General features: G+C 32.5%; 1 protein-coding gene across 1 annotated transcript; it reads right to left on the bottom strand.

The window, feature by feature from the left end:
- Positions 1-24148: 24148 nt before the first annotated feature.
- LOC129218414 (rho GTPase-activating protein 27-like) lies at positions 24149-126245 on the bottom strand. Its single transcript, XM_054852668.1, has 16 exons — positions 126160-126245; positions 119905-120490; positions 104330-104533; positions 95406-95639; positions 78197-78301; positions 65020-65295; positions 60200-60340; positions 59976-60071; positions 56924-57022; positions 55101-55188; positions 53593-53733; positions 50535-50636; positions 47938-48015; positions 32732-32860; positions 28654-28759; positions 24149-25958 (listed from the first exon to the last, which is right to left on the bottom strand). The coding sequence occupies exons 2-16, from the start codon at positions 120430-120432 to the stop codon at positions 25757-25759; spliced, it is 2529 nt and encodes an 842-aa protein (XP_054708643.1). The 5' UTR covers positions 120433-120490; positions 126160-126245; the 3' UTR covers positions 24149-25756.
- Between the last annotated feature and the right edge of the window lie 17934 nt (positions 126246-144179).

Raw genomic sequence — 144179 nt, 5'->3', positions numbered from 1 at the left:
ACAGGAAAATGGAAACGTTCACTGCGAGTTGGTTTCAGAGTTAATATAATTTAACGGTTCATTTAATTCGGTTGGGATTTTTATTTTAAAAATATGATGATATTGACTTTAGAGAAACACGTCACCAGCTTTTTATTTATTTTTAGCCCAGCTATACAACTATCTAATCTTGTACCTGTGAGTAAGGAGCAGGGCCGTAAAACCAGCCTTGTTTTCAGGAGGATTTTAGAAATCTATATGAACAACCAAATTCGATTTCAATCGTTAATTCTATCGATATGTATTACAGGGTGCTGCTTTAAGGGCAATAACATGCGCAAATGTAAGAGACGACGTATACATTAAAAGAAGAAGAAGAAAAAAAAAACATCCGAGCTGTACACTACATAACTACACCCCTGTTAAATAGTGGATGTCTGGATATCTTTTTAATAACTCAAAAGAATAGATGCGCGTACTCAAAAATACGTGAATTCGAAGTAGAGTTTGGTATTTTCTAATTGAAAGAGTTTTGATGGTTTTTGTTAGCGTCAGATGGTCAAAATCTGAAGGAAAACGCTGTATTGCTTTGTAAGAAATTGTGTTCGCCAATAACTGCAATAAAAACAAATATGTACTGCAGATAAAGCATCGAGTTTGCACAATTCTTCAATAATAATAGTTTTATTTTTCAAATAAAATTGAAAAAAAAAAAAAATAATAATAATTTTTGAGCGAAAAATGTAGAGTTGGTTGGGGGAAGTGGGTCACTGGGGTAAGTGGTTCAGTCCCCTAAAACTGAAACATGGATAAAGTTTTCAAACTTTTTTGCACTGATCATGTTAAATTTCATCAGTGTCTGGTTTTGCATATATATTTGGGATTCGTGGAATTTTTTTCTAGGTCATAGCACTTAATCAAAAAATAATTCTGATTTTTTTTTTTTTTTTTTTTTTTGCGAGTTCAAGCAACATTTTTGAAAGAAGTGTTTCTAGGTTAGTTTCATTATTTTTTACGATAATTAATTTTCACGTATAGTTTAACTTAAAGTTCATACAGCAACCAGAATTTTTTCATAAAATATTATTAATAAGTGTTTAGAGGTGGAATCCCACTTACCCCGTACATTTTTGCTATAGGGTTATTCCAGTCAAGTAATCCAAAATTTGAGAAATTTTTTCACTCTCATTTTTGTATTTCTTTGAAATTTGGCTCATCGTTTGTACCCTTCAAGGTAATCAAAAAACCACATTTTTAGATTTTATCTCTTTTATTTTTTATTTATGAGACTGATTTTTAGAAAAACCCTCTTTTTTTCATGGATGCTTGAACATAAATTGGATCACCAAATATAGATAGAAAGATTTGGTGAAAAGCATTTTAAAGTACAATAGTTGCTGTTTAATATGATATGCAACATACCTAGTTTTTGTAAAAATTTCAATTTTAATTTCAATTTTTAAAAATTTAAATTTAAATTTTTAAATTTCGTCAGAAAACATATAATAATTTCTTTTTTTAATTCCGAAAATTGTTTTGTATTTTATCTCCATTTGTGCAAAATTTCAAGTTGGCGATCTCAACTGATCAAATTTTTACGAAATTTTGAATAAAATTTGACTTAAGGGGCTACTAGTACCATCTCTTGCGAAACCGTAGCCAGGATTTTGTTTCGGGGGGGGGGGGGGAGTTCATAATTTTTCGACGATAAGTCACCTGTGGCTATTAGTTTTGAAAAATATTGCGCATTGGGAGTCATATGGCAATAGGGGGGACGGGGGGGGGGCAAGGGCAAAACAGGAAAAGGACTACATTCACTTTTATTTTTGAAGCAAAAAAAAGAGGGATGAAAGAGAAACTAAGAGGGCAAACGCAAGAACAGCTGAAATTTTTTTATCTCATTTTAGAACACCATAAAAAAGCAGTTTTATGCGAAATTTTAAGTTATAGGGGAAGACACTGTGTCAAGAGTACTTTATCTTTTTCATTATAATTCCACTTCTGAAGCAGTTTTTATCTCACTTTATAAGACGAATGAAAAGAAAGCATAGTTAATCAATGATAAATTATATTGGAATCTAAATTTTTTCTTCGTATTTTCCACGGTATAAGATGTAATGCTGAAAAGGTGTTCATGTAATTTAAAGACCAACTAGTGCTGTATATTTATTTATTTATTTATTACAAAGATTTGATTTAAGTGCATAATATAGTTTTGATAATTTTCATTTACCACTCAAAAAAAGAAAAAAATATAGTTCATCATTAATCATTTTATTCTCGGTGTCATTTGTAATAATTTTTTGTCATCGCTTTTTATTTATACTCATTTATGATTCAGGATACTAACTGATCACATAAAAACAAACACTATGTACAACAATATCATGAACCAAGCAAAATCGAGCAATGTTGTTTAAACCCGAAACGGCAGGAAAAAAAAAAAAGAATTTTGTGTTTTGGCGACTTATAGAATTCAGCCTAATGACAACCCTTCACTTGGGGAAAAATTTCTAAGTGGATTTTATACTACTCTCAAGCAGAGGCGTAGGAACTTGGTGGAAGTAGGGGGAGCTGAGACACATTATGCCATAACCAGAAAATAATTTAAGGGGGGGGGGGGGCACTTAAATTTTTTACCCATAAGAAATTAGCTTCTCAAAGCTTCTCTCTCCATCTCTCTCTCTCTTTCCCAGCAAAATTTTCAATCATATTTAATAATACATTGTATATGGAGATAATGAGGTGATAAAAACTCTGGTTTTGAAAGGGGATCGGTCAATACTCGAAGATGAGTACGTAAGGGAAAATTTCAAAATTCTTGTTCTAAAAACGAGTTTTTAAGCGACTTTTGGATTGTTAAGGGGAGAAAAGGTTTGAATAAACTTCCCTGAAAATTTTTCGAAATTAATGTCTTAAAAACGGATTATATACCATCAGGGCCGGACTGGGTGGTCAAAAGGGCGCGGGGAAAGCCGAGTTGAAGGGCGCCGATTTTGCCTCTATAATATATAAGGACTTAAGAGATATTGCGGACATTTTAAGGGGATAAAAAAATCATTGAGAAGTAAATAAAGCCCTTTTTTTGTTAAGAAAATGTCCAAAAGAGAAGTCATATTTTTTGCAAGTTCGCCAATAGTAGGAGAGACCCCCCCCCCCAAGAGTGTTGGCACACTCCCTTAAATATTACTGATTACCCCCTAGAAAGAGACCCTCCCTAAAAAAGAGAGGAAAAACCCAAAAAAATTCCCCCTGAAAATTTGAAGAACGCTGGGCCGGGGGGGGGGGGGGTATTTTCCAGTTTCTAAGAATGAGAAGTTTTGCTAAATGTTTCTCAATAGGCCACTTCTTCCGAAAATTCATTGCTTGTACGTCTTTCTTCTGGAAATGCATCATTCACTAGTTCAATAGCATTAGAAGACAACATTTCTTGCCGTGATACATTATTTTTGTGTTGTCGATTGAATATTTTTCACTGGTATCTGCTGTCGTTTTAAAACATGATGCTGTCATTTTGTCACATAAATTTGTTGATTCTTTAAGCAGACGAGTTTTTTCTCCGTGCAATCAATATTCATGTCCAAGTTTTTTTTTTTTTTTACTTATTTTTCCTACATATCATATGCTAATTGGTTACTTTCGACAAAATGCTTCTGCAGTTCAAAATTAAAAAGAGATGTACATCACATTTGAAACTGTTATCCGTTTTCAAAGACTGTTAAAAAAAATTTTTTTTTCACTTTTTTCAATGTGCTAAGGTTTAAAACTCAAAAAGAATAAATTAAAAATATGATTTCATTATTGCATTGTTAAAAATCTTTGCATCTCTGCATGGTGCTTTCTTAAGGCATTTTAGTTATGCAATTATTTTCAGAATAGGAGCGAGTAGTAATGAATATCTTAGGTTATGAGGTTAAATAGGTCATTACTAGTTTCTATAAATGTACTTTAAAAAGGAAAATGGTACGTTTTTGGATGAATAATAATACAAGAAAGGCATTCAGTCATGAACGGAAAACATGATTTTACAAATTGGCTAAGTCAAGAAATATTATAACTTATCAGAAATGAAAATTAATAAAGAGTAATTAAGATGCAGAATTTAGTGCGGATATAACATGAGAAATGACACTAGTGATTAATTAATTTCAGCTCTTTAAAAAGAAAAAAGTCGAATTATGTTTACTTATTTGTTCTGTACTTAAAGTATAATATTATTTTTTTGCATCTCAAACGTCAACTTTGATACGAATTATGCATTTGTAATGAAATCGGCTTATTTACGCTATGATTACACTATGATTATTAACATGATAATGTCATAGCAAATACCTTGGGTCAAAGTTACAAGAAAATACAACCAATCGAACTCTTAACTCATCCAATGCACCTGATTGCCTCTTTGTAGTACGTAATAAATAATATCATTTTGATAACACTGCAACTATTGGGAAAAGCTTAAAAATTAAATTATTTTTTTTGAAATCATTTTTTATGTATGGATATGCATTTTAAAATTGCTATTATTGTTTGTGACCATTAGAAGGAATAAATAAGTTAACAAAATAAGTTCATTAATTAATAAAACTTTTGCAAGAAAACTCAACGGTTTCAATTTAAAAGAACAAAATTTTTTGACCATCTTGTCTAATTTTCCCCTTGCCTCCTTTTTTTATTTAAGAATTCCTTAATTTTTTCGAAGTAAAATTAAAATTAAAGTTTTTTGTTCTGCAGGGTAAGAAAACAGGAGGGTTTTTCCAAATGATATTTTTCCCCCCATTCTTAGAACACATGATCTAATTTCTGAAAATTCGTTTCAGAAATTCTCGCTATCCAAAGTGTTACATTTTAAAAGTACATAATAGCAAACGAACAGTTTTAAAACGTTTCCACTCATTTTTATGGCATTGTTTCCTTCAAGTTTAGAAAATTTTTGAGTGTAAAATTTTGTTTTAGAAAACTGACGCGAATTAGAAAGAGCCGTCATGAAATAAACCAAGGACATCAAAAAAAGAGGGAGAATGAAAAAAAAAGTTCAGGGACACGCTTGATCTTAATCTGTTTTACTATTTAAAATAATAGTTTTCATTTAATAACACAAGTCACTTAGATTTTATCTTTCAACTTATCTAAGTACGTTGTTTTTTTTAACTATATGTATTGTGGAAAATTTTGCAATATCATTTATTTGTCATTTCGTAGCTCATAGATCATATTACAGTTTTTTTACGAATCATCGATTGCAATTCTATAATTTAAGGTTATACATGAAGGAAAATATTATCACAATAAAAAGAAAATCAAAACTGAAACGAGTAACCTACTGTTGAAAAGATCCTTGGCTTGATGTATCCAATTTTGTTGCAGCTTCAAAATCACTTGTTTACTAACGCTAAAATCTGATCCAAATGACTCTTCGATTCATGTAAATAACAGCAATCGGACATCTGTCATCTAACTGGATAAAATTTATGATGATTGCCCTTCCTTATCCAGCAGAAATCTGTTGCCACGAATCCCCAAGCATTGCAAATCCTTATCCATAAAACGCATGTTAAAAGGCGTCATTTAAAGCCATAAAACCATTAAAGTCAACATGTGTATTCTACATGTATGCTCATTTTTTTCTACTTATCATTAAGATAGTTAGTCAAAAGCTCTCGTACAAGAATGCTGCGAAAGACCCTCATAAAATGCTTTATTAAGCTTTTATTCTGTGAAAGAAAAAGTGCTCTTTATTTTTTAAGCAATCAAGGGCGCCCATATGCAAAATTTTAAGGGGGGGGGGCTCAATAATTTTCCCCATGGTTTAGCAGAATATTTTCCCCACGGAAACCGATTTCAGTTCAGATTAGAGATATTAAAATTTGACATTTTAAATAACGTATTCATTAATGGCTGGAAAAGAAATCTTTATACATCTTTGCAAGGAAAAATGCACTAAAAGTAAGGAAGTTTTCATTTCTAAGGAGGGGGGGGGGGGGGCTAGAGCCCCCGCTTGCGGGCGACCTTGTAGGCAATATACTCTCCTAATATGTGTATAACTAACTGCAGATAGAAAACGAATAAGGTTTTCGATATTTCTCGCATTAGATTTCTAATATAGTCTTTAGTGATTCTTTATTTGTAATACTAGTAGCATACCTAGCATGGGTGACACTCGGAGCGGTAATTTTTGATATCACCCCCCCCCCCCTTTAAAATGGAAAAAAAAGTTTTTAAATTCTATGTAAATATGAAAATCTTAAATTTTCAGAAACAACTGCATTTGTGAAAAACAAAGTGTTTTAAGCGGGATAATATATAGAAGAAAAATAAAAACTATGACTGCTTTTTATGTAACTTGCCCCAGACGCATGTGGGCGTCGAGTGATCTAAAAAGTAAGGGGGTCTATATGAAATTGTTGGCACTATAATTACTTTAAATGTATCGCACACACAGGGAAAGATAATGGGTTTTCAGTTTGTTGGTATAAGAGGTCATTACTATGCCTAAGTATTGACAATATGAACCTAATTCTGAGTATAGTGATATTAATTCCATGATGTGGGGTGGGAAATACTGAGGTTCGGGCAGTCCCACCCCCTGGAAAATTTTCAAATTAGTACTCTTGAAAATGCATTTCAGCTTCGTATTTTTCAGAAACTTGCAATTACACTGTGGGTGTCACCCCCCAGACAGGTCACACCCGGGGCAGACCCCCCCCCCTTCGCGCCCCTTAGCGACGCCACTAGTAATACCTTTGCGTTTTACTTATTTCCGATATCTTTATGCATTCCTCCTTCAAACTCAAATTTCGTTTCCCACATAATGATTTGTATTGTTTCATTGATGCAAAATTTATTAGTAATAAACTTCGCAAGGAGGGGAGAGGGTATCGAGCTTCATATACGAGTTGAAAACACAGATTAAAAAACTTCTCAAAATGATATAGCTAAAGGAAGGCTATATCATTTTGAGCTAAATGGCTAAAAGCTTGAGCTAAAGGGCTAAAATGCAATAATATAACGATTTTATGCAGAAACTCACATATAAATATTTTTAAGGTAGTACTGTAGCTTACATAAGGGCAACTCCCTCCAAAAGCTACGCAGCGCCCCCCTACCTCGAAAACGTTACCTTTAACATAATATTTATAAAATCTTAAGTGATCCCTAAAAATTTCAATGCCAAAGGTTATATATACCATTACCCTCCTTTGTGCACACCTCTGGCTAAAAGGACTAAGACAGTGAAGGAATTAAATCCAGTTACAAAAACTGGATTATGCTTTGAACACAAATTGACAAAACTTGGTTTAAAATCGAAAAATGTTTTACCTTTAAAACTTTTAGGCATCGTTATTGTGTTGAGTCCGATAATTCCCCAAATGTGCCTCCTAGGACCACTTCGAAATTTTACTATTTTTTTCTCAACTAATTTAGACTTATTATTTATGAAACGTTTTTCCACTTTTTGCAGAACCTCTGCAGGATAAATAAGGGCTATTCAATGCAAATACAAGACTCATATTTATTTTTGACTGTCAGTTACGAGTCATACTTTTATTTTGGGAAGGGCGCCATGCAAAAATCCGAGTTCCGAAAAGGGCGCCTTGACTCGAAAAGTATAGGAATCACCGTACAGTCCTGTCCTTTTTTTTTTTTTTTTTTTGAAGCGACTAAAAATGCGACATTTGTCATTGTGTGCATCCATCCACTAAAATATTGATTTTATGCGGCTTATTTCGATATAACACTTTTTTTAATGCGCCGATTTCAAAAATTGACATTATTTGTAATCTTACTTGCTTCTATTGCACTCATGATCGTTATCAGAACAGGGAGTCGTGCCAGCTATCCACTCTGACAGCAACTTAAGGACAGTCAATAAATCAAACCATTCTTGACCATAGATATGTGTGCTGTCACTTTCACCCTCACATCCCTTTTTTATTGAGGAAACACCCAGGGCCATAAAAGTTACAAGGGCTAGCTCAATCCTTTGATCTTTCCCTTCCACCGCCGAAAGGACAGCGAGAGTAGAAAACTCCTTTTTGACTTCATCGGGTACACTCCGCGGGTCTAGGGGCCTTATGCGGGACAATCCAGTGTGTGTGTGCCCAAAGAACTGCTGTATGCCTTAGCTAAAATACAATTTAAAAATTTGTTCTCTGTACAAGGGTTGTTAAAGAAGCAGTTGAAGGGGCCCAGGCCAATCCCAGACAAGGTTAAAAATCACTTATTATGAATAAGGATATGAATATTGTTTTCAAGGTTTTTTAATTTGGAAATGTCTCATAACATTTGACTAGGGTTTTTTCAGAAATATGCTCCTGCGCTAGATCAGTTGCAGGTCATTTTTCCTCCACGTTATGCTAAAGTAGACATTAAAGGTCACATTTTTTAGAATCGAAAATATTTGTGTGTAATTATATTTGAAAGTATTGAAAATGCCTTCACGTGCTGATGGCCTAGTACTGAAAAAGTTCTGGAAACTTAAGCTTTCCTTCAAAATTTTCAAAGAGCTCAAAACACATCAAAAAATTGAGAATACAACCTTCTTTTCTGTTTTTAAATGCTTTTTTTTATGGAATACTAAATTTGAAGCTGCTTCAATAAATAATTGGAGGAAGAATTCTAAAAAGTTAAGATAAAGAGCTAGGCAAATTTCATAAAATGTGGTGTACGAAGTTATTTTTTAATGCAGGATTTGGTTCAACCCTGTCACATTGCAAGTTAATGATATTTAATAAGTTTATTAACGGCACTGTGAGACCGTAATAAGTTACCTTCAACCGTAAAATTACAATATCTAGATGTAATGCATGAAGTTTCTTTGTAAATATTATTCAATAGATTTAACTAAACAATTTCTTGAACACTGTATCCCCATGCTTAAAATAATTAATAATTCGCATGTAAAATGAGCACCGTATCGTGATTATTTCAATCGTGTATCTATTTTTGTAGGAGCTTTTCTTTTCTTTTTTTCTTTTTTTTTTTTGTGATCATTTAAAGCTTTCAAATCAGATACATTAGTGTTTTTGTGATTGTACAAAAGCTTGGCCATTTACCGTATTACCCCACATTATCCGGCATGCCGCAAAATTTGGGGGTTACCAGATTTTCAATAACACTTGCCTGGTCCTTTCCGGCATGCCGGAAAAATCGAGGTTAGGAAAAAAATAATAATAATATAAAAAATATATGATCAGCTTAAAAATGAATATGAATTCTTTTCATATCTTATTGATATTAACAAACAGTTTAATTTTGTGAAAATATTTACTAACAATGCCATTTGTTATTTTAACAAGAAAAATATTGTTTGATAACAAATAATTTTATAAAAATTAAATTGAAACTATGTAAGCAAACATTTAAGCAGTAAGAGTCCGCCCCTAAACCAGTGCTAAATAATTTACCATAGCTCTTCAATAAATAAAAATTAAACTTACCTCTCTGAAAGGAACCTAAAATATTTTTATGCAAAAAAAATATGAATAAATCGCAGTAACGATGATTGTTTCTGAACTGATTACTTTATTGGCATGTAATCAAATCCATTAGTTATGTCCTATCATAAATAGCACGCACATGTTATATGAAATGCACATTTATTTTGAAAAAAGGTTACTTTCGCGATTTATTTATTTTTTTACTTACAGTGGTTTGACTTTTGATTGGACCGGAACGGGAAAATTTACTTTTGTTTTAATGCGAAATAAACCCCGAATTATCCGGCATGCCGGACAATTCGAATTTCTCGGCGTGCTGGTCAACCTCGCTTTTTTCCGGCATGCCGAATAATGCGGGGTAGTACGGTAATTGTTCTTCTGTATTGGAAGACTAATTTCCTGACCTATATAAAAAAGCTGTTGAACTTTTTTCTCGCGTAAGAACATTTGGAAGAATCCGATATTTGAACGAAAAACTTTCTGATTACAAAAGGTACGCCGACATTTTTTTTAAATGGACTTTATCACAGAAGAAAACTTTGTAGAATATTCCGAAAGATTTCAATTAATTACTGTAACGTAATGTTTTGTAGAATTCAGACATGAAGAAATTTTTCAGTCTACAAATAAGTTAGCTTTATAAATTTGGCGATAATCATTGAAACTTTAAACTTGGTTTACGTTGCTAAATTTCAATACGTTATTTATAAATTGAAGTGAATAAAATGTTGATTAATAATTTCAGTAAACACCCATTAATCTGGGAAAACCATTTAAATGTACATACGGTATAAATGAAGAACGCGTTAGTACAATAATGTATTCTTGTAAGGCTGTATTTTTATTTTTTTAATTTTCTTTAATGCAGCTTTATATTTCAATCTCTTGAATTCAAAATACAACTTTTACTGTGTTCAAGTATTTTACTTATGTACATTGATTGAATTTAAAGGTTGTTTTGTTTAAGTCGTTTTAAACAATCTAGATGACCTGGATCCTATATTAGTCCAGGTTAATGAGGTTCTACTTCAGTTTTCAAAAACAACGTTTGTTAAGATTATTGTTCAGAGTTATAGTTACTTCGTAAAAAATAATTTTCTCTAAAACATATCGGCAGTATTTAGATTCAAATGGTATCGCGAAATTCAAATATGTTTTAATTATTCCTTATATCAATCTTATCTCTTTCATTTTATTTGAGACAAGATTGAAATAACAATGTTATTAATATTATTTAAAGCCTAAACTGACAAAATTATGTACACACGAGAGGAAACTTGACAAGCACGGTAAATTATTTTCATTTCTTTATAAGCTCAATTTTATTGTGCGAAATTTCCGCTTTCTACCCCTTTAAATCAGGAATATTGGCTAAAGAATATCCAAAACTACACAAGAGAAACTAAAAATTTGTATTGTAGATTTTAATCAGGTTTACTGTTTTTCGTATCGCTTATTAACTTGTCGATGGGACTCAAAGCATTTACCCTTGTATTTCATTCCTTTTTGAAGCTTAACCCTCAAGAAATAACATAAAAACGGGAAAAGAGTGAGGAATTACGCACGCACGCACAACACAAATGTCCCAGATCGAGTGTACCTAGTGACGTCACTGGCACTTTCCCCCTCCGTTCCTACTTTCGAGGCGCTAAGACCTAGCCCTTCCTCTTCTATGGCTCTGGGAAACACCATGGGTCCGCTTTTGTCCTCAGAATTGAACCTTGGAGCAAAAGATAAGCCACAAACGGGAGCAGACCGTTTACGAAACGAGGGGGGACTAATTGCTTTTATGAGGGTAATAAAAGGGAACGTTTATATAAAGAAGAAGAACATTGTTTTTGCATGTGAAAATATTCACATACAAAATCACTTCTTGATTCTACATAATTTATTTCCATATTGCTAGAACATTGTTTTGGAAAATAAGAAAACAACAGAAGGGCGCCTTTCGAGAGGGCGCACCGGGAAATGTCCCGGTCAAGTCTATGGCCAGTCCGGGCCTGTATACCATATTTGTTGACGTTAGTGAAACTAATATGACTCGAGGGATTGTCCTCGATCGAATTTTCAAATCGATTTACATTTCCCTCTCAATATTTCGAATTTGAAGATCCAAAATCGCTATTGTAGACAATCTTCAATGATGTCAGGGGAAAAGGCTGTACTAGGGCTCTACTCTAGTAATTTTTCAAAATTGTCCTAGGGAGCGTTCTTCAATGATGTTATCAGAAAAGGTTCAGAGGTTCCTTCTCCTTATTTTTTTTCGAAATTATAATCGCTAAAAAACGCGACTGCGGATGATATTTGTCAGCGTTAGGGGCAGGTCCCGAATAACAAAATGTGAGGCCCTAGGCCTGCAATAATTTCAGGGCTCCCTGAAGACTCGATTAGCCCTGTCGGAATGCATTTTCGGGGCCCCAGAACTATGTAAATTATTTATCATGTGCATTCACGAATCCCCTTCAGGGCACTCGAAATTGTGGCACGGTAAATTCGCTAGTGGCAGAATTAATAAAAATTCTCCTTAAAGGAAGTTCTTTTCTAAATAAAATGTCATTATTTTATTATTATTACTTTTTAAAATACATGGAATTTTTTCGTATAGTTGTAATGCTATGCATAATTCTTTCAGTAATTTGGGGCCCCTTAGGCCAGGCCAATTAGGCCGAGGTCTAATTGGCCTGTGAGGTAATCAGGCCCTGGTTAGGCGCCGAGCAATTTTTTGAAATTGAATTCCCAAAAAGGGAATATTATTTAATTTCCCATGTTGTTGGAGAACAAGTTATTCAGGCACTGCGCTCTGTAATAATTTTGAAGGAAAGGGAGGACTTTGGCAGCGTAGCATTTAGAAGACTCTCTTATTTTCTGAGAACTAGAAAAAGGGAAAAAGATGAAACAGGAGGGTGGAGAAACAGAACGTTGGAAATGTGTTAAAATGAAGTGTTCGTTATATATTTTATTGTTCAGATAAATTTTAGTAAAAGTCTTTGAGAGAAACTATAAAATATTGTAGGAGTTTTTTGAATAAATGAAAAATAATAAATAAAAAGTTACAATTTTGGCATGAAAATATATCTGTATGTGACAAAAAAAATTGTAAATTAGGAAAGCAAAAAATATGAATAACTCTAACTTCGTAAAGTATTATGTTCAAAATTTTTAATTTCAATGAACTCTCATTTCTTAAAACTGATTTTTACGTAGTAACTGTTTTTATTATCATTGAAAGATTTTAGGAATATTATAATAGTCAAGATTTCACCGATTTTGATTTATGTGAATTTTTGTTCCTGTACCTTTAGTATTCTTTGAATGATATTTATCTTTGCAGTTTTATAACTTCATGAAAAAGATCTATCCCTGACGGTTTAAAATGAAACAAAGTAACGGGCACATTTTTTTTTTTTAATTTTTTACATTGGGATAGTTCTAAAAATTGCGTTTTTTATCACAGCAACGATTTGCGCCCCCAAAAGTAATTTCTGAGTACGCCACCGATGTATATTGTTTCTTTTGATAATATTTCCCATCAAAAAATAAATAAGAAATTTGTTTGAATAATATCTATTTCGGGCGCTACAGGTTATCTATCTGGCAACAGATTACTTTCGGTTTCGATAGATCATCGAACAATGACATTTTTGCGATCTGATGTACCTTTTGATCGAAACATAGAATTTAAACCCGAAATATATGTACGTTCATGATCCCTCAAGAATTAGTTTAGGATTGTTTCTTGTTTTGTAATTACATAGTTAGACTTTTGGGAAATCTTTAAAGAATTTTCTTTGTTCGGGGCTAAACTTTTTATGAAGGAGTGAAAAATGATAAAAGAGAGAAATAAACGACGGAGTAAAATAAATAAATAAATAAATTTGTTTGTAAATGGGTAATCCGTCTGACCCCTGCTTTTGTTGCTTATTAGGTGGAAATTCTTAGAAAAGGCAGATCACATTTTTGAAATCAGGTTTGAGGTAAACAATGTACGACAGAAAGCTGCTGTGCGAGAATTTTTCCGGGGGAGCTGAGCCGGTCTGAAATATTCCAGGGGAAGCTCAAGCTCCCCCGGCTCCGACGCCTATGCTCTCAAGTTATTATTTCATAAAAAGTAAAATGGAGTTTCACATTTTAAGAAAGGCGTCTACTGCGATCATCTGTCATGAATTTTGAGGTGACTTATCAATAATAATTTAAATTTCAATTCATAAAAAAAAGTCAGCAGTAAGGGCATCGCACATCTCACCCCGCATCTTCTTTAACCTTCACTTTTTTGGTGCACCACCTACCTATGACATTAGATGAAGAGCTGGGATATTCAGAAGCTTTCACTCCTTAACACACGTCCGTAAGTTATTTTAGGGTCATAAGACAAACAATGGGTAAGGTTCGGTACAGGAAATTGGCACCTCAGAAACGCAATTTTAGGCTGTATTTAGTTAAGAGAAAGAGCGTGTATGAATGGTTTTCCTCTGAAATTTTTTGAAATAGAAGTCTTTAATAATGCAAGTTTAAGTTACCTTTTGTGATATTAGGATAGGACCAAGAGGATCGGGGTCCCTTCTCCAGAAATTTTCTGAAATAAGAGACCTGAAAGTTTTTTTTTTTTGCTCTCTTTTTTCTTGTCAAGGCAAAGGCAGCTCGTATGAAAAGGAGGGGGGAGGGGGTCTTTTGCCCCCTTACTTTTGATTCTCTAAGTCAAAAATTAACAATCGATAAAAAAAATTATAAATTAGATCGATTCAGGTGTTTAAAGGAAGAAGAATTCACTTACAAATTGTGTGTTTTATATTTCTCGCATGTTAATATTTCATAAAATATAAAATGGCGCTCTGAATTGGAAGGAGGGAGACTATTGTGCACACCTATCTCCCTCGACAATGTTTCTAAGTAATACCGCTCATAGTTATATTGCATTTTTGTGAAATATGATGAGGTTTTAGTTGTTAATTGGCTTAAAATATTTAAAAAGTTATTTATGTCTACATTTGAAGTAAATTAGTATACAATATTTCTCTGTTTTAAAGTATAGATTTATTTGAAGGTTCTTATCAAACATTTAAAAGGTTATTTATGTCTACATTTGAAGTAAATTAGTATACAATATTTCTCTGTTTTAAAGTATAGATTTATTTCAAGGTTCTTATGAAACATTTAAAAGGAACCTCATGAGAACTTTTTAAGAAAAATTCTGGGGGAGGGGGGGTACTCTTCGGTACCTCTCAAAAACTATTTCTGCATCCTGCTACTGCTTACCTCGCTATTTGGGTTAAAGAAGTTGATATTAATGGTACAGATTTAAATTTTTAATGTGTGTAAAAAGTGGTCACTTGCTGTGATCCTTGTCCAATTAATTTTAGAAAATATTATAAGCTCCAAATTACTAGACAATATGAGTACAATGTTTTGAGTACTAAGACACACATTCCTATTACTTGAACATTTTGTATATTTAGAACACTTATAATCAAAATCCTCTCCCAGCGTTAGAAATCAATAAAAAATCCTACTGGTCCTCAGGACCAATCAACATGAATATGTACTGGTCCGCAAACAACATCACTGGTCCGTTTTAAATTTAACAGTAATAGCTTTGCACCTAAACTAATTTGCACTTTATGTTTACACTTATTGCATTAGATATAACTGTTTCATTTTGAACTAGTTTGTTAAACATTAAATAAAACACTAAATTGTGACTATTAATACAAACATAAGTATAGATACTTGAAAGTGCAAATTTCATGTATTGCAAATTAAGTTCAAAATGGTAAACCAACAATGCAAAACAAATAAGCAAAGAGTAAAACATTCTTCTACTGATGAGGATTTTTTAAGATACTTAATGTTTCAAAATTCAAAATATTTTTTGCTTGGCAAAGTTTGGCAACAAAACATTTAAATCTGGTGTCTTAAACAGTGAAGTGTACAGTTTGAAAACCAGTTTCATCAAGCAACCCTTAAAACTGACTACCAAGTGAGAATTTATTGTGACCATTTTTACTTAGTTTCAGAGCATAATAAATAGCCAAACATCGGCTATTAGGCTAATGCTTTTGAATTTTTTCTAGCCAGTTGTGATCAGAAATAGCCAGCTGTTGGTTGTCTTGGGGACCATTGATTATTTTTTTTATGGTGGTCCGAGGCAAGTTTCACTAGTCTGGGACCAGTGGACCGCAGTAATTTCTAACGCTGTCTCCTATCAGCTGTTAAATAATAAAGAAATTAATCTTACCTGAAAGTAGACACAACAGTGCTGGTAAAAAAAAATTGCATCACCCTCGCATTTTCACAACAATGGGATTATGTGAGAAGTTTTGGTCCACTGATTAGCAATGAATGTATGTGAAATTTTGCAAAAGTTATGAAATAAACATTTAACAGCAGGAATCCGATAATTTTTTATGTAGATTGGGGATATTTACGGGCCAAGGCAAACTTCTGACCCCATGCTCATTTTTCCATTTCTGAACCTGCGTGGGAGTTCAGAGAAAAAAAATTACTTAACCCCATGTCAATTTAAGTCTAATGGCAGGATCAAGGTTTTTAAATTGTATTGAAGCAATTTCTCCTCCAAAATGCCAATATACACCTGAGCGTTTACTGTTCCTTGCACAAAGTGAAGCCCACCAACTCCTTGATCAGAAATACATCCTCAAATCATCTGGGATACGAGATGCTTGACTGTGTGTTGAATGCAGTCGGGATATTCCTCTCCTTTGCAGCACGGGTGATGCAATTTTTTTTACCACCACTGTATCTTGAATTTCAACATTTGCCTCGATTCTCAAGTATTTAATGTATGACTCAAACAAAGTGCAGACTATTCAGATGACACAGAACATTCATTTAGAGAAGCAGTAAAGGCATTGCCTTAAATTGAATTGGTTATAGGCTTAAATTGAACAAACTTCATAGTCACATAATGAATATTTTGGATGATACAATCAAATTGTTTAATGAAATGCAATAGGAATTAAAATTATTTTTAATGATAAAAACATCAACATCATTTCTTCTTCCAAAAAATATTTATTCAGAAAATTAACATAATTCATTTTGAACAATTCAGAAGTTCTTACTTTATTTGAACTTAGCAATATATCCCAAACATTTAAAGGATAGATATGGCTAAGCATATGTGTGGATGAATGATGGTTTGATTAACTTGGTTATTCAATTAAATATCACAGACATAGCTAAAATTTAACTAGATTTTCAACAGCCAAAAATTAACAAATATCATACATGTTGCTTTTACAACTTAATTTGCCATAAGTTTTAATACTAGCCACTAAAATTGTTTTCCCCAGTTTCTTAAATACGTTTCAGCCAAAAAGAAAAGTTAATGGAAAATGTAAATTAACTTTAACGAATTCATGAGAAAATAAGGGACTAGAACCATAAAAAAAGGTTTAACATTGTTTGACATCTCAAGTTAACCAATGAAAAAAAAAAAGTATCTTCAATGTATGTTCTCAACTTACTATAACAAATTAAAGCAATAATTTTGAGCAAATATACTTGAATTTTAATGAACTCTAAAATTTAATAATAATCCAATTTAATGAGAACAGAAAAACAGATAGGCACTCAGCAGAAAATATAGGTAGATGCTGCATATTTCAGATTAGTTATGAGTTTTATAATAAGCAATAGCCACACAAAATGATGCATAGTTGATTAAAAGTACATAATTAGACTATTTTGTCAAGCTAAGCATCTGGCAATGTTATCAAAATTGAGTAATTGACAACAGGTTGGTTCTTGGTAACATATTTTATCTAAATACATGTATTATGATCATTTATGCGTGAGAAATAAATTTTCAAAAAATTCTGAAAAATTGGATCTGACTCAAATGTTTGGGTACGTAAAAACAATACATCATTTTGAGCTCAGCGGCAGATACTACTTTTGCACATAGCACAGCAGAACTGTACACTATCTAAGTAGGAAAACATAAATTAATTTACAAAATAATGAAAAATGCTTAATGTAGTGTAAAGGAGCTGAAAAAGAAGCTTCAACAAAGAATGTCCCATAAAGTTTGTCATTGATGTTGTTAGTATACAAGCAGGCATTGTAAAATTTGACAAGAATTACTATCACAAGATAATCACTTTGAACAAAAATGATTAATTTAACTTATACTCTAGACTTCCATGGTATTTTAAAGAAACTTCCCTAGCTTATAGGTAGCACTAGCTATCCCCCTCCCCTCTTAAATGGACAACACAAATTACAAAAATCAGTCAAGCTGCATATGTCTTTTTTTCCCCTATTATCAGGCATTCTGGCAATATTGAAAAAAGGATACAATATTCAAAAGTTCTCTTGGGCATTGAACAAAAGTGAAAAATTTACTGAACTGAATATTTTTCATAATGGCAATGTGATAAAAGTAAGATTGATAATAATGAGAAAAAATACTCTTGATTAAATGTAACTAACTTAGTTGTTGAGATATTGAAATTCATGCATGCCACTCAAAATGGGTTTGTGCATCATTTATGAAAAGCACGCCATACGTTTTTCATCCCTAATATAGACAACTCCTTTTTTTTCAACAAAGAAAAACATTTCAAAGATAACATGTAAAAAAAAACCCTTCATACACTTAAATCTAAATTTTTTGGCAATTATATTTTTTAACTGTGCTAAAATTTATGGCAAAATAGGTAGAAAACCAACATATTAAAGTTAACACAAAATTGATATAAAAAAATAATTGACTTATACTTTCACTTGCATATAAAAATACCGTATGCTCTTTTAATACCAAGTTAGCTTTGAGCTTACATAAAATTAATCTATCCCATATGGGATACTAAATACATATAACTCTTATTTGATGCAAAAATATTGTGCTTAACATATGTCAGAATAAATTATTTCATTCAATACAAAAGGCTTAAGTGATTTCATCAAGAAAATATACAGGGTGTCCGAAAAGTCCTTGACACATTTTTAAAAATCATAGATAAGCAATAAATTGTTGTATGAATATGCAGTTTGCCCCATAATACTTTACAAGTTCAAGAGGTTTTTTTTATGACATCATAAAAAAAATTGTAATAATAAAAGACCTAGTGCTGAACTCTCCCGATATGGCAACGAAATAAGTTTCGTACTTTGAATTTTACACCAAAAAGCTTGACATTGTTGTGCATAGTTAAGCATTTAATAATTCTGAAGTTACTGTTTGTAAGCTATTTTTGAAGTTGTTGAAAGTGCTCATCATACATTGCTATAATAGCAATGTATGAAGAGCAAAAATAAAGAAATATGAAAAATATCTAAATGGCAGTAGTATTTATTATTGAATATTAATAACTAAATATTTATTATTACATTTTTCTTATGATTTCATAAAAAAACCTCTTGAACTTGTAAAGTATTATGGGGCAAACTGCAAATTCATAAGAAAATTTATTGTTTTTCTATTTTTTTTTTTAAAATGTGTCAAGGACTTTTCGGACACCCTGTATATTGGCCTATAGAAATTCCAACTTTTTTTTATTATAAGAGTACTGCTTTTAGCCACTACACGAATTGTTACAGTTCTTATAATTTATTATGTCAGAAACAAAAACAAATATTTTTAAAACAATGAAACAAAATAATTTTTGATGGGAATTTTATGATTAATTAGGTATTTAAAAATTCATAACCTTATCACAAAAGCAGAATTCTACTTTAATCATATAAAAATAATGATAAATTAGTTTGTGCACTAAATTAAGGCACTTTCATGTAAGGTGATGATAAACTGTAGAATGATGAAGGCAAACTGATGTTTAATAAAAACATTTGATTCACAAATTAACAATTGTGAAACACTAACATAGCGACATTAAATAAACAAGTGCAAAATCCTAATGTAGCAACATCATTGTGAACATTCATATTAATTTGTAAACAACTGAGCGTTGCCACTCAAAGACAGTTTTAACAAATAAATAATCTGACCTTACATTCATATGAATAAAAGGCACAATTTTACAATTAGAAATATACTCATGAAATTCGTAAAACATTGAAGACTTACTTTTTACTAGCACAGTAAAATAAAATAATATATGATTCAATACTGATTTAAAGATGAAAATAACACATATTTTAAAAGCCTTGCACTATACAAAATTAACATAGAGTCATATAAATGAACAAATGTCACATTATAGTATAAGGAGTTTTTTTTTTTTTTTAAGATGGAGAAAAGTACATATTAGAAACTATTTATTAATATATTCATACCATAATGTTGTTTTTTTACTCTTAGAGTGAAAGTATTAAATATTCAGGGTTTATAAACATACTGCACAGTGATTTTAGTATCATCACAGACCCTTTGAAATTGATCTAAATTGATAATGTTATTTAAAAATCAAAACTTCTTCAATGTGGGGGAGGGGGAGAACTGATATAAAGTGAAGTTAAATGAAAAACCAAAAAGAGATGTTTTTCATCATCATCGTCATTTATAAGATTGTTTTGAACAGGTACTAGAAAGGAGTAAAATAAGGAAAGAAACCAAAGGCATAGTAATAAAATGGATTTAAAGATTATTTTGAAATGAAAATAGATCGATTAAATCATTCTCACTCTAACAGATAATAAATTTACAATAGGCATAACAAATATTTTTTTGTTTACTTATATGGGATAAAAAGAGTGGGAAGAAAACTAGGTTTTAAACTGACACTATAGTACAAAACTAATCAACAAACACATTTAGCAGGTAATACTTATAAATCGAACCAACAATTTAACACAAAAGAAGAAAGAATCATTCTCACCAAAACAACCGAATAACCAAACACATCACAGTATTAAAATTTTAAAAACATTTAAAAAAAACTATATTGCATTTAAATAATCTGTTACATACACAATGGAAATTCAATATTGACACACAGAATGAAACACTACTTACATAAAATGCCTTATATTTACAACTAATGTAATAATTAATATTTACAAGTCTTATAAATGGCTGACCAATATAAATTTTCACATTTTTAGGAACATTGGCTGAAAATCACAATGTAATGCATTTCATGCATGCAGCATTTGACACAAAAACTAAAAAATATATCAGTCGTATGCATTCATAGGAACACATGTTTTGAAAATTTTCTCTACCATTTATCAAATAAAATTCACTTATGTCATTCATGTATAGCCTGGAGCAAAGGAGAGTCAGAGGGGACATGATTCAGTTATTTAAATTTATCAAAATGAAAGATGTAAATGGATTAAATTTTTGCGGGGAAAGCAGGACAAGGGGTCATTGTTTTAAGCTATTTAAATCTCAGGCTAACTTGGAAATCAGGAAAAACTATTACTTTAGCCGGGTCGTGGGCACTTGGAATAGCTTACCGGAAGAGGCGGTAATGAGCAAGGGAGTGGATAGCTTTAAGAGGGCCATTGATCTTCATTGGGGACTAATTAATTGACTAGGACCAGCCTAGCTGGGCCCAGAGCCTGTTGCTGGTCGCCACATTTGTATTTATATTTGTATTTGTACCTCACATAAAAAATGTAAGTTCATTTACCATTTAAATAACTAGAAGTTTCTATTATTCTTTGGGGGAAAATTAAAAAATTACATAATATTACCATTATACCTTTTAAGAATTCAATCATAAGGATTTTTAATGAATTCACTCTAATGAATTCGCTTCTTTAAATGTGCATACAAAAATACATATACAATATCGGATCCCGCATCTGGCAACATTAATAGTCACCATATTAGTTTCTAAAATAAGCTAGATATTGTGTGTGTGTATATATATATATATAAGCATGATGGAGATACTAAAAACTGAAATTAATATTGTTGCTGATAGTGGATCAGTAGATACTTTGATGCAATAAAAGTTTGCAACCGAAAGTGTGAGCCATTTTGATGTAATTTTATGAAAATTTACTCCACTGACCATGATGGTGACAACACAAATGCACTTGGAAATACCGCATTTAAAGGTTGGTTAGATAAAGTTGAGGATCAAAATGATGAAAAACATTTTAAGAATACTTTTTGCCATCCCCTTTTCCTTCCCCTTGTTCCAAAAATATCCCATTTACAGATTTATCCAATAACAATTTTTATTAAAATAACAGGAATTTTTTGAAAATTTTACCTTTTTCTTAGCTTAATTTATCAAGTTAAAGGAATGTAATTAATGAGCCCTAAAAAAAAAAAATTCTATTCACATTTTAGAAAAATCTGTTCATTGAAACTAAAATTGCAAAGAACGTGCATGAATTGCGCAATAACTCATTGATTGTGGCCCTACATTAGTCATACATCATAAAGAGCAGATGTTGATTAAAGTTAGATAGTTGATACGAAACGTTAATTACATAATTGGATCTTTACAAATTGCACTGTACAAAAAAAAAAAAAAAAAGAACTTTTTTCTGTACTTTAGGTGAAACTAGGGGATCCTATATAGCAAAAAACTGCTTGATTCATATATAAAAAGAAAAATGGTCTTTTACAAATCGTTTTTGTAGGACACCTACTTGTCATACAACAGATTAGTGGCTGTCCACAAGATCTTTATTCAGAGATTATTTGCCTTGACATATTGTAGCTAAAGCAGGGTACAGGACCTTTGTTCCTACAGTGTTCTATTATTTTATTTTCGATGTCCATAACACAACCAACCATGTCTGAGGCGCAAGGAAGAGACTCCTTCTCTATCCAGCACTTTTTGGAATATTTATACTCAACTGAGCTTAATGTGCAATAGTTATAGTGCCTAGAAAGAGTAGTGTGCCGACCGGCGATTTTTCCCCCGCGTTCTTGAAGACAAATTTTATGAAAACCGCTAGAGGTCAGTGCGGTCAAAGTGAACGTTCAATTTTGCAGTGTGTACATTAGTAGACACAGGATTTTGTTACAATTTAGTTCCTTGTTTCTCTTTTTTACCTTTATTTCATGAATATTTCATAAAACAGCGTTTAGGGCTTTTAATGGAGGCATCAAAGTTGAACATTAGAAGTAAAGCTTCATCTTGTTTCGTACCAGGGTGCAAAAGTGGATACAAAACATACAAAGAAAAAGTTTCGCTTTTTAAAGCTCCAGCAGATGAAGAAATACTAAAGAAGTGGAACTCGTTAATTCAGAGGTTAGATCAAGTTTTTGATAAATATTGCTCAATTTGTGCTCTGCATTTTGAAAAACATTTTATTGAAATGCATTATAAGCATATTATAAATGGTATTTTTTGCATCCAAAAACATGTATCACAATGTTCTTTTGATCGCTACTTATTTAGACTTTTTAATTGTAACACTGTCATGTGGTTTCCTGATTAAGAGTAGGGAGATTCAGAAACTGTGCTTCCTTTTAAAAGAACATTTTAAAGCTATCATAAGCAATGTTAGACAAAGGAGAGGTATGAGGAGGTTCCCCATTTGTTTTTAGTTTTTCAGGATACATTTCTTTCGCTATTTTACACATGAGATAAAAGATAAAAAAATACATAAATACTTTTTTTTTTTGACAGTGATAACAGTTCAAAAACTACTTCTATTTCGATAATTATCGACAACAAAACTGTTTGCTGTCAGGTTCTAAAGAATGTTATAAAAATAAGCAAACTAGCAGTTTGACGTTCATTAGTATTACCAAAAATTCAACAAATAATCAAGCCAGCTGTTTGCCAATTGCAGTTATTTATAAATTAGTCTGTAGTTATATATGTGATCGGAGCAAGTGGTCCTATTATTTTTTTTTAATGTAAGGAACAAAAAGGAAAGTTCTTGAAAATTAAAAAAAAAACAGGTCGGAATCGGTATGTTTTCAAGCGACTCTGACTCTTCGACTCAGACAGAGAATTCCTGACAATTTTAATTAGCTTCAAGAATTTAGAAGCAGTTCTATTTTGAAACTAGCGGTACCCGCACGGCTTTGCCCATAGTAGAAAATTAAAAGATCATTTAATTAGCCTGTATATTTACAAATAACAGATGATGAAATTCTCCCCAATTGGCTATGTTAATTCGCTCTTCCCATGTTACGGTTCCACGTCATGATAATTTCGTAATTTACTCGTCCATCTTATGATAATTTTGCTCCGAAAAATATTCTTAAAATTAAAATAGAAAAAGAACAAAATCGAATTTTTGAAAAATCGCTACGAGGTGCACACCTCCATGCTACAAACTAACTTTGTGCCAAAATTCATGAAAATCGGCCGAACGGTCTAGGCGTCATGCGCGTCACAGAGATCCAGACAGAGAGACTTTCAGCTTTATTATTAGTAGAGAAATAAAAGATACGCAGTTATTGAATACTTATAGTCTACTATTTTTACTGAAGATAAATTAGCATTAGGTAATTTTATATGCTTCAAAAAATAAATGAACACCCACGAAACAAATAGCACTTATTAAAGAATTTGTCTTTTGTGCTGAAATAAGTTCAATCCAAAAGACAAAGCTTTTAAATTGCGAAATCAGCATGCAATCGCTCATTTAAAACGAGTCTGATTGAGGAGCATAACATACTCCTTGAGCTCAGTGCCATTTGGATTTTCCTCAGATCTGACCTCACTTTTTCTTCGTCCATCGGCACACTACTCTTTCTAGGCACTATACAATAGTGGAAGAAAGAAGCATTGCAAACTCATAAGTGGTTCATATAATACGTTTTTGGTACCAGGAATGAAGATTCATTATTGAAGAATGCAGTTTGAGGGCCCCAACAAATATATTTAAAAAATATGTAAAGCATGCAGTTTTGGGAAAATGGTGAGTGGTAAACAAAAACTAATTCGACCCTCAGTCAAAAGTATAAAACAAAAGACACATATTTTATCTGAAGGAGGTTTTCATATTGTGCAGTGCTACCAGTGATTTTTTTTTTTTTTTAATTGACAGCATGAAATTTTTCCTCCATCAAAATTTGCACAACCAGTCCAGTATACACACATATACACGGCGTATGACAAAGCCCCGGGGACTAAAATAAAACCTTGGTGACTAGTTTTTTCTGAATAAATTAAAAAGCCATGTTACTTTGAATATTTAATAAATATTCCATATAATTTGTTTGATTCCTAAAATATTTCCCCAGCATCAAAGATTTTGCAGTTTTTGTTGATCTCCGCACAAATACATGCACAAATGTGAACAAATACATGTTTGCATGTATTTGAGTGTGTGTGTGTGTGTGTATATATATATATATATATATATATATATATATATATATATATATAATAATTATAATATAAGTGTAGAATATTGAAAATATACATATACATACACTTGATAGTTGAAAAAGTCAACACCTAGAATGAGATAATTCATTTTAAACTCTTTCGACAGTGAACCTAACCTTTCAATTTAATGACATTCTTGTGCAGAGTAAAAAGAAAAGAAGTCAAATTATTTCTGAAAAAAAAATAGTGGTAGAGTAGTTGATATAAAATAGTTTCAAATGAAGATTATATTTAAGGTGCTCAACTACCAACTAGGGGTGGGGGGAGGGAGGTCATGGCACAGATTACGGCATTGAAATTTTTAGGGGTACTTTTCTCCCTGAGGGGGGGGGGGGGGCTCTTGCTGTTGGAGGGTTCTTTGCGGTATTTAGGAAGGTGTCATTGCTTTTGGAAGGATGAGCACCTCGTTATATTTGCAGAACAGTTTACTTTGAATTGTCTGTAAAGTTAAAAACAGAAAAACAGCCATGCATGTAACCTTTTAGTGAACTGCTTATTACTAGTCTAACCAAAGTTAGATGTAATAATGCTCGAAAAGCAAACATTCAACCAGAGAAAGAGTCAGCTTTAAGTTATATTGCAACTATTCATTTATGCAGGTCAGACCTAGGAGGACAAAAAATAGCTATTCCACTTACCAATATGGATACTATTTAAGTATCCATATTGGCAAGTCTAGTGTCACTATGTATGCATAATTATGCATTATATATTTCAGATGAGCATCCCTTTAAAGCAGAGATAAACCAAATTCTAGAAGGAAAACAATCACATGAATGATCAGCTTTTTTCCACCGTATAGATGCAGCTTGAAGCTTTGTTTCAGCCAATTCAGAGATAAACGTATTTGAAAAGAATTATTAACAAACATTAATAATTTTTTTCAAATCTTTTATGAATTAAAGTTAGAAAAAGTACAAAAGGGTAAAAAAATGTTTTTTCAAATAGATATGTTTCTAATTATTCCTTTCCTCACATAAATTTCAAATCCGAAATTTGTCAGATTTTTAAGTCCATTAAATTTATGGAGTGCATGCAGAGGGATCCGATACTGTATTTAGATTATTACATTTATGTTGCAATAAGCCACAACATTTACTTGTTCTTTGCTTGACCAGTACTATTGACACAAAATATAGCATTGAACTCTAGTAACAGAAATTCAACTATTCGGTTCTGATGCATCATATCCAAAGCAATATTATTAGACATCTGTTCAGAGCACATCAATGTAGGTCCAAATACTATAGCTAAGTTCTGTATTTGCATTCGATTTTGCTTATGGTACTTTGTTACCCTAAAAAAAATACAAACATGACAAAACATGTGTGAGATAGAACATACCTAACTGTAAATTTAACAACAATAATTTAACAATATGAAATAAGAAAAAAATTGATAAACATATATATATATATATATATATATATATATATATATATATATATATATATATATATACATTGGTGTGCAAAAATTAAGGACGAGACGGTTTTTTCAATATAACTTTGTACAAAAGCTTTCCAAATCAACACATTTAATACTGTAAGATCCCCAATACATAAGGACATGCGTAATGTAAGCAACACTTACTAAAAGAGAAATCAGAGGGATAAAAAGAAGCTTTATTGAAAAAGTAGCATGGAGCGCAATGCGACTGAACGCTGAAACATCCCTGTGATGGGTGTCCAGCAAGAAACATCCCGTCTTTAGTAGGGGATATGATCTCCCCCGACTGCTAGGCAGGTTTCACAGCGTCTGCCCATGCTGAGAATGAGGGTGTCAATGAGTTGTGGAGGCATTGCTGTCCTGCAGTGTATTAACCAAGAACATTATCATAAGAATGTATTTAAAAAAAGAAACTTTTTTTTTTAATTTTAAATGTAAACTATTTTTTTACATGATTTTTCTATTTAAAAACTAATAGCTTTAAAATTCGCCTGCTTCAGATTCTTTGTTTTTCCTAAAACAACTTTAGTTGCTTAGTTTTCCGCTGCAAAAATAAATTAATGAGGTGCCCTTATTATTAGTGCAAGATAAGATTATCTATTTCTGTTAGAGTTTGTTGTGCTGATGGCTTTTTTTTACTGCTAATTTCCTTTCTGATTTTCTTTTCTTGTGTAAGTTCAAGACTTCTGCACAATTTTTGAGCGTGAGACGGCTCGATTTTTCGAAATTGTCACTGCGATGTATGATATGGTGATGAAGAGCAGAATGCAAATTCACTGAAACCAACTCTTGAGCTTTCAAAGGCACTAAAAATAGATTTTGTCCACTCTGATGCAGTAGGAATGCTCCCTTCTAACCCCCCTCTACCGTAAGCAACCAAGAAATTCACAGAAACAACCTTTAAACAAAGTTCTATTCTTATCAACCTCCCTCATTGAAAGGTGCACACTTGACTTGCCTTGAGATTTGCATGTGCCACCTTAACTTCCCTAGGGTCCGAAATACAATGCCCTTCTTTTTGTGACTTTAATGAGGTTCCAAGCAGAGAGAGCAAGAAAGGAACACGTTTGGACCCACTGGAGAATGGATTTTAATCTCTTATTCTGGTTTCTTTCCACCTTTGTTAATATGAGAAAACTTCTATGTCCCTATGAACTTCATTTTCTATTGCTTTTCTTCGGTTGTCTCTCACTTTTTCAGTTTTCTCTAACAAAAATTTTGGTATTTTTGAATGCTGAGGTTTACTATTTGCTGGTCGTTGTGAGAGGTTTCAATGGTCTTTCCCGGAGGTATTTTAACATTAGTCATATAAGGGGGAAATTTGGTGCCTCAGAAAAGTGGTCGTTAATGGAGGTGGTCGCTATATAGAGGTGGTCGCTCATAGAAGTTTCACTGTATTACAACACCTATCAACTTCCAAGATAACTTAAAAGTTTTACAGGATGCAAAAGGATTGAAATCTCAAACAAGGCACAAAATTTTTTGTTGAAGCACATGTTTAGCTATGGCATGTTTCCGAAAAATACATTTTTCAGGGGAAATCATGGTGTTTGACGATCAGGGGGAGGGGGGTATAAGAGAAGCAAGGATGCAGGGACTAAAAAATATAGGAAACAATAGGAAAATAGGATTTTTTTTAGATTTATAGGAAAATATACGAATATAGGAGAGTTACGAGGACTTTAAAATGATATAATTTTTTATTAATATTTTAAATATTAATAGAGACCGACTAATATTCGATACTGTGTTTATTGATTTAATATTAAGCTTAGTTTTGCTTTAAATGTTTTGTACAATTAGTAAAGTGCATGAGGGGCAAAGTGGATGTGGGCAAAGTGACATGTTTAGCGCTGAATTTTGTTTACTAAATAAATCACTTATCAAATCACTATTATCGCTTACATATTCATTTATAAATTATTTCAATTACATTTAATCATTTGATAATTCACTGACTTATTCAGTTATTCACTCATTTATTGTCCCATCAGACATTAATTAAACAACTTATTTAATCGTTTTGTTTCATTATGTATTCATTTGTTTATTCCTTTACTTATTTATTTCATCAAAAATAATTTTTAACAATTAAATATAAATATTGTATTAGAAAAATATTTGATATTTTACTTTGCCCCATGAAAGAAAATAAAAAGTCGAAACTTTCCATTTTATTCAGGGACACATTTACTGTTTAACTTATAAAACAATGTTCCAATGCAAGTTTTATTATACAATGCATTTTTCTTTCTCCAGATAGTCAGATTTTCAAAACAAATTTCAAATTTATTCAGTCTGTAAAAGGTATGTCATCCTAACTATTTCACTTTACTCTACATTACCCTACATCCAAAACTTCACCAAACTGAAATATTTCATATTACTAGTTCTCACCTTTCAGTTTACAGATAAACTTAAGTATATATGAAAATTATTTTAATTACGAGCTACAAATGAATACACTTTTAACAAAATGCAGATTTTAAGTTTTGTAAAAAAAAAAATAAATAAAAAAGAATTCTACAGTAAAAAAATCATACCTTAACAGATGCTCAAATAGCACTTTCAGTGTTTCATAGTTTGGCTCAGGTAATTTGGATACAAGTTCCTTTAAAGCCACTAGTTTGCTACTTGCATCAGGTAATGCTGATAAAAAAAAAAAAAAAAAATACATATTCAATTTCAAAGAACTGAGAGAAAAGTTAATTATATTGCAAAAATATGTTTAGGAAGCTCTATTGAAAAGTCTACAAAAGAATTAAGTTTATGAAGAGTCCATACTCAATTCCCATTTCATTCATTTTTTGCAGATAAAGGAATAATATTTAAATCTTTTAGTTTAAGATGGATTATTTTGATTTGCAATAACTGAAGACTCTTCAAGAGGAGTATTTTGTAGATTTAAGGAGGGGAGGTTTAAGCAACTTGGCAAATGCAGTATGTTTCTAAGGATTCTTTGAAAATACGGAATCAAACAAAAATAAATAAACAAATATTTCAAACATGGCATTCTATGAAAATGAAAAATTTGGGTGTAATTAGCTGCAATATTATATTTATGTTTTGAAAATTCTAGCTGTGTCAGCCTAGCTCTGCATTTATAGTCTGTTCCAATTTAACTTGGTACTGAAGGAAAAGGTACGAGATGTGTGCTACTCGGCGTTGAGAAGTAGTTCTCGTAAATTTGGAGGTTTAAAAGGGTGTAAATTGACAAATGATGTGGAAAAAATAGAGAATGTGTGTGGTTGAGACATATAGTTGAAGCTGTTATGGGTTAAATACATTTAATTTGTAAGTATTTGATTACGAACGGAAAATTTAACTCGACTTCTGTCTTGACGAAGACATGAGTTTTCAAGGTTAACCTTGGCATGCTTCCTGTGGACCGGCAAACCCCCAGAATTTGCTTCTCCTTACTTCGTATTGCTCAAGGAAAAACATCTGATTGTTATTATGACTTTTAACCGAGCATCTCCACATTGTAGTCAAAGCATTTCTGCCTGGTCTGTTGTCATTTATGGTTTCCATCCTTATTTCCAAGCAATTGAATATATTTTAAAAAACGGTTTTTGTGAGTAAGAAATAAAAAATGAAATGAAAATATAAGTTTTCAATTATTTACTTGCTTCAATTACAAATACACCAGGATTTTTTTTCTTTGAATTTGAGATTTATTACTTGGTAGTTTTAAACAGCTTTCGTTTTTTACATAATAAGCCCGAACTTCAAGAAAATTATTGTGAAAAAATGAAGGAGACCTGAATTTTGTTTGAATGTAACAAATACTTGTTGTGTGAAATTGTACATTACAAATCCTTGCTACGGCAAAACTCGGGGTTTTCCCTTCGATCGTTTGAAAAGTTTATGGAGGGAAAAAATGCTCTCACGCATGTACAGATTCATATATATTACAAATTTACACCGATGAACTGCTGGATGAAGAAGATTTACTTTTTCATTTTATTTTTTGAAACATACACATCTCCATTGAAAGAGGAAATTATTTCGTCCTCCCCCCAAGTCCAGGTTTAGAACCTCTGCCTTTAATTGAATTTTTATAGGAAGCAAATTTACTCACTTCCAAAGTATAAATATAGAGTAGGCTAGATTAACTATGCTAAGGTAAGTAAAATAATTTTTAATAAATTGAGTTTTGGGGTTAATTATTTACTTTCACAGTCACGTAAAATTGAAAGCTATAACTTTTCTATTTGCACAATGCTCGATGCATTTTCGTTTATTATTTTTAACTTCTTTCATAAATAAGTTGAGCAGCTTAAAATCGAATCATTTTTCAAAAATTCAAAAATAATATCTTCTCTAAGCTCTGGAATGCAGTACTAGCTAATTGTTTGCATGAAGTTTCTAAGTTTTTTATTTGAATATAATTTTTTAAAAAGGGCAATCTTTTTTTTTTCTTCCAAAACTGAAGATTTAATCTTTGATATTTACCTTTATTACTGGAGTTTATAAAAGGAAAAAGCCCACACAGGGTTGAAGTATATTATTTTAGAAAAAAGAACAAGGTTGGGTCACACAAATTTGCTGAGAATTGCAGACAGGTGTTTCGGGGTTTCAAGGAACACCCATGTTTAATGCAGAAAAGTGAGCACAATCTTTTTTTTCGATGAAAAAGGGGATCCTTGAAACCTCAAAACAAGTGTCTGTAATTCTATAAATTATTTTTTTTTACTTTGCACAAAGGTACTTCTTTGATTTATATATATATGTATAAAAAGACACAATGGCAGCTTTTCAAATTTCAAAGTAATGGTTGGCACATTTATATTTTTAAATCTGCAGGTTTTTAGAAAATAATCTATAAATATTAAGGGTTTCTTTTTTTATTCCAAATATTTAAATGAACTTAGGATGCATTTCTCAGCTCCAGAGAGCAAGTCGAGCACATGTGAAAAATTAAAGAGAAGTTATTCAAAACAGAAGTAAAGGATGTGGGGGGGGGGGACAAAGGCGGTATGGGGGAACCACCCCATACACTGTTTCATGACGTATTTTTTGATTTTTTTTTAAAAAATCCTTTCAGGCCGATGAATTTACTTTAAATACATCAATATTATGCACTAATATAGCTTGAATGTGGATGTTAAACATCTTTAACATTTCAAGCCAATTAAATATTAAACTCAACATAATGTCTCCAAGATGCTAGACAATAAGTGGCTTTAATTAGGAACATTGTCATAATGATAACAACATGAGCATAAAGTTTTTTTAAAAAAACCATACTTCATTCATGGTCGCCCGTAAGAGGGGGATCAAGCTCCTCCCCCCCTATTTGCTTTTAGTACTATTTTTTTCGCAGTAACATAAAAGCATTCCTTTTTCAGCCAATGATGAATAAAATATTAAAACTATTTTTAATCACTCCAATCTGCACTGAAGTTACTTTCAGAATTATAACAATGTATCTTAGTATTCATTCTTCTAAAGAAAATGAAACATTTAAGGCCAAATTTGTGGGTCAACTGGCGCCACATTGGCCGTAAATGGTCAAAATGTGTTTAGTTACCTCAATAACAGTAAAGTCAGTATGAATTACAAAAACTGAAATTTTGACAAATCTAGCCCCCTCCCCTTAAAGTTTCACCTCTACCTCATTTGAGTTTTTATAAATTAATTTATAACTTATCTATATAATATTATATGATTAAGAAAATCATAGCATGTAACATATAGGTTTTATTGAAGAATTCAGAAACTATTTCTATGTGAATTTCAAAGCACTTGCTGATTTGTTTTTAAAGCCACAATACAGTTGAGATAACATTTTGATACTACAAGTCGTTTCCATTAATATCATAGTTTTACCAAGAAACTACCACATGATTTCTTTCATTTTGCATTTTTATAAGCTGAGAAAGAAATACATTTTTTTGTAAATAGTTTCCTGGATAGAAATGACTCTTTTAGGCACTCCTATATATTTCTTAAAAAATGTTAATTATTTCCTTGGAAAATGTTTTCATTCAAAATATGCTGTGTGCTTTGTATTCTTTTTAACTAGCTATTAAAAAAACATGTTACAAGGGAGTAAATTAAAAATAATACATAAAATAGTTTAATTAGTCCTTTTCGGAGGGGGGTTGCTTGGGCCCCCTGCGCCTCCCCTAAAATCCGCTAGTGGACAAATCTAATTTCTTTGAAAAATTCAAGGACAGTTGTTTCGTTCTTGATAGTTTAAGTTACTTTTTTCCCCCGCCAAATTCTGCAAGTCGCGCCGCTGACTGGTATGCGCCCTACGCAGAGTAACCTTGTTTCCTCGACAACGGCTGCAGTTTGGCTCGCCTAGCTTTCCCTTCAGTGCCAAGTTAGAGTAAAACAAAGTATAGTGATTACTTTCAAAATTTGAGATTTTTGAACTGACCAAATGAAGAAAGTAAAAGAGTCAAAATACAAGCTTACAGGCCACTTAAAGCAGGGACAAGCTGGATTATAATTCAACAGGATTGAAATTATAAATGGGAAATAAAGACTTCCTGAATGAACAAGCAAATTTAATTCTCATACAATTTAAAAGAAATGAAGTTTTAAAAAATAAAAAATAAATGTTTACATTCATTCGTTTATAAATTAAATAAACACAAACATAAAAGCTACCTATAGCATTCAAGAACTTGCCAAACATATTAAAAGGGAACAGTGGTTCTTTCATTTCTCTAAAGAACATTTTCAAGGCACCAGTTAAAACATGCACGTCCTCCTCAAGCTCTAAACAAGAATAATCATCTAAAAATAAATAAATAAATAAATATCCTCATTCACATTGGTGTATTATTTCACACTGTGATGCATTGGTTTTGCAATCTTTCATTCATATGCATAAAATGACTTTATGCATTATGTTATAACGTATAAAAATGGAAAGCAATGACTGAATAATGAATTTTCCTTAGAAAAATTAAAAATCAATCATAATTTATAAATCCCAAAAAGTTTTATAAAACAAATATTTTTTTTTCAATTAGTGGAGTTTATTTTTAAAATGCTAAAAACAATTTAGAAATACTATCACACATATTGCACCTCAGCAACACAATTCAAAAAGAAAAGAAAAAAAGCTAATGGTTGATTTTAAACCTTAATTTTGATGTTCTTTCTTGCAGCAAAACTTGCACTAAGTTAGCTTACATAACTGGTGTGTTGTGGTGCAGAAACAACATAATCAATAGTGACAAATAATTAAGATTTCATAATAAAGCTAAGAAAAATTGCTAAATTTTGAGTATACACTATTATTTTAAACCAGGGGTTCTCAACTTGGGGAGCGCACCCCTAATGGGTGCATAAAAGAAACTCAAAGAAAACGTGACGATATTTCGAAAAAAAAAAAGTAAAAAAGTCAAACAAACTTGACTCAGTTTTGAGGTTACATGTGATTATTTTCAAAATTATCTCCTTTTTTTTTTTTTTGAAGTTTTTAGCTTAGTATTTTTTTTTTATCTACATAGCCTTGTAAATCTGCATTTATACCATTAGCAGTCAAAATATTGAGCAAAGATGAGCGCCAAGTGACTTTAGGTGATCTTATTTAACAAGTTACAGCCTAATATTCCAAAACCTTTCAAGAGCAAACAGTGGTAATCCTCCCATCAATGTTGGGAAAGTGACAGGTATTGCATATCAACCTCACCTACATCCTAGATTACTTTGAATCTATTTGTATTTAGTTCGTTGATCTCATGTGTTTTAATAAGAATATGTTCATAATAAAATTATGCTTAGTAATACTTAGAGATTGCAATACCGGACCAAAAATTCAATACCAGTATTCGGTATTTTTAAAACGTGATACCGGAATACCGGTATTTGAATTTTTTTTTAAAAATGCTTAAAAACAGTTTCATTGCCACATTTCATAATTTTGAACAAAAATTGTATTATGTAGGAAAACTTATTGTGAACAAATATAGAATTGTTAGGCATAAATGCCTGTTAATAACAACAGTAAATAATCCTATCTCATCACCTCACAACACCAAGAGTAAAATAATGTTTTTCCTTACTTATAATGTATTACCAATCATTCTGCATGACTGGGGTAAAAGATTCTTATCAGCACTCATTCACATTGGTCGAATCGACCGAATGTTTGTTTCACTTTCGTTCACCCTTGGCGGGAACTCCGTTGTGGATGACGTCATAGATGCTTCTAGAAGGAATTTGATGGCACGTGTGCTTAACGATAGCAGTGATGTGTCCGTTCACGTGACTGTGATATGCTAATGACCCGGGGGGGGGGGGATATTTAAACTGCTCGCGGCTTATGTTCTCTCTCTTTGATCATCTCTCGTCGTTGTAGGGGGTCGCTCGATCGGTATGCGAACTTGCTTGTTCGTGCCGTTCGCACTTTATTAGAAATGATGAGCTGGACTTAGCTTATTTCCCAATGGGTTTACTTCATCGAAGTTTTTAGTCAATAGTCATGCAGTTTGCATTGCAGTGTTAGTTATCTCATGCAAAAGTAGCATGTGGAGAGATTATGTTGTTAGTATTTATTTTTATCATTTACAGCGTGTTTTTAACTATTTACATTATTGTTTAAATAAACTTCATGAAAGTTAGAAATAGTTTATTAAGTCTTATTTCCGAACTCACTCTGCTGGTATCAAAGAAAGCATTGGGGAGATATTATTAGATTAGAAATTCTCCCCAACACGGGTTAAGGGCCCAGTCCCTTTCCTGTGCAGACCTAGGGAAAATATTTTTGGATAAGACTAGGAAATGATAAAGAGTGTACATGCATCTGTAAAAAGGCGGGGTTGTACTGCTGCCAAAAGTACATGTACCGTTAGATGGTGTACATTTCGATATTTTTCAGAAATTTTGAAAAATTTTTTTTTTTTGGAAGCTGCAAATTCGATGACCCATCTGAAGATGAAGTTATTGGAATGTTTGAGATGGGGGGGGGGGGGGCGACCAAGATAGAAGCGACTTAAAAGATTGTACCAAAATTCAAGAATACTAAATTTTGAAAAAAAAGAAAAATGGCAAATTTTGCGATTCAGATTGAAAAGCTCAACAACAAGAATTACCTCGAACGGTCGACGAATATGAAGTTCCTTCTCATGGAACGGAATGTATGGGATATCACTAACGGAAAAGAGAAAGAACCAGTCATTAATGAGAAGACGAATGTAACAGAAAAGGATGTGAAAGAATTTATTGTGAGGAAGCGAACTGCAGTCTCTCTAATCTTCTTGAATATTGAACAAAATCTAAGAAAAATAGTTGAAACTATAGAAGATCCATGCGAATCTTGGAAGAAGCTAAAATTAAATTTTTTTCCGGAGAATAGATGTATAAGTATGCAACTCTTCATTGAGCTGAATCAGTGCATGAAAGAGAATGGAGAAAAGCTGAATTTATTCGCGGCGCGTCTGCAGAGAATTTTCGACAAAATCAAAGTTGCTTATCCGAATTTCCCGGAGGACTGTATTTCTTTTAAATTACTGCAAAGTTTACCAGAAACGTATGATCATCTGATTCAACAGATTTTGATGAGGAAAAATGAAGATTTCACATTCGAGAAAATCCTGGTTGATCTAATTATTGAAGAAAACCGCCAAGAAATGAAAGAAGAGAAGACAAATGAGATGCAGGTTTTCCAAGTTAAATCTAAAATTCGATGTTACAAGTGTCATGAAGATGGGCATATAAGAAGCAGATGCCCTTATGTCAAAAATGAAGACCGTCAAAGATTGAATTCACGAGAAAGAAATAAAAGAGGAAACCAACACCAATCCCGGAAAGAATGGAGGGAAGAAGGTACGAGCCCAAGGAGTAGAAATCGCCGATGGAGTTCTAGAAGGAAATTCCAGGAGCGTCGCCGATCACCTTCAAATAATAGATGTGAGTATACTTTGTATTTCTTGTCAGAGGCAAATCTTAGTCAGACCCAAGATAAAGGGAATACATTTATTTTTGACACTGCCGCATCAAATCACTGTTGCTCAAATAAGAACTGGTTTAGGACATTTGAACCCCTAAATGATGTAAACATGGCTGTTGCCGTGAAAAAGCAAACTTTCCCGATTGGGGGAAATCAAAGTTAAGTTCGGTAAAAGAACTGTAATTCTCAAAGATGTAATGTATTCTCCCCGTTTGAGACGAAATATTTTGTCTGGCACCAAGTTTGACCAGGGTGGTGCAAAATTTAAAGGTGGGAGAGGTTTCGTGGAGGTATCCGACAAACAGGGATGAATTTTTAAAGCTGAACTCAATAATGGAGTTTATAATGTTAATTGTAAAAAGTTTAAAAATTCTCCTAGTTCTAGTCATATAAATAAAGAACCTTCTGTAGAATTCTGTCAAAGCGACATTGAAATTGGGCATAAACGCTGTGGACACGTAAACACTGAAAGTATTCGTAAAACTAGTAATCTTTCAGCTGTTCGTGGCCTACCTAAGTTTAAACACATTAAATTAAACTGTGATGTTTGTAAGTTAGGAAAATTTAAGCGTGTTAGTTTCAAGTCAATTGATAGAGTAAGAAGTACCCAGCCATTGCAACTATTGCATATGGATGTTTGGGGAAAATGTGAAGTAGAGGGTAGAAACGGAGAAAATTATTTTCTTTCTATTATTGATGACTATTCTAAAAGGTGTTCATTGTATCCTATTAAGTCAAAAAGTCAGGTTCCGGGAATCGTAAAACAACATATTCTGTGAGCCGAAAGATTTATCGGCAAAAAGATTGTTAGTATCAAATCTGATAACGGGACGGAATTTGTAAATCAGGAACTAGACGGGTTTTGTCAGAATATGGGTATACATCATGAACTCACAATTTTTTTGTCATTCAAGTCAAGAAAAGACTCCTTTTGAACTTTACGGGGGAAGAAAACCGTCTGTAAGACATTTAAAAGCATTCGGAACTACTTGTTTTGCCGGTATTCCACGACAATTAAGAAAGAAACTAGACCTAAAAGCCGAAAAAGGCGTTTTAATCGGATACGCGTTCAATCGTAAGGGATTTCGCGTTTATCTTCCAGACAAAGATAAAGTCATTGAAACAATCAACGTATCTTTCAATGAGAATTCCTTTTTCAAGGACGAATTTACTTCCGAGCAGGAATCGCGCGGAAAAGAAAATACCCTTTTCTGGCCTCTTTCGCCTCAGGCAGAAGATAAGAATTCTTTGGAAGAAAGCGAAGATTCGAATCGCTTCAGAGAATTAGATGTTGAAAGTAGCTCTGAAGGAGGGGCGGAAAGTTCAGACAGTGAGGGGGATGATTCTAGTCGCAAACCAATGGGGGAAGCTAGGTGGATTCGGAAATTTGTCCCTAGACCTGATGGTTCAAGAAACGACGTATATTATTTTGAAAAGGGGAATAGCAAAAGATTAAGATCGTTGAATGATGTTCAAAAATATTGTCTTCGTGAAAACATAGCATATGATCCGGAATTATTTAATTTTAAAGGCAATGATGATTTTCAGGGTGAAGTTTCAAATCAATCTAAAATTTTAACTCATGTTTCCTGACTAGGCATAGAAATTCAAGTCCCTAGAACATATAAACAGTCATTAAAATCTAATGAAAGGGGGGAATGGCAAAAATCAATGGAAATAGAAATAGGCACTATGCGTAAAAGAAATGTTTGGAATTTAGTCAAATTACCGGAAAATGTTAATCCTATCGGATGTAGATGGGTTTATAATTTAAAGAAAGGGGAAAATGGTGAAGTTTATAAAAGTAGACTAGTCGCTCAGGGGACTAATCAAGTGAGGGGACTAGATTTTGATCTAACCTTCTGCCCAGTACTCTGCTTTAGTACAATTCGCTTTTTCTTTTCTTTGTTGGTATCAAGAGAAAATTGGCTACACATCCAATGTGACGTTAAAAGTGCGTACCTATATGCTCCTATTGATGAAATAATATATATGAAGCAACCCCCAGGTTTTATTGAGAAGGGAAAAGAAAATTATGTGTGCAAATTGAATAAAGCTATATATAACCTGCACCAAAGCGGTCGTCTGTGGTTTTATGAAATTGAAAATATATTGCTTAAAATTGGTTTTTGATAAATTTTTATCATGTAATTGTGTTTATTATACTGATAATGTGATTTTACTCTTATATGTGGATGACATTGTGTTATTCAGTAAGAAGGACAGGGATAATAAAGATGCTTTGAATTTACTTCAAAAACATGTTGATATTAAAATTTTAGGTAAAACTAAAAAGCTACTAGGTGTAGAATTTGAAAATGAAGGAAATGGCTTAAATTTACATCAAACTGAATACATTCGTGTAGTTTATGAAAGATTTAGTAAATTTAAAATCCCTATTTCTTCTTTACCCATTAGTAAAGGATGTGTTTATTCAAAGTTAAATTGTCCTACTACTCAAGCTGAGATTGACGAAATGTCAAAATATCCATACAAGAGTTTATTAGGGTGTTTATCATTTATTTCTAGTAGAGCACGTCCTGATATATCATATGCTGTTAACATTTTCAGCCAATTTCAAAGCAACCCAGGAATTGTACACTGGGATGGATTGTTGAAATTACCAGGATATGTTTTCCATACTAAAGATTTAAAATTAAACTTAAAATGTGAAAATGTTCAACTTATAACTTTTTCAGATGCTGATTTCGCCACAAATAAAGATGATAGAACCTCATTAGGCGGTCAACTTGTTTTACTTGATAAAGCTCCAATTGAATGGCGCACGTTCAAAGAACGAAGCGTTAGCCTTTCAACGATGGAAGCTGAATTTATAGCCATGGCCGAATGTGCTAAAGAGCTCATGTGGTTTGATCATATAATTGACGAATGCATCAAAATAAAAATTGTTAAAAGTTGTAAAATTAAATCTATTTTGTATGTGGATAATCAGGCTACGTTAGATTTTGTTAAATCGCCTATCGAAAATCATCGTAGTAAACACATTGATATCAAATTGTTTTTCATTCGGGATTTAGTTCATAAAAATATTTTTAACGTGAGATATGTCAAAAGCAAAGATAACATGTCGGACATATTCACGAAACCTCTCACCCGATTAGAAATTCAAAGATTTATAGAAAAATTTTTTTTGTACAAATATAATATAATTTAGAAACATTTTTAGAAATTTTTGAAAATTGTTTAATGTACTTTAAATTTTTCTTTGCATCATGTTGTGTGAAATGTTTTTGCAAGTTCTAACAATTTAATTGTCCACCTGAATGTTTCGGTGGCTTTTTCTCCCTATCAAGCGGGTTGCGAACAGCTTTTTGTTACTTCTCGTTAAAAGTGAAAATGTAATTGTCAGAGTCTTCCCGGGAGTTAGGATAGAGGGAGTTTATTGTTGCATGAAGGTCTATCGCAGGTGTATTTGTTTTTCATTTTGTGAGACCCTATTTTTGAATATTGGAAACACAACTATTTCCCGTTAGAATTTGTCATTTTCCTTCATTGAATAAATAATGGTGCAAAAAAAAAAAAAAAAATGTTGTAAAAAAAAATTTAATCAGTTAAAATTATCAGAGTCTTTTAGTTTAGATGGGGGCATTTTTTTTATTTAGATTTTTAGTGATCTATTTGTAAATGAAATGATTTAGTGAGAAATGGATAGTTAGTAAAAGAGCTTATTTACATTTCGTCATAAATATTTCTCAATATATGCTTATTAGGGTGGGCCAAAATAAGCCGAAAATTTTTTTTTTCGAAATCAATTTTTGGATAGCGCGCAAAAGTTGCGTGATGAGCTAGTTAGCACTCACAAAAAATTTCTTGGATATTAAAAAATATCTAGCCGGCGCTATTTGACACTAAAAAACCGAAAAAAATGAGAAACATGAATTTTTGTCGAAATTTTTTTAAAAAACTAAATTCCAAATATTTTGCTGGAATGCACCGAAAATGTTATATAATGAGCCAGTTCGAGCCCATAAAATGTTTCATTGATTTTAATGAGCATTTAACCGCTCCTTTCGGACATCAAAAAATTGGAGAAAAATGAAAAAATATTGAATTTTTTTAAAAACCATTGTGAAAATTATTTTTCAAAATTAAATCATAGACTAATTAATTAAATAGCACTATTAATCATAGTAATTATTATTACGCAATATCATACATTTTCTAGAATTACATATAAAGATCAAATTTGATTTATAATATCTCATGCATAATGAATATTATTTTTTGGAATAATATTGTCCCTTGTTATCAAATGATGGAAGTTCTTTCCTAGCTTGAAGTTTGGCACGAATGTATCCATCTTGTGCAGTTTCACCACAAACTTATATTGCAGCTTCGGTTATTAGTTTCACACAACGTTTCACAGTTTCCCGAATGTATTTTCTTGAATCAAACAACATTGTTAACAGTAGCTGTTCAGGATGAACGAAATATGCATTATTTGTTACCTTATCCACTTTTCCAATAGCCATTTTTCTTACTGTCCTTTGATCAATTAGAAATTGTTTTTCTCTATCAGGGACTTTTGCTTTTTTTCTGCAATTACACGAATATAAATGTGCGCATTTGCAGGCACAAACGACAAAGTCGTAGCCTCTGCTTTAAATTTGCCTAGCTTTGATTGTAAAAGTTGCGTCTTTATATTTTTAGCATTTTTTGTTGCGCTATTATATTTAGAATAATAAGATAAAATCATGGCAATCACTCTTCTTATCGAAACAAGGGGAAGGGAAGCACGTCCCCAAATATCAATAACTTTTTTTGCAACTACAGCGACCACACTTGCTGAAGATGGTTGCTTACTTCCTTCTCCCTTTATTTGCATCTTAGTGATTTGATAACATCTGATAATGTCCTCATATGTTGGAAGAAATAAAGCATCGGGAGGAAACAAATCTCTTCCAGGTCCAAATAGAAGACTACTTGTGCTTGCTCGCGTTACTTTTTTTTTTTCGGGCGTTTCTACATAACAGTCGTGTTGCATACAAAACAAAGATAATAATGCAATGACATTCGAAATGTCCGGCTCCCGTTTAAAAGACTTCAGAGAACTCACATTTTTTTTAATACTCAAGGGCTCTATTTGTCAAACATATATAAAATAGTTATAACATAATCTTAGGAATAATAGAAGCAGTTGAGCGCCGTTTATTATCCAGGAGAAACAATTGGAACCAAAGATTAAAAAATTAGCATCTTATGTAACTATTTTTTATTTGAGTGTGTGCATTTTTTTTAATTGGCGTACAAATGTCGCATAAAATTGATTGAATTTTCACTGTTTTTTCTAAGTAACGTATTGCGTAACATTTCAGTATTTACTTATTTTGAAACTACTTTAAAAATTTTTTTTTTTTTCATTTTTCCCATGTGTCAGTTAAAGGAGCGTAGCTAAATATTCTACGAAATGTATAAAAGTCTTTGAGGATTTCAACTAATTCACAGACAGATACTTCTAATGTTTGCTGAAACTAGCTTCAAACTTTTATTTTTAACCTCCCCCCCCCCCCCATTTTCTTTTTTTTTTTTGACAAAAAGTGCATTTTTGCCCTTTTTTTCAGTTTTTCAAGGTCAAATAGCGCCGGCTAAATATTAAACAAATTTAGCAAAATTTTTTATGGGTAATAACGGGCCCATATAGCAACTTTTCCGCACTATCCAAAAACAGATTTCCAAAAAAAGTTTTTTCGGCCCACCCTAATGCTTATACTATACTATTTTCAAGACTGTGATATTTTATATGCTGATTTGAACAGTTACTGTGGGTTTTTATTTTATATTTCAGATTGATCTACTGTCACTATTATAAATTAAACTGGAAAAATAATTGAAAAATTATAAAGGACTTTGATCAAGAATTTGTTTTTGAACTTTTGGTGAAATTTACGTGAAAACGTACTATGAGTTACGACGTACGGGAGAGTACGAAAGAAAAAAAAAGGACATTTCAAGATGATTGTTCTTTGAACTTTTGAATTTTTTTCAGCAAAGTGTATTGTTGTTTTTCTCAAATTTTGAGATTCCAGATCTATATTGGAAGTTCGTAATATAGAGTCAAGTTTATATTTTAAAAATTGTTCATTGTTTTTTTCTCATATAATTATTAATATGTGGAAATTGTGTTAATGTCTAAATGAAGTCGAATTTTTTTGAATGTTTTCATTGTGAGATGATGAGAGGGGGGGGCCTTGTTAGGCATAAATGCCTGTTAATAACAACAGTAAATAATCCTATCTCATCACCTCACAACACCAAGAGTAAAATAATGTTTTTCCTTACTTATAATGTATTACCAATCATTCTGCATGATTGGGGTAAAAGATTCTTATCAGCACTCATTCACATTGGTCGAATCGACCGAATGTTTGTTTCACTTTCGCTCACCCTTGGCGGGAACTCCGTTGTGGATGATGTCATAGATGCTTCTAGAAGGAATTTGATGGCACGTGTGCTTAACGATAGCAGTGATGTGTCCGTTCACGTGACTGTGATATGCTAATGACCCGGGGGGATATTTAAACTGCTCGCGGCTTATGTTCTCTCTCTTTGATCATCTCTCGTCGTTGTAGGCGGTCGCTCGATCGGTATGCGAACTTGCTTGTTCGTGCCGTTCGCACTTTATTAGAAATGATGAGCTGGACTTAGCTTATTTCCCAATGGGTTTACTTCATCGAAGTTTTTAGTCAATAGTCATGCAGTTTGCATTGCAGTGTTAGTTATCTCATGCAAAAGTAGCATGTGGAGAGATTATGTTGTTAGTATTTATTTTTATCATTTACAGCGTGTTTTAAACTATTTACATTATTGTTTGAGTAAACTTCATGAAAGTTAGAAATAGTTTATTAAGTCTTATTTCCGAACTCACTCTGCTGGTATCAAAGAAAGCATTGGGGAGATATTATTAGATTAGAAATTCTCCCCAACAAGAATGAAGGAACAAACGTCATAATAAAAAAATATTAATAGTAAAAAATAATATTGAATTGTATCTCAGCCTGGAACTCATTTTAGTGCTCAACTTTCTTACAGTTGAAAATACTCTTTCCGAATTCACGCAGGTCTGTGGTACTGTTAACTATGTGCGATACACCTCCTCTAATTGTCGAGAAGTCCTTCATCTTTAAATAATTCAGTCTCTTGCATGTTATTTTTGTATCAATCCTTTGCGTGTGTTTCTTTTGCATTGTGTGTATTATTATCATTTTAAATTTATAGCTATAGTCCAGGATCTGACAACACTTCTGTAGGAAAGTTTGAGTAGGTAGAATTTTTTTTCAAAAATGCTTAGTAGGTGTCCTAGAAAGTATTTTGGACTAAGGTGGACATCGGCCACCTGGTCCATTCTCCTGCTATGACGTCATCAAAGATGGCGGCCGCGCGCTCTCATAAATACTCATATCTATGTTATTACTTGACCGATTTGACGGAAAGTTTGATCAGTATGTTGGAATTAAGTTTTTTAAGGTGAATAGCAATGTGTTTTAACTATTACTATAAATTAATATATTTTTTGTACAAGATTTATTTTTTTACAAATAGTAAGAGAAGACTAAAAATATGTACTAAATATGCTGAAACATGCTCAAATTTAAAATAAAAGGTATAGTAAGTAGAAATATAATACGTAATAAAATCTTAAATGAATATTCTAAAAATATTGTGGTACGTGAAACTTCAACGGGTCAGCGTTATGTTGATGAAGTTCTGCAACCACATGTAGGACCGTTCCTGAATGGTCTCCCAGGGACAATTTTCCATCAAGATAATGCTTGGCCGCATACAGCTAGAGTTGCTCAAGACTTCTTAGGTCCTTTTGAGTTTCTTCCATAACCAGCCCGCCCCCCCCCCCCCCGCCTTGTCCTCTATAGAGCATATATGGGATCAGCTGAAACGGCAAATGCCGCCGTGCTCCTCTGTGCAAGATTTAGAAATGGCTGTTAAAAATTTTTGGGTCCATCTGCCTCAGGACAACATCAGACGTTGAATTAGCTCAATGCCGGACCATGTTGTGGATTGTATTGCAGCAAAAGGGGGTCCAACGCGCTATTGAAGTAGCAGTCTTTATCTCATTTTTTAGCCTGTATTTGTTTAATTGTCTAGATTTTGGGATCAAATGTATCCCTCACCTATATTACTCTGTACATTAAATTTCACTTCAATCCAATGTTTCCTTCTTGGGGCGCTATTTTCAATGTTCCTGAGTGTATATTGTGTTATCTCCCATTCTGCTACAAACTTTATTTGCTTAGTATTGCCTCACATGCTTATATTTTTATCTTTCTCAAAATCCACCCTCTGTTGCATTAACTACACATCATGTAACTGTATACTTAGAAGAACAACAATGAGCTCTATTGCTATTGTGGACGTCACCGAAAAGGGGCAAATAAGAAATATTCCAGTTGATCAGTCAGTCCAACTAAGTGAAAACGGTAAATAAATATTTTCCACAAACAACTGTCTGAATACTATATTTGACAGTACCCATCAGCCCTTGATGGTGTAAAATGAAAAACAAAAAAATTAAAAAATTATTTCAATTATTTTTAGGGGACATTTCTAACCGCTTAACTAAATAAAAACTAGCTCCAGACAAAATAGTATAAAAATGTGCAAGTTTCATGTGAATTGGTCAAGTATAAACATAGATATGAGCATTTATGATAGCGCGCGGCCGCCATCTTTGATGACATCATAGCAGGAGAATGGACCAGGTCACCAATGTCCACCAAGTCCAAAATACTTTCTAGGCCACTTGCTAAGCATTTTTGAAAAAAAAAATACTCCCTACTCAAACTTTCCTACACAAGTGCTGTCAGATCCAGGACTACTAGTTGTAATTTCTTTCCATGAGATGATACTTTTCCAATATTAACATCATTTTCTCTTAAGCAGGAGAAGTTTGTGTTCACTTTTTATTAGCCCTTTGGTTTCAAATTTACGATAAACTTGATCTTGTTAGTTTATCTGATTTGTTTTTGCTTTTTATTTCTTTCAAAATTCTTTGCTATTATAATAATGTAACTATCTAAAAATATGTTTCAATTGTTGCTTAAAATCTATGCAAATATTCAAGGAACTAAATAATTTTTAAATATTGTCTTGCGAAGAAAAAGCCAAATAGTGAGACAACAAATTGTGAGAACAAATAACTATTTTTTATGCTAATAAAAAAAGTTTTTGTCAAAATTTAGTACAGTTGAGACAAATAAGTTAAAAATAAATCAAAGTAATACTGCAATGTATGGTTGGAATAAATTGTTCATAGGACAAATAAATTCAAAATTACATTTGAAATTTAACTTTCAGCGCCTTTGATGTGAGTGATCAGAGAAATGGAAAATATAAAAACATGGTGCACAAAAGTGCATGAAAATGCGATTCATCTCGCCATCTAGTAATGACAATATCATTTTGCAATCTTTCTGCTACTTTTGTATATTTTATTAGTTTGTACTTTTGTAGCCGATTTTTTACACCAATAGACTGATTTTTGTTCTATATCATGGAAAAAGAAATGTACATTTAAAATATAAGTAGGTATTTAATAAGTTAAATTGAAAATTTTTTAATTTTGAAACTATTATTTTCAGTTAATACCCAAAACTCTTTTATTTTACTTCAGCAAATACTGTTCATAAATGTCCATATCATTTTCCCATAAAGTTCCGACAGATTAGTGTAGTGGTTAGATGCAGCCCTCTTAAGGCGCAGATTAAAACGTAGCGCAAGTTGATGGATTGTAAAAAAGCAGTCCAAAACTTTGTACTATGGAATGAGTAAAAATGACAAAAACCTGCATAAAGTACAAATAGAGCAATAAAATAGAGTTAAAAACTCAGCGAACAGCTGTTTTGGGGCTGTCAAATGCAAGCCCCTTCATCAGTGCATAAAAGAAGAATGAAAAGCCCAAACATGTGGACCAAACGACAAATTAACGAAAAATGGAAGAAAGCAAAGTAAATAGACATGGAAACTGGAAACACTGCGTCACAAAACAGCAACACCTATAGTGCGGAAAAACGTCACAAACAGAATTTTTTTTAAAAGATAAGCTTTCCAAACACCAGGGAAAGGAGAAGTACTTGACAAATCATTAACTACTGAAGCAAAATTTTTCCAAAAGTTAAAGGATTCCCAAAAAGCTAAATCATAAATCGAAGAACACCCATGAATAACCTTGGCAGAAGAAAAATCGAAAGTATGATTGAAAGACCAACAGTGTTGTGCAATCCAGGAACGTTTTAAATCTTGTTTCTGGACATAACTTTTATGTTCCTTAATATGAAATTTAAGAGAATGTCCGGTCTGTCCTATGTATGTCATTTGACACTGACAAGAAATACTATAAATGCCCCATCTGTCAAGTTCTTGAACCGGGTGTTTTAGTTGCGAAAATTTAAGTATGTTGAAAGGGGAAAATGCAACCAAAAAATTAAACTTTCCTAAAATTCTTGCGATTTGAAGACTGATTCTTGGAAAAAAGAGTAAAACAACCAAATTAGAATTATTCATCTTAGCCAGTGCTTGATTTTTATTAGTTGAATTGATAAGTTTCTTGTGTATGGTGTCAATGATGTCACTTGTAAACCCCCGATCCAATGCAACACTTTTTAAATAATTCAATTCTGCAGCAAGTAAATTGGAATTAGAACAAATCGTTAAAGCCCGGAAAACAAAGGTTCTGAATGCCGCTAATTTTTGTTGAGGGGGAAGAACAGATAATTTATGTGGGGAAAGAGTGACAGCAGAGGGTTTACGGAAAACTGTAGTGATAAAACTATCGTCTGAACGAGTGATGGAAACATCCAAGAAAGAGAGATGATTGTTAGATTCTATTTCAATGGTGAATTGAATATGTGGATCAATACAGTTTTAAACCGACAAAAGACTATCAAGGTCACGGAAAGAAGAGTCCAAAAGAACAAAAATATCATCAACATACCTGACGCAAAATTGAAACTATGAAATTTTTAAAGAATTTAGCCTCAAAATAGTGCATATAAAAGTTGCTTAAGATTGGACTCAACGGGTTACCCATCGCAAGACCCTCGGTCATTTGGAAAAAATTGTTGTTGAAAATAAAAGTATTTTATTCTAAGCAAGACCTAGTTAGCTTACACAATTCATCGATCTCAAAACAAGAAAAATTATGTTCAACCAATTTCATTTTAAAACAATCTAACGCCCCTTCAACCGGCACGTTAGTGAAAAGAGATTTAATGTCGAAAGAGGCCATGACATGATCTTTTAACTGACTTTTACAGTATAACCCTAATTTAACGATTGTCAAAGGACTGGAAAAAGTTATCCTTAAATTAAGGATATCGTTAAATTGAGGAGCACAGACACTCAATGCAGTCAAATCCAGACCTGTGAAATGTATCATTAAATTGAGGAAATCGTTAAATTGGGTATTGTAAATCAAAGTTATACTGTATTTTTAAAACCTAGCTTCAGCTATCACAATTACCTTCAGTTTAAATTTTGATTGTACTTTTGCAGTGATCAAATATGGTGGACTGATGGGGGGGGGGGAATGAGTGTACAGCAATGGTCAAAGGGGGGTGTAGGGCCTAAAAGGATGATAACCCCTATTTTAAACCATGAATACTAACCAAGAAACATAACATGATAAATGTTTTTCTCATAATGTAGTATTTGTGAAGAAATCATGTAAAAGTATTGCATAAACCTTGGTTTTTTTTTTGAGTAGCGTCATTTCTGTTGCTGCGATGCAATAAATGTCAAAAAAGGGAGTTGTTATAAATTTTTTGAAAGAATGCACAGAAATTCTACTTGAATGTTTGAACTTAAAGCAATGAAAAACATGCATTCTTGAAGTAGAAGGGTTTAAAACAATATTTTTCATCCTGATCACAATGAAGCATACCTTGATTAACATGAATTCTAATCTTTTGAACTTGTGACAAATTTCCACTTGCTCTGTACAGTCCATCAGCGGTTAATTCTAAAAGGAGAAAATTAATAAATTTTTAGAATGTCAACAGTAATTTTTAAATTTTATCATTAACATTTTCCATTCACTTCTTTCAATTAATGAGAAGCATTCTTTATTTACCTGGAGGGAAAAAAAGGCTTACAAGTAGCTATATGAAAAGCTCTTACAAGTAATTCTTTGAAATATATGTCATGAAAAGTATAAATGTATTTCTTTTCACATTTAACAAGATGTAATAAGGTATTCTCTGTTTATTAAATTTATTTATTACATTTTTTGATGAATAAATAAATGCTGGAGAAAGATCACATCATCAGAGAAAAATGGAAACTGCCTAAATTTTTGAAATCTATTTTTCGTTTGACAAGTTAATAGTTTATACAGGGATGTGCCGACTGAAGCTCGCTTTTGGAGCAATCTTGGGAGCAGGAAAATACTGAATTTGGAAAATGGTGAATTTGGAGCAGCCTGGAGCAGTAAAATTGCAAATTTGGAGCAGATTGCAACAGTAAAAACTAAAGTTTTGCATCAATATGGGGCAGCTTATATATCATGATATAATCACACACAGACACATGGGTGAAGCATAATAAAAGATCAAGTTAAAATAAAACAAGTCTGTATCCAAAGAAATCAATCTTCGGTTTTGGATTTTGGATTGATTTCTTTCGATACAGACTTGTTTTATTTTAATTTGACTTTTATGTTGATAATTGGACTGAATATCATTATGCTGACTACCGGATTGGGTTTGTTCTCATTGGTTCTTAAGGTAAGATGATTTAAGTTATTGGAAGGTACTGTCCTGTGGAAGGCTAATTATTGGAACTCGTTTTTCCTAATTAGTCGAGGCGAAACCCCCTGCTTTTAATTTTAGGTTTAAGCTCTTGTTTATTGTTTATGATTCAACATGTGGTGCGTTTTTCCTTATGTTACACTGTATTGCATACACTGGAGCTTAAAAACTGTCTTTTCAGTCTGTAGTTTAATTTTTTTGGTCTTTTGAACATATTTTTTGAATCCACCACGGCTGATGAGCTCTGAATTCAACCTTTGACTTTTTCTATTAAATTGCTGCTTGTACTTTTTCTTTTTCTCAGCATTATTTTTCGTAAAAAAATGTTTAAAACTTGTTACTTGACTTGTATACTTTTTATATTTACTTGGCTTTTTAGTTTTGCTGTGTTGAGTCTTCTATGGGCTTTTGGTGTGGTCTTTTCAATATTCTTCACTTTTATTACAATTATATATATATATATATATATATATATATATATATATATATATATATATATATATATATATATATATATATATATATAAAAGGTTCACAACAAAAACATTTTTTGAACTAGATAATGAGGGTGTATTTAATAAATCAAATAATTAATATGATTGCCAAATTTTAAGAAAGTTTGAAAAACTTGCAAAGTTAGCATATTTATTACTAGTGCAAAAGAATTCCCCATTTTTTGCCTTCGATCACCATCTTAAATGTCTCCAATCAAAATCACAGATCAATTTTATTTCTCGAATCATAAAATACCCAAGATAAAGACTTGTAAACTATAATATTTTTCAGATGGCATTGCCATAAATCAGTTTGGATGCAACTGGATAGACATTTTCGAATGCGTGTGGCAAAAAAAAAAAAAAAACTTACAAGTACTCTCCTACCGAAAATAAAATCGAAGGATAGTTGAAAATAATGGTCAATACAAAATTATTGATATAAGAGGGGCAGAATCACATAGCAAATTAAAACGATTGAGTTTCGCAAAAGCAGACGCAATCAGATTTTAAATTGTGTAAACAAATCGGGACTTACTCAAAAAACGTAAAAACCATACATATGCATAAACTTTATGCACATCTGCAGAAACTGAAAAATATGCTGAAAGGACTACAATATTTTATGAAAAACTACATGTTTGAGTGCAAGTTAATTCTACTTGGGGCAGAAAAGTACATTTAGTGGTCTTTTGTACAGTTTGGCACAGCTGGCACATCCCTACTTATACTGCTACACAAAATTGGGTTTTAAGTCTTACTGGCTTTTAAGTTTTATTAGCAATAAATTTTTTATTAATAATTAAGGTATTTTTTCCCCTGTTTTGCACTATAATGGAACAGTTTCATACATTGAGCTAGATGAACTCTATCTCCAGCGTTTTGAAAGTCCTCCCTGATCCTAGGATCAGGCTTATTGAAAGTTCCACAGTTATAGTGATAAAATTACTCGTACAAGACCCTTTTAGCAGATTTTAAAAAATAAAAACTTTTTTATTATCATTGTTAGAGTATCAAAATTATTATTTTTTTAAGTATGATTGCTGAACTCCACATAAACTTAGATTTCTTAACCTTTTATGGAAATGTATTAATTGATAAATGATTTAAAGTTTTTTTTAAATCTGAAACAAATACCAATCACAAACGAATTAGAAATTATTTATTGGGCTGCAGTAAGTGTGGATAAGCTGTATAATGAGCACATTTAGACTTTAAAAAAATGAACAACTAAATACCTTTCTTTTCAATTACTTCTATGCATTTTGAAACAAATTTTGGAACAGTTCTATTTTCTCTTGAACACAAAGTTTCCAGATGGCATCCAAACACAGGTTCATCTAAAATGAAATGTGTAAGTCAAGTTAAACTTGCTTGGTAATGCAAATTGAAATTTGAGGAATAATTAACAGAGACAAGAGGCAGTAGGCAAGAACACGCACTTAGAAGATATTAGCTGGCAAAAGCAAACAGGTTTATAGATTAGAAATAGACGTTTTTGTATAAAAAACCTCACTTTATTTGATTTAAATCAGATTTTTTAAAATTTAAATCAAGATTTTTTAAAACTTTCTTTTATATAAAACAATATACCCAATACTTATAGACCCAATAAAGAATTCTAGCAGAAAGGAATGGATATCTGAGGGGTGTAGTCCGTTTCACTTCTATTTTAATTTTGGTTTCCCCTGGCTTTATTTCATTCCTACAAAGTAACTAAGTGGCTCAAAAATGGTCAATCAATCTTGAGCTTATAAATTAGCAATTTCACAAGGCTTAAATGATGTCAAAATCTTTTAACTTTTTTCAATTTTTTCCTGTTTTACTTTTAGTTTTGTGTGTGTGTGTGTGTGTATGTATAATAAATTCTTACTTATGTCATTTATAGTAAAGAAATTCAGAGTTCTAAATTTTTTGTCGGGTAAACAATTTTTTTTTTTAACTTGCAGAACCAATTAAAAAAACAGGGGAAAAAATCAACAGTTTTTTTTCTTTGGGGAGGAGGGAGGGGGTGCAATAGGAATTATCGTTTTATTCGCATTGACTATTTACCGAAAGAGTGATGAGGAAACTGCAAATTAAGAGAGTGGAAAAACTGAATGCAAAGAGTGGTGTGGAGATAAGTATAAGCATTGAAATGATAAAAGAATAGCTACTAAGACTTTAATTCAAGACAACTCAACTTGTTTTTTTGTTTTCTTTTGTACTGATCAAGGAGGAAGGAGGAGGAGATAAATTTTTACTATTTAAAAGTGGCAATAAGATTGTTCACATTTTCCAGAGGGCACTGTTGTCAAACGGCTTCCTACAATTGCAGCAGATCAATGTGAATGATGCTAAGTTTATCATTTTTTTAGAGGCGGCTATTAAAGCAAAAACAGAAAAAAAACTATTGGAAATTTGTTGTAATAAGGGGCTAATATAGTGGATGATGTATGGCTCTCATCTACAGGAAGTTAGTGCAGTACTTTGATGGAAAATTTAAATATGTTTTCATTACCAGCTTGCTGAACTCGTCTGCTATCAATATTGGGCTGTGAGATGTTGTTTTTATTATGAGTTGTAATTTTTCTATTCCTGTAAATAATTAATGGATTGAGAACGAAGTAGAATCAATTATATAAATACTTTTTTTTAATTAATTGCAATTTTTGTGACAAATTTTGAGAACTAATTAAAGCAAAATAATTTTTTGCTTTCATGACTTTTAACAGATAAAAATAAATGTTAATGTTTCATTTACTTAACTTTAAGCTGATATTGATTATAATAATTTTATTCATGTATTCACTCACTGCTTAGACCTAATTGTTATTATTATTACGTTTTTTTGATGATAACCAAATAAAAAATTAAAAAAAATTCCAGCAACCTTATTCATTTAAAACTACATGTACAATAAGAGTAAATTGTGATTATCGAAAACTTGATTAATTTCACCAGAAAACCCCGCAACCATCTTAAAAAAAAAGCATACAAAGATATATAATAGAGAAAAACAAGTTTTTAGAAAATTAAAACGAGTAGCATCCAAAATATCTTTGAAAGATTGATTTGGATCTCAAGGATTTTTTTACTACAATACATGTGATTTTTACATTATAACTTAGAAAAACATCACATGAAACAGTACAAGCTGCAGCAAGTAGGGAGCCTTTTAGCTGCAAGACTGTTCGTGACGATGAAAAATCATTGCCACTTTTACACTAGCGAACCCGTAGGACATTTGTCTCCTTCTTTCTATTCTGTGGTAGTGATTTAGAATGACTTAGAACTGTAGTATGCATTTTATGATGCTTATGTATAAGAAGTGATAAAACATATTTCTATTAATTGTACGTGTGTAAATACTACCAAAGGAGAGCCTACAAAGTCTAGTTTCTATATTTTAGGCATTGGAGAAAAAGTCTATTTTATTCTCATAAATCATGCTTCCAGAAAAAAAACTCTTTGTGTGGGCTCCATTTTGGTGAATAAAAATTTTATTCGATTAAAAAATTAGAGAAAAAAATGTTTTAATTAGACTCAAGAACAACTTTAAACACAGTTACAAATGTATTTTTGAAACAAACATGTGGAATTTAAGTATCGTAAGATGGGGAAACTTTGGGACTGGGGAGCTAGCTCGTTGTGAGAGCAAAGTTATTTTAGTCATTTGTTTTTCAAAATTCTTGTTTTCGCTTGTGCTCAAAAACCGGGCACACCAAATTACATTCAGGTCTGTATATACAAGGATAAATACCTCCTCAAGTGATTAATATAGAAATAGTACAATGTAACTATTAGTTATATGTTTTATAACCTCTACATTGTAAATTTTCATTCTTTTTCACGGGGTAACTTTGGGACTGACAGATTTTAAAAATTAAAGAGCTGCAAGTTTACAGCAATCTTTTGGCTTTGGTTGACAAAAAATAAACTTTACAAAGTTTTTAAATGATATTTGTTATACTATCGGTTTGTTTATTTGCTTTTCAAAGCACAGTTTAACATAACATCTGTAATCTTGAGTTTTACAAATTACCAATGTTACCCCAATCAATGGGGTAAGATTGGGATAAACTAATTTCTTTTTTAAATAAAATACCATAACAACTAGAGTTATTCTTTTGCCATAACTTGTAAAAGGAATACTCAGTTGACATAGTAATGATTTTTTTTTAGCTTTTTTACTTTGAAAACAAAGGTAGAAACAGAGTAAAACATTGAAAAGTACCCCAAAGTTACCCCAGTTTACAGTAATGTATGATATTAAAGTAAAAATAGCCCAACAAAAAGTAAATGTGAATCATATACCTAATAAGATTCCTTTCTCCCTTAAGCTCTCAAGGGTTGGTCGCCTAACAAAAAATTGCCGAAGTTTATCACGTATTTTTCTCTTTTTCTCTGCTGGAATGACTAGGTCGTTTTCTTCATTGTTAGCTTTGGATGAATATTCTAAGATGATAAGAAAAAAAAATCAAAACATCATTTTTTTAAATTAAAAAAAGTCATTTTGCATGGCAAAGTAATCTCACCAACTCTCAGAGAACACACATTGCACATCAAAAGATAGAGAGCTAATGTTAATTCATTTATAATTACAAACAATAAAATGTGAACTGTGTCAACAGGAACACACATTTAATTTAAGTTTTGGAATGGTATTTAACTTCATAGAAAATTGATATACAAAAAACATTTATCATGGTTGGGTAAAGATCCTGTGCTGGTTGACTTTTTAAAACTATATTAAATCCTACAGCACAGAAAACAAAAAAGGCATAACACAGTGAGAAGAGCATCTTAACAATACATACACCAGGGCAAATGAATTGCATGATTTTGACCGGTTGATATTTTAAAAATAATGTTAATAATGATTTTAAATATTTTTTTATGATTAATGTTTAAATACCAGTCCTTATGATGTTTTCTTTTTTCTAAATTAGTTTGTAAAAGGTCTACTAAGATAGATTATTTTTAAATAAAAAAAGAACCAACTTCAAAAAACAAAGGGGAACTAAAAAGTAAAAAGCAATGGGTCATTCTTACACACGATTTCCTACCCAAACATATAAATCAAATTTATTTTACAATTCCAGTTCAAAAATCAACTAAACACCCAATTATAAAATAAACATTGATTTTAATTATACTATACGATGAATTATTTTAATACCTAACTAATTATGTATGATCCCTTAATTTGTAATAACCTTTTGAAGTTGGGGCCTCCTATAAACTAATATTTAACATAACTGACAACCCACCTAATCCAGAGTTGAACACTAATTTAACTAAACCCGAAATTAGAGTTTAAATCTAAACCAGTTCAATCTCTTTGATTTTTTAAGAGCAGTGTGAGGGCATGCATTGTTTGTCCATACACTTGGCATAACACACAAGGGATTATAGCAGCTGAATACCTTATTTTTCAGTTAAAATTTAAACATGCTACCCACTTCAAAACTAGCAGAATCTAGTAGTCTTTTGTCCACTAAAATCTGCTCTCACCTACTGACAAACGACTATTGAATCAAAACAAGCAATGTAAAAGTTTTGCAAACAGTTGATAAATAGCACTGAATGGGTGAAATTTTATTCAAGTCAACAATTGGTGAAATATTGGTCACTGGATCTTACTATTGGAATACATTTAGTATATTGCACCTTGTTTTTTCTATCCAATAAAAAAGAAAGTGGCAAATATCGCATTCCAAATGAATAAACAAAAACATTTTAGTTAAATGTTAGTCATTGCATTCACAACGCATAAAAATATTAACAAAAAATAAATAGCACACTTATAATATCAAACTTACGTTTAGTAGACTTTGAGCGAGAAAGCTTTACATCTTTTTTTGAACTTTCATCATGGCCATGTAAAGAATTCTGCTCCAGACTTGAAGGCTACAATAAAATGAAAGAAAATAGTTTTGCAAATTAACATTATAAACCCTTAACAGTGCCCGTTTCTTATTAAAATCACATTTGTGCTGAGAATACTTGATTTTATAAAGCAGCTGATTTTATACACTCGCATACCCACACTTAAAAAAAATACACCAAAAGAAGAAATAAATTACTGTATTATATTAAGTTTCAAAATACATTTGATATTTTAAATAAACATGAGATACATTTTTCATTTATACAAAGTGGAAAAGGGGTGTTCAATAAGAAAACAAGCAAGACTATTTATACAAAGGTATTAAATTATTGTGGTTGTAACTCCAAAACACGTGTAAGCATTTTCTGACAGAAATTTGTGCCTTTAATTGTTTAATTTACCTTTTACTTCTCATGCACTAAAGTATTGACTTATTTTCTTACAGTTGTTTGCTGCTAGATTAACAGAATTTGAAAGAAAAGATTCAACATTATTCGAAATATTAATATATAAGTTTTGTAACTTTCAACACTACTTCCACTTTGCTCTAAAGTGAATCGTGTGAGATAAAGCATTTTTGTGACATAGGTTGAAAAGAGAAAAATTAGCTCTGGGATTTCCTCATCCTCCAAGAATGACTCCTCCACTTTTTTGTGTGACATAACTTTTGAATTTATGGTTGTTGCAATTTTAAACATATTACAGCTGCATTTTTCAATTTTTAAGATATACTCTCCAAAAACTTGATTTTATAAAACAGCGATAACTATTTTATTAAAGGATGGATTTAACATGTTTTGGTACTGTAATGATTAGGTTCTTTCATATTTGATTCTTAAAAATGGCTGATTTTGTAATTCAGTGATAGCAGTTACTGTACCTAAAAAAACAAACACATTATTCCCAAATGTGGACAGTTGCCAAATTTTTAGTGGTAGAAATATTTAGGGCAAGTTTAAGAGTTTATAATACCAAGACAAAATTATAATTAATGATCTTTTTTTTTTACTCAAATTTCAGCCTGAATTTCCATTTAAATCACCACTGAATGAATCTTGACTTGTTATTCATTTTGATTATTTTAGAATTAATTAGAACAAGTTATCTTGAGTAGTCTGTTTCGGCATGATGTTCAAAAGTATCTCGCAATATTTTCAAAGCAATATGTTATAGAAGGTTGAAATTTTGTATGTATGGTATGTATAGGGTCTAGTTCAACACCTCTTTTTTTGGTTGAAATTAGATGTTTCAAAAAGGCTTTTTGTTCGTTTTTTGTAGTAAATCAACGTTGATTTTAATACAATTGGAAGTTAGTTAGCAAGATTCCAATAGAACCAAAGTTAAACAAATAACTTCGAACTTTTCACTTGAAAGAGCTGTTACCTAAATTTTTCACACTTCAAAGGGGCAGAAAAGTGTCTGAAAATTCATGGTAAAACTGGGAAAAAAAAAATCATTTGAAAGTTGTGCATTTAAGAAGTGTTACTCCTAACCTGCATGCAAGAGTAATATCCATGCCCAGTAGTGTGGTCTAAAAATAAAAATATTGGCAATCAAATTTTCTTCAAGAGCCTTCTCCTATTCTATGTAGCATTATAAAATGGAGGAAAAGAAATCAGGTGAATTAGTTACTATTTAGGAGTCGCAATGAGTTACCATTTTATAGGACTTACTTGAATACTATGTAAGTTCAGTGACTATATTATTACAAAAATCAGGCATAATAAAAAGAACGAAAAAAGGAAATACACCTACCAGCATCATTATGGCAGCTTGAATAGTATCAAACCATTCCTTGGTTGTTTGAGCATTATCATCTTGCAGTAGCAACTGATGCCCAAGAACTGTACTAATCTAAATTGAAAAATATTTTCTGTTTCAAAGTAATCAATACAGAGGCTACCTATATACAGAGGACCACTTTTTTTTCAATGCACCAGAACAGAGACCCCTGCACTGTTTGAAGCGTGATACTGATGTGGCAATGATCATGATACTGATTACATTTGTGTTGGAACTGATGCAAATGATTAAAATAATAAATTCTGTTTAGTAGAAATTTTCATAAAACACTTCAAATGGCCCTAAGTAAAAAAGATCTGAATACCTAAATCCAGTAGCATTAACTTGATTTTTCATATACATTCTTATGTTTGTACAAACAAAAATAATTCTATTTAAAAAAAAGAAAGAAACAATAATAGTGGATAAACTTTCTCCTTCTCTCAAATTTTTTTTCTGATAAATCAAGCGCATTAAAAATGTCAGAGCAAAATATAAACTTAAGTCTTTAACGTCTTCTTCATCATTGAGACAACATGTATTTTGAAAGATTTTTGCTGTATAAATAAAGTTCTGGAAGGTATCTATCCCAGAAATTTTCTTCCCCTTTTCCACAACAAGGGTTCTTCCTAATCAAATCTTTTCGTCTATGCCTCATGCAAAACAGCTGAAAATTTTCATTTGTTTTATGTAAACATATCACTGGCGCAGAGCAACAGTAAGATATCTTAGTGTTGTTTCTGGGATTGGATATCTTACTGTTGCTCTGTGGCGAGGATACTCTTTTTATACTTTTCTTATGAACCCTGCTTTACCCTTTTCAGACCATGTAAGAAATCCAATACGGAACACATTAGTTCTCCACTTTCAAATAAAGAATATGATGGCAATTGTACTTAGAAATATATGGCCTTTGGCACAAAACTAGATTTTTCATTAAAAAATTTTCTCCTGAAAAACCTACATAAAAAAGACTTCTTAGTATCCCACTAAATACTACTCAAAAGTATCTACAGTGAAAAATCAAAATAGTTGAAGAAAAAATGGGTTTAAAATTAAGTTAGTATAAATGGTCAATACATACATAACAAATTCTCTTTTAATCTCCCTGAATGAAGAAAAAATAACATATGGAACTAAAAATATAACATAAAATATTGCAGAAAAACCCTACACTTTTCCATTCATGGAATTCAAGAGTTGAATATTTTAACGGCTCATCAGTTAAGGAAGAGATTTGTTCCAGAAAAGAAAGGTTTTGCTGCAATTTTTATTGCTTTTTTATGATATTTCTTTTTAAATAAAACTATTCTGAAAATTAGTTTACAAAAAATGTGCAAAAAGTATTAGACTGAAATACATCACACCATACAATATCAATTAAAAACATTGCAGCAAAAAAAAAAACCCTTTCAAAATGCATCTGATATAATACTTGCTGATATTTATGTAAAATACCTTTTAAATTCAAATATGACCACTGTTTCCCCTTATACATCCCTCTTTGTGGAAAGTCCCCCCTCCCTTTTTTTTTAGTTTTTGACAGTTTCATAGCCAGTATTTTTATTTGGAGGGAAAGGAAGTATCATATTAGCCATTAACACTCTTCTGAAGGGTTAGAGAAGTGCAAAGTTCAAAAGCAAGAACATTTGAAGCAAGTTAGATTTTTATAGGGGTATTCCCTCCTTAAATATTTTAAATCTCATCAAACCAATCTTTTCTGTAGGAGTATGTTTTACAAATTTTTCACTTGCTTCTCAGTGTAAATGCAGAGTATAAGACTCTTCTATAGGTTCACTCTTATGAACTCCATGTCTGAAAAAAATTTCACATTATACAAAAAAAAAAAAAAAAAAAAAAGAAAAGAAAAGAAAAGAAGAAGAAATATTGGAAGCATTGCATTTTGCATAGTTAAGAGTCGCATAGCAGATCTTTAGTAAAGAACCTTTGGACTAATTCAACTTATATTCCCAGATATAATTGTGATGAAAAATGAACTTGGGTATGCTTATAAAGTAGCAGTAATACATATATATCTATATTTCTAGGGATCCATTGTTTATTACTTCTTGATATAGTCAAAAACAATGGGGGCAGTGCATCCCCAGAAACATAAATATTCGTTAATGCTATATTATAAGCATACTTGAAATAATTTTAATGGTAATATTTATATGAATTAAGTTGAACAATGCGGGAAGATTCTTTACTAAAGTTCTGCAATGCGACTTTGACTATGCAAAATGCGATGCTAATATTGTTTTAAAAAAAATTTTCTACAATGTGAAATTTTTTTCCGATATGGGACTTATAGGAGGTCTTATGCTGAAAAATATGAGAAAAAAGCATAAAACAAACCCCTAGGAAAAAAAAAAGATTTCTTTAATGATTTCAAAAATACTTTAGAAGGGGAATAACCCCTATGAGTTTCCCAACTTGCCCCAAATGGTCATGCTTTTGAACTTTGCCTCTCTCTCTAAACCCTTAGAAGGGTATTAATGGCAAATATAACACTCCCTTCTGGCCAAAAAAAAAAAAAAAAAAAACAATGGCTATGAAACTGTCAAAAACTGAAAAAAAAAATGGAGGGGGGGGGTGTCATTTTCAAAGAGTAGGATCAGTATGGGGAAAGGGTACTCATATTTGGATTCAGGGGATCATTTGACATAAGAATCAACAAGAATTGTATCAGAAGGATTTTTTTTCCACACAGTGCAATTAGTTTCCAAGTATTGTACTTTGGTTGTATTTTTGGTCTTTTTTTTTCCTCACAACATAACTAACAGCACAAAATTGTATTATTTTCAAAAGGAAAAAGATTAATTGGGCTTTTTTTACATTATCAAATCACAAAACATGTTGGAAAAAGTTAAAATTATTTATCAATACAAAAATAAATAACTAATGAACTAAATTTAAATTTTTCATCCATTACATTATATTGATGGTTTTTATGAGTTAAATTTAAATTTATTTCAGTAGAAATTTGAGTTAATTAAGAAAAGAAATAAAAAAACACACTAACTTGGAAAACATTTTTTCTGCTAGATTTTTCTGGACACCACTCCACTAATGCCCCATTCAAATCAATACAAAGTTCTGGCTTCATTCCAGGAGTTGCCTGTAAAAACAATAAAATACTTTTAGAAAGCATAGCAGGGAAAACATACCTCTCAATTTTGTTAAGACATCAAAATACACTAAATTTGGGAGTGATATATTTTTGTATGAATTAAATGAAACACTCACTAAGTGGGCTGATCTGATATCTTTATAAAACAACAGAAATACGTCAGTCAGAACAACAAAAGAGGAAGTCCAATTTTTACGAATACGTTTTCCACCTTCAACAAGTTTGGTCTTGTTTAAAGTCCCTTTTCGAGTAATAGACTAAAAACATAAAGAAAAAGTCTATGTAAATTATAATGAATAGAGCATTTATGTCCATGATAAACATAATTTCTCTTCACAAAAATAAGTAAAGAAATTTAAAAATAAAATAGCTTCAAAAGCAAACTAAGCTACAGTTAAAATTTATTGCTGTTTATAAGTTGCACTTAAAAAATAATTTCTTTATCTTTAATAGATTTTGCTTTCTTCCCTTCCAGAAATGCCCAGTTACCTGTTAAAGATTAAAAGTAATGCTAATATGAAGCATGCATTGTAATATATTTCATTTACAAACCAATGACTGTCATACATCACTTTTCCCACTAAAAACTGCACAAAAATTGTAACAAGTAACAAATTTACTTCATCTAGTAATTAAAACATTGACTCATTACTCAAGAACGATGAAACTTTGATGTATAAAACAAGGACGGATCCAGAAAGTTTTTAACCCAGGAGAACACGCGTTCCCTGGGCAAACGTTAAGAAGTGCAGGGGTCATTGAATTACCCCAGATAAAAACCCAGTCATTCACTAATAAAAACATCATTTTTCAACTTATTTACTATTAAAATTATAACATCTTATGATTTTCGACATTAAAATTGAATTTTAGATATCAGTGTGATTTATAAATCAGCTTTACATTGCACTTATAATGGAAGTATTTCTACTTTTGTTCCTTAAATTAAATTTAGACACACAGCGGATAATAACGCTTTATGTGATCTTTAAAAAATTTATAACAACTATATTGCTGTTGCTGGCATTTTTGACGCAGAAACTTGTACAATTAATGCTAAAAATGTTTCATTTTTTATCGAAACTAAAAAAAGAAAAAAAAAAAAAAACATGAGAGGCAAACTCATCTCACTTTGCTATAATTTATATCATATTTTGTAGTAAAAAATCAGAATTATTCACTTTATTTAAATATTTTCCCATCCTTTTTTTCAATTCTGTTTCATATTCAATTAAATTTTCATGATCTAAGAATTTCTCTCTCCTAAAAAATCTTTAGCTCCATATTCTTCATTGATAAAACAACTATTTGATTCAATTTCAGCAAAAAAGTTCCAAAACAACCTATTTCTTTCTAGTATGCTATTGATATTCCATTCCTATTTACATGAAATAACTTTAATACTGGAGGGATATAAATAAATTAACCGAACTGGCCATTCAAAATAGTTGATCTGTAAAACAAACGGCAGGAAGCGTAGGGTCATTTTATGACCCTAATAACTGACTAAACGTGTTTCAGTGGAGCAAAAATGCCCGAAATCTGTTCAAATTGCTACAAAAAGGTAGATAGCGGGACCAAACTCAGCTGCTGATAAGAAAAGAATGAACTGGTGGCTAGTTTTTTGGAAATTACTATTTGCAGAAGACTTGGGGTTATAAAATGACCCCTGCACGTCCTCCTGGGTTAAGGAGGGGACGGTTGGATTTTTAATTGATCTCATACTACGTATATTTGGTTTAGACATGAGTGGAGGGTAGGGATGCTGCCTCAATATTTTTAGTTAAAACAACTAAAATATCGAAATTTAATCAAGGAGGTTCCCAAAATTATTCCTTTCCTTTTCCGTTGAAAGGTGTATCCTTATATATTATTTCTGTAGCCTGTTTTTGGTTTCTACGCCAGATTTTTCTCAATTCTTGATCGATTTCTTTGATTTACACCTTATTTTAAAGCTTATGGTGCTGGCTACTGACGAAAAATAGACCCACGGTCTAAAAATTGTTTTTTGAGCCGAAAAAACCAATTTTAAAGAACCAGAATGAGACTTTCGGTTAAACTTATAACTTTAACTTGCTCTATGACCGACAGAGCTGAATAGCTTGATCGGCAGAGCGTTCTCCTCGTAACCAGGAGAATGCGTGTTCGGGTCCACGTCCGGACAATCTGCATCAAAAAATTAGAGAAATATCGTGCATTACATGAATACTTAATTAAGTGTATAACAACTATGAGGTAATAGAATAAATGAATAGGAAACGCACTTTGCTGTTATGAAAAATTAATGTGTTTTTGTGCTTAAGTACTTCTGAATTGTACGTTTTTTTTTTTTTTTTTTTTTTTAAGCTTTGGCTCTGGTAAGAAAATTAAAGCATAATGTAATTGAAAATATGAGTAACAGGTTTAAGATTTCAGGCTACAAAAGAATTGTTTTTTTGTTCAGAAAAAAATAATAAATCGTATATTGAAATATATATTCTTCTAATGAGTTTTTGACTCTTTGTACAAAGAAAAAAATTACTACCTCAATTTGATGGGAAAAATACATATTTTTTCTTTTTTTCTTTTTTTTGCAAAAAAAAGCTTATCACATTTTTACTACATTTGAAAAGCTACTCTTAAAAAAGAGCATAGTTCAATTTATTTTGTATTTTAACCGTGCTGTTAAATGATGAACACGTGCTGCCATCTAAGTAATAACGGTTCAAGCAGCCTGAGGTAACAAATTGTAAAAATTTTCAAAAATAAAAACATTTCTCTTCAATATCTTACCTTATATATTATTTCCCTCTCATTTTAAAATTTATCAGGCTGGCTAACGACGAAAGATAGACTTACGGTCGAAAAATCAAGTTTTCGAAAACGCCCCTTGCTGTTTCAAAACCTTGATGCAGCCTGTAGTTCTTATGCATTTTTTTTAAAGCAAAGTTCTAATGCAGTTTTCCAATTTTTTACGTCGCCTTCGGCAAAAAAAAAGCCTGTGTGTGTGTGTGTTTATATTTTAATAAATCTTAAAAGCACTGGACTTAGTTGTTCGGTTAAATTGATAAGTTTTTTTCGGTAGAGCGTTCGGCTATAAACTATCTGAACTTCGGGCAAGCTTAGGCTGTCCGACATAATATAAAATTTATATTAGTATTACGCATTACATGTACTCATAAACATACACACGTAATAAAATAAATGCAGTGGGAATGCTACTTGGTGTTTCGATTCCTTTATGCAGGCTACAGTTATCATTCAGATAAGTTGTCTGTTAATCGAAGGGTGTTCTTCCTTTTTTTAAGCTTTGACTCCGTTCAGACCACTAAACATAATGTAAGCATAAAAAAGTATTAGATTTACCTCAAGGGAATCCTTTTTGTGCAGAAAAACATTTTCTTTGTACGCTGAAATGTAGATTTTTCTAATAGCAGTGTTCGACCTTTTATACAAATGAAAAAAATTCTACGCCAAATTAAAACTCCGAGTTTCACCCAAAAAATACATTTTGTCTACGTTCGAAAAATTACACTTAAAAAACGGACTCAGTTCAACTGGTTTTGGTTTTGAATTTAAGTGTTCGATTAAAAGAGAAACATGTGCATCCATTTAAGCCGTAACGGTTAAAGCAACCTTCTACGTGAAATAATTCAATATTCAAAGATAAAAACACATATTTTCAATCTAATTTATTACTTCTCTAGAATGTTTATTTCTATCGCTACGGGAGATATTCGTCATTCTTTAATCAAATTCCATGCTTTACGAATAATTTTAAATCGTATCATGCTGGTTAATGACAAAATATAGAAGCATAATCTTATTATTATTATTATTATTTTTTGTTTTGGCAAAAAGCTTTTTTGCTGTTTCTTACTACGCATTCCTTCAATGAATAGCTTTCGAAAAGGAGGGCGCAATTGCTAGGTTTGTTGGGGTGTCGGGCTGTTAATCAGAATGGGGCCAATTCGAATCCGTGCCAATAAATATCTCTTTAATTTTTCTTTTTCGCCGTCAGATGCTCACATGGGCAGGACTGTATTTGCCACAACCTGTTTTTTTCACATGCACAATTATTGCTTTTTCACGAGTCATTACTCAGCCACTTTTAATGATATTTATGTTTGCATTAAAAATATGTACGACCAAAAGGTGAGCGATGATCAAATTATCACAACGTTGTATTTAACGAGGTTTTGTTACTGATGTCTTTAAATTACATGCCTTCTCTTCTGCGCTTACTTTTTTTCGGTTCTTCTTCATAATGTTCTTTCTTTGAAATTTTTAAAGAGCGAAATGCCTTATGAAGCGATTCGAAGCACAGTGCGGAGTTCCGCACGGGTCGTCTAGTTCTAATATTATTATATTTTAGAACTTCAGTTTCGTAATAATTCGGGGGAATGTTTTGAAATTCCCTCCCTCTAACATCATTGAAGGTCGAATAAAATGCGTTTTTTGAAACTTCAGTTTGAAAAATTACCAGAGGATAGTCGTGAACCCGTTCTTTCGTCTAAAATAACGTCTTCAAGACTAAAGGCTGATTTGCCTAAAAATTTACAATTTTTTTCAGGAAACATTGATAAAAACAAAGACTAGATCTCACAGTGTAAAATTCAGTCGAAAATAATTGTAAAAAAGATTTTGGGGGGCAAAATTGGAAAATTCCTTGACTTTTCCCTGACATTACGACAAAATGACATAGTTAAACACTATGTCATTTTCTCCAACAAATCCAGGTTTTCCCTGAGCGTATGAACCCTGTTACCATGAGAACGAAGGTAGTACAAATACAAAAATAGGTTCAGGTTTTATTCCAAAAATGAGAGAGAGAAAGAAATATAAATTATTGGTTAACACAATCTATAAATTGTGAGAGTTATAAGTAATTAAAGTTTCAAAAAGTATAGAAATACATGATTTTTAACTAATTTTCATATAGATAAATGAAACTTACAAAGTGGCCATCTTGCACTGAAGGCCAATATCCTTCTCCAAATGAAGCAGGCAAATAACCTTTATTGTCCTCAGCACCCGCTAAATTTACACATTCTGGAACTACTAAAGATCTTGTTTTGAACTGCCGTGGAACTGGCAATTTGGGGGCTCTTTTGCGCAACTTTGCTGGCATTGGTTCAGTAGTTGATTTCGATAACGCCATTTCTTGAGACCTGTCTTTTTCATTTGACTGTTGAGACAATTCTTTCTGAACTTTCTCACCCTGCTTAGATTCCTATTGTGTTAATAAAAAATTATTTAGTGCATAATAAAAGTGATAATGTATTAAAAGCAGAATGAATAAACTATCTTATATATTACATGAAATACACTGCCAGCTCAGTCATTTCCAGCCAAGGACTGCAGTTTCGTGCTTATTAGCACTCATCAGCCCGGCATAGGAAAGTGACTGAGCTGGAGATGGAAAAACCTCTTAAGGAAGCCAAGAGTGCCAAACAAACTGGTAGCTAATATAGAATTAGCTCAGATCAGACGAGTGACCGAAACAATGGTTCGGTTTGACTCAAACATTGAAGGCAAGGCATGGTACTTACTGAATTATCTTATATATTGTTTCTGTAGCCTGTCTTAATCAAATTCAATGATTTACCCCTCATAATAATGCTTATTATGCTGGCGAATGACAAAAAGCAGGCCCACTTCCTAAATTTTTTTAAAAAAACCCTGTTCAAAAGCACTGGACTGAGTTGTTCTGTTAAATTAATAAGTCTACCTTGCATTGTGACCAACAGAACTGAATAGCTCAATCGGTAGAGTGTTTGGCCGTAAACCAGCTGGACAAGAGTTCTGGCTCAGCCTGGATAATCTGCCGGCATAGAAAAACTAGACCATTATCACACATTGCAAGTGCACTTAACATACAATAACATGGGTAAGGCAATAAAATTAATGAGACAGCAACGCTCCCTGCTGTTTCAAAACCTTGATGTAGCCTGTAGTTCTTATGTAGTTAAATTGACTCTAAATTGAAAGGTTTTTCTTATAATACTTCGGCTCTACTAAGAAAATCAAGCGTAATGTAAGCAAAAATAGAAGTATCAAGGGGAATATTGCAAAGCTTTATATGATTTATGCAGAAAAAAATTATTTTTTTTTGTATGCTGAAATGCAGATTTTTCTAATGAGTTCTAATGACATATTTGCTTGGGTGAATGGAGCCTCATGCTGGTAATGAGGTGAGTGTGAGTTTGAATTTGGGGCGAAAAATCTTGTATAATATTTCTGTTGCTAAGCAAGATCTTCCTTATGCCTTGATCGAATTTCATGATTTACTCCTCATTTTATTTACTTATCATGCTGGTTAATTACAAAAGAAAGACTCACGAACTCGGTTGGATAGAGCGTCATGTCGTCATGCTAATGATGCAGGAGGGAGGAGGGGTTTTTACTGCTTAATAGAAGTACAAAAGTAAAGAATCATTTTATTTCTTTTTTAATCGACATCGGTGAAAAATATAATCGGTGAACAAACTCATGGCTGTTTTTTTTAAAAAACAGTCAATATGACTGTTTTTCGAAAAAGAGGCACTAAAAAATCGAATTTTTATATACTGTTATGAAGTGCGATACCTTTACATGGGTCAGCTAGTCATCATTTTTTTTTTTTTGTTTATGCCCAAAAGCCTAATGTAACTAAACTCGAAAATTATAAATTAATGAAATTGCTAAGATTATGGAAATTCAATGCTTCTTAAAATAAATATCTGAATTGATATTTTTAACAAGAGTTAAAGAAAAGGTTTATGCTCTTTAAAAACTTCTATATACAGGGTGTTTCAGTTAACTGTTTCAGAACTCCTTAGAGGGGTAGGGTGCATCGTGATGACTTGAAATCATGTACAATGGAGGGTCAGAAATGATTTCTTGACCCCAGAAATTGGAGATATGCCAGGAGTATTTCAGACTGTTCAGAGTTTCGTGCACTGAAGATGTGAGGTGTGCATTGTAGTTGGCGGAAAAAACTTTGCTCATTCTTTGATCCAAGTACCTTTTACTTTTTTTACATGTAAAATTAAAAACATTTTTCACTTCGGGTCTCTCTCTTTATGGTGCGTCTGTGTACATTACGATTTCAGGAAAGCATTTTTAACCCTGCATCGCTATATGATTTCAAACCAACAATACCCCCTACCCTTCTTAAGAGCTCTGAACCAGTTGAATCGATTATGTCAGAAAAGGCATAAGTCAAATTAATGAAACTTTTCAGGATTCAATAAAAAGTGCTTATTTCATTTATAAATGAACTAGATTCTACAATGACCACACAGCCACAAGTAGGATTACTACCTCGCCTTTAATTACATTTCATTTCATCACTGAAATTAATTAGTTTTTAAACATTTGGACTTATGCCCTTTCCCTTATGCAACAAACAACCTGAAAGGATAGCTTATAGAAGGATGAAAATGTAAATCAAGTGAAGCAGATGTTTCAAACTGACTTATGATAGTTAAAAATAATATAACAAAATAAGACAAAAATAATTAGGGAAGTTCGTATGCATAAATTCATTTACTCAAGAAAATAAGTCTTGCATTTTCCATTTTAACTCCTCTTGTTTTTGCGAAATAATGAAGTCTGATGCAAAAAAATAATAATAATAATAATAATAAAATAAATAAATAAAATAAATAAAATAAAATAAAATAAACTAACAAACTGAGAAAAAAGTTGAAGTTTCACATGGGTATAAAACTATTCATATTCATCAAATACATCCTCCATGGAAAACTTCTTTTTCTGTCCTTCTCGTCTAGTTTTGTGTACTAGTTTGATTTACATCGTAATACGATTATGTTCAAAATTGCACTGAATACTCATTTTGATATCTGTTATTTCTTCCAACATTATGAAAATTTTCTTTTTGTAATCAATATTGGCATAGGCAGTTCAGCCGACAAGCGTTACTTTTTAGTATGCTCTTGAAAACCATCCATAAAATAGCCATCATTAAAGTGAAAAAACTAACATAAATAAAGCACAAATTATCAAGAAGACACAGCCAATAGCTATTTCAAAGCTACAATGGAGCCTCTTCATCAGTGCAAAAAACTCACACACAACAAGAAAGTCGCGAGAAAATGATCTCATTTTTTTATTTCTGAATTTGTAAAAGTAGATAACAAAAGAAAAATAAGTAAAACAGTTAATGCATTTTTAAATAACTGTATTAAAGTTAATAAACATTTAAAGTAAAATATTAATTTTAAAATGCATATAAACATACAATAATCAAAAAAATCTAGTAAGCTGAAGATTGTTCGTCCTGCTTAAGTAAAAAGGTTTTTATTGGCATCATTGTTTCACAAGCTATCAGAATAAAAAGAATTTGCAATATCATTTCCGCATTTAATCAAGAAATTTCAGTACTTAAAAATATCCTTTTTAATAATAACGTCCCTAAAAATCTGGTTGAAAACATTTGCTTAAGTATAGCCTTCGATGAGCATTTCGCTTCTTTTGAAACCGTTTAACTGTGTAAATGTATGATACAACCGTGAAAAACCATTTTTTGTGGATCACCGGGGTGGATGAATTTTACACGTGGGAAACGGACGACTGGCATGTTTCTGGAGTGATTTCTTTAGATATGGATTTGTTTTTTACTTTTACGTTGATAACTGGAAAGAATATTGACATGTTGAACATCGGAATGGTTTTTTATAAATGGATCTCAAGGTAAGATAATTTTGTTATTGGCAGGTACTGTCCCATGGATGGCTAATTATCGGAACTTGTTTTCCTAATTAGTCGAGGCGAAACCCCCTGCTTTTAGTTTTAGGTTTGAGCTCTTGTTTATAGTTTAGCATGTGGTGCATTTGCCCAATGTTACTCTATATTGCATGTACTGGAGCTTAAACATTCTCTTTTAGTTCATAGTTAAAAAAATTAAATCTTTTGACCATATTTAATGAATCCTCCATGGCTGATGAGCTCTGGATTCATACTCTGTCTTTTCCTATTTAATAGCCACTTGCAATTTTCCTTTTTATCATCATTATTTTTATATAATTTGTTTAACATTTGGAATTTGGCTTGCTTATTTTATACATATATAAATTAGCAAGCCAAATTCCAAATTCCATTATTATTTTATATATATATATATATATATATATATATATATATATATATATATATATATATATATATATATATATATATAAAATAATATATATATATATATATATATAAAATAATATATATATATATATATATATATATATATATATATATATATATATATATATATATATATATATATATATATATATATATATATACATATATATACAGGGGCGGACTGGCCAGGTCAGCTCAGGGATCCCCGACTGGGCCAACCACCTATTGGGTCACTTTCAGCAATTTTTTTATTGAACTTAATACATTTCAATTCACACCTAAATTTTTTTAAAATGTCATAGTAAAAAAAATAATAAAAAAAACATGTAATTTGTCTTCTCTATGTGAAAAAAGCATTTGGAAACAGTTTATTCTTTTTCCATCCTTAGTAGAGACCAAAATAAATAGTCCCCCCAAGTCTACACATCCGAATGCTTTCCTCTCATCAACTTTCTATTTTTTAGAACTTTGAGGGCCATGGCTCCCACATTGAGGAAACGGGAGGGGGTCAGAGAAATTGGGGTCCGACGCGGCCTGAAAAAGGGCCCGGAATGAAAAAAAGAGTAATGGGACGAAAAGGTATGAGGTCTCTTTGTAGTCACCAACGATAGTCCAAAGTCTACAATGGGGTTGTTTTCGAAACTTTAAAAAACATTTTTCTCTGAAAGGGCATGCTTAAAAACATAGGATTTTACCATTATTTAAATAATTTGGCAAAGTTTAATATTTTTTAACAATTATTTTAAATGGTGCAATTTCATTTTTTACGCTGCTGCACATGAATGCCATTAACGCAGATTGCAACATTTAATTCGCTTCTTTACTCACATGTACTGTCAACGATATGGTTGATAGCAAGCGTAGAGCGGAATATTTATTTCGCTTCTGAATTATCATAACCTGGAAACGTGGTAGACAGCAAGCGTAAGCATTCAGGGTGCCAGTGGAGATGCGCCAAAGTCTATCACCTGTGACGTCATAAAGACCATGCCTCATTTTCAAAGTCGGACATTTTAAAAATTAATTAAAAGTTAAGGTTTGAGAGTTTCATAAAGTTTTTTTGTCGCTCCATGTTTTTTTTTTTTTTTGCTTATTCTATCAATTTTAGTGACTAAAAGTAGTATTTTTGACTGAAGGAAACAACCCCATTGAGGACCTTGATGCAAGAACCAGTTACGTCCAAACTTTTCCCTTTTTTTGATTCAATTTTTGCGTGGGGAGAATTTCATGCCTTTGCTTTGTAGTAAATAATGTGGGAAAGATATTAGCCTTTCTATATTTGACACTCTGATGTCATTTGTTGGTCTTATCGAAAATGAGTGAGTATGGACTTACCTAGTTCTTGGATCTAGTCTCCTTATTTGAGTTTTTCGGATTTAAATGTCTAAAAATTGCCAGACAGTCTTCAAACCTTCGCCAGTCCCTTAAAATTACTAAAGATAGATTAAAATTTCACTGATAGAAATCTCTATGGGAGAGCTCCGTAACCCTTTTATCTGCACTGTAGCCTAAAATTGATTATGTTTCAGAATAAAATACCCAGAGGGAACTAGTGTTTTCCTCAGACCAAAAAAAGGGCAGTGCGCGTTCTGATAAAAGGTACTTTTTAGGAGAAATTTTGTGAAATAAAAAAGGTGCTTCTTTTACTTTTTGGTATAGGTGCTACAAAGTTCAAGTGTTTTCGATAGTAATTATTTTTAAAATATTAGAAAGCTTTTTGATGTTTAGTTTTAAAGGTAATGCAAAAAACATTCAGATATATTCGAATCATATTCTTATGAATAAGTGATTGAAACGAGGGAGTGATGTTTCAAGGACAGGCTTGTGTGACTCTTTGCCTTTTGGAAAAAAATTTGCTTTTGTGAAGTTTTGTTTAAATTTTTAAAGTGCAAGGAGGGTTGATTAAGTTTCGGGTCAAAGGTTAGATTAAAAGAGGTATATAAGATTATGTTTTTAAATTTTCAATGTCGGCAGAGTCGCCGGATTCCCTGTGCTAACTGAATTGTAGTTTAAAATTGGGTCGAGTATATTTCAGTTTTTAAATGCTTCCAAATGAGATCACTGAGTTTTCTACTCTCTCAAACTTGACCAAAGATATTTTTGCATTTTTTAATAGTTCAAAGTCGAAACGTTTTCATAGAGGGCTCTTGATTCTTCCCTGTTCCATTAATTTTACCAAGGGTAGCCTAAAATTGCATTTCTAAAACTTCCCATTTCGGAGAAATTCTAGGAAGAGCCTCCGACATTCTATTGTAAACAACGATAGACTTCAATTTTGGAAAAAAAGAAGACAAAATCGTGATGAAACCCCTTCTTTTTCTTCTCCTCTAACGTTACCAAAAATCGTAAAATTGCGGTTTTTGACATCAACTTTGAAAATATCACTTGGAAGGGAACTATAGAACCCCTTCTCCCAATTCTGTTCTCCTTAGGCCTATATAGATCAACCAACTTCGAAAACTTTCCGGGGGAATTACCCGATTCCTCCCTTTCCTCGTGTCCTTCCGATATTGTCAGTATAGAAGAATAAAGATGTGCCTTTTCAGACTTATGACCATTAGCAGGTCCCAATTAAGATAGCAGGGGCCCTAGACCAAATGGTTTTTTGGGTCCCCTTTGAAGTTAATCCTCACCAAGTGATAGGAACAGGGGCAGGGGCAGATACAGAAAAATCTTTTGGAGGGGGCACGGGAAATTGAATAGCACCCCTCCCCTCCCGCAGCCTTTGATGTTTCCATAAAAAATGTTAAAGACTTTATTTTTAAATGTGCATGTTTTTTATGTTATTTATTGTTTTCTTTCATGGATGCCTTTAGGTCAGTGAATCTACATCTAAGTACATGAATATTATGCACAAAAAAACTTTGAATGTGGACAGAAAACATCTTTAACGTTTCAAGCCATTTAAATACTAAACCCAATATAATGTCACCGAGATGCTAGACAATGAGCGGCTTTACATAGGAACATTGTCATAATGATTTTTTTTAACACGAAGGCAAGGTTATCAAATAAAACTATACCTCACTTGAGTTTTTTTTTAAAATTAATTTATAACGAAAATCATTACTTCATAACATATAAGTTTTACTGAAGAATTCAGAAACTATTTCTGAGTGAATTTCAAAACAGTTGCTGATTTGGTTTGAAAGCCATGATACAGTTGAGATAACATATTGATACAGTAGAACCTCGATTATCCGAGCTTTGATTAATTGATGTTTCTGTTAACCGAGCTGACAATGAAGTCTTTTATTTTTCTTTTGTCTAAATACGTAAGCTCTAAAAAGATGACGTGTTTTATTTCTCTGCTTGTGCTGCCTGCCGTTCTGCTCAAAAACTACCTTCTAAGAAACATAAGACAGACCGATATTTAGAGCAGATGACAGATGCTAACTACACCAATAGAAAATTTTTTGCTTAAAGAAATGCTTGATCGGGGAGCTATTGCCAGAAATTCGGGACTTTTGCAAAGAATAGTAACAGATTTAACAACAAAGATGTACATTTAATAAAATGATGAATTTCCAATTTTAAACTAAATTTATTTTCTGGAAATGTTGTTTCTCCAAACGCATCTGTTTATATTTAAATTTGCATTGTAAAAAAATCAATTGACTTTTAAAACTTACTAAAAGATGTTTTCTTATTTTAGTTTTTTAACTGTAAAACATTATTTTTACATGTTAATTTTTATCCTTTTAAAAATATTCTATTTTATTTTATTTAATACATTTTAAAAATTTGTGATCCTGACATGCTTTTGTACAAAGTTTTCACTTACCAAGATCTCTGACATTCGAGGCATCTGTGGCCCCAGTTAGCTCGGATAAACGAGGTTCCACTGTACTACATGCTGTTTCCCTTAAAAATCATGGGTTTTCATACAAACTATTATATGATTTCTTTCATTTTAAATTTTTTATAAGCTGAAAAAGAAATATAATTTTTAGAAAATAGGTTCCTGGATCAAAATGACTCTTTTAGGTGCGCCTACACATTTAAAAAAAATGCTAATTATTGATTTCATCAAAGAAGAATTAGTGGACAAATCGCGATAATACCATCCCTTGAATTCGAAACCAGTGAGTTAAATGTATTCTACAACTCTGGGCCTCTGACTCCATTAATACTTCTTTTGCAAACAAAAATGCTTTTATTCAAAATATGCTGTATGTGTTTTGTGTTCTTTTTAATTAACTACGTAAAAAAAATTGCGAAAGAAAGGTTAATTAAAAAATAATAAAGAAAATAGTGAAACTAATTCATCCTTTGGGGGGAGGGGGCACATGCCCTCTGAGCCCTCCCCAAAATCCGCTATTGAACAGGGGGCTCTGGGGGGTTATGTTATGTAATCAATCCTTACAATTTTAACCATTGGCTAAAATAGTTTAGGCCATTTCAGGATTCCAAAAAATCGGGGACCCTATGCCACGGCCTAGTTGGCCTATTCAGCAATCTGGCCCAGATCATTAGTATCTTTCTCCCAAGGTACATACAAAATGTGTCAGTGGTAGCTTTAGTTTACTTTTCACAACTTTCTTCTTTTAGAACTTTAAAATTTGATTTAGAAACTTAAAGGAAGCTAGGAATTAGCGGTAGATTAATGTCTTAGCTTGACTGGAAAGAATCGAGATCCGGTACTGTTTGATTTAACTTTTTTAATTTACAGAAGTGGGCCAAAATATTCTTTGGCCGACTGGGCCTAAGTCAGCCAGTCGGCCCCTGTATATATATATATATAAGCATCAATAAAACAACAAGCAGACAAGATTACAATGTAGATAAATGACAGAGATGAAGCCAGTACTCTTCAGCAGTAGAAACTTCATCCTATGGTCGAAAGACCAAAAAATTATACTAAAACTAAATGTAGGATGTCCTGTTCCGAAAAAGCTAACATTCAGGATTACATTGGGCTAAATGCACCACATGTGAAAAATGAATGCAGATTTTCGGAACTAAGACCTAAATTTTTGCTGAGTTCAGACAACACAGCAAAAATATTTATCAAAACTCCCTCACATTAAAAAAGACTAATTCTAATTGTAAAGTTTTTTATTTTCTTGACATTAAAAATAATATTTACTTCAACTGTAAAACCACTATTTATGATAAAAGATGCGAATTTCAATTCAAAGTTAATGATCTGCAAAGTTTTTCTTCTTGCCTTAGTAAAAAAATTTTTTTTGGCATCATTGTTTCGCAAGCCATCAGAATCAAAAGAATATGCAACACTATTACAGCATTCAACAAAGAAATAAATCTACTTAAAAATAAACTACTTGAAAACAATTTCCCAAATAATCTGGTAAATAATATTTTCTCTATAGGATAGTTTTTAATCAACACTTCACTTCACTGTAGGGTCATTCCATGCGAAATGAGCAAATCAGCTGTGGCTGACATGTCACAGATTTCAATGAAAATTTTTACTTAGGTAAACCATGCATATCTATGAGGGAATGCAAAGTATGGAAGTTTAAAAAACTGTTTGTTGCTTTGTTATTGACATTAGAAGTTGATGCTTACGCTAAGCCTAAATTTTCAGAGTTCATTGCTGCCAGTTTGTGACTCAATAACTCCATAAGTTATAAACGTACACTTAAAAAATAAATATTTCCGCATTCTATGAACAAATCTCTATTTGGAAAAAGCAAAGTAAAATTTATTTGGATCTTTTTTTGAATCTGAGATATTAACAAATATTGAAATTTTGCCAATTTACTTCAGATTTCAAATCACTCTTCTATCTCTTTAAATGAAAATATAAGAGTAAAAATGATTCAAATTGAAAAACTATATATAACTAACTATCTGCTCTAATTTAGTAATTGTTTATGAATTTCTTGACGACGAAATCGTACTTTAAAAAATCGAAATTTTCCGAAAATTTCATTTTTTCCTCTATTTCAGATGTTTTTTTTGAAGATGAGGGAATGCTCTAAATTAACTCAAGTTCTTTTATGTAATATATTGAAGTGTCTTTTAGTTGCTATTAAATTTTAATCATTGGTATCAGCGTATTTTTGTTACTAGAGTAACTTGAACTTAGACAAAATTTCATTCGTTAGTTCTTTTTATTGTAAGTTTAGCAAAACTAACCATTTCTTTGGTATTTTAAATTTCTCAAAAGCATGTTTATGAAGCACTTGCTAAAATGTACATTTTTTAAAAATCGAAATAAATGTTAGATATACTTGCTTTTGCATCATTTAGTCGTTTATCTAGTTTTTTGAATTCTCGTAATTTCACAAAAGGGTCAATCCATACAGGTTCCATACAGTATAAACTACTCATTCATGTTCAAATATTTCTAAGTTATAAAATTAAAATAATTATTTTGAAAATTACAATATGTTTTTTCAGTATAATGTATTATATAGGGCACAATATACGTAATTTAAGAAGGTGCAATGAAATTTTCACTTTTTATTTATGCTTTAGTGTGTGAATTGATTAGCAAAATTGCTCAATTTCAAAGACCTGTATCTTTTCTACAAACCAAATACAAAAAACAATATGTATAACATGTGTAGTACTTGAATAGAATAATCAATTGGCCAATAAATTTTATTTTTAATTCCATCCTCTTTTGGTTTACAGGGGTCTAAAAGTGTCATTTTTGTCATTTTTCTTATTTTTGAGGGGCTGTAATCTATAAAGGGTGCACAAACACACAGCAAAAGTTACATATTTTTTTAGCATGGTTGCAGTGATTAGTTTTTGCCGTATTTCATCTTGTGTTTCTGTCCCCTACGCAAGTTATCCCCCTTTGAAATGAGTAACATTTTTACATTGGACCCTGAATTTGAACCTGTTGCCGTTATTTTAATTATAAACTTACAGCTACGTTACTCAGCATGTAAGATTATCAATTTATGCACTTTAACATCAAAGCGTTAAAGTTATTGTTATAAATGTAATTCAAATAGATTTTGGCCAAAATGCAAAGATCAAAAAGTACCATTTTTGACTACGAAAATCACTTTTGATGACCTCTAAAAAATCAAAGGTCCAGTTGAGAGAAAAAATAAAAGTGGTTTTAAACATCTTTCATATCCAGCTTTTAGGGATATGAATTTCAAAAAAAATTACAGATGGTCGAGCGCACCCATCCATCGAACCTGTAGAGATTGACCCATAAAACACAAAGAAAATGCCATTTTTCTGAATTTTATTTTATGTTCGGAAATCAAAAACCAATTTGGAGTTTCTTCAAGCAAATAGTAGAAACACAGCTCTATATTCTTGTAAAATTTTGAAGTTGTCTGAATTCTTCCTCATTTGAATTTTTGTGTCTATGTGAAGGGGAAAATCATCATTTTACAAAATGGCACTAAGTTTAAAACTGATTTTGAAGACAAAGGAGTTGAAACACAACTTCAAAAGTAAGGTATTTCTTTTTTGATACTTAGCACATTATTGGGCATTAATTTCATCAAAGCTAATGCATTCCTTAAAGATTGAGATTCAAAAATAAAATGCTTAATTATGAGAAAATTGAAATATTTTCAGTTTTTGAAACTCTGTTAAAAGTTAACTATAATAACTTTCAAAATTTTACTTACATCAGATTAATTACCCTACTCCATAGATTGCAACAACATATAATTTTTATGTTTTCATTAAATAGTTAATAAGATACAAGCCTTCAAAAATGCAATATTTAGCATTTATGAGAATGCTGTTCAATTTGACCAATTTTCAATCGCATGTAACTATTAAAATAAAAAATTTTAAGCAGAAATATTTTAGATATTTTTATATAGGCATAAAAGGAACCTGTATACCAAATTTCATAAAAATCTGTTACCATACGGCCACCACTTTTTTGCGAATTTTTCTCATTTCGTATGGAATGACCCTGTAGCCATCTAACTGTTCACGTATATGAATTTTCTGGAGGAAATCATGGGATTGGACTTCTGTTGATGATATTTTTTGAAATGTGTTTTTTAGAACCTGGAATGTTTTTGAAACTGATTTATTGGATGGTCCTTTTATTCAATTGGTTTTGTTTTAATTTTATTTTTATCGACTGGTAGGAAAATTAAACTGACGATTACGGATTTGAATTTGCACCCGGACACATAGTTAAGACTTTTGATTTTTCGCTGGCGGTACCGTGGAGGGACATTATTGATAGCCTTGGCTTCTAATGTCCGAGTCGAAACCCCAGTGCATAGTTTTAGGTTCCTAGTTCCAAAAATCTGCATTCATTTATCACATGTGGTGTGTTTAGCCAAATGTAATCCTGAATGTTAGCTTTTTCGGAACAGAACATCCTACGTTTAGTTTTAGTATAATTTTTTGGTCTTTCGACCATAGGATGAAGTTTCCACTGCTGAGGAGTACTGGCTTCATCTCTGTCATTTATCTATGTTGTAACATTGTCTGCTTGTTGTTTTATTGATGTTTATATTTACCTGGCTTATTTGTTTAGCTGCTTTGTGCATCTTTGGGCTTGTGGTTTATAGTATTCTAATTTTTTCCTCTTTAATATGTTTTCAATATATATAGACAGCATAACTTCGATTTAGCGATACCTGATTTAATGATTTCCTCAATTTAATGAAACATTTCACTGGTCTGGATTTAACTGCATTGAACGTATATTCCCCTTGATTTAACCATATCTTTGATTCAAAAATAACTTTTTTCAGTCCCTTGACAATCGTTAAATCAAGGTTATACTGTGTATACATATATTAAATAGCAATATAAAATTTGAATAATAAGGAACGTAAAATTGAATAAAAATCCCAAAACACCCTGGGGCCTCATCAGGGGATTACTCCCCGAGGGTAGGGACAAACCTTGAGATGATCCCCAGTCCTTGACCACAAGAGATGCAGTTAAAATAATAATGTATAAAAGTATATATTTTGTCTAATGTTATATTTCATTTTCTTTCTTGATTCCACTCTTTTTTATATAAATTTATAACAAGCATTAAAAAACAAGAAAAAAAAATTGGAATTACACAATACCTCAGTGTCTGATACAGTTGATAAATCTGGTAACTCCCAAACAGACTCACTACTGTCTTCATCATAAAAATAAGTTCTTCCATTGTCATCCAAAGAGGAAAACCACTATAGAAAAAAATTGCTAAAAATTAAAAGGTCATTTTACATGTTCAAAGCACTTATTCCATTAGAAAAACACAATCAAAATACCTCAGTAAATACTTCATTTATAGAAAAAATACAAGGAAATTCTTGAGGAGTACCATACAGTTCAGAATCACTATCAGAATTATCTTCACTTTTCATAGTCAGTGTTATTATAACTTAGCTTCAAGTTGATTAGAGAAAGCAAAGCCATTAAAGTGTAGGAAATGCAACAGGAAGCACTGGCAAAAGTTTTTGAGAGGAAGGAAGTTGAGAGGAAGCTCTTCCTCTTGTTTCTCCAACATCATTTCCACAGATGCATGAAAGCTGTTTTAAAAACATTAGTGCTTCTACAAAAATTTGTGAGCATTCTCATGATTGTTAGCAACATTAGACCAATAAAAGGTACAAATCTTCGTTTTTTAAGTGTATAAATTGTAGTTATGAGATTATTATCGAAAAAAAGAAAAAAATTATAAAAAATAAAATTCTCATATGCTTTCCCATCTCTGCTAGTAACCTAAAACTGTAGCTTAGATGATGATAATTCTGCTTGTAATTAATTATACTTGAGCATTATTTAAACTTTTGAATATTTTAAATCACAACCACAAATGTCTATATTTTACAGTTTACTGCAACACAACTACTAATCCTTGTTTTTTCCTGCACAATCACTTCAAATACATTCTATGCAAACATTAGCTCTTTTTTTCTTTTTAAAGATTAGGCTAATTATTGATAGTAGCCAGTAACTATCAGAATTTTTCAGATGAAATTGATTCATGATTTGTATGAAGTCACTTCTGCAATCAGTATATCTGTGGCACTTAAAAAATTTTTTTCTTTGCATGAACTATTTTTGTTACTTGGTCCTTGCACTGTATATATATATTTTTTAAGTAAACATATTTATTTTCCTTATCACTCTTATGTGCTGTACTTTTCTTTTGCTATTTTACTTATGGCTCTTCTTTACTTGCTCCTTTCTGCCATTTTAAGGTCCACTAAACAGAAAAAGCTAATTAACATTTTGTTCCTTTCATCTTTAATCTCTGTGTGTGTTCTTTCTTCTGCAAGTTTTTGTTTTGTTTTTTTTTTTTTTTTTCTCATATTTGCCAGTCTACATATTTTTACTAGTGAAAATTCGTTTAATTATGTCAATTATGTCAAGAAGCAAGATTTAAAACGTTCTTTGATTGCATAACACTTGGTCTTTCAATCATATTTTCGATTTTTCTTCTGCCAAGGTTATTCATGGGTGTTCCTCGATTTATGATTTAGATTTTTGGGAATCCTATTACATTTGGAAAAATTCTGCTTCAATAGTTAATGATTTGTCGAGTACTCCTCCTTTCCCAGGTGTTTGGAAGTCTTATCTTTAAAAACTTTTTTCTGTTTGTGACGTTTTTCCGCACTATAGGTGTCGTTGCTGTTCTGTGACGCATGTGTTTCCAGTTTCCATGTTTATTTACTTTGCTTCCTTCCATTTTTTGTTCATTTGTCATTCGGTCTACATTGTGTGGACTTTTCGTTCTTCTTTTTTGCACTGATGAAGGGCTTGCATATGAACAGCCCCAAAACAGCTGTTCGCTGAGTTTTTAACTCTATTTTATTACTCTATTTGTACTTTATGCAGGTTTTTGTCATTTTTACTCATTCCATAGTACAAAGTTTTGGACTGCTTTTTTACAATCCATCAACTTGCGCTACGTTTTAATCTGCGCCTTAAGAGGGCTGCATCTAACCACTACACTAATCTGTCGGAACTTTATGGGAAAATGATATGGACATTTACAGAAATGATATAATTAATAAAGTAAAGTGATTTAAACAACAAAACATAAAAGGAAATGTAAAAACACTAATTTAAAGGGAAGAAAAGAGGACAGTAGAAAAAATATGCAACACATTTTGAAATACAAAATAAGCTCAATTAAAAGAAAAAAAACCTTTGACAAGTAATTTGTATGACCTTAAGGCTGCTCTTCAGTGAGGGAAAACATTGAAGTTAGGGTGTAAATGACTTTCTTCCTTGAACGACGGGCGTGAACCTGAATCAAGTGATTGACACTTCAACGGCCAATGGAGTGGACGGTAATCGATGTAAGGCAGGAACACGTGACCTGTCACAGCTGTCATTGTTCTGGAGGGAAAGGAACCCCTAAATGACCCCCGTCGTGAAGAGCAATCAAGGAAATTAGCTGGTGGCCGAAACCCCACTTGAACAGCACCGACGCGAAGGTTGAACAGAACAGAAAATAAAGTCAGTACCAAAGAGTCTGCGGTAATTTTTAAACAAAGTTTTTTTTTTTTTTTTTGGATATGCGTTCGCAGATTTTATATTCATGAAAAATTGATGAATGAAATGAAAATTTATCATAAATTGAACAGGAAAAACGGTTGTCTTATTTTTTTTTAAACAATGTTTTCAATTATCAAGTCCGAATCTTATTTCGTTCACAAAGCTAATTCGTTTCTTGTCTGAAGTTTAATTAAAGAATTCAATTTTTTGCGTTAGGATATGATTATATATATATATATATATACATATATATATATATAAACTTGATAGCTGCACTCAATCAAGCTTTCATTGATGCAAACTATTGCAATCAATCAAACAATCGTAACAATTACGTGGAATATTCCCTACTTACGTCAATTGTTTGCTCGTAAGAACGTGAACAATGTCTTACATACGTAATTTATAGTCAGAAAAAAATATCAGAATTGAAAATATAATCCGACATTTGCAAATCACACACATTAGTATACTATCCTTTAAATTTTGAAAATATTTCAATTTAATTTTTCTCTTTTTGTATAAAAGTATTCATGAAGCAGAATTTATAAATTGTTGAGTGTACTAACATTTATTGCTCTTATTTTACTAATTTTTCTTTTTTTGATCTCTTCTCGACTTCCTGGGGAAATTTTAAACTGTTAGCAAAATTAGGGTAACTCAAATAACTCTAGAACGTGGAAGAGAAATCTGTCAGGCCCAATAAAAACTTTTTGAATGATGTAAAAGACATAAACACATGTATCTATCTCTATTGATAAAGATGTTCTTAGTAACCCCGAAACAAGTGTAATTTAATTTGCACGTTTGTACATTAAAATAGTGTAATTTCTATGTCAATAAATGTTACCATTTAAAATCAACAAAAGTTGAGAGATGTTCGCAAAGTTGCGTGAGACTAATACCAATCATTCGCCCTCGAATACCTTATTATTGCTTGACCAAGACCAAATATATTCTTTTTTTGAGCGATCACAGTTGGTTATTGTTTTCACTTGTCCGTAGTTGATGTTTTTCTGACTTTATTTTTCTATGCTTTTAATGCAAACTCGTCTGTTCCACGTGTCTTCGCGAGCATGTCCCTCCTCCTGGGCGGTGAAGTTAATGTCCCCCGCTATCGACTTTACTTATTCCCGACCCTCTCGATTTTACACAATACTTTTCAGACAAAAACAGCATTCAGTCAACAACGTCCAGCATCCAGCCCCTGGAATTCATTTGAATGTAGACGTCTTGTATTCAAATCATGACTTTTACGAATATGATTCGGATAGGAACCATTTGTAGAAATAAGAAACCCAATGAGTAGGGTCCTGCCGCAATTCGTGATTGCGAAAAACATAATTTAAATTCAAGACGTCAAAATTCAAATGAATGCTATGGGCTGGATGCTAAATGTTTCTTTCTTTTCTGTTTGGTATTAATTTTTTTTTTGAATTTTTTTCCCCCATTTATGAATAATATTAAGTAGTGATAATGTTTCAATGAAGCTTTAACACCATTTTAAATCGGGTGTTCCAAAATATCTTCAATTTTTAAATGTGTAAATTGTAAATAAAATATGCACTTTAAAAAGCATGAGCTTTGTGCAAGAAATAGATAAAAGTCAAAAACAACGTCTTAAAAGCACAAGTAAAAGATGTAAATTATAAATGTAGAAAATGCATTGCTTGATTGAAAACTTGTGGCTATGTATTTTTTTTTTATCCAGGATATTAAAAAACTTTGACCTTTGACACTTTGAATTAAAATTCAACTAGAAATTTGGTTTTTCATACTAATATTCAAACCGTATATATTGTATTTATGGTTCAGTTCCCTTCTTGTTGTTTACCTTTTTATAGCGAAATTGAGGCTATAAACGAAATTGTTATTCGGTTCCTTAGACTTCACTATGAACAGGCGCGACTGCACAGTGCATACACACAAATATATATTGATAAAGACCGGCTAAAATTGAAAAACCTTAGGTTTCAAGGAAATGTTTTACACGTCAGACAAATTATTTGTCTGAGCTTATGAAAATTTCAGTGTAACACGACTATCGAAAGATTCTTAGAACATTGTGTATTCATCCAATTAAAAACAAAATGGTCAGTGTTCTCCCCCTTCCCCATCAGTTCTCTAATTTTCTGTAAATTTAAACCAGTGGTTCGCAATCTTTTGCACGTTGCGACCCTTTTTTGACCAAGTAAAGGACCTGTGATCCCGTAGCCTACATGTCAGTAAAGTATCGCTAGGTGTGGACCTAACCTGGCAACATTGTGAAAGCTACGTTAGATCCTACATTACAAAACTGCTATGTTAGATTCGATCCACCCCCAACTATACTGTGGTAGGAATAATGTTTCGACCGAATATGAAACGCTACACGACCCCATTTGGAGTCACGATCCTGGGAACCCACCCCTGCTTTAAAACAATTTTTTCATACTCATTCATGCTTTAAAGAAATGCAGGTATGTATAATTTTTCTCCTTAGAAAGTTTTCAAAAGAAAAATTCAGTGAAATCCTGTTACAACGTATATCAGTATAACGAAATACCCGTTTCAACCAAATAAGTTTTCAGTCCCGATTTTGAAGTTCATTGTTACTGGATTTCACTGTATTATGAATTACATGATCAATGTGTACATACCTTGTAAAGAATTTTTTACGAGTTTGGCTCGAGAAATTATTTTCGAAAATGTTTGTTGAGCTGTGGAAAGCATTTTATGCGTTTACATTTGTAGTAACATAGTATAATATAGACAAAAATAGATTCCAAATATCTAGTAAGTATCTGGAATACGGTTTTGGACCCCGTTTTTTTTTTTTTTTTTTTTTTTTTTTTTTTTTTTTTTTTTTTAAAGAAATGGTCGCATTATTTCGAACAATGTCTCAAAAGAGTGCTGGAAATATTTTGCCAGATTTTTTATGGAGCAAAATGTCAAACAGTACCTACCACCTTTTTCAACGAAATTCATTTTTTCTCGAATTTTAAACAATCAAAGAATGGATATTTCAAAAAAGCAAAAAGTAGACGACACAGATAGAGGCTTGAAAAATACTCGGAAAAAAATTAACATGAAAACTTCAAAGGAATTTGTAAAACCTTCATCCAACTTTCCCCGCAGGTTAACATTGGATCCGTAGGCTTTCAGACTCTCAGTGAAAAGCATCCTTAAATTTGCTTATAAAGTAGCATTAATATACATATTTATCTTTCTTTGGATGCACCAGCTCCATTGTTTATGCCTTCTTGATGTAGTGAAAAGTAATGGGGGTAGTGCATCCCCAGAAATAGAAATATTCATTAATGCTATATTATAAGCATACTTAAGATCATTTTAATCTTAATTATATCCGTGAATTAATTTCAATAACACGGAAAGGTTCTTCACTGAAGGTCTGCGATGCAACTTGCGCAAAATGCGATACTTCCTTTTTTTTAAATTTACAATGTGAATTTTTTTTTTCTTTTTTTCGGATATAGGGTTTATAGGTGTGAGTCCTATACTCTGGTTTCATGCCAAAAAATAAGGGAAAAATTGTAAAACAAACCCCTAGAAAAAAGGATGGGTTTTGATGATTTTAAAAATATAATAAGTGGTAATACCCCCCATGAGTTAACCAATTTCCTCCATATGTTCTTGCGTACAAACTTAGCACCTCTCTAGCCTCCCTAGAAAAGCATTAATGTATAATATAACGATCCTTTCCCCTCCAAATAAAAATAATGGCTATGAAACTGTCAAAAACTGAAAAAAATTGTGGCCGACATTTCCAAAAAAGCGGGACGTGTGAATGGAAAAAGGTGGTCATATTTGGATTCAGGAGGTCATTTAACACAAGAATTCACAAGAATTATCTCAGAAGCACTCTTTAAAAACTATGTCCTTTCTAAACACAAATCAAATCGTGAAGATGTTTCCAAGCATGTGGATTCACTTTCAAAAGCACTCATTCATTCCTTCACTGAAAAATGCCTCCGGAAAAGAGGGGAGTAGTAAATGGAAACGGTCGTTTGCGATAATGATTGTAAATCTTATACACCTCACCCGGTTTTTCCCCTCAAGAAAGGAGGAACCGGTGAAAGGCGTGGCTTAGTAGAGAAATTGAGCTTTTTCGAAAATATTTCAGATGGTTGGAACTCCGATATATTTTTAGAAATGGTCGCATCATTTCAAACTTAGTCTCAAAAGAGAGCTAGAAATATTTTGCGTGTTGGGGCGTTCTTAAAATTTCGATAGCACGATTTGCAGTTTTTTTACAGAGCGAAAGTCCAACAGTACCTTGTTTTCGAAGAAATTCATTTTTTCTCGAATTTTAAAAAATCGAAGAATTGACGTATCAAAAAAGTAAAAACTAAAATACACAGACATAGGCTTGAAAAATACTCAGAAAAAAAATTGACTCGAAAACTTCAAAGGAATTTTGTAAAATAACATTCAACTTTCCCCGTAGGTTAGCATTGGATCCGAAGCTTTCAGACTCTCAGTGAAGAGCACCCTTAATGTTTACACGGGAAGACCAGTATCGGTTGGGTCAGCATGCAGAAATAAACAACTTTCAAAATGTTCAGTCCTTATAAATGAGCCAAGAATTCTTTTGCATGAATTTCAAGTTTCCATTCAGTTTTTTATAACCAAGTTTTTTTCCCCCCTCAAAACGATCGGGAGAGTACAATATGATAGGCATTTTTTGAAAGATTAAAGTTATTTATTAGCTAAAAACTAAATCCCTAAACCAGTTTAAGTAGCAAACTGATTATAGAGGGATTTTGAGCTCATTTTAGGGGGAGAGTTGTTCCATAACATTTGAAGGAGTGCACCATTGCTTTTGAGGGCCAGGAAAAGAAATCTGTTAGTTATGATTGGTCATACCTTTACTTAGGTTTGGGCTGGATGAAAAAAAAAGTAATGCCAAAAAGTTTGGGAACCACTTCAAAAGAATTACAAAAATATATTCAGGCTGCAATACAACTGGATTTCAAATTTTAAACCTTGACCACTAATTACAAATAATAACTGGTAATATTAATCTTATTACAAGGATTCTATATTTTGCAGCAGGGATTTTACATTGAATGCTTAAGAAAGAAGGGATCTGTCATATTCTACTATATTAGCAATAATTAAATAGGAAAATATTTGAAAAATTCATTTTTTAAATATTTTATGACAGTTGAGGTAAAGTTAAACAATATCCCCGAATATGCTTTCAAATAAAAATTTAGTACTTATAATAAGTGCATAAAATTTTATGAAGTTATTGGCATATTGTACAGCTTTATTAATCTATTGGGGCATATACTGAGAAACTTCATTTAAATCCTTATAAAATGTACACACAAAAATCAAAGTTTTCAAAAAATATTTTTCATTAATTTTCACAAAATTCAGGCCTAGAACTTAGAACTTGACTTTATGTTATTAATCAGGAAAAGTTTTTTTCTTACAATAGAAATTCTCATTCTGTTGATTTTCAGAAATGCAATTAAAAAAAATAGCATCCAGTAAATCTTATTTCCATTACAAAGGTTTTGCTAAAAAACATTTTGATACAGAAATAACACCTAAGTCAATTAAGTAGTTCTTTAAAAGAGGAGTGAAATGGAATATATATATATATATATATATATATATATATATATGGAACTCATTAAAAGCTAAAATATTGATTATTTTCTGCTATCATGAATTTCAAATACAGTTGGCTAGATTGCCTAGAAATAATATGGTGCTTTAATCCTGCTTTTAAAAAGATTGATGAATGACAGTACATTTATTAAAATGCGTGCTTCAAACTCCTTAAAAAATAACTTACTAAACAAAATGGCAGAACAAAATCTAGATTCACTCAATCTGATTTGAGTGATGATGAAATAAAATAAAGATTGGCTTCAAATCTGAAATATTTTCTTGAAAGCGACAAGGCATGTTTTGGAGCATTTGAAGCATTGAAAAATAACTAAACACCTTTGTACTAAAAACACAAGTAACTTCAACAACATTAAAAGGCACAACTTGGTAAAAATTTGCAGACTCATGTTTTGGGGTTACACACAATTAAATTTTCAATCACTTTTTTCAATGCAAAAATATGTGAGCATATGATGGTAAAGACATGCAATAAATGCAATGCAAATGAAATTCCAACAAAAATTGGTGCTTGCTGGATCGGGTGCCTTTACATCCTTAAGTATTTGCAATGAATAAAAGATATCCTTGTAACCCTGAAACATGTGTCCGACATTATTTTGTAATTGTGTGCCTTTTAACAGTGTTGATTTTACTTTTATTACATGAATTGTATTTGTAAAAATATAATGCTGTTGGAAGTTATTTGGGTGCAAAAATTAATAACCACCAAATCAATGCATTTTGTATCATAAAATCCTTGTTTTACACTTAAAAAAAAAACCTCCTACACTATCATGAATGCAGAAAATGTTATGAGAACTAATATGCAAGTATTAATGAAATATATACAAAAATCAAACACAGACAAATTTTGTAAGATATTGGCATTTCAAGTGTGATTTTTTAAACTAATAGTCTGATATTTTATTTTACCAATGGGGTATACAAATGTGTGAAAGTAAAAAAAAAAGAGAGAGCGAGAAAGAAACATGCAAAAGACATCATCGAGCATGCAACACACAGCATCCAGTCACTGGCATTCACATGAATTTTGACCTCTTGAATTCAAATTATGTTTCACAATCACGAATTGTGATAGGTCAATATTCATTGGGTTTCTTATTTCTACAAATGGAATGGAATGAAATGGAGAAGAAAACTGCACCCATCATACTAGGTGTTTCCAGTGCTGTAGCTAGGGTAGGGCAGAGGGGGCGAGCTGCCCCGGGTAGCATACTTTTTGGAGTGGCAATTCAACATCTCTTTTAAGTTTTCAATTTTAAGTTCAATAATTTTTGATGGTTAAATCTATTAGCAATGCTCAATGAAAGACGGCAAATAGAGGAGCAGCCCCAGGTGGCAGAAACAGTAGGTACGCCACTGGAGGGGGGGGGGGGGTGTCGTGGAGTATTGAAATTTGTGTCACTGAGCCATTGAAATTTTTAGTTGGGAAAGGGGATTTTTAGGATAGCTTCCTCTTTTTTTGGTAGGTTCTCACTGTGTGTGGGGGGGGGAGGCCTTTGTGATAGGAGAGACATTGCTCTTGGGTGTTGGGCACCCAATTAAAACTTCCTGTTCATTAGAAAAATATCTAAAATATCAATTTTGCAATGAAATGATTTTAATTGTCATACTAGAAGTTTTCAAGAAAAATAACCAATCAAGCACATATTGGGGAAAACTATGGCAGTCATTTTTTAGATTGTTACATCACTCTATATTCTGTTTGTTCATAATGTTCGATTTCAAAATATTCACACTAGGAGGTCTAGTCTCTGCCCATACGTAAATAGCATACGTTAATCGTGACGTCATCGCACGAGCACATCGTATCGGACGCTAGCAACTTACGCACTCACCGTACGTACGGTAACTGCGGTAGTCTCTGCCCAAAAATACCGGAAGTTCGTTAATACTCACTGGGATAACGAACGTACGGTAAGCATTAAACCACGCCTTTCTTCCTGTCTCTGTAAGCCAATGGAAAATTAGAATCGTTGACATGAGAACGCTCAGGAGACGAGGCTAGCCTCAGTTGTTTTGTTTTGATTCTCCTTTTGACGTCTGCTCTCAATCATAGAAAGATGGAAAAAAAATTTCTTGTTATTACTTATACCACTCGGGTACCCAAATCAGAAGAAAAGGGGCACAAAAGAAGAACCTTTTGACCTAAGAATCATAATGATAATAAAAAAAAGCATTTTTGTTGGAGTTTTTACCATTTTTTTTTTTTTTGGAGCATTCAGTAACAAATTCCTAAAATTTAAAATATCAACCAGCAAAGAAAACAAAGCAATGGAAGGTTCAAATTAAATTCATTTTTAATATTTCTTCATTGATCTGTCAATATGATAATGAAATTACAAAATATTCCTAATGTAGCGAAATATCATTCTTTGAAACATTATTTTGAATTGTTTTGTAAATTATCAAAATAGCTTTAACACTATAATATTTTTTAAGAATTTGGCTCAAAGTACTTTTGTGCCAACTCTCAAATAAAAAACAGGCATTTCTGGCACCATGGACATATTCACCGGGGGGGGGGGGGGGGGGCATTTGTCAATGGGAGTTTGAAAGTGTATACATCTTCTTCCAAGTACATTAAAAAAGAAAAATTACTGGTGTTGAGTTAATACTGCTATCATTTTAGAATTGCATTGCTTCCAAAATCTTAGGGGGAGGCGGGGGGCTAAAAGACCAGTCCCCAAACTGTCCAAATTATGGCCCTGCCCAGGAGGACACTGAACTTTAATCTTTGGGAGGAAAAAAAGTCTTCAATTATTTGCCGAATGGAATGCCACAAATATTGTCGCTGAATGAGGATAATTTTACCTAATAAAACTCCTAATTTTGCTGAAGCGGCAAAAAAATTTATCGAATAAGGAAAATTTTGGGAGGTCACAACGACTTTGCATTGGGACTTTCCTGGGCCTGCCCTCCCCTTCCATGTTGAGATGGTGACACCCTTGTCTGGCTCTGATCTATAAATTTTAGGCCCCCCCTGGCAAAAAATTAGCAGAGCCCCTAACTGGCTACTGGAGTTCTAAGCCACTTAAAGCCGGGGGCCCATTTAGTATAGTGAGCCGCCCCGCGCTGCAGGTAAGTAGATCTGGAGCGGGGGCTAACTGAGCCCAGGCCCAAGGAGTTTAGAAACCCATCTCTCTTTAAATATCCAATGAATGAAATTTAATTTGTATTTATTAGGCTTTACATATGCAATTACAAAAAGAAAAATAATTGCTAAAATGTTTTTTCGTGAATTTCTTTCTATTTGTAGTTTGAAAATTAAAACATCATTCAGAACAATTTGCATAACAGATTATCTAATAGTCGATAATATTAATTTCTGTGACTGCCTGTCCCTAACCGCATCTCCTCTGAACTGGAAATGTCTGCCAAGTCAATACTGGTACTGTTGAATACATCACACTCTAGGATTCCCCGTACCTACCATTTTTGTTCTAAACTGTTGGATGGGGACCTGAAGACAGCTGTTTTTTGATCCAGGTCAGAAGACGAGTAATCTCTGGTCTAGCACTCCCAGAGGTATTAATTCTTTGAAGGACTTTGACTGCGACATATTTAACTTGCCCCAGTCACCATTAACAAACATGGAAGATCTTTGACCGGCTGGCATCGGACCTTGGACCCTTCGGGTAAGCAGGGGTCCTCCCCCAAGAGCAAAAGCACCCCCCAAAAAATACCTCTCAATTTTCTTCTCCCCCCCTTCCCTTAGAAATTCTATTGGCGCAGTCTGTACCATGACCCCTTCCAGGTGGGCACCCCTGAGTTAAGAGTCTGACACCTTACGAATCCGGCCAACACACCCCACCTTTGGATATGGGTTGTTAATCTCTGTATTTATTGCACCCTGTCTCACCCCTCTAAACCTTGAGGGGCCAGATATCCAGTTATGTCTTGAGGATATCCAAGGATGTCATGATACCCTAAAAAGCATAAAATCTTTGAGGCGGATGGCAAACGGGATGGCGTGCAAAGCGAGCAGGGGAGTCGGGCCCCCTAGTCTAAACTATTTATTTCTGTGTCTATCTTCTCCGGATTGGCCGTGTCTACCTGTACCACTGGATACAGGGCAAATAGGGAAAGGCATTTCCACTCTTTAACGCCCCTCTAAACCTTTAGGGGCTTCCATTCCTGAGGATATTCTGGGATGTCTCGACACCCCTAAAATCATTAATAGTCACCTGCTGCAAGTGGCTTGGAGCGCCCACAGGTGGCAACCTGGGGTTGGCGAGCCAAACGAGCAGGGGGCAGTGCCTCTAAAATTCCATTACAACTATACTGCAGTTTGTACAGAATATGTTTTAATATTCCTTTTTATAATAAAATGACAGCTTAAATAAAGAAATTTGTTTGAAATCAGCCGAAGGTATACAAATAAAGTGCATATTGAAGAAACAACAATGAACATTGATGTAAATGTTCATTTATTGGTTCCGCAACTGTGTAAAATTTTGCGATGTATATTATGGGAATGATGATATGTATAGTGAAGAACAGGAATTCCAGATTCATCAATTGGGTGGTAAGGGAACCCTCTGAATTTTAGAAACAATCAAATTTGGCATTATTGTGTGTACGCAGTTTGTTTTCTTCCTATATAATCTATTGCGCACAAATCTTTAGACCCCCCCCCCACCCATGGAAAATTGTGAAATGAGACCCTACTGTAGCTTAAGGGGGTCCTACGGAAGAATACATGTGTACCTGAGCTTACAGCTATTATGTGCAAAGTCTATGATGGCTGCTGAGTGATGAATTTGCTGCTTTGAGTGTTCAACAAAAAGAAGCAGAAATATTGGAATGCATCAAAAGACAAGTATTTCAGGAGTCTTATACAATGTGTTGAATAGTTTAGATGCAAAGTTTGTCAAACTTTTTTTCTGACCAAAATGTTCAGATTAACCTCACAGCAATGAAACATTGCTTTCCGTCAGCAATATTACCAGCTCATTTGCTCATTCATCATTATGGGATTACCAACTAATTTCCCTCATCATTCGGCAAACACAACATCATTTTTAATTCCTGGTATTCATTTATATTTACTGATGGGAGTGAAGTAAAAGATCTTGCAGCTTGGCCCTAGAAACATTGTTGTTTATTTTATTTGTACAAATTAATATTATTCGACACGCAAATGGATCATATATCAAACCTATAAATAAATAAAATTCTCAACCTGACCGTCTCAAATTTCATGAAAGTTTCAGAAGCCCTACTCTCTGACATCTTAAATGTAACAGTAAAACCCCTCCAAACGGCCACCTCACTGATGTGAACAATATTTTATTCTCCGATTTCAAAGAAAATAACATTGTTAAATCTCTGTCCTGCGGACATCCCTCTATTGCCGACAAAAAAATTGTCACATTAGTGTCTGTATTAGAAGGGTTTTACTGTATATAATTTTTAAAAAACTTTCATACATGATTAGTAATTAATTTCTGAAAGTTGTTAAAAAGCACAGCACTTCTTTCTAACTTGCTGGCAGTGAGTAAAATTTTATAATTCAATCTTTATGAGAGCTACAGAGCTGTATTATAACTCACTTTGAAGAGAAAGACATGCACTTCAGTTGAATGTGTAACTTAAACTTTTCGGAAAAAAATTCTCTTTCCTAAAATTTTCAAATTAAAAAAAATTGAGAATAGTGTCATTTTATAAAAAAGAGCATGATTTTTACTGTATTTTAGTGAATAGGGCCAAACATTTTCAGAGTGGGACTACAACAAAATTTTAAAAAGTACATAATTTTAAAATTATTGGAATAAAAAAATGTTTAACTTACAAATCAGAGATGAAAGATAATGAAATTATCTTTAAAATGCGCTATTGTACAGCTCTGTAGTTAAAAAAAAAAAAAAAAAAATTATAACTAGTGATGTGCTGGATCGTTAAAAGTTCAGATCTGCGGATAGGGATCACTAGTGTCTAGATCCGTGAGAACTACTTGTGGGTCAGTACACGCCAGAAACTGAAAGTAGATAAATTTTAAATCGTGGAGCAACAAAGAAATTGCTATTACTCGCAAGCATAAAGGTTTAACATTGAACTCAAAATTTTCTTTTATTGTGTAAACAAGATTATAACTCCTACTTGGAAATTCCTAACAAATATTCAACGCAGAAAATTTCATTCTTTCAACTAGTCCCAATATTTAAACGCACATATATGATCTCACTGTTCAAACTGCGAAAAACACTACGTTGGTTTTTAATTAATATCTTCATTAATTCATAGGTGTCCACCAAGGGAAGGTCAGACTACGGCATTGAAAATTTTAGGAAGGTTGTTTTCAAGGGTATTTTTCTCTGTTGTATTTGGGGAAGAGGTGGACACCCCTGGGTAATTAGTGTTACAAAGATGAGACCAAGCTAAGAACACAAAGGTCAAGTCACTTTTTGAGCATAAAAAAGAATGAACAAAATCGTTTCATCTGTTTGGAAGCTACGATTCCACAAACACACACAAATATACATGTCAAACTTATTATCTCTTTCCTAATAGAGTCGGGGTTTAAAAATTAACTTTTTCAATTTCTGAAATGATACCTTATTTAACAAAATGAAAACACTTAACTTACATAGAATTTAAGAGTGTTTCATGCCTATCTATATTTAGAATTCAAATATGTGTTGAAATTTAAGAATATAAAAGATTTGTTTAAGATCTGGAAAAAACAGATAAGGATACACATCTTTATCTTCCCTCGGACATCCGGCATAACACTAGTCAGGATTTTTTTAAGCCAATTTTTTGTAAAAATTATCCTACAATATTTGTTGCAACTGTTCTGAGCCCACTCTGAACATTTGGGATGCATTCATTATAATACATTACAAAAAAAAAAACCCTGAATTTTTGAGACACAATGTCAAAATTTAAAATTGTGAAAAAATATTTTTATCTGAAATATTTGTGTTGTTACACATCAAAGTAAGGCATATGCAGTTTTCTTTAAAATGAGCTATTATGCAACTCTGAAGCTCCCATAGAACTTGAGTTAGGTATAACATTTCAAAACACTGCGGGGAAAATAGTGTTTAACAAACTCAGACATTAGTTACTGATCAATTGTGTAAGATAGATTTTTTTTAAAGTTTATATACATTTGAGGTGTCAGAGAGTAGTAGGATTTCGCAAAGTTTCTTGAAAATCTGAAACGATCAGCTTGAGAATTTTGTTTATTTTATTGCTTGGTTTAAAATGGAATGACCCACTTACCTGTCGGAAAATAATTAATCTGTACAAACAAAATCAACAGCAAATTTCGTAGGGCCATGGTGCAAGATCTTTTACTTCACTCTTATCAATAAATATAAATGAACGCTAAGAATTAAAAATGATGTTGTGTTTGTAGAACAGTGACGAAGAATGTACTCGCAAATTAGCTGGTAACCCTATATACAGGAGGGAAAGCAATGTTTCACTTCTGTGGCGTTAATCACTTAACTTTTGATCTATTTATAAAGTTTGACAAACCTTGCATCAAAAATATCCAACGCGTGTGATGATTCTTCAATACTTTTCTTTCGATAAGTTCCAATAGTTCAGCAAGTTTCATAAAACTCATTGCGCGGCGAATACAGCAGCCATCTTTGTTTTGACTCTTAAACGTACGTACGAAAGGTTTACGCCAGAAAAATCATGGCGTTAATTTACCGTACGTTCGCGTTTTGGCAGCTGCCTTTTGCGTCCGGTAAGAAAGGGCAGAGACTAGCGAATTTTGTTGCGTACGTAAAAGTGACGTCACGGGTGGGCGTTGCATGCGTTAAATTTTTACGTATTGGGCAGAGACTAGGCCTCTAGTTCTATGCTTGCACAGATGCAAAGTTAACGTCTCATTTTGTTGCTACACCTTGCATGTTTCATTTCACTCAGCACTAGTGCAGCCAGAAATACCTTCCACAGGGTTTTTTTGATCAAAAATACTTTCTGGAGGGGGTCTTTTGATGAAAAATACCTTTTGTAGGGTTTTTTGAACAATTCTAGTATTAGAATTTGCAGTTATGTTTAAACCAATAGCTTTGGAAGTTGTTTTCACCATCCCCCCTCGCTGTGCCATTGCCACTCAGAAATCATAAAACTATTTTTCAGTCTGCAATCTCAAAACTGACTGTTGGTCGCCTTAAGTTTCCTATCGTCATCTATTCCTACAAATCTATACCTCGAAGTCAGAACGACGTAAGTCACATAGTCACGATTTTACAGGAGAGAGGGAAAAAAGGTTGTCTGGAGCATGTAAAAGATGGGACGCACGCTCTTTTAATGCGCTAAATAATTACAAATAATTTTTTTTTAGAATTACTTCATATGCAGAACTGGATTCTGCATACAATGCACTAACAAACTGAAAACCACAAATTTTGGACTTTTGTCTCATCTGGCTCTGAGGTGCTAAAATTACAATGGAAAAATGGCTGTAAATGTCGGACTGTGAGCTTGTTCGTCTCACAATCAAAACATTCTGGAATTCGATTTTTGAATATGATAAGACTTTGTTTTTATGAAGATATATTTTCATTTTGTGTGTGTGTGTGTGGAGAGAGCCATTCCCAATGCCCCAGTCTATCTCATGCTACCTCATAGGCTGTGGCATGCGCCTCCCTCCCCCAAATAGTGACACCTTACTTAGAGCAAATTCGTCACTTAATTAAGCAGGGTGCCCAACTAGGAGGGAGGGGGTCAGTGGTGTATCTAGGGGGCGGCGGGGGCATTCTGCCCTGGGTGACATACTTTTTGTGGCAGCGATTCAGCATCTCTTTTTCCCTAAATAAAGTTTTCAGTTTTAAGTTTAATAACTTTCAATACTTCAATCTATTGGCAATGCTCAATGAAAGGGCAGAAAGAGCAGTCGCCACAGGCAGCAGAAACAGTAGCTATGCCACTGGGTGTTTCTATAATCCAGTACCTGATTTTCATGGAATTCACCATCTGATTCCATCTGATTTTTAAAATGACTGGACTTAGCATATGTAAAAATACTTTTCCGATACATTCATAATTTATCCTTCAAGTAAAACAGATACATACGAGTCATAAAAGAATTTCATTACACACACTTTGTTGAGAAAAAGAGTACTTTTCTTACTACTGCTAAGTAGCTATGAAAGAATGAATTATAATCACCTTTTTTCTACTAGCTTCATTCTGGTAATAGACAATTCCACTAGAGTCAGATTCTTGACTCCAACCAGGAGGCAGAATGGTGAACATGCATGGTGAAGTTTGAGATTCCAAGCTTTCATTGCTGCTGTGTGCAAGTTTTTTTAGCTTTGGTTTCAGCTGCTTTGGTGGCGGTTCAGGAACATTAGAAGAGAAAAGAGATTGTGGACTACTTGGTTCACTATTAAGAGGTGTAGACTAAAAAATAAATAAAAATATTAATCAATATAGTCATCAATTTCAATTATTAGAGAAAACTCAAAAAATTTAGGAAATTCATAAAATGCAATGATTGCTTAAGCTTTTCATAAACATTTAAGAGAAAAGAAAGATATACCAAAATAATTAATATTAAGAAAAAAAATTACATACAGCGAAACATAGTTAATAAAGCAAAAAAAAATAATGTATAACTATTATCTGTAAAAAATGTAAAACATTTTTAAAAACAGATTATTTTATTCAAATGTCAAGGCTGCCACTGCATTCCACTACTAAAAATAGTAGCTTTAGTGGCCTGGATTATGAAAAACAGTCTCCAAAATAGCCAACAGATTCAAAAAATAGTTCTGAAAATAATCTCCCTTTAAAAAAAATAGCATTTATGTCCCACTAATGCAGGGGTGTCCAACCTCGTTTTACCCAAGCACCACACCTAGTATTAAAATGATTTTCAGGGGCCAGAACTAAGGCTCCCGCTGACCCGCTATAGCATATAAAAAACATGGTATGCCTGAAAAGGACCCGATTTTTCACATGCAACAAACTTGTCTCAAAGGATGTGCTATTTCACCACTTGTTTTTTATCATTTTTTCAAAACTCCTTAAAGTTAAACTGGAGCAGAATGGAATTCATTTTTCTATTAAAAGGATTACAACCAGAGGTTTTTAAAGGTCTATTAGCTACCCCTTTGTATTTTTCTTTCTTTCAATTGCTATACTATACAAGTCCGTAACTAGCACTGGGGGGTAGTCAGGGTGTCAGACCCCCCACCTCCCCAAAATTTTCAAAATTTTACATGCTATAAAATAGCTGCCAAAAATTTTGTTTTTGGACTTCAACTCGTAAAAATTTAAGATGTCCCCCCCTTATATACCACCAAAGAACGTCTATACTTTTGTTTTTATGGCTTCAACTCTGAAAAAATTCCAGGCGCCCCCAAAAAATTACGGAAGAAGCGCCCTCAAACTTCTTCTCCCACTAACATTGCTGAAGATCTTCTAAAACCTGCTGTTTAGAAGCTAACTTCAAAATTTTTTTGGAAAATGTCTCTCCACCCCTCTTGCCAACATCATTAAACATTGTCTTAAATTTAGTTTTCAGGACTTAAACGTCAATGAAAGTCAACCAAAATTACGTTTTGAAAGCTTCAATTGGGAAAGATTGCCGGGATTTCCTTAGATTGTATAAAACTACATTTTTGCAACTAAAATTTAGAAAAATTTCCCCGACCCCCTTCAAAAACAAAATAGGTGATAATCTACAATTGCATTTTAAAAGAGTTCATTTCACAAAAGGATCGAAGGAGCACCCAAGCCTCCCCCCCCCCCCCCCCCCGATACAGAATATATGGTATGAATGTTTGTAAGAATGCATGATGGTGTCAATATTTTTGTGGAATTAAAGCACTCTATTATAAATCCCAAATAAAGAGCCAGAGTGTAATGTTATCTGTATTATTTTAAAATGTCCATTTTTCATGCCTTGAAGAGCAAAATATCTGAATTTCAATAACAGGAAATTTAAATTTACTGCATCAAAAATTTAAATTTTTTTGACGTTACTTTTGTTTTTAAAGTAAAATATTATTAGAAGTGGAAAAACTAGCAATTTGATCATTTTATGAGGTAGACGAGGAAGGAACTGTTTGACAGTGCATTAATAATAATAATAACAGTACTAAGCTTGATTATATTTTCTCATTCTCAGTGATATTACTTAGTATAGAACTCTAAATTTAGTTTTAAATTTTCTCAACCTAAGTAAAGGTACTTTTTTATCTTGATTCCTAGCACTTCAAATAATAGGTTAACGGCACCAGTAACAGACATGATGAAGACATCGCTCTTAGGTTAACTGGATTTTCTGACTTCTTTTTTTGTATTTTAATGTATTTAGATTTTTAAAACTACTTTTCTCCCATGCAACAGCATCTCATCTAATGTTTGGCTGCTTCTGGATCCTCTGAATTAGTCAATTCTATATTTGTTTGCTGAATTTTGAAGAAAGTTCGGCGCCCCAGTAACAGACACCGAAAAATTTGATGATACCCAGTAACAGAAACGCTAAAAGGATGAGTAACAGACAGGATGAGAAAGACAAAATTCTCTTTTTCTCATGCTTTTTCCCTGCATTTCTTGAATATTTCACATGTAAAACCTCCATTTCTTGAATTTCAAAATTCGCTGCAACGGAAATTTGATGGACAACCTTGTTTTTTTCTTCACTGTTAAAAGAACAAAAGTAGGCAGAAGATTAGCCCTGAAAAAAGAAATGATGGAGGACGATACCCAGCCTTGGTCAGGGACAGGGGGAAGGGAGGGACAGAGCAAATGCAAGGTGCATTGAGATCAGTGGCTGCATCACTGATTGGCCCATAATACAAGGGGGGGGGGGGAGAGGTAAAAAGAGTCACTTCAAGAAGCCAAACTGAACAGTGGTGCTATTATTTCTCCTCCAAAGCAAAAAAGAGTAAGTGAAAGAGAAGGGGGTGGGTAGTAGAAAGAAGAATTAAAAGTAGAATTTACAGCGATTGCTAAATTAAAAAGAATTGTAGATGAAACAAAAACTCAATCCTCAAACTTTCTCAACTCAGATTTTTTTCATTGAGGTATGGATTATGGTATTGCATTAAATCATTATGAATTGTTTATTTATTTGTTTTATATTTTGTATATTATGTATTTATTCAATTCACTGACAGTTTACGCATGCTTGAACAACTCATAGTTGCTACATTTAAATGCAAAAATCAAAACCTCCATATTAGTCCAGGATCTGAACGGGGTTGAGCATACATGGAAAGGCTGACGCAATATTATTTCTGATTATTGTTACAGCATACCTGCCAACCTCCGAGAAAAAAAAATCCGGAAGATTTTTTTATTTTTATTCACAAAATTTTAAAGCAAAATAAAATCAAACAGAACCCCTATCCTCTTTTTATTTAACGATATATTAGTTATGAATTTCATATCAATTGAACTTACTTTCGTTTAGTAAATATTACTTTTATTGCTTTCTTTAAAAGTTTGGAAATAACATTTGGTACTCATTTTAAAAAAAGAACAAAGCAAAAACAGCTCGAACTGAAAGAACGAGAAGATAATCGGCGCCGAAATTGAGCCCCTAGTTGTCAGGCGCGACGCTTGCTTTGATTGGATCCCGATGAAGTCATGCGCTGTATCACTCCGTGCCGTCATAATCTTGCCTCACTTCTTCTGCCATTCTCCTACGGCAACCTTTCCTTGGCTACTTGGCCTAAAACGTTCCACAAAAGAATCGCTAGCGCCAAAATTGGCAAGATACAATTTTTTTCCTACAAAACGTGAAAAATCCGGAAGATTTTGCTCATAACCGGAAAAACGGAAAAGGAAATAAAAATCCGTAAAACTTCCGGGAAATCCGGAAGGCTTGGCAGGTATGTTACAGGCACGATGGTGATTATGAAACCACATGTCGTCGCCCTACTGGGTGGTCGACAACCCCGGGGGAGGGGGAAAGCAGTGAGGGGAGCCGTTTGCTAAAACACTCATAACTCGTGAACTATTTGAGATAAAACACTGAAAAAAGTGGCAATAGACGCAACAAAACAAGCGCTTCATAAAAGCTAAATATGATTATGGACCTATCTTTGTTGGTTTCTGAGTAAAATTCCATTATTCGCAAACAAGCAAAATTTTTGAATAAAATGCGCAAAACAAACTTTTTTTCACCAAAATAAAATTCAAATCAAAATTGTTTGGATTTTTTTTTCAAATAAAGTCCTAAATATCATTATTCAGTTTGTTAAAACTATTTAAGTACTGTTAACGCGCTGAAAAACAAAATGACAGTAGCAAGCTCGAACACTATTCGTAGTATAGTTCAGGATCTGAAAGGGGTTTTGAGCATGCATGGAAGACCTGATGTAAAATTACTTTTGATTATTGTTACAGGCACTATAGTGATTATGAAAACACATGTCGTCCCCCCCCCCCCCTCGGCGGTTGACATCCCCGGGAGAGGGGAAAAGCAGTATGGGGACGCCGTTTACTAAAACACTCATTACTCGCGAACCGTAGGAGGTAAAGAACTAAAAATGTGACCGTGAAAAATGTGGCGCGAAAGATGCAACAGAACAAGGGCTTAAACAAACCTAAATATGTTTATAGTTCTATCTTTGCTGGTTTATAAGTAAAATTCCTTTTTTAGCAATCATGCAAAAATTTTGAATAAAATACGAAAAGCTTTTTTTCCAAAGTTCTTTTTCAAAATTATTTAACCGTTTAGGGAATCAATAAAATCTGAAACTTCATCATTCAGTTTCTTTAAAACTAATTAATTTTTACCAACGTGAGCGTTAAAAAGCGAAATAGAAAATGCAAGCACTGCCTAAGTTAGCGCATTGAATAAAACAGCAGTATGCTAAGGAGGAGAAAAATAGCCTTATAACCCTTATGACGAACTATTCATTCTTCAGTTTACAAATTGATTCTAATTGCAAAGTATTCAATTATGGCTTTAATTTTGTTATATACTGCTTTAAATTTGAGAGGAACTAGGGAACCAGGCCCACAGTAGTTTCAATTCAAATATATTTTTTATTTATTTCTATTAATTTATAATTTAAATTTGCACAAAAGAATATTGCGGGTATTGTTTTGCAGATATTGTTTTTTATAATATACCCAACAAAGAACAATGATACAAGAAATAATGTGTTCTAAATAAATATAAAAAATGAGAAGCATCTTTGAGCTTTTATGAAAACAAATATAAATATAAAATTATACACTAGAGTTCTAAAAAAACTAATTAAATAAAATTAGTAAAATAGTACGTATTAAAAAATAATTGCAGAATATCAATATGCATACATAAAGCATTAATATATCAAATTCTGAAAGCTGGATCATACTCTTTTTTGTTGACTTGTAATTGTTCTGTTGAATCGTTCTCTTCCGAGTATTTTGTAGTTTATGGGTTTTTGCTTTATCCTTAATAGCACGTATTTACAGCAAGATGAATTAATAATAAAACATTTACAAGATTATTTACAGTTCTTGCCTGCGCAGGGTGGAATTAAACTCTCTGGTAACACTGGCTGCATGATAAGGTGTGGGGCTTTATTGTTTTACTTTCATTCAAGTGAAACCCAAACTTGGTTACATCTAAAGGCACTGCTAAGGTACAGGGGAATTGATTCAATAGTACAGTTGAGCAATACTTCTTAGCTGGTAGAGAGCTGATATTATATTTATTTCTGATGGAAATGACAAGAAATTATTGTGTAATGGTTGCATTCGCAAGAAATACCTATTTTCTTGACATTTTTTTTTATAATACAGCTTCTAACAGTTCAAATTCTGAAGCACTCGGATATTGTTTTAATGATAACTCTAGTGTGCAAAAAACAGTTTCCGACTTTTTTGGTAAAGAGAAAGCATACTTTTTTGTTCCTATTTTACTTGGTGAATCGCAGTCGGAAAATGCATCAAAAGCTTGTAAAATTTTAGATGTTTTTTTTCCGTAAGTGCTCCTGAAGATAGATGCCATCCTAAAGCTCTTTTCCTTTCCACAACACCAGCACATGAAATGGCAACCTCTGTCCTTTAACAAAGATTGCCAATAAGAATTCATTAGTTTCTGATCTATAAACTATTAGTTACTTTTTCCCCTATTGTGCACTGAATCATATGCAGGAAGATAGAATCTGTTGCGTGCTTTGTCCTGGTTGGACTCGGGCATTTCAGAGAAATTTATTGCTTGGCTCTCAGATTTTAAATAATATTCATTTTCGTTTTCAGAGTTATCAGACACCAGAAGCTGATTGGATGCAGGAACGGATATGTTACATATTACATAATCTGAAATGTACTTTTAAAGGTTCTTTTTATTGTCAGGAATGGCTATTACACGAAACCACTGATTTGGTACCTATAGTGATTTTTTTATAAGCGAAGGAGACTTTCCTGAACTTCTGGTTTTCAAGTTATGAAAACGACAGTGAGATGTACCGATCGTGTTTAAGGTCCACTCGTGTAGTTTGACTATTGGAGAGAAAATTTTATTATTTTTTATTTGGAGACCTGCAAAATCTTTGCTGCATTTGAAAGTAGTGTTTGGGACATTATGGACCAGAGTCAGCCCATCGATAACTTGAACTTTGTTCTTAAAATAGGATGCTTCTTCTAGAGTTTTGCTGCAAGAAGTATCATTTTCAATTACATTCACGAAATCGAACCTCTCGCTTTGCTTCAGTGAACCATTCTGATGAACCTAACCTAGCATTGGGCTTATTGTATGGGAATGATTTTTAGATGTACTAACATCACTTTTGAGCTAACGTTTCCCAGGTTAAATGTTTTTTTGGTTTTCTTTTGCTGTTTTGCAGTCGCTATTGAAGACATTGCCATTGCAGGACTTCTCTGGATAAGAGACTATTCACATTTTCTTTAACGTTCCACTGAAATTTTCATGCTGCGTATGTGGCAATAGCCTCGCTCACTATGTTTCATAACTCAGGTGTAAAATCTGCAAAAAGGGTTATCCTGATAGTTTATCCTTTCCCTAATTACTTCGTACTTGCAAACTTGCATGTTTTAATTTTTTTTAAAGCGCCATTGTGACCCATACTAAGCAGCTATAATTCGTTAAAGGTTAAATAATTAAGTAATTACTTAAATGGGACATTGTTTTGATAATATTACGAAATAAAACCGCCAAAACAGGAGAGCCACAAAATTTTCTTTGGTTTATGTCGAGTCTTCAAGGTACATTCCGCAAACTTTTTTTTTTTTTGTGTGAATTACCTCAAATGCTTTTTGAGCTTGCTTTTATTTCACTTTTCAACGCTTTGATAATAATTAAGTAATTTTAAACAAACTGGATAATGATATTTCAGATTTTATTAGTTCCCTAAACAGTTAAATAATTTTGATGATTTGAAAAAAAAATGCTTATTTTATTCATAATTTTTGTTTGTTTGCGAAAAATAGAATTTTACTCAGAAACTAACAAAGATATGATCATAGTCATATTTAGCTTTTATGAAGCCCTTGTTTTGTTGCGTGGATTGCCACTATTTTCAGAGTTTTATTTCAAATAGTTCGCGAGTTATGAGTGTTTTAGCAAACGGCTCCCCCACTGCTTTCCCCCTCCCCCGGGGTTGTCGACTACCCAGGGGGGGCGACGACATGTGGTTTCATAATCATTACAGTGCCTGTGACATTAATCAGAAATAATTTTGCGTCAGGTCTCAATGCATGCTCAAAACCCCCCTTCAGATCCTGAAATATACTGCAAATCGTGATCGAGCTTGCAACTGTCATTTTGTTTTTCAACGCGTTAACAGTACTTAAATAGTTTTAACAAACTGAATAATGATATTTAGTACTTTATTTGAAAAAAAATCAAACAATTTTGATTTGGAATTTATTTTGGTCAAAAAAGGTTTGTTTTGCGCATTTTATTCAAAAATTTTGCTTGTTTGCGAAAAATGGAATTTTACTCAGAAACCAACAAAGATATGTCCATAATCATATTTAGCTTTTATGAAGCCCTTGTTTTGTTGCGTCGATTGACACTTTTTACAGTGTTTTATCTCAAATAGTTCTCGAGTTATGAGTGTTTTAGTAAACGGCTCTCCCCACTGCTTTTCCCCCTCCCCCGGGGTTGTCAACCACCCAGGGGGGCGACGACATGTGGTTTCATAATCACCATCGTGCCTGTAACAATAATCAGAAATAATATTGCGTCAGCCTTTCCATGCATGCTCAACCCCCTTCAGATCCTGGTCTATATCTCGAAGTCTATTTTTCTGGAATTTTTCTTCTGTACCCTCGCCATCTGAGATAGACAGGTTCAACTGTATTGTTCATTCCAGATCATAAGCATGTTTATAAAATTTCATTTTTTTTTTCTTTGTAAAGAGATTATTTGCAAAAAAAAATAAAATAAATAAATAAATAAAAATGCTGCAAAACGTTCCCGGTTTTTCTCCAATAATCAGGAATTGATTTAAATCCAGGACATTTTTTTTTAATGTTTTCTTCAGAAGTTGTGGGATAGAGCCACACGCAAGTGTATATTGTAAATTATTTCTTCTTAATAAGCTTTTAATGGGTATTTTTTACTCTGACATACCATAAATGAGTTAATCATTGTTTTTAAGTGTGACAGCTATGGCAATGTGGCGTTTTTGAGCAATTTAAATTATTTTGACACTTTTTTCGAGGTGCGGCATTTATGCTGGCGCAGTGTTTCTACCAGAAGTTACTGTAAATAAATGATACTCTGCTGACTCCGATTAGTTTTATATATCGTCGCCTCAGAGCAACAGTAGGATATCTTAGTGTTATTTCTGGTATTAGATGTCTTTCTGTTGCTCTGAGGCGATGGATGATATAGTTATAAACTTGTTTCTCAATTTTTGAATTTAAAAAGTTTTTTTTTTTTGAAGTACAGGTTTTTCACGTACAATAAGGAGGCAGAAAACGATATCCAAATATGGTATATTTAACCTTAGAACATCAATTAGTACCTTTTTGATGCTGTGCCTGATTAAAATCAGTAACTTTTTTTTTTTTTCATGAAGGACCGTGTGAGATGCACCCTACAGAATATATAACTTACGCCTGAAAATTAAAATTGAAAAAAAGTTTTTTTAAAAAGTAATAAGTCCTACATGCATATTTTCCCGTCGTCTTGGTGGTTTCCACGTCACTTTCCCAGACAAGGAATGAAAATAATACTTGCGTCCGCTTTCTTCATCAACATATTCAAACCAATCATTTGACAAGGAACGTAATGGTGCTTGCTCAGCTTTAGGTATTGGAGGCAATCTACCCAGCGATAAAGGTATGTTCACATAAATTGGCGACAAAGAATCCTGTGTGAGGAAAAAAAACATTAATGAGTTTTAATGAATAACAATAGAAAAATATTGATATTCTATGAATGCAAAACAAATCTAGGTTTATAACTACACTGCTTGACAATTGCTAAGGAACAGTTACATTTTTTGGAATAGTTCAGAATAGATAATGATTAAAGAAACAGAACGAAATATATAGTTAGTAGGGAGGATGTGCCTTTATTATAAGTACAAAATAATACAGATATTACTGCATCAATGAAGTATAAACTTAAAAATAAAAAAATAATCCTACTTAGATGATTTTCATACAACCACAGAAAATGATCTAGGTCAGAATGATGGAGACATGAGTACCTCAATATGATGTATGATTACCAGGGACACTAATGCCCAATTTACATCTGTTTTCCATACTCCCCACTAATTATTGAGGAGTGCTTGGGGAATGTTTTCCCACTCCTCTCTCAATGCGGATTTGAGATCTTGTACTGTTCTGAGAGGGACGGTTTTTCGTGCAACACGTCTTCCAAGAGCCTCTCAAGGCAAGTTCCATTGGATGTAAGTCGAGAAAGTAAGCAGGTCACCGCATACGGAGAATGTTCTCACTTTGCAGTGTTTCGGACACTTCAATGCTCCAGTGTGGCCGTGTATCGTCGTCCGTAAAGAGAAAGTCTGGACCTACAGCCCCCTAAAAAGACGAACATGGTCCAGCATAACATCTCTGCAATACATTTGCGACGTATCGCTTTCTTATTCAAAAATCTGAAGTGGTGTTCTGCCATAGTGCATGATGTCTGCCCACACCATGACGCCTGGGCGGTACCGATCACGTTCGCAAACAAATTTTTGTGCATAACGTGTTCCATGCTCTCTCCACAGTAGTTGGTGACCAGAATCACTTGTCACACTGAAACGAGATTCGTCAGATCACTCTAGATCAATTTTGACGATCCCACCAACATGTTCCTTACATCAGCGTAATCTCTCTCGACGATGGCGTGGTTGAACTTGGATGCAACATACAGGTTTCCGTGCATATAAACCGACATTATTTACTCGCCGTGAGATGGTTCTTGCAGAAACATGCGTACCAATAGCGGTAGTTAGATTTGCAGCTATCTGTCCAGGAGTGAAATTTCTGTTTCTTTTTGCCACGTGGGCTACATGGCGATCCTCTGAAGGTGTAATGCTCCTACCACGACCCCTGGCATGCTTTTGTAAAACATTTCCACCTTCAGCGGCCTTCTTTAATCGGGAGATGGCACTTTTTGATACACCTATTTAAGCAGCCACAGTGGTGACACTTTGACCTGCTTCCAGTCGTCCAACTGCTCGTCCACGATCGTAGATACTCAAATGATGTCTTGCTGACATTTTACTGACAAGTATTTCACGAACCAAAGAGAATTTCAGAGAAAAACCTTTTTTAACATCCAGCAGTATTTTTGTTAAAAACCAAACAGCGTAAATTTTCGTACGAATCTTGAGCGTGTATTCACTATCTTTTATACAGATAACGAGCCTTGGTCTACCACGCCATCTGAACTTGAATTTATTTCCATTGGTCAGGTGGTTGAGGTACAAATTTGGATAAATCACATGTTCCTTAGCAATTGTCCAGCAGTGTAGAATATAAAGAAAATATACTAACCGAGATTTATATGGTACAGATATAATATGGGTATTTTAAAATTTTGTTGCATGTTTAATTGAATATTATTTTTCCATTCATATGGTGACCCTGCCAAAACAGAGAAGATACATTGAAAAAAGATTTAGCAGTTCACAATATGGCAGCCCTACTGTAAGTACTTGCTGATGAAAAATTCACAAATCAGTCTTTTTGTTATTTGGTTTGACGGAAGTATGTTTTAAATGTAAGATCATAGAGAGTATAATATGTTTACTTTATCATTTTGTGTAGGTTTAATTTTTACAGTAAAACCCCTCCTAATGGACACCCCTCAAAGGCAGACACCCCTCTTATGCGGTCAAATTTTAATTCTCCAGTTTCAATGCAAATAACATTATTAAATCCCTGTCCTGCAGACACCTCTATATTGAGGACAAAAAAATTTGTTCCGTTAATGTTCGCATTAGAGAGATTTTACTGTAGTAATAGGGTGGAATGTTAGTTTTATTTATTTTTTTTAATGACTATGTGACATTGAAATTGATAAGGAAAAAGATTAAATATTGGGCACCAACAATAGTGAAATTTGAAAAAACGTGCCATAAATCACATAATACAATAATTTTCCCTATTTTTTGAGTTAGGATCAAAAATCCAGAAATTCCAAAAACCAAAAAGGTAGGTGTCTGGAGTCTTCCCAATTTCGGATTTTCATATGGTATATTGAACAAGAAGTATGTCCAGAACTAATGGTTCTATCATCATGTACGTCATCAACAATTTTCTAACAGGAGTCTTATCTTTTTCTCAAGTATCTTAAGTTTGAGATTAATTTAAATATATATAAATATTTCAAAGAATAAAGGATTTCAAAAATATTTGATAAACTTGGTAAAATGAAACAATTAAACTGATATAAAAATAATACTAAATTTTTTTCTCAAAATGTTAAGTTATCATGTTTTAATAAATTTAAACTATTACTTTTTTAAAACAAGAACATTCAAAGTCAAGCTTCTTCTTTTTTACATAAATATTTAAAAGAGGGCAAAAATACAGGAAAGAAGCCATACAAATGAGTAACATCAAATAATTCCTCCTTAATAAAATTTTCTATTTGATAATTTAGTAAATAGTAAATTTTCTAGAGACTAATAATCTATTGACTAGTTTTCAGTACGATTTTAGGAAAGGTAAATCTTGTGCAACTAATTTATTACATTTCTATGACAAAGTTACCATGGCTTTGGACAATAAGAAGCCTGTAGATATTGTTTACATTGATTTTCAAAAAGCTTTCGATAAGGTACCGCATGTTGCTCTACTTAGCAAATTAGCTGATATAGGAATAGGAGGGAAAACTTTCATATGGGTAAAAAATTGGCTGACCGGAAGGAAACAAAGAGTAGTTGTAAGGGGAAATTATTCTAATTGGAGTGAGGTCTTAAGCGGGGTTCCTCAAGGATCAGTGTTAGGGCCTGTTTTGTTCATTGTCTTTATGAACGATATTCACAAAAATATTTCTGGGAACATGAATTGTTTTGCTGATGATGTCAAAGTTATGGGGACTGTAGAAAATGAAGAACAAGCAAATCAGCTGCAAGAGGATCTAGATCATATTACGAAGTGGGCTGATAAATGGGGTATGGCTGTTAATGTTGGGAAATGTCAAGTGCTACATTTAGGGCATGGAAATAAGTGTACAAGTTATTATTTGCAAGGTTCAGTCATTAGTCAGGCAGACAAAGTTACTGATCTGGGGGTCTTAATAAGTCAGGATTTAAAGTTTAGCCAACAGTGCAGCATTCTAGCAACAAAGCCAATAAGATGCTTGGGTTTATCAATAGATCTATTTCAAATAAATCTAAAGAAGTTCTTCTGCCCTTATATAGAAGTTTGGTAAGACCCCATTTGGAGTATGCTGTTCAGTTTTGGTCTCCTTATCTTAAGAAAGACATTAATGTATTGGAAAGGGTTCAAAGGCGGGCTACAAGGCTAATAAGTGGACTTTCCCACTTAGATTATGATTCCAGGCTTAGGAGGCTAAAAATGTACAGTCTTGAGCAAAGAAGAGACCGAGGGGACATGATTCAACTGTTTAAATTTATTAAAACGAAAGATGTTACGGGGCTGAAGTTTAGCACTGAAAACAGGACGAGCATTTTAAGCTCTTGTTTTAAGCTATTTAAATCTCAGGCTAACATGGATATTAGGAAAAATTATTATTTTAGCAGGGTAGTGGAACCTTGGAACAGCTTACCAGAAGAGATGGTAATGAGCAAGGGAGTAGATAGTTTTAAGAGGGCCATTGATCTTCACTGGGGATTGTAAATTGACCAGGACCAGTCTAGCTGGGCCCAGAGCCTGTTGCTGGTCGTCACTTTTGTATTTGTATTTGTATAAGTTTTTTTAAAAAGTAAAAGAAGTCAGCACAATGTTTTTCAATGCTATACAAAGAAACCTAATCTTAATCAGAATGACATTAAAAATAAAATTATTTTTCCTTAAAATTTATTTAATTTTTTTTCCAAAATAAAAAAAAAGTTTAAAATTAAAAAATTTTACTCAAAAAAATCCTATTTTATTGTTGCCAGGAGCAAAACAGAATAATAACAAAAATTTATATTATGAAAATAAAGATGCATATTAATACTCATTTATATCAAAACTAAAATCGTTTTATGTTTTGAATTCCCTTACTTTTGATTCAGTCATTTAATATTAACTGTTTCTATTTCTTGAAAAAAAAACTAAAAAATTGTTAAACATCTCGACTTTTATACTTTCGTACAAAAAATTTAATAAACTTATTTTAGTTGTAGAGGAAAATTTGATCTTGTCTGAGCAGCTGAAAATGTTGTGGTGACTGGAGCTTTACAGTAACAGTCGTAAAATCCAGAGCCACTTAACATTGAGATTATGCGGCATAAGTGTGGCTCATTGAAAAAGTGATGTGAACTATGAGTTTCCTGATAATGAGGTTTGACTGTATCAGGTTTGCAGTAACTGATGGTTATGTAATCCTTATCGGGGTAATCAATATTTTTGTTTTAAAGAATATATAGCTAATTTGTTGCAACAACCTCATAACCGGAAATTATGATTTCAAAGTTATTACTACAGGATACTTGTATAAATCATTGCCATCATCTCCACAGCATTAAAACAAAATCATTTTTCTTGGAGTTATGACGTTGATGCAAAGAGTGATTGATATACATATTTTTACAGACATAAACGGAAATTTTAATGAAATCTATAATCGTAATCTGCATATCCTAATCGTAATTGATTACATATTTTACCAACTGTACTGCTAATTACATTTTTTGGCTAAGGAGTATAATCCTGATCGCAAATGTTTTCATGCTCGTAATCAGCTACATTTTCTCCTAATTGACTCCAAGCCTGGCATATATATTTATAATTATAAAACAAGTGAAAAATATTGAAAAGACCAAACCAAAAACCCATAGATGCGCATCGCAGCAAAACTAATAAGCCAAGTAAATATATAATATATACAGGCAAAATATCTATTTTTACAAATAACCTAGAGAAAAAAGGAAAAACAAAGCAGCACTTATTAGAAAAATTGAAAAGTGGAATCTAGAGCTCATCAGCCATGGAAGATTCGATAAATATAATCAAAAGACCAAAAAATTACACTACAAACTAGAAAGAGAGTTTTAAGCTTTAGTATGTGCCCTACAGAATAGCATTGTGCAAAAGGACCACATGCTAAACTATACACGATAATTAAACCTAAAATTAAAAGCAGGGGATTTTGCCTCTTCTAATTAGGAAAACAAATTCTAATAATTAGCCTTCTTACAGGACAGTATCTGCCAATAACATAAATTATCTTATCTGAAGATCCGAAAAGAACAAGCCCAATCCAGTAGGCAACAATCCAAAGTTCAATCTAATAAAAACGTTAAAAAAGAATAAAATGAAATATATCCATGTCCGAAAAATCAGTTCATTTTCATGCAAGCAATTTTTAAATCAGATTAACCAGCTATACTTAAGCAAACAAATTTAACCAGATTTTTTTTCTTTCCCAAAAACTCTAGTTGAAAATTTTCGCTTAAGTATTGCCTTCAATGAACAATTAGTTTCTCTTGAAACTAACTGCTCAAACATATGATACAACCGCAATAAACCATTAGTTTGGCTCCTTGATGTGAAAGCCTTTTTGCACGAGCTAAACGGACCGCTTGCATGAAAATGGACTGATTTTTCAGTCACAGATATGTTTCTTATTCAGTAAGTTAACGCCCTACAGCCAGGGCTAATTCAGAAATACATGAAATACACCGCCAGCTCAGTCAATTCCAGCCAAGGACTGCAGTTTCGTGCTTATTAGCACTCATCATCCCGGCAGAGGAGTGACTGAGCTGGAGATGGAAAACCTCTTAAGGAAGCCTAGAGTGCCAAACAAACTGGTAGCTAATACAGAATCAGCTGGAATTGACTGAGCTGGCGGTGTATTTCATGTATTTCTGCCTTAGCTGTGGTTATAGGGCGGTAACTTACTGAATATACCTGCCTTGCCTTCAATATTCGACTTGAACAGAACCATTGTTTCGGTAGTCTGGTAGTGCTGATCATGCATGCAAGTTTGGTGTTGTGTTCAAAAGATGTAAAATATTTTCAGCCCCTCCCCCCTTCGCATGCGTGCTTTAGGAAAACTTTATGTGCATAAATGCTGTAGATTTTAACTATGCCAGTTTTTGAATCTGTGTTAGATTTGAATTTTAAGCCTTTGACTTATCTAACAACATTAACCTACTTGTACCTAACTAATATTTAAGCATTTTGACATCGTAATTCCAAAAACCTAAAAACCACCAATAACAGGGGGTTTGGGGGCTCTCCCCCAGATATATATTTTTAATTTAAGTTCAAAAAACACAATGGTAGGCCATTTTCGTAAAGTTCAGGAAAAGGAGGGGTTCAGGGACTCTCTAACATCATTTTTTTCAAACTGATAGTCCCAAAATCACAGCATTGGGCGATCTTCAAAAATATTAGAGAAAAAGGCGGGGGGGGGGGGGGGAGCACTCTGTACTCTCCTCGAAATCAAAGCTTTAAAAATGAAATTGTTCTCCATCTTTCATAACGTTTATACGCTTTTTGAATGCATTATCGAAGGGATGGAGTTCAGGAACCCTCCTTCGGCAATATTTTGAAATTGAAGTTCCAAAAACGCAACTGTAGACGATGTTGGACAATGTTAGGGGTAAAAACATTCAGGGCTCCCCGCTATTAGTGATTTGCTGATCGTAAACATTTTTATCGCAGCAATAAAATTGCTTGGAACATAAGATTTTCACTTTTACAACAAAAATCAGTTCTGATCAGAAAGTCTATCCAAGGCAGTGCCAACAAACCAGAAAAGAAGGAAAGGTGGGGGAAGGGTATGGATGGTACAAATGATAATGAATTTACACCATTCCCCACAGTCTTCATTTAAAAAGAAATCTTTTATAAGATAGCAGGTGCTGAAATTAGGAATAAAAAAACCGCTTCAGTGAAGTAGATATATTTTTTAAACAAGGTACACTTTTCAATATTCATTAATTAAAAAAAGCAATAGAGAAACGTAATACTCATCTCAGGGAGAGCCCCCAAATCACATTCCTCTTAAAGCACTCAAATATAGCCTAAAGTGGCGTTTCAAATATTTCAGCATCGAAAAGTTTTCGGAAGAGAACTCCCGAACCTCTCCCTCTGAGTTCACCACAACTGTCCTAAATTTGAATTTTTAAGGCTTCAGTTTCAAACAAATTTTTTCTAGGAACCCCCCTTTACCTAGAGCGGCTATATAAATAGGCCGACACATCAGCTTAAGTTTAGCCATTTTGGATCAAATTTTTCATTATTGCGGAGCTAGAGTTACCCCAGCAAAGTTTCGGGTTTCGCCAAGTTTACCGTAAATAATATTTTATTCAATGAACAATTCATGTTCAGCTAATAATCGCTCACAGTAAACAATCACCAAACGTGATAACTCGCCAGAAAAGACAATGACTCAAACACGGGCTCTGATCCAAAATGGCTGATCGTAAGCTGATGTGCTGGCACGTATATATACGGGCCGTACCCTTACCTATATACATGACTTATGACTGCCCAAAATTTTAATACTTTAATTTCGGAAACTTTTTGAAAGAAGCTTCCTGCACCTTTCCCCATTAAGTCATCCAAAGATAGCCTAAAACAGAGCTCTTAAAATTTTAGAAACGAAATTATTTTGCACTGGGCAGCGGAATACCCCCCCCCCCCTCTCCCTACATTGTCAAAGACAACTCAAAGTTTTAAGACTTCTATTTCGAAAATGTTTCGAGAAAGACCCCCGAATTTCTTCCCCATAGCTCTTAACTCACTCAAAAATAGCCCAAATAGCATTTCAATACTTCAGCATTGAGAAATTTTCAGGGGAGAGAGCCCCCCCCCCCCCCAGGAACTCCTTCCCTTAAGTTCACTACATTTATTTATTGTGGTTCCCCCTTTTCATCACCGAAGTTTTAAGAATTTAAGATCTAAAATTTATTGAGAGATTCCTTTTGCTAAGTCCTCCAAAGATTACCCAAAGCTGAGTTATGAGTACTTCAGCTTTGAATATTTTTCGGGGAAGGGGGACCCCGAACCCCAAGATGGTCTAAAGTTGCGGTTTTAAAACTTCAGTTTCAGAATTTCACCTAAAGAGAGCCCCCTCCCCCCCCCCCCTCTCAACATTGGCAAAGACAGCTTAAAAGTTTTAAGACTGCAATTACAAACACTTTCGGGATAGGGTTCCAAATTCCTTTTCTTTTAAGTCATTTAAGTATAGCCTCAAATAGTTTTTAATACCATCAGCTACAAAACATTTTCAGGTTAGAACACCAAAACCATCTCTCATAAATTCATCAAAGATTGCCTAAATTGGTGTTTTTAAGACTCCAGTTTCCAATTTTTTTTAAACCTCCCCCTCCCCACTTTTACATCATAAAAGACAGCCTAAACTTTTTTGACTTTTAAAGTTTAAGAGTTTGCAGAAGAGAAATCCTGAAAACCTCCTAGCCTCAAAAATGATTTTCAATGCAGTGTTTCGATATTTTATTTCGGAGCCCTTGAGTACCCCTGTCGCATACGTCACACTTGTGCCTATTGCGCATGTGCCAGTTGTGTCCCTACACAGTCAGCGGTTCCCACCCGCGTAGTGTGTGATCGTCCATAGCTTAATAAACATGTCTGGTTTGTATCCGCCTCGAGTCAGTGTATTACTCACATTGCTACATGGTGTCAGAAGTAATAATTAAAACAATAAAATGACACAACAAGAGGCAGGAATGAGTGGTTTAAAACCACGGATGTCGCTCAAAATTCGCCAAGATAATATGGCAGACGTTTGGAATGACTTCAAGCAACAGTTTCAATGGTATTCCGTAGCTTCTAATCTGAAAGTAAAACCAGCAGAAGTTCAAGCGGCGGTGCTTATGACAACAATAGGTCATGAAGCGATAAGTATATTTAATACTTTCAAATTAAGTGATGAAGATTCCAAAAATATAGATGTTATTTTGCAGAACTTCGAAGATTATTTCGCTCTGAAGAAAAATGAATCCTTCACAAGATGGAATTTCTTTAAATTGAAGCAAAGCGAAAGCAAAACGTTCGATGAATTCGTCACCGAAGCTAAAAAAAGAATTCAAGGCTGCAACTTTAACGAACTGACCGACGGTCTCTTGTGCAATAAGATTGTGTTCGGTATCATTAATGACAACGTGCGAGAAAAATTATTAGCAGAGGAAGATCTAACATTAACGAAAGCTATACAAATTTGTCGTATTTCGGAACAAGCGTCAAAACAGCTAAAAGAATTAAAGAACGATCCAAAATTAGAAGTTGATCGTATCAAATCGAAACAAAACTTCGAAAAAATCAAGAAATCCGGCTCATACAGAAACAACAGGAGTGGATTTTACAAAAATCAAGAGTTTGAGTGCCAGCGTTGTGGTACAAAACACGGAGTTAAATCGTGTCCGGCATTTAACAAGCGCTGTAGAAAATGTAATAAGGTAGGTCACTTCTCTAAAGTTTGTAAATCTAAGAATATTCATGTTTTGAATAATTTTGAGAATAACAATAATGAGAATGATAAATGTTATTCTAGTGGTGAGTCTAAAGTATACTTAGACAGTGTGCAAGTAAATTTCAATATAAATTCTATTGATAATGATTGGCATGAAATTGTTCATTTTTCTAATAAATCTGTTAAATTTAAGTTAGATACAGGGGCTCAGTGTAACATTGTTAGCTATGAATTAGCTAAAGAACTGGAAGTCCCGATTTTCAAAACAAAAGTAAAAAAATTGATTTCGTTTAGTAATCATGAAATGAACGTTAAAGGTGAAATTAATGTTACTTGTAAAATTAAGAACAAAAGTGTTAATTTAAAATTTATTGCAGCTAATAGTAATGTAAAACCTGTTATTGGTGGTAACACTTGTGTAAAACTAGGCTTAATAAAAAGAGTGCTGTCTGCTGAGAACGAAATGGTTCCAGTAAATTGGAAAACAAAAATTTATGAGGGGCTAGATTGTTTAAAAGACTTTGAATATGATATTGATGTTGATGAAAAAGCTCAATTTGATGTATGCCCACCTGGAAAAATTCCTCATGCCATTGAAAACAGTGTAAAACAAGAAATTGATTGAATGATAGAATTGGGTGTAATTGAACCAATAACTGAACCTAGTTTGTGTGTAAGTCCATTGGTAATTGTTAGAAAAAATGGTAAATTAAGAGTGTGTATTGATCCTTCCAAATTAAATAAGCATGTAAAAAGACGTCATTTTCCGTTAAGAACTGTTGAGGAAATTGCTGTAAAAATTAAAGGAGCAAAATGTTTTGCATTATTAGATTGTAAACGAGGTTTTTGGCAAAGACGAGTCACTGATAAAACTTCAAAATACCTAACAGTTAATACCCCCTGGGGAAGGTACGCTTACAAAAGAATTCCATTTGGGTTAGTTTTTGCACCTGAAATTTATCAGCAGAAAATGTCAGAATTATTGAAAGATTTTGAGAATGTAGAATGTTCTATGGATGATATTTTGTCATACGCTGAAAATGAAAAACAATTGAATGGCATAGTAGAAAAAGTTATGAAAAAAATTTATTTGGCAGGGTTACGTTTAAATAAAGAAAAACGTATTTTGTTTTCGAACGAAGTTAAATTCTTAGGACATGTTCTTAATGAAAATGGTATTGCTCCGGACCCCGATAAAGTTAAAGCTATTGAAAACATCAAAACACCCACTGGTATTAAAAAATTGCGTAGATTTCTCGGGATGGCAAATTATCTGGGGAAATTTTAATGATTCACATGTTACCGAACCATTAAGAAAACTTTTAGAGAAAGATATTGTGTGGGAATGGGCTAAAGAACAAAATGATGCATTCATTAAAATAAAAAAACTAGTATCGTCTGCACCTGTATTAGGTTATTATAATGTTAATGACCCGGTTACTGTAACCGTTGATGCAAGTTTATCAGCACTCAGTGAAGTGTTAAGTCAAAATAGTAAACCAATCGCTTATGCCACTAAATCTTTGACAAAAACTCAAAGAAATTACCCCCAAATTGAAAAAGAGGCGTTAGCCATTTTATTTGGGTGCAAAAATTTTCACCAGTACATTTATGGGAAAGAAGTAACAATTGAAACTGATCACAAACCGTTAGAAATTATTGGAAAAAAAAACAATTAATCAGGGCCCACCACGGCTTCAAAGAATTTTCTACGATATCTTACAATATAACCCTAAAATAATTTACAAAGAGGGTAAATCCATTCCTGTTGCAGACGTATTGAGTCGATATTGCCTAGAAACTGAAGATGATAATGATGATAATGATACTTACATAGTACATATCGTAATGCCTATGTCTGAAAAGGCATTAACAGATTTTAAAACTGAGATAGAAAATGACTTTGAATTAAATGAACTTAAAAAAATTATCGAATTTGGGTGGCCCAATGAAAAAGCTAGGGTGCCACCAGAGTTGCAAAAGTAACTGCAAAGTTGCATAAACATGCCTGGTTTGTATCCGCCTCGAGTCATTGTATTACTCACATCGCTACAACCCCCTCCCCCCCCTTAGAGTGTCCAAGATATAAACATTTCAAGACTTCAGTATTGTGGGTTAATTTGCGGACCTACCCTCTTTGCAAGAGCAGCATTTTTTCGCAAACTCGTGCTGCTGTTATTTTTCTCGTTTCCTTTTGCTCTCCCCCCCTCCCCATATTTCCATTCTAGCGAGTGTTAGATTGAATGACATTGGAATTAAGTGAAACCTCAAGTCTTGGAATTTTGTTCCAGAAACATGTCAAAAATGCTGAAACAGTTGGCCATCAGTGTTTCAAACCAGCTTCCATAATTTCCATAATTCCCATTTTCATTAAAATCTTCAAAATCCATGAATGTTTCCAGGGTCGGACTGGGTCCTCAAAAAGGCGCATACCCCAATTTTTCTGAAAACGCATGCCAAGGGGGGGGGGGGATCGCAGAAAGGATATAGACGATCATTTTAGGGGAGCGATCAGTGGCGGATCCAGACGATCCTTTTGAGAGAAGCAATTGAGTATTTCATTAAGGGGTTTTTTAAAAAAGTTTAAGAACTGAAGCATGTTTTTTTTTTTTTGAATAATGTGCTTCATTCAAAGAGTTTGAATGAAAGTTATAAGTTTCAGGTATCACACACACAAGAATAAAAAATTGAAAAAAGAGTTTCTACTAATATTTTAGATCTATTATCTAAATTAAACCCTTTAACTTTGGATTTGTTTGCAAACTCGTGAAGTTTTTTCAGTTGTTATTCAGGTCCTCAAATGTACTTTTTTCCTCATAAAAGAAAGGGTGCAGCATAAAAATGGCATCTCTTTTTACCAGTTTACGTACCGAACATAATGAAATACTAAAATTGCATTTGTAAGTAAAATCTGAAGATAGTTTTGGATTTGTTTGTTGATTGAGTTTTGTTTAATATTCGCGCAAAGGAAGGAGTGTTTGCAGGCTTTCTCCCAAAAATTTTGGTTCGGAACGCATTTTTAGACTATTTGGAGGTAAACAAGTGGAAGGGAGGTTTGGGGGTCCCGTTCCGGATTTTTTTTTTTTGAAATTTAAGGGTATATTTTCGAAAACACAATTATTTGCTATCTTTGTGTACTTGGAGGGAAAGATGAGAGACATGAGTTCTCCCCAGTCGTTTTATGATAGTTTCAAAACGCAATTATAGTATTGCTAAAAACCAGGGGGTTCGGGGGCTTTCCCCAATTCATCAATTTTTCATCATTCAAATTTTTTCAATCAAGTGCCAAAAACGGCAATTTACAAAAAAATAAGGAATAAATACATTCGAAATTTCTGAAGTCGCCCAGTGGTTTGATTTTGCATCTTCTGAGTGATATTTTTTTCCCTAGGCGACATTGATGTCAAGTGGTCATTATGTTATAAAATGCGCACTGCTACATTTCTATACGAAATTCAACTTTTCCACTATGAAATTCATTAAAAATAAGTGTAGAAAAACTCACTGACAAAGGCCTAGACAACTGTATTCAAACGGCAACCACTACCGACTCTACCAACAGTAATAAACTTGTTCATGTAATTCAAAAATGCAGTTAGACTAATTTTGATGATGTTAGAAGATAAAGAGAGAAGGTCTAGTGGCCTCCCCCCAGCTCCAGAATTTTTTTTCTTAATTTCAATCCTAAAACGCTATTGCCGTCCATCTTTAATGACGTTAGGGAAAAAAACGCGATTTGAAACTTTCTTCCAGAACATTTGCGAAATCGAAGTTTCAGAATAGGCAGTCTTTTTGATTGAAGATTCCAAGGTCTCTCCCTCTTCTTTTCTTTTATTTTTTTGAAACTAGAGTCTTAAAAACGCTTTTCTTGGTCATCTTTGGAAACTTTACAGGAAGAGAGGGGATGGGATAGACGGAACTTTTCCCGGCAATTTCTCGAAATTGAAACTCAAAAGACGGAAAATTTTAGAAGATAACATTAGGGAAAGCGGGCTCGGAGGAAAATTTTCGAAACTTCAAAATGGAAGGTATGAGAGCTTTCGAATTAATTAGAAAATTCCGTTCTGAATTTGCAAGATAAGTTTTTATTTTTGTTTTTCAGCGAAGGCGTTTGCATTGCATTTCATCATAAAAAGTAGGAAGGGCGCACCTGCCCTCGGGCAGGTTGGTAGGCGGGCCAGTCCGAGCCTGAATGTTTCCCATTTTACCTGGTATGTGGTCACCCTTTGCAGTGGCATAAACATTTCATCCTGTCTGCAATCACTCTCAATCGGTGATTCAGATTCAACTCTAAGACATTTTAAAAGCTCTCATAATTTTCATTTATGCGTGTTAAGTTAGCAAAAAAAAACAACAAATGTAAAAAAAAAACGAAAGAACGATTGAAAATAGTAAGAGAAAAGGCTAAATTTTCGATTAGAGGCGATTAATTCGAAAATTCAGGGAGAATAGGGAGCAATTCTGCGATCTGCAATGCAGTGAGTTGGAAATAACAGAGCTACCTAAAAAAAGTCAAACGGTGCTGTGTGAGTCTAAAAGCCACTCCTCCAAAAACACGTTGCAAACAAAACAAGCCCATGGCGGAAAATCGAGAGAATGTCGATGTAAATTCGTGGTTATGGAAAGGTGCAGTAATTAAAGCATACTTTTCAAACAGTCAATTTTTCTCTTTTAAGTAAAACCTGAAGTAAAAACATCGAATTTCTTTCGGTCTCGACCTCCGTCTCGGAAATTTTGTCCAAGACAGAAATGCGTCCTGAGACGGAAGGCCTTGTACCCATGGTGCTGATTCTGTATTAGCTACCAGTTTGTTTGGCACTCTAGGCTTCCTTAAGAGGTTTTCCACCTCCAGATCAGTCACTCCTATGCCGGGCTGATGAGTGCTAATAAGCACGAAACTGCAGTCCTCGGCTGGAAATGACTGAGCTGGCGGTGTATTTCATGTACAGATATATTTTGTTTTATTCCGCTTAAAAGTTTTTGATTGGATTAAACTTTGGATTGTTGACTACTGCATTGGGCTCGTTCTTTTCCGATCTTCAGGTAAGATAATTTGTTATTGGCAGGTACTGTCCTGTGGAAGGCTAATTATTGGAACTTGTTTTCCTAATTAGTCAAGGCGAAACCCCCTGCTTTTAATTTTAGGTTTAAGTTGTTAGTTTTTTTTTTTTTTTTTTTTTTTTTTTTTTTGTCTTTTGACCATATTTAACGAATCCTCCATGGCTGATGAGCTCTGGATTCAACCTTTATTTTCCTAATATTTGCTGCTTTTGTTTTTCTTTTTTGCTCTGTGTTATTTATAAAAATTGATATTTTGCCTGTATATTTTATAGAATCAGAAGGGGTGCTAATAGCACCCCTCCTGATTTAACCTCCCCTAAAGCACAGAAATTTTCTGTTTTTGATTATAGAGAAGGCTAAAACTTAAGCCTATCATTTAGTGAGGTTAGGAGAATACAATTGACCCTCCTGTCTTTAAGAAATCTCTGTATTTCCATTATGTGGGAGAGCTTTTTGAAAAATTGCATTGAGTGTTATAAGCTTAGAACCCTCCTGGAAAACTTTCAAATGACGGGCCAGTTAAAACTAACATGTCCCTTGACAAAAAAATTTGGGCTATGCCACTATATGTATGACAATGTATGTTTTACAGTAAAATAAAATATTTACTTGAGAGATAGAATTTTCATTAGCTGCTGAATCCGAAAGAAATCGTTTTTGATCCTTATTAAGCTCTGTAGTAAAAGGCACATGATTTGAAACATCCTGATTTAAATCTGCTTCATTATTTGAAAATCCATCAGTACAAAGTGGATTTCGAAATGAAAGGGATTCCATAGTGGATTTTGGAGCTGCTTCACATTTCTTGGATTTTTGCTCACAAGCTCTTCTAATAGAAGTATTGGAAAGTTCATCATTGCTGACATTCCTTTGATTAGGTGTTTTTTGGATGACATGAGCAAAGTTTGAATTCACATCTCTAGATTTAGTGGTTTCATTACATTTAAAACCAATTACACTTAAATAATTTGATGGTGCATAAAATGGGTATTCACTATGGTTGCGTATAACTTGCCACCAATTTTCATTCAACCTTTCTACGAGCAAAAGTTCTTCCCCTGCTTTTATCTTGACTTCATTTCCATCATCAGTACGATAATTATAATCATACAAAACTTGCACATATACTTCAGACATCACGACGACACTGGTTTCTTAATTTTCTTTCATGCCTTCAAACAGATGAACCAAAGCACTAAAAATATATACAATTTGATAAATATAAAATTCAAACAAGTAAATAATAACAAATAGCATTTTCAACCTAAAAAATTAACTACTTAAACAGACATTAACTCTAATCGGTACTGAAATCGGTTTCTTCAGGGAAAATATCCTGCTAAACTATGAGGAAAATATCTGAACCCCCCTCACCCCTTAAAACTTTGCCTATGGGCGCCCATGACCTTATCCAGAGCGTCTTTTTTTTATTTTAAAAACTCTGCTTGCTTACTGGCAATGAAATGGTGGCTCTTCAGGTGTTCCAAATTTTTCACAACACTTAACCAAAAATTCTTGCAAGGGGAGCACACATCTCTCTAAAAAACTAAGATTAAAAAGTGAAAAAAAATTGTGTTGTTTCAATGCAATTATTTGAAAATTCAGACCCTTATATTTGCCAAACACCTTTGAATAACAAAGCAACTTTTATTTTGTTAGAAAACTGGTAAAAAGTACTTGAAATACCACGAATAAAAATGTTTTTATCTGCCCCCCCCCCCCACATGCATTTTTTTAGCATTGAAAACTGAATTTTTTTGAAAATTTGCAACTTTGGGGGAGCATATCTCATAAAGGGGGTGGAGTAACAAGCCAATTTTTTTATACAATAAGTAGCCATGCATATAAATATATGATGAAAAATAGGGCTGATTATTCTAAACCCTTCATGGGTTTTTTAATTTTCAAAAGTGGTAAAAAAATAGTTTTTCATCGCAAACTTTGACCTTGAAAAAATTGGTATTTTTTTTTAATCTGAAATTTATTGATATCTTATATGAAAAGATTTTTTTCTTAGCTTTCTAATGAGCTATGTTTGAGCTCAAAAGCTTTGATAGAAAAAAAGTTGTTGTCCATAAGACAAAGCATCAAAATGCCCTATTTTTGCTGTTGCCAACAACAAAAATGGCCTATATATCAAAGGGTAATTTTAAAAAAAATAAAATATTTATTTTTTTGAGGTCTAGAAAATTAAAGGAATGCACATGCAAATTTTCATCAAGATAAAAAATGGTGATGCACACCCCATTTGTTGATTTAAAAAGGAACGAACCTATTACAATTCCTTGATAATTGAAAATCAGTTTATTTGATGCTTTTCAAGAAAACTATAAATCGTACTGATTTTTCTACCCATAATACACCGAGATCTCAGTAGAAATGAAAAAAAAAAAAAAGTGTGGCACTTAAATGCACTAAAAAAGCAACAGGGTGATATAAGGGAGAGTTGGATAAAACCAGGACCTCACAGTTTCAGCTGGATTAGTACTGCTACATGTCTGAAAATGTGTAAAACTGGTTGCAGAGAGCCATCGTGTTATTTTGAGTTAAAAGAAAGGCAGTTTAGCTTATTTGTCTGTTGATGCCAATGTTTGGAAAAATTCAAGATCAAAAATTTGATTTTTACACTGCTGACTTTACTCCGTAACATTTAATTACCTGAAGATTTGTGTTACGTAAGTACAACATATGATAAGACCTTTTTCAGCTGTTATTTAAAATTATCAAACCAGGTTTTGATCATGTTTGAAATATGTTTAGCCTTATTTTCTGATTAATACATTTTTTAGGATAAAACAGGGATCTTGGCAGTAGGGCAGGACCAGGTTGTATTTACTTTGAACAACTTTTACTGCGTGAAATGAAAACAATTTGCTTAATTTGTAAAACATAAATACTTAAAGAACAAAAATCATCTTATAAATGATATAAAAAAAGACTTTGATTACTTTTTAGAAGGGAGTTCACACAAATATAAGTTACTATATCGTAGTATCCTACTTTGTACAAATATACAACTTACCGTCTACAGCTGTTAATCCCACTTTTAATCTCTAATGGCACTTTTAAGTGCCTTTCTACAAACAGTAAGTGAAGAAGTGGCTAATCAAACATCCGGGTCCTGCCATGACAATTTACCTAATTGGACATATATTCAGAGCTGCATATTTAAGGGCAGCCATTCCTCAGACAACTGTTGAAGGGTTTGAGAAAAACCAAGAACTACTCATTAAACAAGGATACATTTCCAGACCACTTTACATTCTGATACAACTGAAAAACTGATGGAGATTGGGGATAATCATTCACCTAAAGAATCTCAAGTTGAATCGACAATTCTTTGCCTGAAGAACCTCAAGTTTAATCACTAATCTAATCACTGACAATCCTTAGCCTAGACAATCTCAAGTTAAAATGTGTTCATAAATTGAGATTTCTCCTCAAACACATAATTGCAAAGAAAGCCGAGATGCTCAATGATCAGCAATCCCACATAGCAATTCCCACATAGAATCCAGATCAGGCTTCTTTACAGAGCAGCATGATCAAAATTTTACTTGTGATTTCTGTTCTCAAAACTTCTTACAAATCTGATCAATCAACTTAATTTACTATAAATTCAAAATATATTAAATTTACAATTCCTAATGAGCCGTGGTTTTTTAATCCACATACCTTCCTCGGCGTAAGAGAGCTATCATACCAAATTGTTGTTCTAAATAAATGTTTCAATTGTAAAACAATAACATTTTCAACTTATTCTTTTATTTATATAGGATCACATTGGATAAAATCATAATCAGGTAAAACACTATACTGAATCTGTAGATTTTTGTTTGTTATAACTTAATATTTTGGATTGGATAAATACAAAATTTAAAAATTACCATAAAAATAAGGCAATTTTAAAAGTTTTGGCTAAAAAAGACATCTTTCCTGTTACCAATCACTTAGGTTAATGCAGGTTCAACTCTAAAAGAAAAATTGCTGGTAAAATTTTATTAGAATCCTATTTCTAGAAACAAATAAAGGATAATGCAAAAATTAATAAAATAATGATGTTATAAGAACAATAATAATTTTTATTGTATATATATATATATATATTTTCATTTCCGTATTTTTCAACATTATTGAAATTATCTAATATGATGCTATTATAAAATATTCGAAAAACAACTTAGGTTTATATGTGTTCAGGTCTGTGAGATTCATCTGAATGTAAGGTGTGGAACACAGGGGGAAGGGGGGTCACTGTTGCAGAGGATATAATGACATATGTACAGAACTGTTGAATTTATTTAAACTTATGTCTATTTTATGTACAAAATTATGAAAATCTGGGAATAAGACACTGTTGCAATTATTTTTAACTCTTAGGATCTTAGGAATGAAATAAATATAAGGGTGATTTTCAGAATGATTAACAGCTTGGTGTCCTGACTTTATCCTTTCATTTCTATGTTGATAAAATTATTTTTTGACATCGTAAAAGCATATAGTAAGGCATTGTTTTACACTTAATTAAGTGAATTCAGTGCTTTTTTTTCATGACTATACAGGGTTTGAAATAGAGCGCGGGATTGCGGGAAACGAGCACAAAATTGGTAAATCCCGCGCAATCCAAAGGTCCGTGCAAGATCCCCCCCCCCCCCGGAAATTCTTAAACTCGAAAGTGAACCCCATACCAAGAAAGCGGAGAACATAAAAAAAATTCAAAATCCATTTTCATTTTGGAAAGATGGAAAAAATTTAATAAAGTGTCCGTCAATTCAAAGCAATTTAAGTTACATCGACGAATTCCGATTCCTGGCATCAACAGATTCCGATCCGCCGGTCGAAATGCGATCCAAAAGCTGCTCGAAATGACAGTCTGTTTTCGAAAGGTATAGGCAATTTTTTACTTTAACTTTTTGATCGCCAGAAAAAGTCTTTGTGCGGTAGAAATATTATTCTAAACAATGGGGACCGAACCCTATTCGGATAATTAGTTCCAGAAAATGGTCTATTTAGGAAAATAATTGATTGTATGTATATGTTACTTAGTTGTAAAATATTTCATTAAAAATGAAATAATAAAATAAAATTGCAAAATGACTGAATAATTATTTAAAAATGTGGGGTTGATATTACACTAAAAAAGTTATAATTTAAAACTGAATAAAGAGAAAAATGAAATAAAAATGAATTATAAAAAAATTCTAAACAAATTTTCAGAACTTATAAAAATTCTCCCTTAATTTAAAAAAACCCCGCCCTGGAATCTGAAGTAAAGGGGGACATTCGCCCCTAGAAATTTAACCCTATTTCAAACCCTGTTATAGATTAATAAGCCTTGTCTGTTACTTTAGTTAGCAAGTAACGGAAATTTCCTCGTCCTGACTAGAAAATGCATATTTCCTGAATCTTTTTTGTATGCTTTCAAGCAGCTTTTTTACTTCTTCTGCACTACAGAAGAAAGTTATATAATTTGCTAGTTACACACAGCTGATATAGAATTTGCTGAAACAGAATTACTGAATTTCCCGTAACGAGAGATAATCAATTTTCTAGTACTAAAATGTTTTGTATATATTAAAGAACTAAAATGAAATCATTAATAAATAATAGATTAATTTTTATTACTAGTAGTTAGTTATTTACTGCAGTATATGATTTTCTAGAAAAATATTAAGACTTTCCTCGGAAAAGGTTTATTTCGATTAAAAATTCAAAACTATTTTTTCGCCATGCTAATAAAAGTTCAAAGAACATCTAAGGAAAATACAGGATTGTATCTTAACGACACGATTTTAAAAAAATTTGTAAATAGAGCAGTCTCTGAGACCTTACGTCCTCTAATGCGTCCCACTTTTTCACCTCCCCTGTTACAGGTTAAATCCAAGCAAATTAACTTGTAAATAATCATCTGGTTAGAAAGCTGTAAATTGTAAAGAATTGAAACCAAGGAAAGTTTTAATGTTTATAACATCAAAACATTTTCAAATTATGTCAAACCTAATGTGTCAGTGCATTTGAAAATCACCCATAAGCAATGTTTGCTTACTTGAAAGAGCAATAACTTGCTTTACATAAATGAACAAATATAAGAGGACAAATTATTCATGAATTTGACCACTTTTCCAAGAAAAGCTACGGACTAAGCTTTTTTCGGATGACTTTTCATCCTTAAGCTCAAACTTCGTTGCTTGTGCTTAATTATGTTGTTTACTATTATTACTTAGTTGCACAAAGGTATATATTCCTTTCACGCTATGTATATTGTTTAATGACCAAATTTATTCAATATCCATTAGACAATTTTACAAATTTACGTAATGAGCAACACAAGAAAAATCTGCACAAAACACAGATCCACACAAGAGCAGAAATGCATAACAGTTATATTTTTAAAAAAGCTTAAAATAACTGCAAGAGAAGTTCCCCCCCCCCCCCTTGTTAAACTGTAAAAATTTCTACAGTATTTCAATATCAAACTCAGATTCATTTTTCAGGCGATTCCTAGTTACAGTCAGCAGAATAAAAGTTAAACGAACATCATGATTTTTAGACAATACTTCATTAAAATAATAAAATGCAATTGTTTTGTTTCCCCTACTGTAATGAATACATCGTCACATCAAATAAAAATAAAAATGAACTCTTTTGAAAAATAATATTAATTCCAAATAAAACGAGTTACTATTTAAGAGTTTCATTAATCAATGACGATATCAAATTTTGAAAGCAGGTACATCGTGGAAGTTGCTAAAGAGAACATATTACAAGAAGAATGTCTTTCAATAACATTGTTGTGGTGCAAATTTAGAAACAAAAATGATGGCAAGAATCTTAATACTTTTCGTAAAATTCACTTCAACTTACAGAAAATAATATATAATAGATGAAAGACATGATTGTTTATATTGCTCTTGTGACATATCACAACAAAATTACGGACCACCCTAATAGCCCAACGAATCTGTGAAGACTGACTGAAGACGATAGTCAGCCGACGTCACAATCCAAGCCCCGCCTACAACTATAGCCTACGAGGATCTGCAGCAACAGCAGCAAGGAATTTACTCGCTAGATGTCGCTCTTAACGGTGCAAATAAAGTATTTTTTGAGGTAAAGCTAGTCGTGGACGACGCTCTATCTCAGCGGTTCCCAACCTTTTTCTCTTTGCGAACCCCTTGGAACAAGCAAAAAAGTTCGCGAACCCCCTGATGTTGAAATTAGTAATATGTAAGAAACAATAAAAAAACAGCATGTTTGCTTTCCATTTTTTGCAGCATTTGATTGCAATAAACAAAAATATAATTGTAAAATATCATTAAGTGCAAACATTAATAAAAAGTTAAAACTACATCTACAAGAAAAATTATAAACAAGAAGTTTTATAAACCAACTATTTTTTTAAGCATACTTTAAATTGGGGAAAAAATCCTTAATGCGTTATTTGTGGCTGTTTGACGGAACAAAGAAACTAAAAGTTTGGTTCAATGTCTGACAGTTTGAGTCTTAAATCAGGCTCTGCATTCAATCTGCTTCGGTATTTATCTTTGAGATAAGTATAGGAGGAAAATCCTTTCTCGCACAGATATGTTGTACAAAATGGTAATAAAATTCGAATTGCTTTTTTGGACAAAACGGTATAGTCATTTCTTACACTGAGCCAGAAGTCAATTAACGAGAGCTCTTTAAAGGTAGTTTTCAATGAATTATCACAGGATAACTCGATGAGCATTTCCTTTTCAGGTAATGTCAGGGTGTTCTCTAAGCATGGATTTCATTCAAAAGGATTGCGTATCCAGTTGTTTGAGAGAGGGACGTTACGCCTATTAGGAAAATACTCGTCAAAAGTTAGTTCAAGATGTTGCAGATGTTCACATACATTTCTTTTAACGCTTTCATCAAGTTTCATTGAGTTTTCTGATAAAAAACTACTAAGAGAAGTGAAACAAGAAAACTCACCCATTTCCAGGCATTGGATCCAGAAATTCAATTTTTTTACCATAGCTTCAATTTTATTATATACAACGAAAATATTAACAACTGCACCTTGCAAGGATAGATTTAATTCATTTAATTTTGAAAAGATGTCAGCTAAATATGCAAGCCTTTGCATCCAAAGAAGATCGAATATGCAAGTGGACAAGTGAAATGGATGATCAACAAAAAATGCTTGGACTTCTGACTTCAATTCAAATAAGCGTGTCAAAATTTTGCCACGGGAAAGCCATCTAAAATCTGTGTGAAGAAGTAAAGTAACATGAATGCTTCTCAATTCCTCACAAAGCGCATGAAATAGTCGGCAGTTTGTGGCACGTGATTTTATGAAATTTACAATTTTTACCGCATCATTCAAAGTAGCGGATAATTCTGCGGGAATACGCTTACTTGCATAATGCTTGTCTATGAATGCAGCAATGAGTCCATTTAATTTTCTCGTTGATCTTCTTTACTCGCACCACAAAGCCAACAAATTTTCCTGTCATTGATTTAGCACCATCCGTGCACACACCCACACACAAAGACCAATCTATTCCATTTTCTTCAAAGTAACTGTTGACCAGTTCGAAAATTGCTTCTCCAGTTGTGTTGGTTTTCAAAGGTTTTGCAAATAGTACATCTTCTTTAATTGTATCGTTAAAAATATACCTAACATAGACAAGTAATATTGCAGCGTTTGCTACATCAGTCGACTCATCAAGCTGGATCGCAAAATTATTCTCTTTTATTCTATTCACAAGTTCTTTCTCCACATTACTTGCCAAATCAGTAATTCTGCGTGATACTGTGTTGTTTGATAGCGGAACCAGGTCATTTTTTTTTGCTGACTTTTCTCCCAGCATACACTTAGCAATATCTTTAGCACACGGTCCAATTAAATTTTCTGTAATTGTGTGGCTGTCCAGATCTTGCAATTCTATAACTGACTCTATATGAAGCTTCAAGGGCCATTTTACTATCTTCGTTGGATTCTAACAGGAACGTAGAGACGCTACACTTTTTATTATATTCCAATTTTCTTTTAAAATATTCGATAGGTTTGTCCTTGTGTGTCGGATGCTTTGTTTCGAGGTGTCTTCTCAGAAGTGACGGTTTCAAACTGCTGTTCGCTAGAACTTCGTTGCAGAGAAGACAAAGCGGTCTAGGTTCAGACTCTTCTCCAGTAAAATAAAAGCCCATTTGTAAATAGTCACTGTCATATTTTCGCTTTTTTCCTTTTTTCTCCCCTAGTTCACTTTTCTGTTTAGTCGGGGGAGGCGGCAGTTCATTACAGCTATCCATTTCAATATCCTGTGTTGATTCGAAAGTTACTGCTGATGTTGAGGGTTGATCGATTGACTGCTTGTCCATTTGTCGCTCAACCAAACTACCAGTTTTCAACCATCGATCCATAACAGCAGAAAGTTATTAAATCATAAAAATTACCAACACGATTATAACTTCACAAACAGAGTAGCAAGTTCACGTAGCAAAACCAATTGCAAACAAAATCACTTGTTTTCAAGCATCTCTAAAGTATCTCTAAATACGTCTGTTAACAACTATTTCCCCAGAACTATGAGCATGCTGATGTTATTATTTTTAAAAACGAACAGATGGGTAAAATCCAGTAATACCCTTACGAAAATGGTTGATAGAGGCTTATAGAATTCTATAGAAAGTTATATAGAAGTCTATAAGAAAGTTTGTATAGAAATTATTTCTATATAACTCTATAAATTTCCATATAGAATTTGACGTTGAAGGTTCTATAGGAAATTTATTCTATAAAATTCTATAGAAACTGCTGTAGAATTTGAACATGAAAGTTCTATAGATGTTTACTTCTATAGCATTCTATAGCAACTTTTATAGAACTCGAACGAGGTTTATATAGATATTTATTTCTATAAAGTTCTATAGAATTTGGTCATTAAATTTCTCTTATAGTAAAATTTTGTAAAAAAATTGAGAATTCGTTCATTTTGTTCACATTTCATTAGTGTTTAAACAAAATTTCTAGTTAGGAAAGGTTTGTAAAAAAACAATTGATCTATTTTATTTAATAAATTATTTTAACAATTGATTATTTGTAAAAAGGGTCATATTTTTTTCGAGGATTATGCATTTTTTCATATATAGTTCTATTAAATAAATAGAACGTAATTAATTAATAAAAAGATACTCATAAAATATAAAATAATTCATTACAAAAAATGCTTAAACTATTTATAATAATCAGAAAAATTCCAAACAAGTTCAATGACGCAAATCCCCCCCCCCCCCAAAAAAAAATCTCAACTTTCTTTCCCTTTTTATTTATTTTTTTTGTTCTCTTTTTATATTTTATTAATTTTTAAATAATGTATTTCATTTATTTATTTATTAATTTACTTTTCATTAATATTATTTTTTTTAGAAAAGTTTTGTGCTAAAAAGCCAGTAACATCTACACACAAATATACAAAAACCAAATAAATAAAAAAAATAAAATACAAACAGAATAAAATAAATAATTTAAATTCAAAATAAATAAATATAAATACATTTAATAAAAAAATAATTAAAATGTATAAGACCGCCCCCTTGCAGAAATGTTGGTGGCGGCTACTTCCGCTGTTTTCCCCCCTTTTGGGCACCCCTGCGATGTGGGTGAGAATAAAAACCACATGATTTCTTTCATTGTGTAAGAAAATAAATTAATCGAAAATCCCGTATGTCTTTTGCCGGCAAAGTTTTCTCTTCGCGCATGCGCCGTCTGTAGGTGGCGCTGCGATGTGCGATCATCAACCAGAAGAACGAAGAACCCGGTCGTGGTCGTATAAAAGTTAGTTGAAACTTAATAATGGCGGACCATTGCCTTATCCGGTGGAAAGGTGAAAACTGCTGGGATGTTATTCCATTTACGGAGGTCCGAAATTTAGATGGCAGTAATATTCAAGCTGCAAATGATGACCTGATTAGCTGTGATGTTGAAGTCAAATTTCAAGACAGTTTTCACACAGCCACAGTTTTAGATATTGGTATGTAATACAATTTTTTTTCTTATCTATTTTGGTGTATGTGACCACGTGGCATATTAATGTAATTAATTGAATTCGGGACACTGAAATGATGATTGAACTCATAATAAAGTCATATTTCCTAGTTATGAGCGAAAAATATTCGTTTGTTTAATGTATTTTTGTGTATCTTTTTTTTTTTTCTTCTTGGTATATATAAAAAAAGAGAATGGTTTTGCACAGAGATTTGATGTTTTTGGAGTTTATATGTGTGACCACGTGGGGCATATGTAATTAATTGAATTTGGGACCGGCATTGAAATGATGATTTTAATTTAACGTATTAAAGTCTTTTAAGTTTTGAGCGAGTTGTTTAATGTATTTTGTGTATTATTTTTTGGTATTAAAGAAAGAGCAAATGTTTTGTACAGAAATTGTCTGGAATATAATGAGTCAATTGACCGAAAGCAGATTTTGCAGACACATTTAGGTTGTTTCCGTAAACTTGAGTCTTATGCCTCTTTTTTTTTTTTTTTTGTCAGACTTTGTTAGACTGCCCATCAAAACTATCAAATTTGCTCTGTGTTTTGGTTTGATCCACATGGTCAGCATTGTTTTCATCCATGAAAAAAATTGATTTATGGATAAAATTAAAGCAACATTAATTTAGCTTTATTTCATTTTCAAATGGTAAATGGTTCAAATAAAAATTGAAGCTTCCGAAATTAATTGCCCCTCATTTGAAGTTGCAAATGTTGTTTTAAACACATTCTAAATTGAATTAAAAGTTTTCGATATTTTATAGTCTATTTTAGCCTAATAATATTCACACTGTTAAATGAGAAAGCAACAAAAGTATCTTAACAGGTTAATTAACATTAAAATGGAAAGGACTGAATCGGATGGTTTGAAAAAGGTTAAATTCAGAATGAAATAAGAGGATTTTAAGCATCATATTTAACTGTTAATATTTTAATGAGGCAAAATCTCAACTTTATTTTTTGTTACATGAACTGCTCTAGTTTTAAAGTTATATTTTAGTTTATGAAAAGTTTGATTAACCCTTAAATTTAAAAAAAAGTGAAAAAATACCGTAATTGTTTACATTTATTTCAATCTTATTTTGCTCCTCTTTCTTATGTCATGCTATTTATTTATATACTACTTTGCATTTAACCTATTGCCTCATCTGTTTATTAAATTAATTTAATTCTTTATTTGTGTTATTTTATTTCAAGTTTGAACTTTTAAATTTTTACTTTAAATTTAATAAAAGCTTTGTTTAATATAATAATCTAGGGTGGCCAAAACCAGTGCCAATTATGATGAATTATGAAAGTTCTGTAACATGAAATGTAAAGTTGTTTTAACCAATCTTGTATGTATAATATGTTCAAAGTCTTATAAATTCATATTTAAACCATCATTTGTTTTTAAAATATCAAAAAATGATGCAATTTAAACATTAGTGTCTGCATTAGAGGGGTTTTACTGTATATATGTGTTAAAATTCTGTTTTATTTTGAATTTTTATAAATCCATCGAATAATTGCATTTAGCCTGCATCAATAAGAGAATGGGAGCTTTTCGGTTAATAGTTGCATAATCTTTGTTTTTTAATTAATTTAGCCGTTCTTTTTTACGTTTTTTAAAATATTTTTCCAAGCTCCCACTGCCTAATTGTAAATAAGAGGCAAAAGTCTAACTGCTCATCATTTTCATAAAATTTGAATTTTATCACAAGAAAAGATGTTAGTTTAATTAAGTCTATTTTTATTTAGTGTGACTTCGTTTTATAATGTTCCAAATGACTTTATATAATACTGGTATATCTGTACGGCTTTGCCCGTAGTACAAAATTAAGAGGTCCTTTAGTTTGCATGTACATTTACAAATAATGGATGATTAATTTCTCACCAATTGGCTGTGTTCATTTGCTTCCCCATGTTACGGTTCCATGTTATGATAATTTGGTAATTGACTTGTCCACTTAGGGAACACTGCTCAGTAAAATTTCTTAAAATTAGAATAGAAAAAGAACAAGATCGAATTTTCGAAAAATCGCTTCGAAGTGCACACCCCCATGCTATAAACTAATTCTGTGTCAAATATCATGATAATCGACCTACGGTTTAGGCGCTATGCGCGTCACTGACATCCAGACAGATCCATACATCCAGACATTGAACTTTATTGTTAATAAAGATAAGTCTTATAATAATCTGCTCTTTTTAAGGCACAAAACACATCATGTACCTGATTGCCCTTGTAGTTGAAAAATTTGTAATCTGCTGCATGTTTTTCAGTCGCAAATTTACAAGTAAATAAAATAATGATGCCGAACCAAATTGAAAGCTAGCAATTCAATCCACATATCTGAGCAATACAATTGCATGAAAGATACTAATTAAAAGCATAGATAATGGTGCTAATGACCAGTGCTTGTAAATTTTTATGTATACAAAATATTTTAAGTTGGCAAGTTAATTTGCAAATTAAAAAAATTAAAGCATTCATAAAGGTTTTTGTCCCTTTTATCTAGGAAAGAGTAAAGATTTGGAGAAGAAATGCAATCAGCTAGTGCAAGAATTTGAAAGAGAAGTGGGACCTAAGAGAAAACCGGTTCCTAATAGAAAGTTTTTGGATGAATCGGAAACTGCTGGTAGCATAGAGCTAAAATCAATTCCAGAGAGCAGAACAAAAAAGGTAAAAAGAACTGATAATCTTTTGACTGCGCTGGAAAATAAAATAGATTTAGAAAGAAGGGTACTAAACTGCTGTGGTTATAAAAAAAAATACACCGATGCAAAGGAAAGAATTTCAGAATTGGAAAAGCAGGTAGTTGAACTGAATCAAAAAATTAACTTTCAGGAATCAATAGAAAAAGTCTACGACCTTCAAAAACAGGCGAAAAGCATACTAAAGTATGCAAAAAAAACTTGCAACTCGGACAATACATTTCACAGCAATAGCCACCCTGACCCTTTCATAGCAAAAGATGAAAACAACCCTCAATTTGTTCCAGTTTCAGTTGAATCATTTTCAACTGAACAGGAACTGGTTGAGGGAAGTGATGTTTTCATTGACAAAAAACTGTTATTAAACATTTGTGTCAATGCAGGAGGAGATTCAAAAAAGTTGGCCAGAAACTTGCTTGTCAATTTATACGACAAGTCAGAATTGGCAAACCATAGCCTTACAGGAAAAAAATCAAATGCGTTTAAACAATTGGATATAAAACCTGCAATAGACCAAAAGCGCCTACAAGCTATTTTAGATTTCGTAAAAAAGAACACTAATGCTAATTTAACTCTTGTAAGAGCAAGCATAGCAAATAAGATAAAGGAAGTCACAAAATATGCTGAGCAAAATTCAGCAATGTGACTCTTTCATATTTTTAAGTCAAACATTTTTGTACCACTTTTTTAAATATCAATAGAGATGGAACGAAGCTTTGGCCTGGCTAAATCATTTATTATTTTAGATATTCTTTTTTAAATTCAAAATTGTACCTTATGAGAAATTATAACAGAAATTTATATTAAATTTTAAGACTTCGTGTGTTTTGAACCCTTGGAGCCAGAATTCATTCAAAACTCAATAAAATGTTTATTAGCAGTGCAAATGAAAGTTACATTACGTTATATTTGGTTCATAATTTTATTTAAAAGCTTAAGTTTTAAAATAAAGCTATGTAAAACTTACTGCATTAAACCATCTTCCAAATATTTCTAGCTTTGAAACTTATAACAATAGTTATGTTATATATATATATATACAAGAGCGGATATGCAACTAATGGGCTCTCTTAATTAATTTGTTTTAAAATTATATTTTATATTATAGGTATAGGTACAATATTTCAGTTTTAACATCTATTTACTGTCCCTGTTCACCATCTATTAATATATTTTACTTGTGACATTGTTAAATCCATCTAACAATAAATATTAAATGATAGACAAGTAGGAAAAATGCTTGATGTTACTTTTACAAAGTCATCAAAAATTGAAACATTCTGCATTAACAATGCTTAGACATTTACATTAATATTAACACATAATCTAAGTACTTTATTATTGGATAATTCTATGATTTAATATTTGATCTTATCAGTTGGTATCTCTTAAGTTCTTTTAATGTTCCAAATAATGCATGATATTACTTACTCTAATGAAGAATTAGAAACATGTGTTTTTCTGGTAGTACCAGTGCAAAAGTAAAATCTTTATTTTTCATAGGTATTAATTTAAAAAAAACAGTAAACTGAAAATGTTGAAAAATTTAATAGTAGTAAAGTATATGAAGAGTTACATGATGTTGTATGGGGAGTCTTTACTGTGCATTTGAATACTCAACATACAGAGCAGCTGAAGCTTTGTTCCATCTCCAAGTTTAAGTGATTTCAAACTCTTGAAAAAAGATGTTTCAGATTTAAGAAAAAGATTTTATAAAATGTAAGGATTTTGCAATTTTTAATAAGAAACTATCTGATTTTTTTAATAAAATTTGTTGCCTGCACATATTTAATTTAGTCTTCTGCAATATACTATAATAAAGTGTTTTATAAAAAAAGATCTTACTTCAGTCAATGTTTTAATAGTAATATGAAAGTCAATTATGTGTGTGGCCAGGATTTTTTGGTTTATGGTTTTTAAAGTTGTGTAATGTACTTCATACTTATGATTAATTTGTGGATATTGCACAAAATACTTTCCATGTTTAACAATGCATGAATTTAATTTTACTTTTATTTTTTATCTATAGCTGATAGCTGTGATTATGAGAAAATTAATTTGCAAGAATATTCTTAGTTATTTGTAATGTCTGAACTGTAACAAATTACTTCTTTGATTATTTATACCAAGACCCATTTATGTATTGCATTTTTTTATAATAGATTTTCTTACATTCTCCTATAGCACTCTTTAAGTATAAGGAAATGAAACTACAAGATTTTACTCTTAATTATTTAACTACAAAGAAAATAGGTACAAATATGAATATTAAGCATTCATTAACAATTCATAAAATCTTCATGATTTTCGTAAAATATTAATGGTTTTCCTTGCAAATAGTGTTTAAATCAAATAAATCCAGTTTAAACCAAAAGACCCTGGTTTTTTTAAACAACCCCCCCCCCCCCCAGTTTTTTATACCAATCCTGATGTGCAATTTTCTTTTCATAATCTATGTGATTCATACATTTTTGTATTTTGTTCCTTTATGATTTAATTGTCATATTTTTGTATTTTTTTCATTTTAACATTTTGGCAGATCATTTATTTCCCTGAAAATGTTTTCTCGGAAAAGTTACCTTTGGGATCAAAAGAGGGTTATTCCTCGGCGCACTATGTTCAGAAAAAAACAAAAGTTAGAGAATGGCAGAGCCAGTATGCATGAGGGATTTGACAATGAACCCTCATATGAAATAGGGGAGGATATGGCAGGCTCTTTTTTTATGGACAAATCTAATATAGGGGAAAGGGTGGATGAAACAGAATCTTGTTTTTACAGTGAACCTGCCGAAAATTACGCAAATGAAAACAGTGATACTTCTAATTTAGAGGATTTTTTATATGAAAATGCCGATTTAACACTAAAACAAAGTCTTTTGCTTATAATGGCATTTTATTTAAAATTTCATCTGACAAATGAAGCATTGGATTTTTTACTGCAGCTTTTGTGTCTGCATATGCCAAAATCAAACATTTTCCCGGCAACTAAGTATCTTTTTCTTCAACACTTTCAAACTTTTAAAGATTTAGCAAAAGTATATGTCTCATGCCCTAAATGTAATGTTTTTTCAACTGAACCATTTAATTTTTCTGGAAACTTAGATAAAAATATTTTTTGTGAAAATTGTTCAGCAGTGAATAGTTATAATTCATGTGTTTCAACTGGAAAACATTTTTTAACTTTCGATATTTCCACTCAAATTCAGACAATTCTTAAAGATTCAAGCGTGCAAAACAATTTGACGGAATCTAATTTGACTAATGATGAAGCTATTTATTCAGATATAACCACTGGCGACAGTTATAAAAATTTAATTAAAAACAAAACTGATCTCACACTTTCTTTTAACACAGATGGTGTCCCTTTATTTAATTCCTCTAAATGTAGCTTTTGGCCATTGCAAATTATTATAAATGAATTACCTTTGTCATTAAGAAAAAAACATGTGATTTTAGGAGGCTTATGGTTAGGAGACAGTTCACCAAATGAATCATTTTTTGAGTTATTTGTAAATCAGATGAATCATCTTTCTACTGATGGGATAAATTGGAACCTAAAAGGTAAAAATATACATTCGAAAATTTATGCAGTATTATGCTCTTGTGATTCAGTTGCACGTTGCAAACTACAAAACATCGTACAGTTTAATGGTCATTATGGCTGTAGCTGGTGTGAGCACGATGGTATTTCTATTAAAAAAGGGATTGGGCGGGTAATGTCGTATACATTAAAAAATAAGGATGGTTTGGCTCCTTCGCGTACTCTAGCTACATATTTAAATTCTGCAAAAACAGCCATTGAAAAGAATTCTCCAGTTTTAGGCGTGAAAGGTCCTAGTATTTTTAGCTCGTTGAGCCAGTTCAATATAATTTCAGGTTTTATTGCAGATTATATGCATTGCATATGTTTAGGTGTAATTAGGCAGTTTACAATGTTATGGTTTGTTAATTCATCATCTAGTGATAAATTTCATATAAGTAATGGGGATAGAATACGAATGTCCACCCTTATGTGTTCAATTATGACACCATCTGTGATAAAAAGAAAGCCACGGTCTTTGGAGTCCATGAAATATTGGAAGGCGACAGAATGGTTGTATTGGCTCCTTTTTTATTCTCCTGTACTTTTATCAAATGTTTTTCAGAAAAAAATTTATAACCACTGGTTGCTCCTTGTAGCCAGTATGCATTTTCTTTTGAATAATTCTATATCAAAACAGCAGTTGACTATTGTGGAATACATGTTGAGAAAATTTGTCATTGATATTGATGATATATATGGATCTCAACATGTATCCTACAATGTTCATATGCTTTTGCACTTACCAGGATGTATAAGAAACTGGGGTATGCCCTGGAATTACTCCAATTTCATTTTTGAAAACTATAATGGTGTTCTGAAAAGTTTTGTTTATGGGTCTCAGAAGGCAGCACATCAGATTGCACAGCGTTTTCTAACATATCAGTATATCAGAAATACTTACTCTTCAAATATTTTTGTTCATCCAATAGCTGCTGCAGTCTTTAAAAATTTAAATAAAGGATTCAATTTAAATACTTTGTTAAAATCTCCCAATTTAGTTATTAGTAAATCAACAGTTTTAAAGGATAGAAATGTATTGGATCATTTTGCTGCCAGAACTGGGAAAAATTGTGAAACACTGTTTTCTTTTAAAAAGGTGCAATATAAAAATGTGTATATCCCAAAAGGCTTGGAACATGCTAGCAATAGAAGATCAGCTAATAATGTAGTGATAAATAAAGAAGAAATTATTGGGATATTAGAATTTCTGGTTTCATCAAAGCAAAATCCCACCCCTAACGATATATACTGCATTGTTAAAATAATTAATTTTTCAAATCGACCAATTTTCAAATTGAAAAGTATAAGTTTCAAATTAACTGATATAAAGCTGGTAGATAGTTTTTCTGAAGATATTTCTGTATGGCATTTGACTGATTTAGATAATGTGGGGATATGCATTAATGATGACCTTAATAATAGTTACGTTATAATGATTCCCAAATCTCTTGAAAGAGATTAATAGTGAATTTTGTATCAAGATTGGGTTTTTTCCTGGACAGGTGGTTTTTATCATCCAAAATTGTTTTAAACCTTCCAAAATAATGCTAAAGCTATAAGAGTCTGTAATCTAATCAATTCATATTTGCTGCAACACTTGTAGTGCATATGTATAAATATTAGTTTTAATTAGTTTTTTCTGAAGTATTCTTTTTTTTTTAAAAAATAATTTCACTTTGAAAAATTGCAAATAACTCTATAACACAAACTTCCTAATGTAAGAGTTGGTAGCATTATAAAAAGAAAGTCACATCACTACCAAGAACACTACGAAAAGGTGCAAATAGTAATTATTTCAATGGTTTCTGCATATTATAAGTTTTACATGAAATTTTAATTAAAATTCTTTTTCAACTCATTAAAGAACAATAAATTATTAATTAACTGTATAGCGATTGATCTTTCTTAGAAACAAATTTTTGCTTTTTTCTAAACTACATTGGTGGCAATTTTGTCTTAAATCATGAAATGGCACAAAGCTGTAAAAGAGTTTAACTTTTTTTTAAACACATGCCTAAATGTAGGAAATTTTGTTATACATATTAAAAAATATAAATAACTGACTTCTTGTGTACAAATTGATTCAGTCAAGAGAACAGCTTTTATGTATTTAAGTTAGAATCAGCTGCATGAATTCACACTGAATAAAAGTTTAATATAAAACAATACTTTTTGGTACAATTTATTTTGTTTTTGACATTTTCTCACAGGATGCAATTTCTCTAAAAGTGTATTTTTTGACAGGACGGTAAAAACCATAGCTTTACCTTGGTGTCCAAAACCTTATTGCTAATGCTACTTTGTATAATATGCCATTTGACAAATTCAATTCAGTGTAAGAATATTGACTTGTAGGCAGTTGTGAAAAATATTGATGATATACTTCATTTCATTTTATTCCAATGTAGTCAAGAGATTGAATTCATTTTTGATTTTGTGTTTGTATGTTGTATTTGATTGTAAAAACATTTCATTGTAAAAATCTTAATAAAAGACTTGTATGTGTAAAATTGGTTTTGTTTTATTGGATTTTGAATAATTTTCTAATTATAGATCTGCAGTTTAACATTTTTAATTAAAACTAAAAGTGTCATTTTATAGATAAAGCATATAAAGATGAAGCATATAAGTTTTTTAAATGATTATTATTTTGTGCAATATTGTTTTTCCAAACTTGGGGTTGCTGTTGGTTTGGTTATTTCAAATTTGTTGGCGTAAGAGCATATATAAGGCAGTGAGAAGCAAAGGGATGTAAGTGGACATTTTTAAATTTTAAGTAAAATATGTTGATGTGACGTTTCAATGAAAACTTAGGCAGGCTTTCATTGAAAATATTTTCTATTTCATGCTCTATAGCAATAATGTCTTCTCCAAGACAGATCTATCTACCATTTGTGCTGGTTATCTCCAATTTTTTAATTTTGTGACTTACAACCCTTACTTCTCATTGCCTCTTGAGTCAACATGACTAATAAAAATCGGCTGTTGCACCATCTGAATGGTTAAAAGCAAGAGTAACGAGGCTGTTAAATACATTGTTATAGGTAACACTTGTACTAATAAAGGTATTATTAAACTATGTATTTAATGCTAAAACAAGGTAAGTTCATAGATTTAACATTAGGATGTGAAATATCTGGAACGCAGTGCTGAATTACATAAACAAGGATTTCAAAATTCCTTGCATTGAACCAAATGAAAAGGAATACATTAACTATTAAAAAAATGTTAATCACACATTGAAGCAACTAACTTTTATTAATGAAATTTAAAAGATATAATCAAAATAATTATGATAAAATTCAAGAAATATAACCTTCAGTAAGATATAATCTTCTAAATTTATAAGGAGTAATAAAATTTAAAAGCTATTACATAACTATATATTGCAATAATAGAAATTTAATTTAATCAAACGGTTTGGAGTAATACATGCAAAACCAAATTATTTACTTGAAAATTACTGATGAACATGACGACGAAATACGTACAAGCATAAGGAATAAGTCTTAGGAGGAAAAGAATAATACTATTGAACTCTATAAATAAGTGAAACATATAGTTCTAAACGCATTGGATATGTCCTTAGATGTACTACAAAGACATTTCTCAAATAGTGCAGACATCACTAATAAGTTTTTGACAGCTGAAGAACTTTAAAACTCATAGCAAGTTTCTGCAGAAAAGGTGGTTACATTTTCTGTTAAGATATCTCATTTCTAACAGTCAACGTGTATCAGATTATTCTGACGCAATTGTAAACAATACATCACCAGCAGAATGCGCTGGGAATCATTGAAGAGATACAGTGATTTGGAATTTTGCATGACAGTCTTTTCCATTGCATTTTGCCTCATTAGCAAGTACGGTACTTACTTTTTCAAATTTTGTCATGAGTAAAAAGCAAACTTAAAGCTACAAACTGCATCAAAATTGAAAATGACTTTTTTTATGGAAGCTTTAATTTCCAAGAAACATATTACGGATTAAGCTTTTCACGATTATAAAATGTCTGTCAATGTATGCATTGATATCAAAATAAAGTTTATCAAAATGAGTTTAGGCATTGCTGTATTTTTTTTTTCTTATTCTGCATCATTTCTTTACTTTATTAATAAAGATGTTCTAAAATTAAATTTAAGTTTTTATAGATCTGACCTGGGTCTGGGTACACAGCCTGAAGGGGCCCAAGGAATTGAAACAAATGCACTAGGACCTATTAAATTTCACTGTTGTCCTCTGGGGAGGGCTCTCCATATTTTGTTGCATCAAACATATTGGTTATGCATATAGCTTTGCACTTTTGTTTTATGAGGCTCTTAAGAGTATATATAGAGGCTCTATAAAAAGTTAAAGAGGCTCTATAAGGAGCTAAAGAGACTCTATACAAAGAGCTATAGAGGCTCTATAAGGACCTATGGAGACTCTATAAAAAGAGCTATAGAGACTCTATAAGAAGAGCTATAGAGGCTCTATAAGAAGAGCTATAGAGGCTCTATAAGAAGAGCTATAGAGGCTCTATAAGAAGAGCTATAGAGGCTCTATAAGAAGAGCTATAGAGGCTCTATAAGAAGAGCTATAGAGGCTCTATAAGAAGAGCTATAGAGGCTCTATAAGAAGAGCTATAGAGGCTCTATAAGAAGAGCTATAGAGGCTCTATAAGAAGAGCTATAGAGGCTCTATAAGAAGATCTATAGAGGCTCTATAAGAAGAGCTATAGAGGTTCTATAAGAAGAGCTATAGAGGCTCTATAGGAATACCTATATATAGAATTCTATAGAAAACGGCATATAGAAAATTGGGCCATAATTCTATAAGATTCTATATAGGTATTCCTATAGAATTTTTTTATAGAATTCTATAAACCATTTTCATAAGGGTAAATTTTAAGTTCGGAGCCTTTTGCTGTCATGTCTGCTATTCGATGACTGAATTCGACGGAAATTCCCGAGTTATATTTCAACCAGATTAGAAATAATACCCCTATGATGCATTGTTTGAGAATTCTTTTATTTTTTTCGACATATGTATATTATGTATATTGTTTGATTGACTCCACGCGATGGCGCCTTTTTAAGGTCATCGTGATCCCCGCCACAGCTTAATACAACGTTTCTGCATGGCGCCTCGCAATAAAGAAGGAAGGATATCTCTTTTTGTTGTCTATCGAAAAAAAAATGAGAAAATTTCTTTTTAACCAAGATTATAAAACCGCTGAAAGATTTTTTTTTTTTTTTTGAGCTTAATACAAGAGTCTGGCGCGTTTTCAAATTAAAAAAAAAATTTAGTAACTATGTGTGCAAATTGAATATTTTATAATTTTTTACTAAACTAGGAAAAATCCGCCATTGCACCGAAATTTTCGCGAACCCCCTTCCTGCACCTCGCGAACCCCTGGGGGTTCGCGAACCACCGGTTGGGAACCTCTGCTCTATCTGATGGAGCCAATTTGAAAAAAAAATGATGAGAGGGGAAAGCATGAATGTAATCCTCAGCAAGAATTTTAGAATACTTATTTGTTCATTCACCTGTTAATGTCAAGACAAACTTTTATCAGCTAATTTTTGGACAAAAAGAGAACCGTGGAATCCTATAAATTCGATATTTTTAATGCGGAAGTGTCTGCTACTCCTCGATTTTTCTAGCAACCTTTGTAGTAACTTGGCGTGGTTTCAGACGTCCTCGATATTTGGCGATCACGTTCGCGTTGTTTATTCCAGCGCGCAACAACTACGCCTCGTGCTTTTCTCAGCATACTTTCCTACATGGATAGTATTTTAATGATCTAATTATTGTATTTATAGAGGAATGACTGTTGAAGTAGGGGCGAAGTTTTCTTCATTTGAACGCTTACAAATAAATTACGGAAGAAGAGAATTTTGTGCATTTTTATGTGCAAGATTCTGCTAAATTGACGAGTGATGTTCATATTCGACACGTTACAAACATGGAAATGCTGAATTGGTGTATTACAAATTAAAATACACCAATGTTTTTAGCCAAAAAAAAGGAAGGAAAACAAAAATGAAAGGAAATCTAAGTGAGTATAAGATTTGTGTGTTTACCAGTACACGGAACTGACATGTAAGAAATTTAATCTAACTTTCTTGCAAGTTGCTTCCTCTTTAAAAAGTAATACTACGTTGCATATATTAGCTGTTTTATAAGGTTATAAATAAATACATTGCTCAAAATGTGTCGCAATTCATTTATGATCCTAAGTTTGCCGATGATTGGTTTTATGAACCGTATTTAGCCACCAAAGAAGCTTTCTGGTGTTTTTTGGGACCTCTATTTGGTGTATTTTTAATCAACATAAATGCTGCTTTCTGTTTGATGATACATTTATTGCATTAACAGCCATTTTTTATACTAAGGGCTCCTACAGCTCAACACGCAATTAAAATAGCTATGGGTTATTATTTTATACTTATTGCCAAATTGCTTCATGTAATATCTCTTCAAAAATGTTTTTGTAGCTCTTTTACGATGTATTATTCTTGTTGCACTGTAATGTTGGTATTATATTCCTGACTTCTTTTTTCTTTTCATGGCAATGCATACTGGTCTACTTTTTGTGAGGCTACTTTTATCTAAAGATGGACTGCATCTTGTCGAGTGAATGTAAATAACAGCTAAATCATTGGTGATTTTGACCTGGAGTTTATGGCAATTATGACGTTTTTCAAGTATTAACCTTGAAGTGGCCACTACTGAAGCACTGGCCACAACTGATGTGTTTATCTTATATGTCTGCGAGCACTCCAGGTTAAAATGCATTGTGTGCAAAGTATTTCCCCACTTGATATTTGGTATTCTTGATTTTTTTTCTATGCACAGAAGGCAGAAAAATGTCTAATTCATATTAGTTTATTATAATTGTTCTCCTTTTGGATGCTATTCTATATTGTTCATCTGAGTAAGTAGAAACCTGGTGTAATGGAAAACAGAAATAGTATAATAATGTGTTTATGAAAACAGTGAAAACTCATTCATTGCGTACTACTCCATTATGATGCATTTGTAATATTGATGCAATTAAGATTTAAATTAAGTCGTTTTTTCCCCCACAGTTAAAGAAGTATTTTGGGCGTGCAGCTTCAGAAACTGAATTCCTGACTGAATGGTACATGGTAGAGAGATTTGGCTTTATTTGCTGTCAGTCATTTCCTCTGCTTGTGCTTTTCAGTTTAGCCTGAGCCTGACGAGTAACAACTGAATCAACAGAAGTATGGATCTGTGTGATGTTTCAAGGGTTTTCATCTGTAACAGGTGATCAAGTAGAAAATCATACAACTTTAAATTTTAAAAGTCGACAAATGAAACAAGCCTACATAAACTTTTTCCCATGTGTTCTAACTTTTGATTGTTTACTGATTTGTGTTCAAAAAAAGTAAAACAGAGTAAGCTATTAAAAACAGCTTTTAACCTATTAAAACTATTAAATAAATAATTTAATTAGAAATAGATGGGAAATATAATACAGTTGACTCTACTTAACGACTTTGAGGGGACCACAAAAAATCGTAGTTAAATAGAATATTTCTAAAACTGCAGTGGAATGTCTGGGACTGTGAAAGTCGTTCA

This window comes from Uloborus diversus, chromosome 3 (assembly GCF_026930045.1).
Source record: "Uloborus diversus isolate 005 chromosome 3, Udiv.v.3.1, whole genome shotgun sequence".
NCBI classification, from domain to species: Eukaryota; Metazoa; Arthropoda; class Arachnida; order Araneae; family Uloboridae; genus Uloborus; species Uloborus diversus.
The sequence above is the reverse complement of the archived record's forward strand: the minus strand, read 5'-3'. Positions and strand labels throughout refer to the sequence as shown.

Excerpts from the sequence above, each read along its gene's own strand:
- LOC129218414 (XM_054852668.1), bottom strand. The coding sequence starts at position 120,432 with ATGTCTGAAGTATATGTGCAAGTTTTGTATGATTATAATTATCGTACT. Across the intron at positions 65,296-78,196 it reads CAACTGTATCAGACACTGAG|GAATCTAAGCAGGGTGAGAA; the intron begins GTATTGTGTAAT and ends TTAACACAATAG. Across the intron at positions 60,072-60,199 it reads ATATCAGATCAGCCCACTTA|GCAACTCCTGGAATGAAGCC; the intron begins GTGAGTGTTTCA and ends TTGTTTTTACAG.